The 137,991-nt window shown below is 38.2% G+C and overlaps 3 protein-coding genes across 3 annotated transcripts; 2 read left to right on the top strand and 1 right to left on the bottom strand.

The window, feature by feature from the left end:
- Nucleotides 1-10,916: 10,916 nt before the first annotated feature.
- Nucleotides 10,917-17,495, top strand: LOC146246989 (uncharacterized). Its single transcript, XM_084682373.1, has 4 exons — nucleotides 10,917-11,318; nucleotides 12,474-13,285; nucleotides 16,194-16,364; nucleotides 16,691-17,495. Exons 2-4 carry the CDS (start codon nucleotides 12,478-12,480, stop codon nucleotides 16,813-16,815), a joined length of 1,104 nt encoding a protein of 367 aa, XP_084538499.1. The 5' UTR covers nucleotides 10,917-11,318; nucleotides 12,474-12,477; the 3' UTR covers nucleotides 16,816-17,495.
- Nucleotides 17,496-47,169: 29,674 nt separating this feature from the next.
- On the bottom strand, nucleotides 47,170-119,226 carry luzp2 (leucine zipper protein 2). The gene is made up of 12 exons (XM_084682552.1): nucleotides 119,094-119,226; nucleotides 77,194-77,311; nucleotides 74,745-74,815; nucleotides 72,734-72,815; nucleotides 69,494-69,556; nucleotides 63,748-63,810; nucleotides 61,136-61,198; nucleotides 57,104-57,178; nucleotides 56,663-56,830; nucleotides 52,369-52,473; nucleotides 50,419-50,490; nucleotides 47,170-48,014 (listed from the first exon to the last, which is right to left on the bottom strand). Exons 1-12 carry the CDS (start codon nucleotides 119,153-119,155, stop codon nucleotides 47,916-47,918), a joined length of 1,041 nt encoding a protein of 346 aa, XP_084538678.1. The 5' UTR covers nucleotides 119,156-119,226; the 3' UTR covers nucleotides 47,170-47,915.
- Nucleotides 119,227-127,441: 8,215 nt separating this feature from the next.
- Nucleotides 127,442-137,619, top strand: lingo1b (leucine rich repeat and Ig domain containing 1b). The gene is made up of 2 exons (XM_084682332.1): nucleotides 127,442-127,453; nucleotides 135,063-137,619. Exons 1-2 carry the CDS (start codon nucleotides 127,442-127,444, stop codon nucleotides 136,917-136,919), a joined length of 1,869 nt encoding a protein of 622 aa, XP_084538458.1. The 3' UTR covers nucleotides 136,920-137,619.
- The last annotated feature ends 372 nt before the right edge of the window (nucleotides 137,620-137,991 follow it).

Here is a 137,991-nt window from a genome sequence, read left to right as displayed (position 1 = left end):
GACATTTGAAATTCCAGGATATTTGTGTCAACTTTATAATTACACTAATATTAGTTAATATTCAAAGCTTATTTGAACCTTTGCTCTCACTCTTTCGTGTTTAGACGGCAAGCAAAACAAAAGGTGTATTAGCTATGGGTTACACAACCGCAACCAGGCAATACTGCTGCACTGTGGAAGATCAGCTATAACTTGAGCTTCACAGGGATATTTTGTCTTAGCTAGGGTGTGGTGCTTCAGTTTCCAAGTTGTTTCTGCCCCCACCCTTCCTCCAGTAAGAGTAGGGGCTCTACTTTAGGCTTAATGAGCAGCCCACCCCACCCTACCACAGCCACATACTATTCTTACCACCTCTGTTCACTGCAGGAAAACCTATTGAGTAATCACTTTTTCCTCCTTGATCTTTGTCCACTACAATCATAGAAGAAGTAGGCATTAATTCACTAAACCATGAACCTCACATGAACCTTGTTCCTTTTCCAATACAATACAATTCAAAGCAATAAAAATGCAGCCGTTTTGAGCTTGCAGAGTTTTAATGGAAAGTTTCTATAATTAAAACTCAATTTTAAGCACTGCAGGCATTAGACGGCAGTGAAATCTTTACATGACAGAGACGCACTTCCACTCCAAATAAAAGGGTAATGAAACACAGCATGACGTCTGTGGGTTTTATTTACTCTGCATTTACTAGATAATGATCTCAGACTGAACATGCCAAAGCGTGCACCCAAATCTGTGACCATACACTCACACAGACAACACAATTCATTTTTCAACCACATCATTACTTTGATTTTAAAAGTGTAGTCATTTGGAAGTGGAAACATAGACATGAGTTTGTTTACTTGTTAAATATGGTAACCATTAGTTAGCAAAGAGAAGCAGTTCTCAGTATAGAATGTCTTTAGATCAATACGTGCATGTTATTTTACCACTTTATTACCAAACCTGTACCACCAGCCTCATACAATGCAAGCGTATGCGCACAACGATGGTGACAGGTGTGGAGAAAGAATGAGCTCATGCCTAACAAAAGATCATATTTATTGCAACGTAATAAAATATCCTTTCATTGGGGACTTGAATGGAAAATGGAAGCTTGGTGATTATATTGGTAGCATTTGGCTATCAAAACTGTCCAATACTGCATGCCAAGATATACATTTAATAAGACACATTTTTTAAAAGGCCAAATCTCTTACATAAATTGATCCACAGAACAGAAAAACAGTTTTGACTGCAAGCAAGAGTCCCGTAGTCTCTTTATGAGAAGTTTTAAAAGCCTGGCAGAAGTCACATTAGTTGTGCGTCATCCCTGCTCTTTTGCTCAGAATTATCACATAGAAACTTACCTTTTGCAATGCCCAGAGGTTATCTGAGCAATCTCTATTACAAAATACAACCACAGCTAAACCAAAACAATGATGTGATCAATTGGACTTTTACTGTCACACCGTTGTTGGAAGATGGACTGACCTTGGTGGTTGATGGGATTGATTGTTTTGAAATATCTGCATAGCATATTTTTTTAATAAAAGATTGTGGCAAGCACAGGCAAATATGCAGCACTCATTGGTAACCATATTGTTTAGCACTTGCCCATCACTTATAACAGCTGTCACTGTAGACATATTTAGTTGTTTAGGTACAAAAACACAGGTAAAAGACTACATCCTACTTATAAAAATGTAGATAAAAGGAGAAGATAAGAATTCAACTTTGAGGTGTGCAGACTACAGCAAAGCATGTATGGAATTTGTCCTTTGTCCATTTATGGTTATCTTTATCTCTCCTCCAGGAATACACAGATGTGAAAAGAGCACCCGTCCTCTGTTAGAATCAGAGCAGTGCCATGACAGTCCTGCTCTTGTAGATGAATCATGGGGTATCACTGTACTGTAGCTATGACTGGCATTTATGGTCCTTTCAGGAAGATTATGAATTTTCAGTAAGGTCAGTGATTTCAAAAATAGGTTTTGACAATATCCATGCAATGTGTGACGTTCATTTGGGTTGTACATTACATGTCAGTACAATAAATACAACCCTGTGTATGTACTGTATACTGATCATGTTAGCGTGTGTGTGTATGTATATCATGTTAGCATGTGTGTGAATGTGATTGATTGAACTGGGAACCACAATGTATTAAAACCTTTTTTAGGTTAAAAACGTTTTCATCGTTGATGATTCCTCTTATAGTGTGTGGATCTGTCTGATAGTACACCCAGCATTCAGTAAAATTAATTGATTCGATTAGAAGGCAAAGAACAGAGAGTGGGGTGGTCAGTAATGTGTATGTTAGAATGTGTGTCAAACTATGTTTATGCATGTTCTCCTTGTAAAGAATATTTTAGTGAAAAAAGAGAACTAAAGAGTGACTGACATACACTATATTGCCAAAAGTATTCACTCAGCTATCCAAATCATTGAATTCAGGTGCACAAAGCAAGGGCCATAAAGACATGGATGAGCGAGTTTGGCGTGGAAGAACTTGACTGGCCTGCACAGAGTCCTGACCTCAATCCAATAGAACACCTTTGGGATAAATTACAGTGGAGATTGCGAGCCAGGCCTTCTTGTCCAACATCTGTCTGACCTCACAAATGCACTTCTGGAAGAATGGCAAAAGATAAAATAAACAAACCTAAACCTTGTGGAAAGCCTTCCTAGAATAGTTGAAGCTGTTATAGCTGCAAAGGGTGGGCCAACATCATATTCAATCCTATGGTTTAAGAATGGGATGCACTCACGTTCATATGTGTGTGAAGGCAGACGAGCGAATACTTTTGGCAATATAGTGTACGTTTGACCCTGATTCAGTAATCAATAATGTTAATGGGAATATATTTTTTTATTTACTTATTTGTAATGCACTTAATTACCACAAAGCCTTCTATAAAGACATACTGGAGCAATATAATTTTGTAGGATATGTAGAAGATGTGAAGGCTAACAAATTATCTTTGGGCCAAATGACTCACTGTCGTAACACAAACAGAAGGAAACATAAGGAAGTGTTCTTCCACAGGCCATGACTTTCAAAGCAACCCTGAACTATTTGTGTGACCAATACACTGCATGATGGAAAATGATGGAAAAACTTTGCAAGCTTTACAGTAAAGTGGAGAAAGACATTTTGAGAGATAACGAGAGACAGTTACACATTGTCCCTAGAGAATGATGTCATAGGGGTAAGAATGCTTCTTAACTCTGTAATAGAACCCACAAGGTACAAGAGAACCATAATCATAAAATAATAATGCTTTACATATGTTGTCATGATGTGCTTTTCTCAGTAATTGCCTGATGTAATATTTTCTGTGATGCTTTACCTTTTATGTCTTGACTTAAATATACTGTATAGCACAGTGTACATCCAGTTGGCCCACCATGTGATTGCAATGCAGTATTAGAGCATGCATACCAGACAGTGACTTCATAAAGGACAAGGGATAAATTACGAAGCTACTTTTCTGTCCAAGACCTAAACTTTTTTCCTACTATAGATGACAACAATCTATTGTGACACGCATATTTTCATTTAGTGGTCTCTGTATAAGCTACAATTTCCATTAGGCCTCTGTGACTTACGTATACTTAACCTGAGTGCACAACAGCTAACATTAGTTTCATTTTTTTAAGGTGAGGCTCCTTTTAATTTTCGATCTGTAAACATAATATTTTTTTTGTTTGTTTACTTTTCTGCTTTTTTGACTCTCAAGCTGGTTATATGCCCATTGAGGACATGTATACACATTTCAATTGGTGTGATTGCAAGGTCTCATCCTTGTCCATCAGTGATGGAGAAAACGTGACGATATGTATTATATAAGCCATCTGGATGAATAGGTCACACAAGTTAATGTAGCCTATTGATACCCCTCCAAGAAATGTCCACATACTTTAAAGAGCTCCCTTTAATGGCTTGCTGGTGTTTTATTAGCCTCGGGGGTTACGTAGTACACACCCATCATGTACTTTCAACCTTCTATTCCAATTCAAGTTTAGTTGGCAGACATATCTCTTCTCTCTTTCTCAATTTCTCTCTCTCTCTCTTTCTCTCAGTTATTGAACTTTGACATGGAAGATTTGTTTTAGTTGTAGACATCAACACAGCTCCTCAGTGTGCTTGATAAAGAGTGTTTGAGTGTAATAGGATCTATGTGTGTGTGTGTGTGTGTGTGTTTGTGTGTGTGTGTGTGTGTGAAAGAGAGAGAGAAAGAGAGAGAGAGATGAGGATTGCTGTTTATAACGCCAATGTTCTCATCAGAGTTAAAGCAAACCAATAGAAAATGGAAAAAGAAGTACCTGAAAAACAGGGCATCCAATAACATTTTTACACAAAGCCTAACTGAAGTGGCAGGCCAAAAACAAGTACAATATGAACTCCTTAGCATCTGTGCATATTCCATCCATGCTGAGAATTCTTTGTCACTTTTTCAATTCCACGTTTGACGACAGATTCACTTGCAGATAGTTTTTCAGTAAGTGTTGCCAGTAATTATCATCCTAAACTTTTGGAGAGGTTGAAGGCGGCGAATAAAGCATTCTCAGTGAGACAGGTGTGTAAATATAAACAATATAAAATGTGTAAGTATTTATATATTTCACATAGGGGATTACTCAGTAGAAACTGTGTGGTGCATGATTTAATGGATGGCAAAAGCACACCACCTATTTCAAAGATGACTTACATGTACTGAAGCAAAGCAAGTCTGAGTTGAAGAGTGTTGAAAGAGGTCTTGACTTGACTGTAACCCCCAGAGGTCCTCAAAGTGTTATTGCACCCTCCGAATCAGGAAAGGGGGAAAGGGGTACAAATTATTTGATTATTTCCTCCCACTACCTTGTGTTCCACGGCCTTAGAATAGTGCAGTTAACCTGCTGTCTGCACGTCAAAATGAATTGTATAGTTATATATATATATATGTATACTTGTCCAAGTAGCAAAAGGAGCAACAACAAGCGCAGGCCTTTTCTGATTTCAAAGTCTAATAAACAAACCAAACTTTGGTAAACCTCTAGTTTAGAAAATGCCATCACGGTCCATGACTTAAATCTAATTTATCATATCTAATAAAGGAGTGACACACTGAGACAGTCTCAAATGGTTTGTAGAATAGTACACATCATTGGTGATTAATACATGTGTATATGGCAAAGCAGCTTGGCCAGACTCTGTCTCTCCTGCAACTCTCAAGCAGTGTGCTGACCAACTGTCTCCAGTGTTCACCAACATCTTCAACACTTCCCTGGAGACATGCCACATGCCAGCTTGTCTCAAGTCCTCCACCATCATCCCTGTGTCCAACAAGCGGAGGCCAACAGGACATAATGACTACAGACCCGTTGCCCTGACCTCTGTAGTAATTAAGTCTTTCGAGCACCTGGTGCTGGCACAGCTCAAATCCATCACAGACACTCTACTGGACCTCCTGCAGTTTGCCTACAGAGCCAACAGGTATGTGGACGACGCACTTAACATGGCCCTCCAGTTCACCCTACAGCACCTGGACTCCCCAGCATCCTACGCCAGGATCCTGTTTGTGGACTTCAGCTCTGCCTTCAACACCATCATCCCCGCCCTGCTTCAGGACAAGCTCTCCAAGCTGAACGTGCCTGACTCCATCTGCAGGTGGATCACAGACTTGAAGCAGTGCGTTAAGCTAGGAACACAAGTCTCTGACTCCTGGTCCATCAGCACCGGGTCCCCTTAGGGCTGCGTCCTTTCCCCTCTGCCTCTCCCTTCTCCCTGTACACCAACAGCTGTGCCTGTTGGTGTACATGACAGTTGCCAGTCATCCGTCCATCAAACTCCTTAAGTTTGCAGACAACACCACCCTCATTGGGCTCATCTCTGATGGAGATGAGTTGGACTACAGGTGGGAAGCTGACAACCTGGTGACCCGGTGTAACCAGAACAACCTAGAGCTCAATGCTCTTAAGACAATGAAGATGGTTGTGGACTTAAGAAAGAATACATCCCCACTCACCCCCATCACCCTGTGTGACTCCCCAGTCAACACTGTGGAGTCCTTCCGCTTCCTGCGTACTAACCTATCACAGAACCTCAACTGGGAACTGAAGATCAGCTCCATCACCAAGAAAGCACAACAAAGGATGTGCTTTCTGCGGCAGCTGAAGAAATCCAACCTGCCAAGGACAATGAGGGTGTACTTTTACACAGCCATCATTGAGTCCATCCTTACCTCCTCCATCACTGTGTGGTACGCTCCTGCCACTGCCAAGGACAAGAGCAGACTGCAGCGTATCATCTGCACTGCTGAGAAGGTAATTGGCTGCAATCTGCCTACCCTCGAAGACCTGAACACCTCGAGGTCCCTGAGGCGAGCGAGGAAGATTTTGGCCGATTCCTCCCACCCTGGACACACTCTCTTTCAACCAACCCACTCCAGCAGAAAGCTGTGGTCCATTAGGACCAAAATCTCATGCCACAAGAACAGTTTCTTTCCTTCCGCTACTAGTCTTTTTAACAAGGCCCCAAACTGACACTGACACTCTGTCACTTTACTTCATACACTCTTTCACTTTAACACATTCGGTATTATTTTTATTCTATAACCTATTATTTTATTTATCGTATTTAGTATTTTATGTTATATTGTATAGCCCTAGTATTTTATTACATTTTGTTGTACATTTTCTACATTTTTATTTTGTTCATCATGTTTAAATGTTCTCTGTATGCACCTGCCCACCAAAGTAAATTCCTTGTTTGTGACCACTTACTTGACGATTAAACACGATTCTGATTCTGATACAATATTTCCTGAGGAAACTAAGTAGGTATACAGTGTAAGTTTATCTTCTTCCAAACTACACCACTGGATAAGTGCAAGGAATTATGTGGTTCATTCTGAGTGCAACATATGCTTCCTGAAAGGTAGCTTACAAGTTAGCAACGTGTAGTCAGGTCAAACCAAAACATGTATATTTCAATTTCCCTTTATGTCGATAATTTGACGTCAAACCTTAGCCCTGTGCCATTAATGTTTAGTTTACTCCCAAAACCTGCAAATGGATTGTGCTGTAATGCTGTCCTCCACACCTTGTCCTTTAAAATGTCATTCAGACACACAATTAAGTTGTTGAGAGCTTTTTGAAACACAGCCATGTGGCCGGTTATTTTAGCACAGTGCAGCACACATGCTTTCCATATGCAGTAAGCATTTTGTGTGGTAGCTGGCAAGACAGCATAACCGGTGCGGTAATTGTTGGATCTGGCTGCTTGGTGAATTACGGCTGTGGTGCAAAAATCCTTTCCTTCTGCCAAGATACCAGCACACAGGAACGGACTTGTCTTACTAAAGCCTGACGTCCAATTAATGCCCCAATTGTGCCCAATCCTGGCACCTTCAGGGATACAGGAAATGTGACTTCTCTCCTTTTTCTGTCCTTTCCTCTCTCAACATTTTCTTCTTTTCTACAAAATTGCTTCCATAGTAACCTTTTTTAACATCCAAATGAGTTCATAAAATAACTAAATGTAAAAAGTATTGTGAAAAAAGTACAACACTTAATCCGTTCAGGTGGTGTTTCAGATTTTAAGGTACAGTGCTATGTATCTAAACTGTTCATATGTCAAGCATTGGGCCTATGGTGGCAGAAAGCACAGTTGATTAATGCGTGTATAAATTCCCTTTCAGTCAATATCAACTTTAATACTAGAAGATAGCAATCAGTCTCCACTCCTTCACCTAGTTGACCTTTGAATCTTCTAAAACACAGGACTTAAGAAAAAGCAAAACACCTTTGCATTTGGGATCTCCTGGTCAATTTTTCCCTACTAATTAACTTTGATGATATGTGACTATATTTATTGAGACATTTAATGTTTGTGTACACCCAAGGATTGAAGCACACTCCCAAAATAACATACCATGACTTTCCATTGGTTTTGGTTAGGCTTTCCTATTCTGAAAGTGTCATGACAAAAGCTTTTCCAAGCCCAGTTTGCCCACAGTAGATAAGAGGAGGAGTCTACCCAACTCTTTCCATTATTTGCTGAAACATTGATGTTAAATCACATGTATGAGCACATGCATCCACAGGATCAGATGTGATGGAAAAGTTGAATGCGAGACATTTACTTTTTTAAAGGTTTCTGTTCAGAGATCATTTTAAACCAAAACCTCTCTGTGATAGTTTTCTAGAATAGTTTAAACTAGATCTGTAATTTGAAATGCATAATGTTGTTAGTTTAATCAAAAAGCATTGTATTAAATAATGCTATGTCTACTTATTTTACAGTTTCATATAAAATCAGCAAAAATCTTATTTAAGCTTCGAATTGTTTTGCAAGATCCTACTGGCCAAACAGCATGCAACACACAATATATGTACAAGAACTAAACTGTGAAACAACATACAGAACATTAGCAAATAACCTACAAAATACAAACTCACATCCATTCTTCCATCCTAAAATCGTCGTCGTTATCTACCACTTGTCTGGGGGTCGGGTCGCAGGGGCAGCAACCTATGCAGGGAGGCCCAGACTTCCCTCTCCCCATCCTAAAATCTCTGAAAAAAAACTTTTGATCTGTGTTCCCAGAGACCAGGCTCCACATTAGAATGACTGCAACATGGTTCAAGGTATCATCACACACATTCAGGAGAAAAAACTTCCTTATCCTTCCCCCTATATCACCCTGTTTGACGGATCAGAGAATGGTGTGGTGGTGATGTCATCGCTGTAGAAGGCTTTTCTCTGTCTCTCTTCTACCATTCTCTCTTTTTCTCTCCCCGTCCCCCCTCCCTGCAGGCCTCACTACCGCCTTGTTGATCATGCACAGCAGACTGCTCTCACATGTAGTCATCGGGAATGTTGACAGGCCCTGCCATGTGTTGGCCTTTTTAAGTCCTTCTGAAAAGTTCTCACTCAGTTTCCGGAGGATCACCAAGCATTCATTGTGAGAGAAAAAAAGCGCATAAAGTCAGTCAGAAACTGGTTTTTACCAATTATCATGAATTGTTAGTAGCACTCATAAATTATGTGCATAATTATGTAATTAACAACAGATTTACTGTTTGACTTGACTTTGACTTGTGTTTGCCTTTAAGATTTTAGTAGACAAATTACAACATTTCAATATGTATGCAATACAAAATAATGACACATGAATTCAGCTTTGACAAATCGCTAGAAAATCCTTAGTGAAGCAATACAGTAATCTTTAAAGCTTTTAAATGTGTGTGTAAAGGCGTAGGGGTTTGTGATGTACCACAGTATCTAATCAGTTTTCTGTGAACAGGGAATAATAAATCACGTGCGCACGACAATATTAATTGGTTTACACATGTTAACTAATTAACATTTTTCCATGTTTTTCATGTCACATATTGTTCAAGTTTGCCACTTTGTAAATTGGTTTGTGCTGACACCTAGTGGCAGGTATTACTTTCCATAACAAAGTGACTGGGCAAAGAACAGATAAATTACACATATTCATTGAGAAAATAACTCATGATTATTTATTTAATAAATGTAGGATTCATGATTTTTCTTACGTCCAGTTTTATACGTGTCATGGTCTGGCTTTACACAAATGCAGTAAGGATAAAGAACACAGGGTTAACTAGTTTGTTTCTCTTTATAACATACCAAAGGTCTTGGAAGTCCCTCATTTTCATCCAAGTGCATTGTTCATAGGAGACGTTTCCAAGTCAGGATGAGGTTGACTACTGGAATTAGATTTTGCTTGTATTAATATCTAGTAATAAAAATAATGTTTTTTTACCAACCATGATTTCAAATATTAATTTGACTTAACCCATTTGGATGTTGTGAACTCATTTTGACACCAACATTCTAACTTCCAACACAAAATGAAATTAACTCTCTATCTTTTTACTTTTAGTATGCACTGCCCTTTATACGTACTACTGTATGCAGTATGGACAGGCAGGACATCATTCTTTATCATAACATTGCACCTTGAACGTTAACCCTCTTGCTCATATAATCATTACAGTTCACAGTGCATTTTTTTTATATTGTTGAAAAAATGGTTAGTGCAACATTTATTTTCTTGGAGATACCAAATACTAAAAAATGTGGAGCTGACCAGAGATGAGCATACTGTTGGAGGGCATCCAGGAGAGCATTCCTGTTGTTACTTTGTAATGTATGTAGTTCAGTCGATGTGATGTATCTTCCACTGTGCAGAGGATTGTGGATAAGAATAAACAGAAAAGCATGCTGGCTTGCAAAATGCGACCGGATGCAGTAGGACATGGTATTTTTGGCATATACTGTATTTGAAAAACAATGTATTGGGACATACTAAATATTTTTTCTGCCATGCTATTTAGTATGAAAGTATGGCTTTTGGGATGCAGCCTAAAAGTTAGTGGGGTACGTGACACCAATGACAATTTTTAAGTACTTTTAAAGAGTCATTTAAAAGCATTTAATGCTGACTAGAATGACAAGAATAGTTATGTCATTTGAAGTAATCTGAGCTGTACATAGAGTGGTTCTAAAATGGCTGCCACTGTGCCACTTTTCAGATTGCAGTATTTCCAACACTAGTGCCCAACTTTTCTGTTTTTACAGATAAAGATGAGAAATTACCATCTCACAGTTTTTTCAGTCCTTGACAATAGGGTCTTCAGCATAATATGTCAGTGCAAGGCATAGCCTCCTACACCATTGCATCGTGCTCTGTGAGCAATTTGCTTTTCTGTTGTATTCAACATTGACAGGTGAGGAGGTGTAGGTCAGTAAGGAAAAAAGAACAAGAACACAAACAATACATTTTGAGTGAAAAAAGTAACAACATGCCATGACGCAGAGCTTCAGGGACAGATGATTGGCTAAACACACCCTCTTTGTTGTCATGATGATGATCACAGGGGAGGAGCACTCTGAGGAACCGGTGGCACAAGATTCTCTCACCTGGGGAATTCCAGCACAACCTGAAACCTTAGAATCCTGACAACTCAATATCATCTCAAACCTACAAATGTTCTATTCAGAAATACCAAAGCTTGATTGTTTTCCACCACCATATCGTGATCTCTTAATGACAAACTTTTTCATCATTAGCCGGTACAAAGTTGCATTTCCTGGATGCTTGGTTGGATGTCAGGGCGTTTAGCTATTGCTAACAGGTGTATGAGCAGGTAGAGCAGGTTCCTGGTAGTCCTCTAAAGACTGCATACTGCCCTCCTTCTTTCTGGGCTTATTGTTCATTCGCTCTCATACATTGGTAGCTCCTTAGAGAGCCCTTCTTGCCTTCTGAACAAGTTGTAAACTTGTTATCACTTGACTGAGCTTGAGAATTAAGGTAAGTGCCTGAGATTGTAGTTTTCGTTTTGACAGATTCTGTAGGGTATGTACTGTGTATTCTTCTAGTGTGTCGTTGATGATAAACTATTATAATTGTGGTTATTTACGTGTTACGAATATGTCTGTTCTGTTGTACAATCTCGGTCTCTAGCATGTAACGGAGGTCTACATTATCTAAGTTTTGGACAGTCCAAATAATCAATCAAATTGAAAATAATACTACACAAAGCTCTTATTGACCAAGACTATTCTATGAAGTACTACTGTTCAATAGAATAGGGATTTAATCCCTTCTCTCAACTTTCTAGTTATGTTATTAACTGGTATTCACATTTCCTAGACTAAGTGTGAAAGGATCATAAGAGAATGTGTTCCACCCTTATAATAAAATAAATATTTACTGCCCTGAAATATAATAGGAATGATTCCAACAACATACAACATGTTGTAGTTATAGTTACTAGGTATATGAACATTTATTTGACCTTTAGCTTTAGCTTTGAATATATGTTGGAAAATACTTTGCACTATTAATTCCAGTAAGTTGTAGCCAAATAATAATGTGTATTTTGACTACCAAGAAGCAAAATCACAGTTTATTTCAAATAATAATTAAAAAAATATCAGTGGAGCCCATTCTGTAGTTAGTGCATTTGTTTAGGCAACAAACAATATATTTAAAACTGATGACAAAGTTTGCTCACTCTATTTGCCCCTGACATGTTTTGAAAGGGCTTGTTTAAAAAAACATAAATCCTCTCCCACAATTCAGTTAAATTAATTGTCTGCCTAAGTCTGAGTCAGCCTTATCAAAATTGAGGTCAAAGCTGAATAGATAACATCCAAATTTATCTCTGCATTGGTAAAAAATAGATTCTTTCTATTAAGAGATAACGAAAGATGCAAATCAGGTCATCCCCCACAAACTCTTTTTTATGACCTAGGCCTAACATCAGTCACAGATCATAAAATAGGAATTTAATAGTTTAGTTACTATGGCATTCATACATCTTGCACAGCTCATTTGTATTTTAGCTCAGGTGAATACAGATAAATACGAATTTTCCATTCCTGTCAAATCTTGTACGTAACAGAATGTGTTGTTTACTACTGTTTGTCTTGTCCATTTGTTTGTGGCTGTTGTTTAAAATAGGAATATGTGGAATAAGAGGACAGACATGGACCAGTCTCTTAGAATCACTGCTGGCTTGCTATTGCTGCTTCAAGTTTTTCATGTGGCCTTGCTTCAAGATCCAACTGACTCTCCAGGTCGCATTATTGACCAAAGCTGGCTTCGTCAACCTGTCAAATCTCAATTAAAAAAAGAAGATGTGGAGTCAACCAATGGTCAAAATAATAGTATTTTAGCTGGATCTACGTTCATCTCTAGTGGGGACGTGGATGACAGGGATACCCAGACTTTAGATGGTGTGACCTTTGTCACAATGTCACCTAATGTGTCATCAGAAGAAATGGAGGACCCTGTCTCTTCTGCAAACAATGTATCTCTAAGTGCTACCCAAAGCACAAATTCCACAGCAGAACAGATTGGATACAAAAATTCAACAACAACTCATCCTGATACCACCACTCAACCAATCACAAAGCTTTTAAACATGTCAACGTCCAACATCACAGATTTAATCGAGACCACTACAGCATTAGACTTCAATGTTACAAAAGAAACCACTCCAGAAACAGGCACCAATGGCACCACCAATAGCACAGAAGATAATGGTAAAGGAGACAACGATACAGTTGTAACTATAACTACTGCCACAAGCACCCCTACCACCAACAAACCTGAGAAAAATCCCTCAACAGTTCCCCCAGTCACAGAGCTCACCCCTGGGACAACAACATTAAAAAAGACCACAGGAAGTACAACAATCATGACTCCCAGCACAATTGATTCCTTTAACTCCACAACAATTTACTCAGCGTCAGGGAGCAATTCAGAGAAAGGTACAGTATGTACACAGTTTCAAGTGACACCAAATCTTGTACCCGTTCATTCTTTGTGTTGAGTAAACTAGTTTGTTCACCGTTAACCTTTCAAATGTCGTACACATGAACATTTCATCGATTTTTGGAGAGGTGTAAAATCTGGTGTATTTTTTAAGATGTGTTAGTCATTCATGAATTAGTAAATAACTAAACAAAGAAATATCAGTCAAGGGAAAACCATTTACTGAACGAGTATCACTTTACAAAACTAGAAGACCTAGTTTTAAAGAAATCTTATACACTTTGCTTCAAGGCAACCGTTTTTTTTAATCAAATTGTGTTCTCTGAGGTTTCTCCCTTATCCACATTTTGTCAGATCTTTTTGGGTAATAGCGCAACACAAACTCCCCTTCTTTCAGGGCTTGAGTTTCAGACAGTGCCTGTGTGCCCACAGTAAGCAGAGGGGTCCATTACAAACACCTCCCGAACAGGACAATGAACCCCTGTGTAAGACTTGCTACAGGAAAGAGCGGGTCAACAACGAAGGTCAGAGGCAGACCAGTCCCACGTACAGGGGCGTGAGAGTTTCTCCTGTTTTTAACTTAAGAAGCCATTTTTTTTGTTCAGAGTGGTCAATGACATTCTATGATACTGCTCTTGGTCTTAATTTATAATAGGGATTTCAGATTATTTGACCTTGTAAACATAATTCCAGTGTAACTGGGTTGACACAAGCCAGTTAGGCAATGATGAACACTGTTTAGTCAGTTTAGACAACTAAAGTGTTGTTTCATGGCCTAATTCAGTTTTTGGAGGTTGGTTCAAACGTATTCTAACACAGGCAAATGTTGTTTCACAAAATAACTTGGTCACAACACTACTACCATGTTTTCAAAATATTTTTGCATGTAAACCAGGTTAACTTTAGACAATTACAAAAAAATTACAATTAGATTACAATTAGTGTGCAAGATTACAAGATTACAATTAGTGTGATAACCTTCAGGGGAAAGATGCGTAGGGGTTAGGGTTCAAGTCCCAAAAGAAAGTAAATGCCATGGTGTGTGGGAGGTAGGACCCACATGTGGGGGAGGTAGCCAGTCATAGTAACAAAAAAGGGGTTTATTCATGAAACAGGAACAGACAGGGTACTCACGGTAAGACTGGACACAAAACAGGAACCTAAATACACAGAACCAAACAACACAGGTGGACACAATGGGACTAACAAGAACTGAAACCACTGAACGAGACAGAGGTGAAGACAATGACAGACACAGGAAAATACTAGGGCAGGGAAAGACCAAAAACAGGGGGGCACGGCTGTGGCCGTGACACTAAAGAAGTCAGGAAACGTTGAATTAACTCGCAATAAATCATTTGTAACCAAAGGCAAATTTTAACTATACAGGGTAATTCGTCCTATCCAACCTCATAACTGACCAATGTAGTATGCAGTAATATAAGCATATCCGGTTGCTATTCCTAAATATTTCAGAATTACCTAACAGACAACATAGTGTCTTTTGGGTGTTTTCCGATATATGATATCCCAGTGTAGCATGTTAGTGTTGTCAGAATATAAGAAAAAGTTATACCTTCCCTCCCACAAAATATTTAGAGGTCACAAAAGATGACATAGATATGGTGTCATACGTCATCAACCTTGTCACGCAAAGGCTGACAATACAGAGTCTGGGTTCTTGCTCACATTTCTCCATTATGGCAACACCACACCTTAATGTTGTTAATGTTGTTGTAATGGCACTCCAACAACAAAAGGATTGCCATGTTGGAAGGAATTGGGAGTCATTTCCAACTCGCGGCTGGTGCAAATGATGAAGACCGCCATCACGTCCAAGTTTGACTCTATTAATAAACACTTTAAAACACTCTTATAAACACTCTTTACAGAAAGGACTGTTCCCACCTGTGATTCCCCCTCTTATAACCCCCGTACACTAATTAACACATACCCACAGATGCGCAAGTGACTTAAGTCAACGACCACTCAGACCTAACACACACACACGCTATACAAGTCTAAATTGGCCACAATAGTTGTGTTTAAGCCCTTATTTTTCGGTGTCAGTTCTGTAGTTTGTGCAACACAATAAGTTGTTGGGAAGTTACATCCTAAATGGCAAATTTAATTGTAAAATCAGTTTCTGGATTTTTAAATTAAGTATCAATATATTATATGTACAATTAATCTATTCTTTGAATACTTTATAAGGCAAATCTCTAAGAGGAAGAAAAAATTGGTTGCAAGCACACAATGTTTGTCCTTCTAAGCTTTGCTTCATTTGGTTCTTACACTTGCTTCTTCATCAGTGCAAGTCGAATGTCTGAATAAACACAACCTGCTGTTTGCAACCCTCTTGTGCTTGGCTCAAGAATCAAAGCATGACTTTGTCACAACAGGCAGAATTGATATGTATACCCTTGATCTGCATTACAGCTGCAATGCTCTTTTCTCACACAGGGTAAACATAATCCAATCAAGCTTTCAAACAGAGTTCCCTGAATAAATCATCATGGTCAAGCATTTTGCATATCAAGCAGAGGCCTCCCAGTTGCTTTGTAACTTCCCAAATGAAGATAGATGATAATGAATTATTGATATGTAGAAAGCATGTTACCCCTGGTGATTTAACCGCAGTAAGCTTATTGACCATTTCTATGAATTTGGCAGATTCAAATTTTGAAATATTGTGTCATCATGCAAGTAATTTGGCACCATTTTAATTGTAATAAAGTGAAAATGTATTAAAGTATAAATTTAATATATTCAATAGATGGAAAATAGTAATACATGGTATTAAGATAAATGGCACACGTATTCTCAATTCATAACAATGAACATTCAAAACAGCATGTATTATTATAATCTTTTCAAGAAAATAAATGTATTTTCTTTCCAAAGGATTTGCTGCAGATATAAAAAAAAATAAAAGGAGTGAGGCATGGGGTGCCATCCTTGGTACAGCAGCAGCTGTGGCATTTGTAGGACTGGTTGTCTACGTCATCCTCAAAAAGAGGCGTCAGCGAGAATTCACTCACAGAAAGCTGGTTGAAGAGTTCCCCCCAGACCCAGGTACGCCTGCTATTCTTCCTGTACTTCCTTGACCTATTCTTTGCTGTGCTCTAAAAGAGGCTAGTTATCTGATAGGACATGTCCTAAAAACATTAACCCTGTACATAGTATCACAAATGCAAGAACAGTAATTGAACAATGTAAACCAAGCAACAATCCAAAAAGCTCTAAACACTGTGGTTATGGAGGTACTATGATGCTATGATTGGAAAACATTTGGGGTATGGGTGGAAACATAGTTTTGTATTTACACCCTATTTTGAAATAATAATACAACGTTTAGTAAGCCTTTGTTCAATAGGTGTTTGTCTTTCTCTTACTTCCAGTACTTCGCCTTGACAACAGTGAACCTTTGGACCTGAAGTGTGATGGTTCAGCTTACTATAATCCTGGACTCCAAATGGACAACATCCAAATGACCAACTTTCCACAAGAAATTAAAATAACTTAAAGATCAATTTGGACCACCCAAGGTTGCCCCTCATATCTGCTGATGCTGTATGCCAGTAATATCGACTCAAGTCTGCTGTTATTAGAGTACAGTAAAGTTTAAAAACTACTGAGAAAGCTGAACCATCTACATTCACGACTTACTAAGTGGTTAATATACTGTATGTATTGTTGGCATATTTGTGTATTAATAAAGCAGACCATTCTCTAGTAATAGCCAAAAAGTAATGGAGATTTGCCAAAGTAGCTGCCATGACTAAATTAAGATCCTAGAATATTATGACTTCCATTCAAGGTAGATAATTTATCCTTCTGATATCTTGACGTCTTGATAATTAGTCCATAATCTAAATATCTCCATATAGAAATAAATGAATTTATTTTGTTTCTTTCTTCAGCTACACAATTTCTGCTATCTTTAAATCAAATTCTGAAGTGTTTTATGTCTTATTAGTTCTGAATGGTTCTGTAATATCTGTGAATGTAAGGTTTTTCCCAGGTCATGTACATACTGTATATATGAATGATACACCATGCCCTCTTCTGAACTGTAGTTTCAACAACACAACTTCTACTCCAAGTTAACTGTATGTGAATCAATTTAGGCACATTTTACCAAGTAGCACAAAGATTGAGAAATGCCTCAAGGATAATTCCATCCATTAAAAGATTTTAACAAACGGTTCTATGACAGCCACCATTTATTGGTCAGAGGAGGATACTTTAAACACTGAATATTGACAGAAACGCTTGATACAGTACATATTGTACATGCATGCGGCTGCATTGACATATAACAGTTGTAGTGTTGTATCATATGAAATAGCATGTACCGAAGACCATTTAACCATGGTCTTAGTCTGGGCTGAGGTCAAAGACTTGTCTGGGTATTTTCCATTGGTCTCAGACAAGACCATAGTTGTTTTATAAAATACAGTTTGATTAAAATGTTAATCTTTTTTTTCAGAGACTCAAGAGACCCAAGCCTTTAACTAGTTTAATAATAAGGCATCATAGTCTACTGAGGAAATATGTGTTTGTCTTAGTTATGTCATGGTCTGGACCTGCTGAATCTGGACCAGGTCTGGACCTGCTGTGTTTGGAAATTGGATCTTGAAGGGCTTGGGGTGGGCGTGAGTCCTTTAGGATTAGGTCTTGATCAGTTTTGTAAAGTGCAGTTTTCCCATCCAAATGCCGCTGAATAGGTAACATTGGCAAGACAGCAGTGTAATTTGGAGCGTCTCAACAAAAAATGCTTTAATTATTTAAAGGTGACATGACATGTAAACTTCATTTTATGAGGTTATTTAACATTAATATGAGTTCCCCTAGCCTGCCTTTGGTCCCCCAGTGGCTAGAATTTTCGATAGGTCTAAACAATGCCCTGGGTGTTCTTCTCCGCCTTTGACAAAATGAAGGCTCAAACGCTCTGTTTGAAAATCCCCTCCAAGTGACGTAGATACGAGAAAGGTTACCTCCCCTCTCTCTGCTTTGCCCGCCCAGATCATCTGTCCCGCCCATGAGAAACTGAGCTACCACCGTGCAATGGCAAGTGCGATATCGGTTTTTCCTGGAGAGACATTATGGCGAGCAAACAAACAAAGCACAACAGTTGCTCAGTGCTTGGATGTACAAATGCAAGCACAAGTCTTTATTTAATTCCTTCATCCGAGCCTCTGCACAACCAATATCTCAATTTTATTTTTGCTGGAAAAGCGCCGACACAACCTCCCAAAGTTTTGCATGTCTGCCCCAAACATTTCAGCCACTACTGTTTCCTCAACTTGAGCCAACACAAAGCTGGCCTTGCTGAAATTAAATTCTGGATCATTACTAAATCCCCTTGGTCAAGCTACAAAGCTTTACGGTATATGGTTACCTAGCTTGCTACCCTTAGAATGTGGCTGTAACATTAGCTCTGCAGCCAACAGCTGAGTTACTGTTGCTAATGTAAAAATAAATGCAAATGGCATCAAGTGTGTGAATACAAACGCTGTAACACCAGTGTTGTGCACTTCTTTGTTATTTGGATAACCGTTATGCTGTTGGTGTTATGGGCGTGCGCGATATCCGCCTTTCCCCTCATTGAAATTATTATGTGTGCACCTCTGCAAACCAGTGTGATCAGATGAGAATGGGCAAATTCGAAGCATCTTACAGCAACGGTGCTACGAGCCAGCTGAGTTACTGTCGCTAATGTAAAGGTAGATGGCATTAAGTGTGTGTGTGAATTCAAATGCTGTAACGCGAGTGTTGTACACTTCTTTGTTATTTGGATAACCGTTCTGCTGTTGGTGCTATGGCGTGCGCGATATCCGCCTTTCTCCACATTGAAATGACTGAGTGTGCACCTCTGCAAACCAGGGTGATCAGATGAGAATGGCTAAATTCGAGGCATTTTACAGCAACGGGGGCTACGAGCCATTGCGATACATCCGTTGTAAACATTAGCGCAGACACAGAAACAGCGCGTTCTGAGGAAAGCTGATTGTGGGACTACTTGTAGTGGCTATAATTCTGCACCATGGCTGAATTTCGCGAAAGGGACTTCAGATACAGTATTAGGGGACCACTAAGGCCTATATAAAAGCATCCAAAAACAGCATGTCATGTCACCTTTAAATTGCTCTTATTTTTTGTTCTTATTTAAGCTTACTTTTACTTTTTCTCAATAAACATATTACGTTTGCTAAATGGAAGTCTGAACTATGAGCCTTCATATCTTCTCGTTCCTAGTTTTCAGTAAGGTAGAACAATTGTGTCTAATTGGTAGTATTTATAAAATGTTCAATTAGTTGGGAACTCTATGATTTTAACATAAACTTTCAAACTAGGTGAATAAAAGGGAGTCTGAAATTGGGTTCCAAATCCACATAGATATACTTGTTTCAAAGACAGAAGGATTTTTTGAAAACACGCCATTATTCAAAACACAATGTTGGTAAATCCTACAAGACACTGAAATTCCCCTGTCTCTCTCCCTAATAGAGCCAACAGTGGCAAAATGTGGCATATGGTGGGTGAAGTGCAGCTGCTATCACAGAGGGTGTTTGGAAACCTACTTCCCTCATCCCACCCTCAGACATTCTCACCAATCTGTTGACTGGATTTCAAAGAAGCACCCTGGTGCTGTAGCACACCTCCTTCACAGAGGGGGGTGCTGTTAGCATAGGCAACACACTTTCCCAATAACGCTTGAGTGAGTATGGGCTACTGGCTCCTTGGACAGATGATAGGCATGCTTACCTAGTTCGAACTTGCAGGTCAGACAGCCCAGGAAACAAAAACATGTTGTTACTGATGAGGTCAGGTAATTCCCGCATGTAAGAGCCAATCAGCTGTCAAGAAATGAAATGCCATAAAATAAATAAATAAATATATGTACAAATAAAAACAAAACAGTCAGGGCAGAAAAGAACAATCCTTTTCCTGTGGAAAAATGTTAGCTGTTATTATGGCCAGTACAGATACATGCTGCACTAAACTGGAACCCAGCATGTTTAGTTGTTTAATTACTGTGAAGTTATAAAACTGACCATCACAGTTTTTACAGTTTGAATGTTCTAGTAGTTTTCTAGAAACATTTTTCCCATATGTAAAAACGCCCATCCACTACAACAACAATTATTGTCTTCTATTACCTCTGTGCAGGCACACATACAGTATGCACATAAACATTCATATACACATTCACACAATGCAACTTATTATCCTTAATTCATATAATATTCTAATACCATTCTGACTGTACATGTTGGCTTTTTGTTGATCATCAATGCATAAGCCAATACATATTGTCTTAGGTCTTTACCAACAACAGTTTTTTTTACACCACTTTGTCTTCTTTATTATACATACTACTACAAACTGTCAACATACATTACGGAAATGGCATCTGTATTTAACTAAATGTATTCCCATTTATGTCAACACTCTAGCAAAGGCAAATTCCTTACACTTCTTTCTGATAGTGGGCTACACGCACATACACACAAGTAAAAAAGACACACCAAAACACACTTATTGGAATAGAGAAAGTATTTCGGTGCCAAGAAATTATGTTCTATTCACTGCCTGTCTGGCAGCTTATCAGGAACACATCATGATCCAGACAACGCTGACTTGGGCATGCACATTGGCAAACAAAATTACACTACCCTGCAGGTTCCTTAAGAATAACACACTTATTTGTGTTTCTTGATTGTCTCCACATCCTCTTTTCCTTGTTACATGAGAGTCCTTTTGCCCCCCCTTAAAGCTCCATGTATTCCATGTATTTTGGTTGAACACAAAAGAGGGCATGTACATGTAAATAACAACAGATGGGCCCAGTGTCCAAAGCATCTCCCTACCCCCCTCACCCACTCACATGATGCAATACCCTGTCCTCTGCCCCTCCAATTCTGCACTCAACATTTCTCCACACAGCACGGATCTGCAAGGCAGGCAAAATCACCAGTATTGTTCCTCACCTCCTGTGCCCTTTTCTCAGCATCACCACTTAGCCCATTATCAGTGTCTTGACATTTTTCTTCGAATGGACAGAAACCAAATATCTTTATAGTTTTAGCACGTACAAAAACATCTTACCTATGGATTGACTGTGATTCTTTCAATCAAAAATGTTTCGACTTGCTGAGTGCAGAGATTTGTGCAATGTAGAGCACCAACAATAAGGCCTTGCCCTTGTTCTTCACATCAATACATCAGGTGGCTTGAGGTAAGTCGCAAACCATGATCTGCAAAGCAACCCGGACTTCTACAAACAGCATTGCTAGACCCAAGATTATTACCTGAGATATGCATGTGATTAGCTTTTTAGTAACAGGAAAAGTTACTTATCAAGTTGTTTAAAACTACTTCTACTATGAAAGGAAGTAAAGACACACAGACCTACACAACATAGTAGTCATAAAATATGAATTTAGTTGAAAGAAGAATAACACAACCTTGAGGATAATCTTCATTTTATTTTGGCCCTAACCAAATGTGATGTCTGCAAGGAGCCCACCTCAGCACCTATTGGAACAGCTCAATGAAAAATGAGGGTACTATTGCACCAGGAGAACTCACTGGGGAAAATATAGAGCAAAAGTAATCAATTATCACACCTTCTACTGCTTTCCCTTTGCAGAGGCCCCTTGATTATGTAAGGGAATTAGCTATCGATCAGCTAAGTGAGTCAGCGTTACTGCCACCAGCCAGCTTCACCAGCCAGCCAGCCAGCCAGTCAGCTAAAGCAACACAACCGCACAACTCAGCTCGCTAAAGCAGCACTGGCTGGTTTAGCACGCCACATTTCACTTGGCGGCTGAGTTACGACAACTGGGGAGGGGTGTCGAAATGAACAGATGCTAATTTTATATGGGAGTCAGGCAGGCTAACCAAGGTCAGAAAATGTGAGGTGACATGGAAGAATCACGCCATATGCTATAAGAGTTTTGAGATGCGTGTGTAGGCAGCATGCAAGATCTATTTGCACGCTCGTTATTTCAACAATCATCTAGAAACGATTCCATGTTTATGCAGGAGAGCAATTAGGTTTGGAAATGTTCTGAGATAATCCCTGTAAATTTGAAGGGCTAAATTGTGGATTGATACTATGTATGGCAAAATCTATGCAGTGTTACATTACATTTACAAGATTTTTTTTTTTTTCTATATGCCTTGTACTTACATATCTTGAGACATATCAGAGCCATGCATGTTCTCTGGGGAATCTTATGTGAGTCACTACTACAGTACCAGTACCAGCTTTTTTCAAGGTGTTGTGCTCCTACAAGATATGCACAGCCTCTGGAAGAACGTCAGGTCTCTTACAGACATAATAATGATGTAAAGATACTGTGTGGCTTATACCATGGATCCATAAACCAAGCCAATGCATAGTCTACATTAATTGATCTTGACACACACACTCTCCATTATTTTACATGGATATTAGAATGTATTAAATAATTTTAATGTAATGTGGTATTGACTTCCCCATTCTGTTCACAAAGGTTGGGAGAGAGAAAAGCGTCTTCCCAACTCAGTATGAATGTGCACCAAGCATGTAAAAGGGTTATTATTCAATATTTCACCAGTAGATTGTGACACGCAGTTAAGTAATGGGAGAATCATTTCATGCTATAATGCCTCATTCTCTCTACAATGTATTTTATGGAACTCTACAAACTGTCTTAAGAGTTTGAACTTATCAATTCTCACGTTTTGCTCAATTGCAGTTGCTTGGGTGCACAATTTCCTAGGCCAGGCATGCATGAGCAACTAACTGTATCCTCCAATTAACCAATTTCCTCAAATAATCTTCCAAGTAGGAGATTGCATTGCTTGTAACATAAATCCAAGTTACTCTTATTTGCTTTAACCAAATTTAATTTCCAAATGAGTAGTTTAGTATAAGGTGAATTCAGACAGGGGATCGGCAAGCAGCGGGGGGGAATGGACATGCATAAGAATATCAGCAACCTCGAAGCCAGCCACAGTAAACACTGGAATTAAACATGGCACACACGTGTTATCCTGAATGAAAGTCCACAACTAGTCTGTGTTTTAGCCACAATGGTGAGGGTGGCAAAAACTGCCTGTTTTGCTTGAGAGAGAGCTGCAGACAAACACCCTTTGGTAGAGAGATCACACATCGAAACTAAAAGCAAATTAACAGTAATGGCTACCACAGGGGAAATTGAAAGCACATCTTCTGTGGAAAATACCTGTGTGGCCAGTCTCTCGGGGATTAGAACTGAGTGCAGAGGAAGTTGTTGAATACACAAAGCAGAGGAGGCATATGGCAAGAATCCTACTTGTATAGACCTTACCAAACCCAATTTTCCCTGTGGTGGGCAGTTTCAATTGACAAACACTACTGTTTGTTTGTTAATTTGTTTGTTTTGTGTTTGACTGGGTCGGTAACCTTGATCTGTGTAGGAGTACACATGTAACCTCACTCACCACCTAGTCAGAAACAGCATAAACACATGCTACTGCACTGTAAACCACATACAATGATCCTAAAGCATAAACATGTATTTTTTGTTCTTACAAGGCCTCTGAAAAGCACAAAGCTATTATTGAGGTACCCATGGGTGTTGTGGTGTCGCACACCACAATCGAAGCTCCGACTTCAGTGACACGTTCCAGTGTCAGTAATTGATGTCCTGCATTATTAGCTCTGTTCCTGTGCCATTAAGAGATCTTCAGTGTTAGTAACTGGCTGCTCCCAGGTCCCTGAGCCTCAATGGTGTGTATCGTGCCACGGCCAAGGAAGGGAGCTGATTAAAATCTGCCACAACTGAGTGCACAGAGGACACTCAGAGCTGTGTGGAGCCCGCAATGCAGAGGATGATACTCTTTTCAGATGGCACCCTGTCATCTAACCAATTTTACCAGCCGTTGTGCTATTTTATACATTCATGCCCCACAATGGTATACAAAAGCTGAGTTTTTCAGTGACAAACAACATTTAATATCTGGCAGTATTATACACTCGGCCTTATTTACTCTATTGAGTCAATAGACCTTGCTTATGCACATACCATACAGTAAATAGTAATTTGACATTAATAATTGTTTCTGGGTTTTCTTTCAATTTAAATTAAGCTTATTGATTGTATTTTTACTTTCAACAAGTCTGCTTCTTGTGGTGTGCATTTGCTTCATCCATGTACAATACTATACGTATACAACCCTGAAGGAAACTGAATTGCATTTCATGTACTGTAATTTGAACGGATGCGGATTAACCTTGTAGAGAAACTTGGTATTTAGGAAAATAATATATTAGAGAGTAATAAAGAGCTGTTTTCCCTTTCAAAATCTATCCAAATAACTGGTTTTACATTTTGGTGGATGTACAGTAAAAGCAGGGGACCTAGGCACTGTTCAGTTCAGGTTTGACCAAATATGTTAAATGCTTTTTTAAATATGCCAATGTTATTAGTTCATCCCATAGAGGGCGACTTGATAAATGCATCTGTTGATGCTTTAGAACACATCATATGGGATTTGAGCTCAATAAGATGGTGTTTCAACATTGTACAGTCTCAACCAGGCAACCCAGTCAGAAGTTAACTGTAGCTTGTGTCCCAGTGGCACTGAGCTAGTTGCCATGGATCTCCTGTACTCCAGCCACCTGACTTATTTAAAGATAAACTATGTTCATCTTTTTGTAAGATAAACTTCAAAGATAAAATGTATTAGAGGAAGATAATTGAGGACAAATCTGATGCACATAATGATCCAACATTTCATGACCCACTTCCTAATATGAGATGATAAAAAATAAATAAATGTGGGGACGATTAATACAAAAATTGTATGAAAGTTTAAAAAGTAATGATCTTTTCCACCTCTTAACATTAAACCCTTCACCTCAGATGGCTCTAACCCACCCTATAATTATTGCTTACACACATACCTTTATTTATTTCCCATTTGTCTGCACATACCGTAAATGTTCTTTCAATAGGAATCAATTTGGATGATGAAATCGAGCCTTATCTGCTTCTCAGTAAACCTTGTTTGTACCTCTGTGAATAAAAACTGCAACCCTGAAGTTTCTTGAGAAGAGGACGGATTTTTGAGAAGTATCCAGGTTCAATATTCTAATCATCTCACATACGTGCTGCCATGCCAAGCCAAGACTGAAGTTAACGAGAAGCAGAATACGCTGAAACCTTCTGTGGGATTAAAAGCGAGATTTGCATAGCTAAACAATGAGATCCCTTGAAGCTGACAGCCGTTAGTGTGCCAGCTTCATAAATCAATAGGAACATCAAATGTGACAATTATAGATTTAACAACTTCTTCGCAACCTCAAAGAGAAAAAAGTTATCTTCACTAGTAGCCTCACTTTTTCTCTAGTATGAAGCCGCAATAAGGTGCTATTGACTGTGACGAGGCACTGTGATCTGGCATTTCAATTCTACTCTAATCCCCCCTCTGCTGCTTTTTGAAATCATCAGCATTTCTGGCAACTGCAGCTTCTTTTCTGGGAATACATGTCTCTTAGTTAATATTATAAACACGTAATCTATTGGAAATCTCTCCCCTCTCTCTCTCCAAGCCTGAATCATCCTCTAATAAACATGGTGCAAGAAAACAGAGTCCAATGGGAGGAGTAGAGGAGATCACAGGAGCTGCAGTAGAATTTTAAAGATCCATTATCTCAAACTGGCCAAATTTAATAAGCACTAGGGGACACAGCAGTATTAAATCTATCCTTTATCTAATGAGAACTCCACCAAAACGATGACGTTTTTAACAGAAAACCTTCCTCTGGTTGAGAATTGATCTGCAGAAGGTAAATCTGGCTAAGGGATGCAAAGTCAGATGTCAGAAGAATTGCAGAGGAATTTAGCTGAAAATGTATATTTTGTGCAGGAGTTGTTTCATAATTATATATTTTTCTATATAAATGTCAATGAGAATGGATGGAATAAATAAAGGATTTGATGTTTCAAGTCTTGCATGAGGTACCTCTAATTGATTACATCAGTGATGAATTGCATGTCATTGTCTACTTGAGCATATGTGTAAATCAGATGGTTGACAAGCATCTCCTTAAGGTTTTGTGGGGGGTTTACATTGACCAAACAACCAAAACAATGTCCCTTGATGTAATGTATGCTGGAACTGCAGTTACTGTATTTGACTATATGGGTTAAATTAGAGTAAAAAATGGTATAAGTAAAGTTAAATGAAAATGATATTAAATAACATTACATATGAACTGCATCACTTACATATGTATCAAAAACAAGTTTTTACATCTAATCTAAGTGAGCTCCTCTGCAGGCAGAAACCATAGCAACTTCTGGAGAACCCCACATCCCACAAATATATATATATTTCTGGCAATTACTTTGTTCAATTCTTAAATTCTTAAACTTAAGCCCTACTGTGATGGATTTTAAGCCCTAATGTGATCTGTTAGCTGTACTTTGATGACTGGTTTATTTAAATCTCGTATTGTGTTTTGTGTTTATTATATGTATGTTGTGATTGTGTGTCTTGTGTTTTTTGACGTGTTCTTGTAAGGTTTTAATTTACACTCTACGGAACCTGGTGAACCGATAAATAATGGATTATAAAGTTGATCTTTCTATAAATGTATCTTACCTACTCTGCCATGATCATTGTAAATTTGATACATAGAAAGAGAAAGAAGAGAGCAAGGAGAATAAGGAGTTAAAGGGGGAGATGAATATATAGTTTGACTACCAATACAACAAAACGTTACACAATGAGGTGTGAGAACCAAAGCAAAGATTTCATCCAGCAACTCAAGTGTTTAGCATATAAGAAGTGGGGGCAGGCAGGGTGTCTCCAAATCCACAGTTTCAAAATCAAAGATCTATAATTGAAGAGAAGCCTCACTGGCTGAAGCACTTTATACCCGAGTTGAAGGGTATAATTTCAAGAAAAGCGGTAGCCGTTACTAAAGTGTAGCTATTCAACAAAATGTTTCAGAGAATGCTTTTAGTGTCCCAATAACTTTCCTCTGTCCTTCATCCACTGACTGAAATACAAATGACCTAAGAACAAGCATATTTCCAGTCTTTAATGGTCACATTTCTCACAGCAAAATTTCCTCTAATCCATCCAGTAAATGACTAATCAATCACAGTACAAATGGCATTCCTCTGAAATCTGGAGGGACGTCATAAACGCAATCAGTTGAATTGCTTGGAGTGCAAAACTTGGACTCATATTAAATCTGAGACTATTATTGCCTTTTCAAAACAAAAACCAGATACTCCACAAAAGTGTTATTACACTACTGCACATCATGTCAATTTTGATACAACAGTTTTGATCTCATAGGATGGAAGTGAAGAATTTGTCATCATAAATGTCAATCATAAATACAATAGTCATTTGATTTTACAAATTACATTGTGGTTGGAATTTGTCTTATTTTCTTATCCTTTATGTAGCATAAATAATTATTTTTTTTACATGCGCAATCATCTATTATCTGCTGTTTCTGTACCATCCTCTCCTTCAATTTTCCACTCATCTGTTTGCAGTCTTTGCAAAGCGGCCAGTAAAGCGGCCTCAGAGATTGTTGAATACCCATTTGTCTCTTATAATTGGGTTGGAAGACTTCCTGACAGAAGTGCTGGAATGAGGGGCTAACTGTTTGCAGGAGGGTCAAACACCTGTGACATTTAATATAAAACATTCAAGAACTACGGACATCTTTAACCCCACATTCTTGGCAGGGTGAATTGTGCCACAAGAGTTACTCACACTACAAGTCCATCTTCTGATTTCAAAATGTGATAACATCTCCCAAGTAATCGCCACAACATTCTCCAAGGAGACATCGTTCAATGATTAACCTAAGAGTCATACCTACTGCCATTTCCCAACTAACCCCCTCCCAAATAGCTAGCATGCAGGCCACGGATTCTCCCTGCCAGCAGAATACTGATTCTTTGCACCTGAAATAAGGCTTTTGGAAAGTGGCACGTCAAGGTACTTCACTATAGCTTATTACTTTAACTTTTATCATGTTTCAGTACTCCTGTTTCTAAATTATGTATAATAATTTACTTTAAAAGGGCTCAATTGACAATAAGTTGTAACAGTTGTGGCGATAACATATGCAAAGCACTCTAGTGCAGCTTGTCAAGAGATATATACATCTATATTTAGTGAGGTAATTTGTCTTTAGCTATTTCTTGCTGTATTTGTAGCAGCTGTTAAGCTTGCAAGTTAATGTTACATTCAGGCAAGTGATGTAAACACCCTCACACTTTTGAACTGAGGTTATTAGGAGCATGTTAGTCTTTGGCATTCTCCATGGTTAGTCGATTTTAATATAGTTTCCAGATGTCCTGCACGCTTTATTAACAATCAGGAATCTACCTGTCCTAGCATACATAATTTTGCATAGCACCACTATTATGACTAGATAACCTTTTTCGCTTCAAAGATGTATTCACCAGCCTGCAGCTACTGTATAATAAATCCACACTAGCATTGTGACCCACACAGCTGCCTGGAGGAGAGAATAACACCTAATGTGCTGCAGGCCGGGATTTTGTAATTTTTTACTGTTCTATATCAGTGAATTCTGAATGCACTTTATAAAAAAAGAAAATAAGAACCAACTTTCTTATAAGAAATTATTTGCTAATGTGGTGAAGCCTTAGTGACCCTTAACAAGTTGTAACCCTACACTACTTGTCTCAATATTTCTCCTGCGACTTTTAGAGAATTGGAGTTTAGGGATTCCCGAAAAGAAAAACCTACAATTTTATCTAAAGTATCATTCTTCTTTACTTATGGCCATTTACAAGAAGGTCATTACGAAAGATATTCTATTTGTGACTCTTGTTAATTAACATGCACCATAGAGAAGATCTAGTTGACTGGGGTTGGGGTTTTCGTCTTATTGCAAGTAATCCTTGCATCTCCAGAGACTGTACATCTATCAAATGAATTTGAAGCGTCTATTCTTCTGATCAAAGCCTTTGATCCCCTATTAAGCTTCCTCTGTGAAATGGTTGTGGTGCTGGCCAAAGGATGGAACTAATAAATATAGGGATCTATACCTGAGCCACTGGGCCATTGTCCTTCCAAAGAAAAGTTTGGCGGATGATGTCAAACTTGTTTATGATAACTTGGTATGTGCTGTGTGAAAGCATCTATTTGGAGGGTAAGGACTCTTTGAAACAGTATTTCTAGATTAATATACTGTATAGACATATTAGTTTTGATAGAGCAATGCCCTAACTATTACAAGTTCAATTCAAAGCGTTTTTCAATAAGAAATCTTTAACAAAGGTCTACTTCAGTGTAAATACATTGCTTGGGTAACCACTGCATGCAACTTTAATTTATTCCTACAAGAAAGAGTTCTACCCCACCTAAAAGCCCATTTGTGATGTGTATTCATACTTGCAATATACATAGATGCATTGAGGCAAGGACCATTCATTCACTTACCTGACCAATAAATGATGACTTTGAACAAAGACAGACTTAGTCTAATCTAAAATGCATTCCAAACCAATGTGTGGGCATGACCCTTGGGAATGCACTCCTCGCAGTCAAGGTTTTGTGAGCAATCAATATGTTCTGCTTTCGCACCACCTCTTTGACTGTTGGATCAATTTATGACTGATGTGTTTTCAACAGCCTTGTGCCATCAATGAATTAATGGTCACATACCATCTGCAATCGAATTTTTGTGTCTTAACCGATTATGCTAACAAAAGGGCTTTTGAACTACAAGTAAAGTAGACAAAATGAAGTCAGACATATACCCACCCTACAGCAATCTTATACAGTATATATTGGCCTTGATGTGAACTAGTGCACAGTGCCCATGATGCAGTTGGTGATTAAGATGTCAGTGAAACACACAAATACAGATTCCTGGATTCCTAGTGCACAGTACCCGTAATGAAGTAGGCAACACACACACACACACAGATCCTGTTATCCATTAAACTGTCTTACCCCAACAAACCTCTAGACATTTACTTTATTACATAAGTAATTTGATGCATAACGGTTGAGCCAGTTGTCCTAACTGTAGGCCTAATTCACAATACAGTGCTGCATGTACAGTTCTGCCAAAGGGGTGTTTGCTATGTTCACATTAACATTTGTATTTTTTTCTATTGTGCTATGTAAATAGTCTTGTATTTTCTGTACATAAGACACCGTCAATCAATCTAGGAGGCTACATTTGTAAGAAGTGTTCCTGCCCTATGTGGCTCACTATATCCATGCCTCAAAAAAACGAACAACAAGGCTAAAGTGGTAGGAAAAGTGATTGTTTCGACACCAACAACCGACCGAGGAGCAGGCTTAAATCATTAAGTTACAGACCCAGTGCAGTGCCCATGATGCGGCTGCAGATAAAGATGTCGCTTAGTTGATTTGGTGGCCCAGACACACACAGAGTTTCTTGGAATTATCAATAGTGCATGCCTGTGATGCAGCTGGTGATTATAATGTCCTGGTTGATTTGATGTTAGTTTAATTGGAGTTTGTGCATATTTGCAATGTGCAGGTAGAGTTTTTGCATCAGTAAACACATGAATTAATGTAACAAAATTCACTGATCTATAACCTACTAAAATAAAGGAGGCCTATCCACTTGATATTGTTGTTCTGTTAGCTAGCTAACCCTAACCATTTTGAGAGTTTAAGAACAAGCTGCTTTGCCAGTTGGAATTGGTCTGCAACATTTTTTGAACAGTGGCTTTAATTTATCGGCAATATCATGTTACCTCTGCAAGGGCTGTCATCAATCATGTCCACAAATGTTTTAGATAAGATCAACAAGAAACACAATTTTTACGGTTGATTGTTGGTGGATGAACCTAAATAATGAACATTACTTTTCAATGAGCTTGTAATGACCATCAGACTGAGCAGAATGCATCTTTTGTGTTGATAGGCACACATGATGTCACAATGAGCCCAACCTGCCTTCCTCTTTGCTTCTCCCTCCTATTCTTCCTCCTACCCCTCTGACCGTCATCAAACATACTCTTTCTCAGCCATCTTTTCTTCTTTGTGTTCACTGTCAAGCTGGCATCACACTCTTGCACAATGCATTTTAAATATGTATAGCGTCTGCATCAAAGGGGGTTCAAAGAACTTCTGTGGCTAAAAGTGATGACAGTGAATAGAGTGCTTGAAAGGGGTCCTGTATTTGTGTGAGCTGCCCCACACCCAATGCTTTTCCCTGGAAAGTCACTGCAGAAGAAATTGGCTGTACGTCTCTGTCTCTGCTTCCCAAGGGACCTTGGGTTCAATTTATACTGCCTTTCGGAGATCAACTAGTCAACGGGTCTCCTTTTTTGGACTGTAGATAGTGATGAGTGGTTTTTAAGATGTCTCAGTGTGATCCACAGCACCTCAGTAGTTCTGAATAGTAATGGTACAGGTCTGAATGACATGTTTGACGCCACATTGACTCAGCTTGCCTCGGAAATCTATTCAGCCCTATGTGTTTGACATGTAATAAGCCTGGACTTATTGTAAAAGCCTTTTCATGCCACTTAATCAGCCTTCCCTTTGCTCTGATCAGCCACACATCCTCATTCCATTGGAGATTATGCTGGACTGGAAAAGAGTCTTAATCTTAAAGATATTCACCTAAAATCTATTTTATTAATGTCCAGCAATTAAACTTGTCTTTGACCTTATCATCATTCTACAGCACTTTTGCACATCTTGGTGGAAGTTGTTTGTCTATGACGTGGTATTTTTCAGTCTTGTTTCATAAAACTTTTAGAGTAACTAATAAAAATGAAGTCCAAGTTCAGGCAATACTTTACAACTTCAACAAATGAACCTTGTAGTACATCGCATGTTCAAAACATGGCTTCATCTGTATATACAGCAACCAGCAACTATTTGGATTCTACCAATCACAACCCTGTGAGTTGCATGCCACACTATTTCCCGAATTCATGAACCTAATCGATAATTGGAACCAGGGGTCAAATTTATGAAGGCATAGCCTGACGTTGTCATACTCATAATTCTAGTCAGAATATGAGTCTGAAACCGCTCCGTTGGGCTGTAGTATGGGGTGTGTTTCAACCAAACTCGTAAAAAAATGCCTCTTTGCTCAATTGGATATACCTACAACCAATCAGAGCAATGCAGTTTGTTGTTAGTTGAAAACGAATTCAACCCAAGCGCTCTTTGGTGACGTGGTTGATTACGTTACTGTTGATCATCTGTCCATCATCGTTTAAAGACAATTTGATTGGTCCGAACAGCTCCTGTTCAGACATACTTTTTCTCCAACCGAGCGATCCCAGACCCAACTTCCCGAGCAATTTTTTGTGTGGGCGGGGCTAAGTTGGGCTGGCAGCAAGGCTAATGAGGGCATGCATATGCATAAAAATGTGAAGGCCTGCTGTTTACGCAGTTTCTGCTTTAATTAGTCATAATTCAAGACAGCCCCCACCACCCATTTATTAATTCTAATCCAACCCTTTTACAAAAGCCCCACCATTGCACCCAATTACCTCAACCTCCACGTCCTGGTGAAGATAACAAATACTGCATACTGTAGAGAATTATTGCAAAAAACTGGTTTGTTGAACTGTATAATGTACTTATTTATAAACATATTTATAAACTTGGTTTAAAGTGTATTTTTATATATATTATTATGTGTAACAGAGTGAATTGCTTACACAATGTCACTGCTTATAACACAAACTTGCCAGTCTATCAGTTGAAGATGACCTGCCTAGTGTGAACTGTTCGAAGCTCAGAGTGAATGGACTGAAGTTTCACATGGGTTGTGGATTGCAATAAACCTAAAACCCCTGTCTGTGCTTTTGCAGAACTATTTTAAATCCCATGGTGCTTCACTCTAAGCATAGTTTACTGCATGGAAAGAGCTCTATAAGCTTAATTACACTCTTTCAAGGTCTCAACTGCCACCCTCCACACTCATGAATTAATGATGTGCATCTTGAGTTATTTGGTTAGTCACATCAGGGGACATGCTGGTCTAAGTCAATTTGAAATTCCACTCTTAAAATGCTGGGATGTGTTACTATCTAAAAATCACATAGCCTTGCATGAGGAAATAACTTAATTCTTGATAAACAATTACGTTTTTTTTTACAAGGTATGCTGGCAGTGATTTTTACATAATTAACGAGGAAACTTCATCTTAACTTCATCTGTCTCTCAAAACCTTATTGTATTAACACACAAGTAATTTTTGATGTGTAAAATCAAACGAGAGTTTATCAATTAACTTGACCTTTTTCCAATATAATCTTTCAGTTATGTGCACTCTTACTGAGGACACAATTATCATCCATGTGAAGTGTAGGCAAAATTAAAACCAAATGTCAGTGCTAATATGCTCAATGCATATTTTAAGCCGTTCAATTCCTTTTTGTCAAAATAAATTCCATCCAAGTTGATTCCCCTCAGTTTAGACATCTAAGTGAAAATGCTATTGAATGCAAGAGTTGGGGGATTCTCCCAAGCACTTTCACAGCACATTTCACAGCATCAGCACTGCCTCAGGGCATGATATTGAAAATGGCAGCCTGGTAAAGCTCTCATGGAGCTGAGAGGAGAACCTGAGTCTGGTGAAGTGCATATAATGACTTTGCTTTTGACACACTGTGAATACCAGAGTGCATCAGAGCTCAGCAACCACTTCCTGACCGCTTTGATCCCTTGTCATATACTATTGATCAGATGTTAGGGACCCCATGTTTTTTTTACAGTTCAGCTATATGTGGTCTAAGGTGTGGCAGAATGTTAGCATTGCAGCTGTCTTGCAACATTGTATAGAAGGATGGTTAAAGACCCATTAATGACTAGGGATCTCATCAATCAATAAATGCAACAAGCACTTATTGAGCATTTACAAACCTGTCAAGATTAACGAGAGACTGCAATGCCTCCGAGTTTGCATTTACTGTCAAATGACCCGCCCACTGTTAGACAACAAATATGTCATAATATGAAATTCACATTTCACATTTTCAAAAAAGCTGACTGTCAAGCTGGGGGTGGGTGCTTTGCAATCATTATTACTCCTCAAAATCATGTTGTACAGTTCTTTTGTTTCAAACTTAAAAATAGGCTTTCTGTAGTTGTGCAATAATATATTATTGTGGAATACACACATATTACGACAATTAAAATGTATTAATATTGAGAAACATAACAATTTGCAATGCAAAAACTCAAAAACTGTTAGACCTTCATTATTTGCTGATGTAGGAAGGACATTAACATTTAGTTGTTTGGCAGACACTCTTATCCAGAGCGACTTGCAGTAGGTACAGGGACATTCCCCCGAGGCAAGTAGTGCGAAGTGCCTTGCCCAAGGACACAACGTCATTTTGCACGGCCGGAAATCGAACTGTAAACCTTCAGATTACTAGCACGATTCCCTAACCGCTCAGCCACCTGACTCCATTGTTTAACAATACAATATAGTTTACAAAATATAGACTATAACAACAACAAAAAATCAAAAAAGCATCTTTCAAACGTTTGGTAGGTTACTGCGTTAAATGTTTGAGAATCACTTTTACTGTTTGCTAAGCATCCACAGAAGCCTGTATTGTGTGAAACAACTTTCCTTGTGTCAACTCTGCTGTTGCCTTAAGTTTTCTATGATATCACAGATAAATGGGGCCTGTAATAACTTTAAGGAAGAAAACGTTCTCTATCAGAAGATGCCAAACATTAATGAATGAACACTGCAAAAGACAATTATCACCCAATAAAAAGTCAATGTATTCACCCTTGTACTTGCACAAACAAAATGTGAGGCTTTTGGAGTTCAAGTGTGAAAACACACTATAATAAAATAACATGTTGTAGGGTTTGAAAGTTAGTATTCATTCTAAAATCAATTAAGGGGAATTGGGTTGGAACATTGGAATTCAAAGTAGTTCTACAGAGTAAAACAACCGATCTGTGGCATTTGTCTTCTTGAAAAACTTTAATGGACCATGTTCTACATGAAGGTGGAAGAGGGGCTAGCGCTTAGAAAAAAAAAAAAATATTCAGAAAGTTTTATTTAAATGATTTCTGAAATACAGAAATGCAACTTGTTGACTGGGCAGCAAAATATTTTAAGGATAAAAAAATACATGGTCATTACAAATATTGAATAGTACAGTACAAAACTTCTCATTTTCAACATAGACACTTACAAATATACAATATAGCCTAGTACTGAATTGTTTACTTGGCACAGTAGTCAATAGATTTCAGACTAGCCTCATTGGAAAACCAGAAAATTAGCACAATGGATTCACAATCAAACATACCATTTGGATCACAGTGACTATGTTTTTTTTCTGCCTGCCGTACAGTGACTGGATTTGTGCAGTTATGGTTTTTGGGTTGTGTACCAAATATGACCTTGTCTAATGGAAGAAGAGTAGTTTTTTGAAAAGGGGGAAATTCACTAGATTTAAGACAAAATGGATGCAAATAAGTGGTCTTTAGGCAAGAGCACTGACAGGTCACTGGTCTTTACTGTATGCCAGAGAAAGATCAGTGACTTCATTTTCCATCTGAATTCCCCCTAATAGATTTTTTAATACTTCTATTACGGAGGAGCATTTCCCACAAGGTTAATTTCATTTCACAATTAAAGCATCAATCCTCATTAACAGACTGCATTGAAAAGATGAACCTGCATATCTCTCACTGAGTATCGTCTCTTATATTGTGTTTCAGCCATGCCCTGCCCCCACCCATTGGCCAAAACACAATGCCAGAGAGGCGGGGGGGCTTGAATATATTATTTTATCTGTGTTGCTCTGGATAAGAGTGTCTGCTAAATGACTAAATGTCTGCCTGTTTACTAAACATTTATAGAATGTAGAGCTTGAAAGAATACTGCATGGCAAGATGAGGAGCTTCCTCATTTGATTTAAAAGTATGTGCTGTAGATGACATCAGTTTCTGCAAAGCTACAGTATGTCAGTCAATCTTGGCGTCCAAAACACTTACATAACTCTGCACTTTAAGACCAAATGTTTGTGGACATGCACAGAATGGGGACACCTGCTTGTCAAACCTCTCATTCAAAAATCATGCAGCAATCACAAAGCATTATTATGGAATTTGTGTCCATTTTTAGGGGGGTTGGGCACTGATGTCGGTTGATCAGGTTTTTACTAGCGGGTGGTGTTATAAACCATCATGTATTGTGCATGTGGCGTTATCACACTGAAACTGAAAAAGACCACTATACTGTTGCTACAAAGTCTGAAGCACAGCAGATATAAAATGTCATCATTTAAGCATCAAGATTTCAGTGTAACTTTTGGGCCTAGCCCGAACCATGACAGGGGGCATATTATTTAATGTTAGACAACACCTCTCAGTATGCCCCCTATTTCATAGACAACACCCTTTCATCCATAGTAATAATGCCACTGCTCAATACAATAATTAAGGACACACATCCAAAGATAATGACTATACTATGGATTATGGTTTGGAAGTTTAGATGAGCCACTCATATCCATATAAGAGGGTCACACACTCAATGTAATTTAGCCTTCTATCTGTATTTTTAGTATAGTATTTAACTCTCTCGTGTCTCCCTACAGCACACTTACCATCCAGCTGAATGGCATTACCCTGTGTCTGAGCTCATGCACTGCCACTAGTGGACTCAGAGGAATGTTATCTTCTACCTTGTTTTCTGCCTCCTGGCCCTGTGTCTCCATTAAGGGATGTTGAGGGGAGAGTCATTTATGTCTGATAAAGATGGCACTCTGCTCAACAACTCTTGATGCTGACAAAGAAAGGCGGAGGAGAGGGCATATCACATTCCTTCAAGTCAACTGGTGGCAGTGTGCTGAATGAAGGTAGAGTGCAATGCACTTTAAGTGAATATGTGACAGAGTGAGTATGAGAGAGAAAGTTTGAGAATGTGAGGGAGGAAGACAGAGAGGTCCTCAAAAGGTTCTAGTTCCTGATACGACCTTATATTTCACAATCTTGTTAGACCAACCTGCCTTGTGAAAATGTCACATTTTGTTGCTTTCCATGACCAGGCACCTTAAGTATCACTATTACACTACAAGATAAATGCCTTACTCAAGTCTCCAAGACACACAGTTGTGGACTGTGCTACAGAGACTAAAGCATTTGCAAGGAAATACAAAATAAAGAGAATGTGAAACATTTGCATCTTAAAGCAAACATTTTAGATGTACACTACCTGCCCTTTTGCCCTATATCCATGAGGTTATATCATCTTAGAGAGGCAAATATGTTTGTTATCTGCAGTTATCGTCTTTAACAAGACCTAGTTGACATTAATGCTAAATGTTTTGCGTCTGTGAATAGGCTATACTGTACATAACACACGTGGATGTCATCACACTCTCAACTCGACTGTGTTAAGTTGTCATTTGGATTGTACACTCTATTTACTAATTAAGTTAGTTCTGACAGCCAAATAAACCTCTGGTTCATACATTATTATTTTTAGCCACAAAGACACACGACACAAGAAACACATGAAATATTTACATTAATTCACTAGCTCACAAGAAACAGCTTGTCTGTTATCAATTCTTCTTAACATGCACATACTCTACTCTGCTGTTCATCATACGAAGTTGGGGATTCTATAGCTTTATTTCCACTAGGTAATAGATCATGGCAAATCTATCTGGGTCACATACCACCCAGGATCAGCAAGGGATGTATTCAATGATACACAATATAGTGAGGCGGATCCATTTGTTAGGACATCCATTAGAACTGGCGTTATCTTACACAGAAGCTCAAATCCATTCTCCAAAAATTGTCAAATGATCACACACCCTGCCAAATTTCTCTCATGTAGCATATTCCGCCAGGAATTCCTTAATTTGTCACTTGGCTTTTCAAATAATTGTTAGTGGGGACAACAAAGAAAGCAAATCATTTGATTAGAGCAAGGCATTACAGAGGGTGAGGGAATCAATCTGACAGGAAAATATCCCAGATGTTCCATGAAAATATCCCATTCTGGACCATGAATATGCAGAGGGATCTTTCAGAGCTCTGGCACTTGGCAAAGGTCTGATCCATGTTTAGATAGCTTCATTCACTGCAGGACTTAGTTAAAAGTAGCTCCTTGCAAATGTGTAGTTATTTGTCAACTAAAAATAATGCCATCAAGATGTTGGGCTGGGATTTTTTCTTCACATTAGGTTCACAAAAAGTCAGATTAGCAGGTTCATTGGCATGCCCCCCCACCCTCCCAAAACACATTTCAGGATTACAAGCTTTTCTAGCATTGAAACAATTTATCAAGAGCCATGTGAAGGATTGGCTAGGAAAAGGTTTGCCAACCACAGCATTTGCACAGCTGTAAAGAAGATCGAATACATATTTATGGAGATAGAACAAATGGCCAGGGGTACATAGGCAATGTTGAGCCAATATTCATATGATCAATATGAATTTGGTATGTATTGTGGTAATCAGGGACCAGTTTAGCCCAGGTAGAGGCTTTATCAAACAGAAAAACACAAAAGTAATTAAATCAAGGTTCTTCCTCAGTGGAAGGAAAGGTCCACAGCCAGCTCATGTGGTACCAGTGGCCCTCTAAGTTGACCAAAAAGAAAACAAGGTGCGCTCGTTCCCATGTGGCTCTTACACCGTTGCTCTTCCCTGATCCCCTACACTGGCCAGCTTTTCAGAATCAGAATCAGAAGGGATTTTATTCGCCGTGAATGTTTGCACAAGCAAGGAATTTACTTTGGCAGGAAGGTGTATACATTAAACATATGGGAATATTGAAACTTAAATATGTGGACTAACTATACAAAAGGAGCAAAGTCCAGCTAATACTAAGGGGCTTCTAGCTAATACTAAGGGGAATAAAATAAAATATAAAATATAAGTAGTCATAATCTACAATCTAACCTAAAAAAGTGTGATAAGAGTGTAAGAGAACGATACAGTAGTGCAAATTGCAATGTGCAGGGTGTCATTGTGCAGCTTGTGATTTAAAGTCAGTGTGAGTCCTTGGCCTTGTGGCTAACAGCGGATGGGAAGAAACTGCTCTTGTGGCGTGAGGTTTTGGTCTTGATGGACCGCAGCCTTCTGCCGGAAGGGAGTAGCTGAAACAGGGAGAGTCCAGGGTGGGAGGGGTCGGCCACAATCTTCCTCGCTCACCTTTTATGCTGTGCCTCACCCTGATGGGCTGATGAGGCGCAGCTGTGGTCCTTGTTAGCCGACCAGGGAGTGGGAATCTGTGGTGCCTCCCCTGGATCACTTGACCACAAGCTCCAGGTTTGCCACACATGTACAACTCTGTTCACATGGCAAAAAGTTCACCAATATTCAGTTTTTTTAAATCATGACTTCTATCTTTTTTCATCTAATGTGTTGCAAGAATTTCACCATCAGGCTTAGTGATCTACATACAGTGTGGGCTTCATTCCAAAACTCTTACATTATTGAACATGCCCTTGACTCTTCTCACTTATGATGACCACCATGTTGGTAGTGCAGTGTCAGTGTGGAGACCTAACCTGATTCAGAGAGTACAGAACAATATATTGTATTCAAATTATTCAAAACTTGAGATCTTATATAGCTACAATACAGGTTTATTGTTGTATGCTGCACTCTTAACAGCATATAGTACCACACATTTATCAACATGCAAAAAAAAAAAAAAAACTTACAAGCAACTATTGAGATAATATCAATAAAAACATTATCTGCTGATAAGCAACAACTAGAGGTAGGATGAGAGTCAAACTGATATCTGTTGATAGTTATTCAAGCATCTCATCTATTGTGCATCAATATACTGTAATTAATAGATAAATAAATACATTAAACTGTACATTCTAGAGATGGACATCCAATTGAAGTATTAACTGAATATCAATTGAGTTGGGCTGAAATGTCATGCTGAGTCTGTTCCTCACACCTTATGTCTCCATCAATGAAAGAAATAAAAGAAATAAAAGAAGAGATTGACTCTGTATTAGGTATTTCAACATACGAATACGGCTTCCGTTTAGTGTTCATCCTGAATACTGTGGAGCAGTACAGCAGTCTTATAATAAAACTCATACTCAAGTATTTTATGGCCTGTACTTGACTGTAAGACTGTTTAAGAAGAAGATGAAAAGAACCAAGATCATATGGTTTCCTCAGACACACACACAAACATACAAACCCCACTGACAAACACATCAGGGTTATATCCTGCATCCAACCACTCCTGTCATCCAATGCTCCTATCAACACACACTTCTTGCAAGAAACTGGGAAAAAAAACATAAACATGGGAAATGATGCAATGTTACTGACACATCCTTCAATAGATGTTTAAGATTGGAGGAGACAAGCACTCCCCTTTTCTGCTTAACTGCACCTTGTCTCCTCTCCTTTTTCCTGGTTGACGTTGATGTTGCAAGCATTAAAGGGAGTTTGTTGATTAAAAAAAGAAATAAATATGAAAAAGAATTGTATATGAGAAGCTGTGAAAAGATCCCAGAGTCAGAGAGCTCCCCCTGAAGGTGTCATATCATTAGATAAAGGTATTTTGCACAGCAAGTCTAACCCACTGAGAATTATCTGTGACCTGAAGGTCAGCCTGAAGATATAACAGTGGGGGGGAATATTTCTACCATTATGTCTAGGTGACATCACCTTAATTTAAAACCATTGCCTAAGAAAAAACTACTCCAGAATCTCACACAGTAGGCCAATTGTCTCCTAAATCATAATGAAATATGTTGTACACAGTATTGTTAAAACACACCTTTTCACATGCTGACTCTCAACTGATTTCCCAATGGCAGTCATTCACGATATCTTAAAACCATGTTGAGAATACCAGGGTATATGTTAACTATCATGGCTAGGGAAACACACGCTTTCATCTGGTGCTTTTATGAATACATTTAGAATGTAGAGCATACGAGCTACACTTGAAGCTAATGACATGAATTATGAATTATGTCTGACTGTTCATCCTGGTAGATTTGTGGTCTAACATCTGGTTCGTTGACAGAGCATTAGGACTGAGTTAGAATTCAAATGATTTGACATGCATTTCAAATATCACAGGCAATTTGTTTCTTATGCATTGGATCATAATCAGCAATGATTTTGAAATGGCATTGCTTTAAGTAACATCAAAGCTAACCTACATACATCAAGAGTAAAGAAAGTGCACTGGAATTTTATATTATGTTGATAAATACAGTACATATTGTATTTGACCTTCAACAGCATGCAATCTCACAACACACACCTGCACACCAGAAAGAACAGATTGATTTGTTCAAGGATGATATTTTCTGTATATAATACCTTTGTATCGTTCCTGACTCATCTCAGGTACACAAAGAAATAATAATAGTATTTTTAATGGATTGCGCCGGCTGTTCATATGGCAGACTATAAATCTGATATATTGTTTTTGTTCATACTGTATGCAATATGATTGCAGTAACTGTTTCAACTTGAATTGACTTGTCAGAAGTACTTTAAGACATTTCAAAGAAAAATACACAATAGGTATCACATGGTACCAAATGCTACTGGAAATAATTACATAATCGACATTTTAACATGTTTTAATACATGAGTAATATTTTGCCTATAGGTTTAAAAGGGAAATATTCAGTTTTTGATGTTGCAGTCGTATCACATTAGACAATGCAGCATTCTGGAACCTTGTTACAAGGACAGGTTTTGTCTACAAAGGGGTGGCAGCACTTTGTGGGAAAAGCTAGCACTCAAGGTCCTTGTTTCCATGGTAACTGTGTGAGTGAGAACAACCGAGAGACTGCCGTTGAGAGGATGCCGGAGGTGAGTTCAGGATGCAGAATGATTTGAGCCATGCAATATTTTCCATTAAATAATCCCCTCTGTTTAGGGCCATCTTAGATGTACTGTGCCAAATCGCTATGGTGTCTTAACCAGAGGATCTATGCTTCCTATATGACTCTGAACTGTAAGTTAAATTCTCTCAATTTTGTTAAGGCTATGAGTGGCAAGAGACTGACTTTACTTAGATGGATACACTGGATAATTACTTTTTAATGCTTCTTTATGTTGGTTACCATAACACCTTTTAATGTAACTGGCCAGCAAAACAATAATATAATAATATTAATAATAAGCTAGATCAAATTCTTAGTAGTAAGCTAGATGATAAACTTACAAAAAACAACTATAAGTAACATTTCCTGGACATAGTGTAATGTATTCATGGTGTAGTACAACTTCTCGAATGAAACACCCCTGAAAATCTATGGGTCGACCAGTACAAAAATATCACACATAAACGTTCCACCTCTTTTAAATCCCATACCCAGAAATACCTTCAATTACAAAATAATTATCTTATTTGCAAAGGCTAAGCTAAAGGTTATCACTCAATCAAATGAATTGTTTTCGAGATGTGAGCATTTCATGCTTGTTGTCTTGATTCTTTAGTGAGCATGGTCTACTGGATTTAAGATGGTAACACAACACATGGGAACTTTCACACTCCAGCAACACTGACTGTGACTTAAAAAATGTATGAAGGATTGATTGCCTAAGAAACTGTAGCTGTCCAACTGTAGTCCAACACCTTCCACCTGTAACTTGTTCAACACAATGAGCCTTCAGATAGCAACAACTCAACCTTGTCCTGTTAATGTGTTACTGAATAACACAAATGACTCTGGTGCTGTGATTTCACCTCTTTACAAAGCTTTATTGAAAACATTAATGGTACTTTCAACCCTTAGTTGTTGAACAACCTAAAATGTGCTTGTATTGTTCGGTATGGGCGTACATCGTTTTCATAATGCATACAGCAAACAAACTACGCCGCACAACTTCATTATGAAGAGGCAAGGAGGGCACACATTGTCTCAAACTTGAGGGAAAAGGTGAACATGGTCACCACACTTGGCTTAGCCTCTTCTATTATTGAGACAAATATATGCTGCAAAAACCTCGTCCGAAATGAACTAGCTTAAGCCAGCATAGTCCTTCCGAATGGGTTTCACTTCTCTTGTGGTAATAATAACCCAGAATATACTTGGGATTGGTGCTGAAAACAAATAATTTCTGTAGTACTCCTTCTAGGCATCATTATGAACCAACCTCCATCTTTCTGGAACCATAATGACCCATGTCAGAGAAGACCATATGTTGAGGAGATGCTGAAGACATACAGTGTTACATATACAGTGTTAACATCCAGTGAATTAATTATCACAATTATCTGCTTTACTAATACAAAATGGACTGTACCATCGCTCCAATCTTTACAGTTTTCACCTATTTTTGTCCTTGCTGAATTTCTGAGAGACCTATATTCACCAGATTCCTATCTGATTGGCCTGCCAGTCTGCATCTGACAGCATCTTTAAGGAGTAGGCTGAGAACTTGGCTTATACTGTTGAAATGGATTGTCACTCACACCGCTCAGTGTACGACTCTTTCGAGTCATCCTAAATCAGTATGCAGAGGACTGGCTCTCTGTGAAGCAAGTTCAGTAAAGGACTTTCTTTTCACCAGGCCTATTGGGGAGGTAGAGTGTTTGACATTCATTTTTGCCTGGAGCCTCGACAGAGAGTGACTTGCAATTACTGAACGAAATTGAGAGTTCAAGGAACAAATGTGCTCAGTTAATAGTTTTCATCAGGATTTTTGCTAGCTACAACCCAAAATGCCATGTGAAATGTATACAAGTCTGCCTAATGCAATTTTGAAACCATAGTCAGTATTAAGGTTGCGAAAATATTTTTGCCAAAATCAACAATAATGTCCCTTTACCAAATAGGGTAAGCAGCAAAGGTGAAATTGGCTGTTGTTAAAAGGTTGAATGTTGATTTTGTTACCTATACAAAGTAAACATTGTCAAGAGAACATGGACAAAAACAACAACATTATTGTATCTTAAATTAATTTTTACATCAAACTCTTACCATCTTGACTCTCTAACCATGCCATGATAAACAAAATATTTAGACATATGCATAATATTTAAAATTTAAAGGTAAGGTGTGATTGGTAACCATTTGAGATGGTCATCTCCTGACTTAATATCCTGACTTGGATGGAGACAGAAGACACTTGCAGCTTTGGTGTTTTATTACCTGGGAAGGCTGAAGTTTTGGGACAGTTGATCTAGATTTAATTATTGTTGATTAGGCTGATTGTACTGAAGGATTGTATTCTTTTGAGTTAATAAACCGATGGAAGAAGGGCCATGGAACAGCTACATTTCTGTATTGTGATTTTGGATGGACCAATGACTCTTGAGAACTGTGTACTATAAAATGATGTGTTGAATGATGTTCTTGGGAGCTCAGGGTCATCAGCTGTTAAATGTTGGTGTCTACTGGATTCTCTGGTTCCTCTAGGAAACTAGATGGAGCTGTATGGGAATTGTCTTTGTGATACAGTGTTAAACTCTCAATACTTTAACTCCAAATGATCGATAAACTGTCCATGTTCAATAAATAATTATGATTTGAAAAATGGGTGTTAACATTAATCTTGTTTTTGTTTTACATGCTGTGCCTTTTTACACTTTAATAACCAACACATTTAACAGATAAACTACGGTTAATTTTACACTACTGTTTATAAAATGTGACAATTGTAATATGTATTACATCTTAAGGTTGCCATGTATTCAGATCGCCGGTGTTACAACTGTACATGCTGAACCACAAATGACTTAGACTAAAAAATCTCCCCTAACTGAATGATCTCTCTTCTCCTAGTATGAAGCATTGGTGAAAATGATTTTCACTCACTCATCTGTGGCAGGAAGTATAGGCAATATAGCCGGTGGTAAACTGCTGTTTTCACATAAGTGAGGAAGAAATCACTGAAAGTATCTGTTGCCTTTGAGGCATATTCCCAACAAATGTGTCCAGTCTGCTTGCAAGAAACTTTGACCTGGAAATTGTAGGATATTTGGACTATGTAAACAAACCGAATCTGAGAATATATTGGTTTACTTGAACTAGTACATTCTATCAAAGCTAGGCAGAAGCAAACTGTTGCTAAGCAGCACACAGTACACAAGAGGATTTCCCTGGTGCTATCCATGCCATTCACCTCAACATTTTGTTCCTTTTTTAAACTACTTGCTATGGTTGCCTATTTATTGTAGTGCTATGAATTTCACAGTATCAACTTGGAATTTTAACAAGCTTGAGGGTGAACTGGTATTAGTGTATGTTTACCCTTACATTGAACCATATGGCCTTTCAGTATATTAAGCAGGGCAGTGGAAAAAGACTGGATGAAGTGGGCAATCTCGACACACTCGTTCACACACTCAGTCTAAAGATTCTGCAATCGTTCGGTGCGCCTCATTTGAGTATCCCCCTAAAACAGCTCAGGTACTAAATAAATAAATACAACTAAGAAGCCAGTGTCTGTGTAATTAGTGTAAGTGTTTAATTAGGTTTAGTAGGTTTATGTACTCAGTGTAGTGGGCTATTCACTCAGATAAAGCTGACCTTCAATATCTTGGAACTTAGCTCAACAACCATTCCCCTACTCTCTTTTGTGTAAGTGAACATTTTACTAGCTGTATTCACTTTCCCAGTGGGTTTGTTTGAGGATGCTAATGAGAACTGTATTAGACAGACATTTTATGTGGTTGAAACAGTAGAAGACATGTAACTTTGTGAAACCATACTGATCTCACAAGCTGACATTCTGTTTAGCTAGAAGATTCTGTCCATAAACATTCAAGCTTCATATGAAGTGAGGTACCATTTATAAAGCCCTTCATGTACTGCTTTACAATGCCCTTTATTCACAGAGCTCATACATGAAGGATTTTACATGTTTTTAATGCCTTCATTTACATCCTACTTCCTATGGCCTAATATGAAATTGTGTTGAAACATGTTGTCTGTGTAACTTAAATGCATGGCTACTTTTTGAGAAGATTGAGTGACATTCATTATAATTATAATGATAATATTATTACTATTATTATCTACATCATTATAGGCTGAGGTGTCCTCATTTGGTCCACCATGAATCCTGAATATGATATCTATCATGGGCTCTTTGACCCCAATCTTTGATCAGCTGCTCCCATATTGGTAGCTTTGCAGACATTCACATCCTTTCTTCAACCCTCACATGAAGTCTGTTCATGTTTCTTAGAAGTATACACTGCTAAGATCAATAAATCTGTATTTGTAATTGACTGATTTACTTGAAACAGACACGATTAGATACGACTAGGCTACATGTTAGTGATAGTTCCAAAACCAGGTCAATGCTAAGAAGAAAACACCTCTCGGGACGGTCTTTGAGAGGAAATCAATTGCCATCTTTCATCACATGGGCCATGAACAATACGCTTTAAGATGTAAAAATCTAACCTACAAATAGGTTTCATTGTAATACACTTTGCTTGCCACTTGTTACTGGATGTTTGGCAAACCTTTACATTAGGGTTAAATCAACTCCCATGTAACTTCAATTCAAAAATTATTATGATTACACCAACCTGCTTAAATCAACATTTGGAGCAAGCTGAAATCTTATATTTGGTGCTTATCCAGCATATAACCACAATACCTCACCTTTATATGGAAGCAAGTTCATTGCAGTATGATGTTCTTAAGGTATTTTTCATCAGGACTGAGACTTCTATGTGCACAAATGAAACCATTGATGCAGTAAGAATGTGTAAGGAAAACCTTCCACCCTTTTCATGAAAACTCCTGTATAGCATTCTTTAAGTATTCGGTTACCATTATGCTTTAAAGTGACAGACCTAATTGCTACAGCAGCCTATTATTTTTCAATGGTACCTTTTCCTCTGAAAACTAGACCCAATAACTCATTTATTCTCCACAAATATCCATTTATTTGTCACATTTACTGAAAATCACAGTTTATTGAAAGGACACAGAAAGTTCAAATAACAGATAAATGTAGCTAGGAGTAACTACTCAGTGCATGGCACATTCTCAGGGAGACGACCCATTGTGAGTCTTTGGCTCTTCACCTCTGGCATGTTAAAGGCAGAAAGAGCTCTGAAATATTAAATGTTGAAAAGTTGGCCAGCCAACTTGAGCCTCTATAGTTCAAAATATGGAGAGTAAATTAACCTTGCTACAATGAGTGGCAAAACATTATTGTAAGTTTGGTGTTACAGCATTTCTTTTTATCGATTTGAGTACTTTTTTTACAATATCTGATTTCACCCGGTGCAAAGGGATTTATTTAGAAAGTTCCCACATTTAGAAAGTAGTGTCCTCACTGAAAAAATCTAGGAAGTAAACAACAAAATGATTGATCAGATAACAAGTTACCAGTGCCATTGCTACCTTTAAAATAAGTCTAGAAGTCTAGAATGCATGCCATTTCACTATGCAGGATTTCAATTGAGAAAAGTTTGAAATTTGAGATTATTTTCATTTGAAAATGCCACTGTCTATCTTCTGCAAATGTTTCTTTGTGTGTGTTTGTGTATGTTTGTGAATGAGTATGTGTTGTGTTTGTGAGACCACATGTGGGCACGCAAGTGTGTGCTCTGAGAAATATCCTCCAGGCTATACAGGTCTTCTGCATCTCAGTAGATATCCCATTCATTCAGTTGTGTCGTTTTGATGTTTTGCTGCCTTCCTCTGCCACCCTGCTGTCATCTGAGGATTTTTCCATGTATTTTTCAATCTGTGCTTGGCTCCTTTGCTGTTAGATTCCAAAAACAAGAATTCATTATGAGCAAGAGTGACAGGATACCAGTGAAAAAGAGTTCTGCATACAGAAAGACTACTTACTGACAGCGGTTTTACATAAACATACATAGAAACAAAGCTTTTCATAACTTTCATATTTGATGATTGTTCATCGATCATATGCAATATGATTTTGACAAAAAAATGATATTTACAATAACTTTCTACAGTCGGTTAATTAGGCTAGGCAACTGCTTTTCAACACAGCATCTTGAGAAAAGAAACACGCTGAAGAAAAAACATACATTAGGCAATTATCCCATATTTTCAGACAACAATTTCAGGAAGGAATAAAAAACAAATCCTGCCTGAATTGGATTGGTAAATTGATTTGTGATGTTATAAGGTATTTTAGGTATTTTTGACATTACATTTGAAAGATGTGCACCAGTTCAGCAAACCAATGTTTTCAGCTGCAAGCCAAGTCAGCAAGCATCTGTTAAATGTTTACCAGTGTCATACTGGTAAAGGCCTATGGGCTGGCTGCAAAAAAAAACTGAGCTTCATCTTCACCCTGCCTAGCAGTGGTCAACAATTTTTGCCTGGAGAGAAGCAACACAAGTACAGTTGTGCAGATGGATTTATACTATCACCTTCAGTCATACATGAAATAAAATCTTTGTTTCACAATCATAGCAACATTCTCCTTTGAGATACTACAGTATAAGGCCTGTGTCTAGACATATTAAAATAATATTTCAGGGTTCTGAGAGCTTATAACTCAATTAGCCAAATAGTAAGTGCGTCCACTTCAAGTTCAGTAGCTAATATATAGTAGTTATAGAAGGTATAGAAGTTAACTTAATTCTCTGAAATCCCCTAAGGTTAACCAGCAGTAGAACAGCTCATTAACCTCTCAGACAGGTTGAGACAGTGCTGAGGGGTTTGTTCAGCAGTAATATGAAATGTATGATTTGTATTCAAATACTTACTACCGCCTCTTACTAAACACTATTGCAAATTACAGAATCTTGTCAAAGTGCAGTGCAATCTGTGGATTCCATTTAATTGGAAGATAAAGTATGTTTGTCATTCAGCCTACATAATTATACATGGCTAAATGGGTAAATGCACCCTATATAGTCCATGAATGTTGAGTCCATGAACAGTGCTTTCCTAGATAGACACCACTCAAGTTGAGGGCTTTTTCCAGTACCCATAAGCTACGTGACAGAGGCTTGACTTTTCCCATTTCTGTCAACTGCATTGTGCAAAACTACAAATACAACAAATACAAAGGCACTGCAAATTCTAAGAGAATTATTGACCAAATCCCACATTTTCTAGCAGTATTTTAGCACTCACTGGATAAGTTAAAAAAGATAAGAAGAAAAAAACATACCTAGCATTAACTGTATTGGATACTTGTGTTCCAAGTTAAAATCACTGAATCCTTTTTGCAATTACAGGACAAGAAAATAAAGCCGTGCCATCCCCCACCTACCAGACCTCTGCATAACTAAACTTTAGCTCTACTAGTAAGGTGTCTTAGTATGTAAAATATGGTACTAGTAGCTGGTGAAAACATGGTCCTACCAGCAAGCGATCGACATCTTTGCAAATTCTCTCTCATAATCTGTCAATTTGACAGTGACCACAGGAGGGAGAAAGCACTAGGTTTTTGGTTCTAAAAATATACCTAACATATAATATTCAAAACACTACTGAGAGCCGGAAGCATAGAAGACAAAAACAGTGAATGTTACTTGCTCATTTAAATGCCATGCATCCACATGCTCCATTGCCTAAATTAAAATTAAGTTTGACAGCTCACTTTTTGAAAGTATAATTTCTGATATGTACTGTAACCTATGGAAGTATACTGTTAAAATGAAGTAAAGATTCAGCACCATCACTATGAGTGCGGAAGCTGCCTCGTTACACACTGTTGTGCCGAATTGATATGGAATGCATTGTGTCGCTGCACCATCTGGCACTTCCAAACAGGTGTGACTCTATTCCACATGATTGAGGTAGCCAATATGCATTGTTTTGGCAGAGCGTAATATGAGGAATATCACAGTTAAGTAGATTGTGGTGGCATTTTCTCAAGTGTTATTCATATGTATTAATCATATTCCACACACAACCAAATAGTTTTAAAAATAAGAACATTTGCATGAGAGCCACAATGTTGGTTTCCACAGAGACCAGGTCCATATGTAATTACATATTATTTCATGTATATCATGTAAGAATAATGGTAAGCCAACTTTTTTTTTAAAGGTTCTTCTAAATGGTTTCCCCCCCACACACACCTTATTTTTGCACTAAGAAAACAATACACAACAATGTACAATCTGTAACATAAAATATTCTACAATACAATTTCATTATACATCATGTTTTGTACCCACCTGGTGTTCTGTGTGCTTTTTACTTTCAGGAGGTGACTCTTCAGTCTGATTTTGGAAGCAATCGACACCAATCTGAAGGAAGACAGGAACATTAACATATCTTGTAACAACATTTGTTTCTGGAAATGTTTTTCTTGATAGGATTCAATGAATTCATTGTTATTCTCAGTTAAAGGAGACATTTTTGAACTTCTTGCTTCTACGTGGCAGTTTTGTACCGAGCTAAGCTGAACTGCATGAGCTTCCTGTTCACACCCTAAGTTGAACCACCTTTTGTTACCTGTACTGTGTAAACGGATGGGGAAATAACAGTATGGCCCAGTTTCCCAGGCATGGATTAAGCCTGGTCATAGAGTAAGACAGAGTAACATTTCAATGAAGATCTCCATTGAAAACGTTTTTAGTCTCGGACTAGGTTAAATCCATGTCTGGGAAACTGGGTCTAAAAGTACAGCAGACAAGTAGAATATACCTACAGTATAGGACTGTAAAACAAAACGTTTTGAGATAGGGTTGTGAGGTGGTCATTAGACACATCTTTCATTTGAAGCTTTCCACAAGTGTTGTTGCTAAAGCCTATGACCTAATTATTGCTCTTCGTCAAGGCATGCCATCTACCACTACAATTTCGAAAATGAAACCACATTAGTGGAAGGTAATATGGTACAGCCTTTCTCTAACACTACCAGCCAGCTTCATGAAACATTTACAGAGAAGCAGTTAGGTTGATAAGAGGAGTAGTTATCTGGGGACCTATGTGCCTTCTCTAAGCAAAAACACAATAAATACTACTTACGGCACCCATGCACTTTGATGGGGTAATTGTAGCACCTTGCATGGTAACAATGCATAGATTCACAAAGGCAGAGCATTGTATTTGTTTGAACCGTATTTAAGATTGACTACTTTTGTATTTTTAAACTTAATCGAAAACAGTTTGTTCTCCTATGTTCTTGGACTTTGTAGGTGAATCATTAAATACATTTAATTAATAAAGTCAGTGCTTTCTTATAATTCTCAGTCCTTTTGCTCATTCATTGTGAATGAAGAACTATTGCACGTTTCAAAATACTGCAGAAAAACTATCACATACTATACAATACTTTTTAAAAGAGCGTAGAAATAATTGCTCTCCTCATTGCCTGTGGGGGATGAACAACACAGAACAGAATCTTCACGTGTATGTATCCCTTCTCATTGGTATTCGTAACCAGTCTTCTTGATACAGGATTCCCCTCTTACAACTCCTGCCAAAATGATATCATCAATAATGCGACAAGAACGAACATTGTTTTTGGCACAATTTCATTACGGGACAATCTCTTTGACATGTTTCCATGGTGGGTAATTTTCTTGGTAGATCCTATCCCCCCTAACCGTGCTCTTTCTCTCTCTCCAGTGGCCTAGTGCCTCATTTAGCTTATAGTTATTGATAACCACATGTCAAAAACACCCATTCCCTATGGGACTGCACCCTCTCACCCCTGCCCTCATAGGATTTTTCTGGTTTTGACACATCATTAAAATGGGGTTGTCATGCCTGGATTTCTTGTCAAGAGAACACTGTCATAAACAAGGCATGGTCATGAGTCAACATGCATTATACCTTTACATTTGATAAAGAGTTAGGGATGTTTCATATGTCACAGAATTTTGAGCAGGACTGTAGTCCTTCATTTTCAAACTATTGATATTCGAAGTCAGGTAATGCAAGTGCAAACATGCGTTACTATTGTTAATCCTTGACCCAAAGTTTAAGTGCAAATTGTAGGAGTTCATCAATACCAATCGGTTTATACTGTGAATATATTTTTTTTTACAAAATGATAACTTGAGTAAAAGTGGATCAGGTTACTAATGAACAGCAATTCAATGAACAGACGAACCTGTTGAATTTGGGCCCGAGGGTCACAAATAGCCTATTACAGTTTAATTACTCCAAAGGCTCACCTTTTCCATCTGGCAGTCCTTGAGTACACCACTCTCTCTCCTCATTACCCCGATGTTCACAGGCGATTTGCTGGCTGTGATGATTCTCTGAACTTTTGGGATATCCTGAGCGAAGAAAGAAGGATTTACAGTTCAGAACCCCATTTAAAGTGATATGTGGCATTGTAGAACAGCTGTTATGTGGGATTTGTACATTCATTTTAGGCACTAGATCTCTTTATACAGTGAATGGCACTCTTTGTCCTTTTGTTATAGCTTACTTGTAAGAAAGCAGAAATACCATCTGCTTCTATCTTTAAATTAAACAGTTGTAACTATGTTCAGCAGCATTTACATTTAATAGGTGTGTTATAGATCACTTTTTGATCACATCAACACCAACCAATGCCTGTATTTACTGTGATATGCACAAAACTGTGCCATGCAAAACGTTGGAGTAAGAAAATGCAGTGGGTATCATGAAATAAGAAAATTATCTGGGAATGGAAAAGGGTGCAAGTCCTGAGGTTAAACCAAGTTCCTGTAGTTTACTCATTTCTGTGTTGCTTGTGATCTTTCTAATCTTAACCCTAAACTGGAATGCTTAAGACCAACATTGATTCTAATCTAACCATTGCAAGGACATGCAAAGCCTAAAATATATCAACATAATGCTTTCTTCATGCTTGGCATTGCATTTATTAGTGCTTAATCATTAATGGAGGTTATGCCTTTATAAAGGGTGCAGTCCTTTGTACAATGTGCAGATTTTATTCAATAAATGTTATGCATCACATTCAGATAAGAACAACCACTGTCTCATCTAAGTGCCAGTCTGATGTGTTTTTTTGTAAGTAACTGTAAATGTAAACTGTAAACTGAAATGATTCAAAATGTTACATAGAAAACACTTTTAGCTTGACAGTGTCATAATCTATTCATTTTTAGTTATATAATGCTATACCCTTCTGCACAGGGTTAGCAAACCTTTTAGCTTTGCATTCCCAAAATACCACATCAGTATATCATGGATTATTTTAGAGTTGTAAATGTGCTGTTTTGTCTTTTGAAATTCATACTTAGTAGTAAAATACTCAACCATATCGTAGTTTTGGTACAGATCACAAAGCCTCCAAAATGTGTGAAAAGCCACAATGTTTCTTCTTTGTAACATGCAGGACAAAAATCTATAGTGCAGATCCAGATAATTAAATCCTAATTGAAGTTGAATTCAACATCGATTTGTACAGTATGTGTGATGGATTTATAACAACAAAACAAATCATTTTAAATGTTAGAATGTTTTCAATAATATTTCTTTCGATTGCTGTGACCTCAACTACAACACAAAGGTTTTCTTTCTGTATTTATTTAAACCTGGAAACTGTAGAAAATCCTACAGTAACAGCTGAGAGGAGGCCAAAGAAATATGTGTAATTTCCTCAGGCGCAGTGCCCCAAGTATTTGAGACATCATCTCCCATTACTTGGATAAAAATTGCATGGTATCAGACTACAAAGCTTCTTCCCTCTGCCTGTTAAATATGAAGCAACTTCCACTCCAATTTTGCTGATCCCTGCAACCTCGTACTAATGAATCTTTCACCAGCCGGGGTGTGGTGTGTGTCTTTATGCCAGGCTGGAAGCCTTATCTATGGTGTCTACTGAAGCTTAAGGCCCATTATGTTAACTCAGACTGTGTGCATGAAGCTGAGAGGGCTTGCTGCACATACTTGAACAAACATTTCAGCACTGATCCACTTTGGAATCCAAAGACACAAAGCGGATTTCAACAAGAGTGTGCTCACAAAATACTCTATATTTTATCATCCAGCCAGAGGATAATGGCCCCTGCAAGTTATGTTTTGCGAAAGACATTTGAAGGAATTGTAAAAACCTTGTAACCTTTTATTTCATGTCATTGCTTTTCCATTATTACTTGCATTGTGCCTAATAATTGCCTTTTGATTAATTACAATAATAGGCCTCATATTAGTCATGCAGGCTAACAAATAGAAGCATGTCCAACAGAATGCATTCAGCAGCTTTAATTTTCTATTCAATCAATAATAGATACAAAAATCCACAGCCGAAAGCGGATCATGGATAGGCATATGGAATAATTTGAGTGCGGTTTTGAGGGTCCTGGTTCATAGAAATGTTTTGGAGGAAGAGCAGGTGTATACAGAATCACCAATCAAAAACAGCTGACATATTCTTTTCTCTCTGAAAGAAATTAGGTCCATCTGCAGACATAAAGGAGAGGGGAGGGGGGTGTCTGTTTTTTGACCATCCTTGACAGATCCAAATGAGACATGGCCCATTCCTTGTGAATGTGTGTACTTCAACAGATGGAGCGGCACATTAATCTGTACGGTGAAAACTCTGATTCGTCCAACAGACAGTAGTCGTACAGGAGAGGATAGCAACAATCAAAGGGCAACGGATTGGAACTATTTGTATGCTAATCTAGAAGTGTAAAAAACTTGACTAGCATAAGCAGATTTTAGCTCAAACCTAGTTTATTTTAGTTGACTTGTCTATGTCAGGCAGCCTCTGTACCCTCATTCACTGCCACACACTAATGAAAAGGAACACCAGCAAATTCTCATCTGCTGTAATGGAGTCATCTTCCACAGCTGTGAACACTGAGTATAGTTTATATACTTGGATGTAAAGTGGCTTTTACAATACATTGCTCTACGTGACAGCACCACTGCATGGTGGAGGGGTATTAAGTGTGATCAAGAAAAGCTGTTAAAAAAATAGAAAGGAGAGAAAAAAGTCCTTTGGGTGGCACATAGCTGGAGCGTCAAAGCTCTTAGACATCCAAGACATAGAAGCAGAATGAATTCTGACTGCATTGGGGAGGAAAGCCTCTTAAGAGACAAAATTGCTCACCAGGATCATGGCAGATAAAATGCCCCAGCAGCAGCGTTGTGCCCGGCTTGATGATTTCAGTGTGACTGCAGCTATGGCAGTAGTAGTGCAGAAATCAGAACTAACACAATCTGTGATTAAGTCTGACATGACGCCCCATGTTGAGGAGAGAAGGTGTGCTCCATTCTCACAGAGACAAGTGTATTGAAAGCATTCAGCACCGTTTCAGTTCCAAACAAAGATCCATAGAGTCTCCGAATAGGGTGAGGTAAAGCCTATTTAAATCAATGTCTTGAAACGATGGATTCTGCTCACCGTAAATAAATAAAAATCACCGCTGTATGTGTCACGAGGTAGGCTAGTTCATAAGACTGTCAAATTTTGAAAATGATTAATTACTAAATCCATCACTAATTACTTTCTACTTTCTGAAAGTACTGGAGTCAGAGTGTGGGAGAGTTCCTGGTCTTCAAAAGAGCGCCCTGGCTGTAAAGTAGGAGTGTCAAGACTGCATGGCCGTGGTGCTGACTGACAGCGATAAATTCTCGGAGACCCACATGAACCAGCTTTGCCTGATTTTTTGCTTTTACCCTCTAAATATTGTATTGTTAACAATATATGGGATTCAAAAGATCACATGTAGTAAAACCAGAAAGTGAGACATTTAAATGATATAGGACTGACCCTGTCCAAAAACAATATTTAACTGTCAACCCTTTCTCATATCCATTAATTGCCCATATTAAACTCTTACGCTACTGTGTAGAAATCTTTTTGGAATGTATTAATATTGTGGCTGGTGCAGAAATGAAGGTCTGACAATGATGAAAACCTAGCATACAAATCCTAACCTTGCATGACATGAAGTTTCCATACTTGAGGTATAGGCAAATTTACTTTTCTACATTTACGTTTATTCATTTAGCAGACGCTTTTATCCAAAGCGACTTCCAAGAGAGAGCTTTACAAAAGTGCATAGGTCTTTAATGCATAGATCATAAACAACAAGATAGCACCCAAAACATTGTGGGTAGCCAAAACATGAAGCATACCTTGTGAAAAGCAAATAAGAAGAAACATAAGAGCATGTTTTCAGACCCCATAAATGTCTGCAACTGTCATCCTTGGTTTGCTCTCAAGTGATGAAGTAAAACAGATTTTGTGCTCACTGACAAGACTCCGAAGAGACTCTCTTTTGAGTATATGTTTAAATAGAAGAGCCTGCATAAGTTGCTGGGCCATGTTTCCAGCATTATCATGTAAAATGCAGCTTGATCTAAATTATTTTTGAACAGTGCTTCAGGAGTCATATTTTTCAGTCAGTGGTCTTAATGGTAAATATGTTCCAAGACACTTCTCAGCAAAGTGTCATTTACTGAATAACATAAATACACACTTCACAGCCTAGAGCTGTGGCAATTAAAATAGCATCTTACCTTGGCATGTGGCTGTTGGAAAGTGAGTCTGGAGTTGTTCACAAGTGAAGAGTATCTAAACAAGTGGGTAGAAGTGGCAGGGAATCTGTGGCTGCCAGTGGGTTGGTTCTGCAGGACAGCTGAAAAGCAGATGTGCACTGTGTCTTTCAATGCCTTCAGCTGAGATTCCTGTCCCAAAACAATAAGGTAAACATGAGAGTTGACACTCAATCAAATATTTGGTGGCTTCCTTGCCTATCCTGCACACAACAGAAACTGAATGTGCAAGTTAGCAATCTGGTATAGTACTGAGTACAATAGTTGTACACAGTACTATACCAGATTGCTAACTTGCACATTGCAGTTGAGAAATATCGCATGGCATGATTGGCGTGATAAAGAACATCGTAGCCAGCCAATATAATAATATATAATTTGAACAAACATTTGCTAAACATTTACCTTGTCGAGGGCAGCTTTCTCCAGCTCATCCTTGGCCACTGTTAACTTGTGCTCTAAATCCATTAGTTGTTGCCCCTGTTGAAAGACAGGACTATTAAAACATTTGAATGCTTGAATTCTGAAAATTCTGCATTTAAATTTCACACCTTGTCTTGCTTAGCCTAATCTTTATTTAGTAGTCCATCTCTACCTCCTGATTACTCTGCTAACTTCGCTTTGGTCATCACTTTTACCTGACGGTTCTTTTTTTTCTTAAACCCAGGCTTGTAAAAGAAAGAAAGAAATATATTTAGAAATTACATAAAGTTAATGATTTTATTATTTTATAAATTATCATGCTTATTTGGTGAAGTTTGATATTTTCAATACAAAAAAGTGGTTGCTAAAATCATAAGATTCCTTGGAGAGCATTGTTGGGGTCATCTCCATTTGCACTCTAGAATTCCATCCATAAATTGTCAATAAGGCTTTTTCAATCATTCCATAAATTAAATTCCAATTCGCAAATCGACTTGAGAAATTAATTGACCCCCCAAACCTACTCATTCCAATATTGAGAAATTCATCAGGTAAGGCAGAAGACTCTTAATAGGAGAAGAGGATTTACAGATGGCTTCAATAAAAGGGATCTGGTTGATGGACTTCGCGTTGTGAAAGTTTATGGTGCGCCTTTCACTGGGCTCTCAGAATGATATACTATACAGACGTGCATTCAGAAATACTTTACAGGTGTGCATTCAGAAATACCAAGGTCAATCTCTTTGGCATGAGAAATATCAATAACTTGTGGAAAATGTTCTGTAGTGGAAAATATGTATCCATTTGGTGTTAACAGCTAAGGCTAAGGGTAGTAGTTGTCTAAATGGTGAAGTTCATGAAAGGTCTTATCCCAAATTTCTCTTCCTGTGTTTTCTGCACCAAGCTGTCTGGTCTTTATTGCATGTTGCCTTGAATTCAACTTGTTATCTTTTAGAGAAGCCTACCTTCAGATGCTGTTTTATTGTTAACTGCTTTCTCGTTAGTCTTACTTCTTAATCACTTTCATCAGACTCTCTCTTGACTAACTACAGTATTTCATTTGAAGGTAATATAAACCCACATATTGTTTTGAAAGAACAACAAAAAACTATTTGTTTACACAGTTTGTCTTATTTTGAGGAACATGAACAGGGGGGTATTCCAGAAAGCAAGTTATGCGACATACCCAGGTATGTGTCAGCTGGAGAGTAAACTTACCCGGTTATGTTGCAGAACCAGCTTTCTGGAATACCCCCCAGGTTCCAGAGCAGACAGACTTTTTAAACACATGTTGGAAAGGTTGCTCGCTCACTCAAGTTGTTGTCGGATTTCATTGAGTGAGTAAAGACATTAACTGCTGTGCCATTGATCGAAGATTGGAGCTTAGCATTTACAAGTAAGCATCACGTAGATTTAGTTTTATTGTTAGACAGCCAAAGCATTTACATCCAGAGTAAAGGCCAGAACTAGATTTAATACAGTTTTCAAAGAACAAGTCAGATCTTTCTTCTGCTCAAGGCCTTTTTTAACTGGAAGCCAAAATAATAAATTTTGAGAAGTCGTTCTTTAATCATGAGCTAAAAGGAGAGTATATAATCTCTCCATAGCAAATGCCGATTGAAAGGCAGAGGTACTCATTGCTCTGTGGACTGAATTACAGTAATAAGATAGGGGAGAGAATGTCTACTGAAGGGTGAACAAAAAAGCTGGATTTTTAGATAACATTTGAAAATAAAAAATTATGGTAAGGAATTTCAAAAAGTCTTTATTACAACCGTCACATTAGTAGGAATTGGCATTTAATAACCAACAAATCAAGGTTCAAACAACTACATTCGAAGAACTACAAATAGGATTCAGTTTTTAACCAAAAAGAGCTTTGATCATTCTTTTGCTTTATGAGAAAACTGCATCTCAGGAACTTTAATTGTAAGGGTCAGCAAAATGTTAAAGTGGTTTGGCCTAAGTGATAACTAATCTTTATAATTTATAAATACAACTTTAAATCCACAGACCTTTATTCCACTGCACAGAAAATCATGTATATAGGCCTTGTACAACAAATAATGCTAGATAACAGATATATTATAAGGAACTCTATTACAATGGTAAGATTTAGCATACCGGTAGTACATAGTTCCAACTTGGTACAGTAACATAGGGGTATGCTGACCTAATGCTGTAACCTGCTTCATGAAAATATTTCCATATATTGAATATTTAATTAAATAGTTTTACTATAACTGATATGCAGATTTTCTATACATATGTGAGGTTGTCTCTTTCTGTGGTCAAGAGGTCATGCAGTGAGTCTCTGACAATACACATATAGATTGGAGAATGTGCTCTTTTCACCTTTGGTAAGAGCAAAATGCAGAAAATAGTACAAACAATGAGTGATGACCGAACCACCTGTGTTGTTTTTCCTGTGCATTAAGTCGTGGAATGAGTACTGTTTTATGTTTTGGTGGTTACTATATTTGTACTGTCCAGCTCATGTATATAATGTCCATCTGAGAGACATGTTTCTCACTCATGCTAGCCACTCTGTTGTGGATTGGTGGCATGATCCGACGTTGTTGCTAATAAAACCCGAGTCAACCCTTTTCTAATCGTCAGGCCTCTGTCCGGTCTACCCGTTAAGAGATTTCATCCTTATAATAACCTAACACATAACTATTATATATTAAACAGTGTATGATTGTGTATGAGTATCCACAAACAAGGCCAAGGGCCATTTCCAGTAGTGTGTCCACCCCTCGATTTCTCTTAATTAATTCCATCTCCAGGTTTTTCTTGTGCTGCAATGGATTTGAACATTGAACTTTTCCATTTTCATATTGTCTACAGTTTGTAAATATAAGATGTGTATTAAATAGTGTACTGTTTAAATGGGGTTTAAGAACATTAAAGAATAAGGCTGTTTTGGGGTTAGTGGCCATCTGTGATTTGTGGTTTGGTGACAATGATTTACCATCTGTGACACTGACAGAAATGCTTTCCTATCATTCATCCTTGGGCCAGAATAGAACCACAAGAGCAGACACAGTGGACAATATATTCAGGGGGTGTAGAAGCATAAAGCTCAGCAGAGAAGAATGAGGCCTTTCTCTATCCTCTTCTGTCATTATTCCATCTGACAGAGCTTAGGAATGATGGGTCAGAGGGATCATATCTTACATTTATGAAATGGTATTACAGGGCACTGTGGCAGAAATGTCAACTGACATTTCCCGACTTAGCACTGCAAACAAGAACCGAAAGGTCAGGCGATGTGCCCAGTAAATGCCAATGATTATTATACAAATCCTAAAATACAAAAGTCCTGAAAAAGGTCAATTTTTGCAATTAGAATGGGCCTGTACTGTATGTGTCAGTGTGTGGCCAAAGCATTTGAACTATTTCCAATTATGTAGCTAAATATAAATTAGGCAATGATTCATGGTATGTTTACAAATGGAGACTAAATAGCAAGTTATTAAACCAGTAGCAATCAGTAATCCTAATAACCACCCAGTGTAGCCCCAATGCTGTAAAAACATCCCATAAAAAATATGATCAATCATATATTTTTTGTTGTTCCTGACTGAATTAAACACGGTAAGGAACAAAGATAATATATAAGAACAATGTTGGAAAAAAGAACAACACGGATTTAGGTCATTTAGTAGTCATTGGATACACCTCTAAATCTTGAGAAGGTTGGTTTTGATCACACTGTTAATGTTGTGACTAGAATAAAAACAGAAAACTTTAATGTGTCATTACCTAGAGGGTTTGAAAACATGGTATTGGTGATTCAGTCTTTTATGATTTACAGTCTATAGTTGTGTGAATCTGAGTGTTGAGGCTCTCTGTAGACTGGTCACCACTATAAGAGAATCTTGTCAACTGCGGTCTAAAAAAATGCCCCTCCCCCCATCCCAATGGGATTATCCATCCCAGGTGGACTCAAACACCTGTTTACCTATGGTCTGGAACAGCAATAAAGCTGCCCCTTCAGTTTGCGCTTACCTTGAAAATTAAATCCTTTTTCCCATACCGCAGCTCTTTCAGTTGAGCCTGGATTTTTTTGGACTGCAAGTAGAAGATAAGAAAATAAGTGTTAGCTTATTCAAATAGGGAAATTGGTTTTAGATCACGTAGCAGGATTTTACCGGCTGCAGCGGAAGACTCCTTTGTGAGTGTTCCCTGGGCAAAGCTCTGACTCAAAGGAGGGACCTACAGAGAGCAAGAAAATATCAAATCTCCTCTTCAGTGAACTGCAAAGCCCACACAATGATGCAGTCACACACTGGCTTCTTGCCCACTGTCTAAAGCTATATTCCTGCTCCCACTCCACTATGTACACAACCACCACCACACATGCAGGCCCCTAGTTACTTCTCCTCCTATTTCATATTCTAAGCCACAAACAAGAAACACACAAGTGGTTGTACAAATACGTACACACGAGCTCTCACTCATTCAGCACAATCACACTTGACAGAATCCAAATGCATGACTTTGCCCAGCCTTCCGCCTCACCTGTAACAAAAGTAGTAAACAAACACACGTTATCATACAGATTAACATTACTTTAGCTCCTTATCAGTAATGGATGAAGGATTGGGAGGGTAGCTGTATAAACCACTACTCTACTGAGGTCGCTCACACAAAGACAAGTTTTAGGGAGAAGGAAAAGGTTATCTTAGGAGAAATGACAAAAAACAAAAGATGCATAAATCAAAGAGGAAATAAAGTTAAAAAGGATGCTTAAAAATCTGAAAGTGAAATGGAGATATGCTTTAGACTTGTTTGAGCTGTTTCAATAAATCAGGAATTGTGTTTTAGAAATGGGCCTTTAAATTAAATAATAAAATTCCCTTTTAAAGGGAATGTCTGTGTGTGCGTGAGCCATGATAAAGAGGTTCCCTTCAACATGATTGTACACAACAAATGTAATGTTTATGTTATACAGTGAAAAAGTTATGTTTTAATTAAATTACTGTGTGGCTCTTTCAAAAGGTCAGTCATTCAGAACAAGATCACTGTTATGATAACTTAATCTGCTTTGTGAAATAATAATGGCAATGGCAATACAACAAGCTACCACTGTTTCCTTTACGAGAACCATTAACTTCTTTATCTTGTTCTCTTTATTCACAAAGTACTTTTCCCTCCCAGGACAGCCATCCTGACCCCAGGTACTATAACTAAATTGAATGCTTGTATTCTTGGGCTAGTCATAAAATGTCAGAGGCTAAATAAATATATGAGAAATGTCAAATCCACAGAAGTAAGCCAGCCAGTGTTAGATCAGGGGTCATTAAGTTTGTTTTGGTGGGAGCTGGTCATAAAGTTATGTTATGTGTCAGAAAGGAAGGGATTTGCATACTGGAGTTTAATACAGGCCAGCAACACTGAGTTGTAATAGTTGAAATGATCATGCAATAAAACAGAATGATGACATGCAGTGGATATATAGGGCTATACTCAAATAAATGGAACAAAATACTATAATCCACTGCTTATTCAAGATGAGATTCACATGGATTAACTCACAGAACAATTATACTGTCAATGCCTTTTCACATTGCCACAAAAATTGGTTGGAGAGAAAGTTTTAAGCTTTTTTGTGGGTCATGCCATTATGGAAGGTCCTAACCACTTTCATGACAGGTCAGACATGAGAACAATCTAAACTGGTTATTGACCCGTAGAATCAACATTGGGAAGTGTACTGGACAGCATTTGGAGAGTTGTTGTGTCTGTTGAGTGAACATGTCAATTTGCAAGAGAGAAAACGTGAATATTTGCTTCAAAAATCATCTGGAAGCATCTATAAGTCTATTGCAGCATTGTTGAAGACCAGCTTTCCAAATAGTATGTATACAGAAGACCTTAATCGAATATGCAATAGGATGAAAATGCAGAAGCACAAATAAGTATCTTTGTAGTTAATGAAAAACAGATTGTTGTGTTTACAAAATGTAGTATTTCTTCAAAGAGAGTTGTCATCCCAATTGAAGATCATTTTTGTTCTTAGAAATAGCTTCAGTCTTCATTACATTTCATTCCAGTGGTTCAATGATACAGAGAAAATGGAAACCAAAATGGTTATTTTGCTGCAAAAGTTTTTAAAAAAACCTTACAGAACTAATTACATTTAATGGGCCAAGAATGGTTGTCACTAACTTTGATCAAACATAATTAGAATAGCAAAGCACACAACACTAAAAGTTAAACATCCATTGAAATTCCCATAATTTTTACTGTTTACGTACGTACATGAACGATACCACTCTTTCACAGAAATGCCATTCCACAGAAGTATTTTAGTATGACAGTGTTGTAATTCCATGGAATGCTGATCGGAACTGATTTACAAACTAAAATAACCACACGCAAATTACAGTTCACTTACAGTAAAGGTGAGATCTGTGGTTTCATTAACAGTGTTGGACTGAGTTGAACATAGGGCAAGTATAGTAACAAATAGTCTGCATGGACCTTACTATTTCTTTGGAGAAATAAAATATTTAGCATTTGAATTATAATTACCTTACCTAACCCATGTTCACTACAGTATGACTTTAGCAAAGACACACGGTACATAAAGAATCCCATTGTATTAAATGACTGACCTCTTCAGCATGAGCATCACAAAGTTTGTTGCCAGATAAAAGTTTGCTTTTCAAGCTCTTGTTCTGTAAGAAATCAGACAGAAATTAAATTAGTTATTTTTGATGATGTGAGAAGATTCATGGCAGTGTGGGTATAATGAAGATATTGTGTTAACATCTGGACGGACAAATCAATTTTGATTAATCAGATCTACCTACTTAGCAGCACAATTGTAAATGAGTTAATCTATGCCATAATTACCTTTAATCAAGTGCATTGTCTAACGCTCAATTTTACACTTGGAACAAAGCAGAAGAAAATAGCCAATTACCACTCATCTGTTGAATCAATCAATGGAATATGATCATGGAAATCTGATCACATGTGTGCTGTTAATACAGTAATTGCTGGAACTATTGTTACAACTATTGTTAAAACTCAACTGCTGTACTGTATGTTGACACAACACAAGCAAAGAACAGAAAGCCACAATAATAAGGCAGCAAACAAAATTAGGTTAAAACACCCATAGTAGTTTCCAGTGGTAGTCACTTGCAACTTTAAGTGGTTCCCAAAAGACACACATGGCGCCCACTAAATATTCAAAAACAGCAACAGCAGATACCAAGAGCAACAAAGGACAAGAAGTAACAAACGTTTAGGGCATGCGGAACCACTCAAACTCAGCCTTTTCACTGTCTGAATAGTATATTTAACAATATACATTACTTGTTTTTTCATGGCATAAATGCTTAAATAGACAAAATCATTTAGGCTATTCAAAATCTCATATATTAGTACTATAAAATGTGAAAAATATAAGGAGCAGATCAGGTGCAACTTGGCAGGGTGCATTAGTTATAAGTACAGTACAATTATCCACCGGTATTGTTTTCTATTCTGTAAAGAAAATGAGCTTTCCACAGTCTTTCTCTCAAACAGACACACGCTCACTTTTTATATCTTTCATTCCTCTTTTCTACAAACTCACTTTCTCCCTCTCCCTCTCCCTCTCCCTCTCCCTCCCACAAACACACACACACACAGACACACACTCAACACACAAGAGTTAATGAGGTGGAATGGCAGTGCTATGTGATTCAATGAGGCAGAATTGGCCGGGCATCAAGACCAAACACTTGCACCTCCTCTCCTCTCTAAAGAAAAGCCACCCTCTGAGAATCACAGAAATGGCAGCTGTCATAAAATGTGACATATGGTTGCCCCAGAACTGACCAAGGGCCCGATCTTGCACCCAGCGCAAATTACTTAGTCACCAACGCAAGTGTCATTCCTAGTTTGCACTTGACTCAAAGCCGACTTTTCCCTCCACAGACACAAGTCAAAATGACCTTGCGCTCCCGTGGGCGGTTCAGTGAAAAAGGAGGCGTGTTCCGGCGCAAACGTTCCCTGGTGCTATCTTGCAGTTTCCGAAAAACAATTCCGCTACTGACCAGGAAAAACGTGGTCTAAAGTCAATGGCGCACTAGGATGCTATTTAGAGGGCTCAAGCTTGGTCCGTGTGTGACGGGTATGTAACGGATGTGGTCTTTGCAAGCTCCGTCAGAGGTATCTGGCCGCTCCGACCAGGAGTCGAACTCACCAACTCTGACTTCCAAAGCGCAACCACTACCAGCTACGCCAAAAAAATGCTAGTTATTAGTTGGCCCATTTGGCTAAGTTTCTGTCCCATGCCCATCAGAATCAGAATTCGGTTTATTCGCCATGTAGCCTATGTTACACAAATACGCGATTTACTGTGGCAGGAAGGTGCAAACAATAAACATATAAGGGTATAAATGAAGTACAAAAGTACATTAGTTAAACTAATTCTAAGAACTAAACAATTTAAAAATATAACAAAAAATATATATATATATGTACAAATAAGAATAATAATTTGAATGAGCAGCATGAGTGGGCAACTTAGTGCAATGACAAAAATGCTCTGCCTTTCTCATACAATGTCACTTCTCTATCTTTTACGGCCCTGACGAGTGCGTCGGTCTCCTCGGCTGTGAACCGCTGGCGTGCGCCTGGCAAATCCGCTGTTATAATAGCAATTCGCCATGGAACAAGCGTTGCTCTTAAAGTGAATGTGAGATGATGCTTTGATGATGCTCTGGTTTATTGCACGTTACGCCCAAACCACACCCATTAGTAATGTAGCTACTTCAGAAAAACCCTTTTTAGATTTGCGCGAGGCGCAAAGTCATTCATCCCGGCAAAATAACAACCAAGCTGGAGTCACGCCCACAAAATTACTTGCGCTTTGCGTTTTGATTCTTGCGTTTCAGATCGTCAAAATAGGGCCCCTAGAGTGAAAACGAGATCCAGTGCAGCTCACATGTCATGAAACATTATGCAAAATGAGTTCCAGAGTCACATACTGTATGTCAAAGTGTGTTATTTGCCAAGTGTTGCCATATTGTTGGCAATATGTGGGTCTCAAAATACAGATTTTTTTTTTGTTTATATTTAGGAAGCAGCTAATGTAGAGCATGGGAATATGCAACGTGATGCTCAAATACAATACTTCCATCTGTGAGGGAGACATTTGACCAGTGTTCTTCTTTCACTGACCCAGACATTCTTTTTTATTATTTCTACACAATGTTTATACGCTCATAACTGTGATACCTGCTGGCACCTACTGTGCAGTCATACTTCACTGTAAGTTGAGAAAATGATTGGCTGAGACACAGATCACCCTCATCTCACTGGTGACTCATGACATGTTTGGCTGAGTCACATTAACATTATGTTTAACCTCTGAATCCGTCACATCTGTCTCCACATATCACAATGATGCCCTCCAATCTCAAGAGCTAAGCAACTGTAATGGCAGAGCTGTCTACTGTGCTGCTGCACTACAAAGCTGGCAAATTGCAGCAGGAATCAAGTCAAACCGTAAATCATTCTATAGCCTTGTCTCACAATGCACACATCCAGTCCCCAGAGCCAATCATAGATTATGAGTTTACAGTAAATGGCACTCATAAAGTTTCTCCCGTGACATGGATCAGCACTATTTTCTCACAGAAGTAACATAAACTGTAGCATCAAGTCAATAAATCAAAGAATAAACACAGATGCAGGTTTTTAATTATTATAACTGGGACATCTTTAATGTACATGAATTTTCATGTAACTACATAATAATATCTTTAGTAACAACACTGTAGTCACAGGTACCCTGGTACTACATTATTTACATTATGATAGTATCAGTATTGTATCAGGTGTGATTAAATGTAAAAAATAATGTGAACGGCATCAAATATACAGAAGCATCTGATACCTGACAACCATTCATGTGAAAATTGGTTATCAACAATGTACCAATAATGTAACCATAGAAAAATGTAAACATTTACATTTAAATGTGACAAGCTTTTAGGCACTCCTTTTAGAAAACATTGATCAGTCAATGTAACTGTACTTTTGCTTTCATTAGTCAATCTGTGTCAGCCTTTCATCATTCAAATTTGTATTGTACTCCCCTTCTTCCAGGTGACCCCTAATTTCCGGATACTGAAGGAACATATGGATCACCATTGAACATTTCCAGGTTTCCTGGTCAGTTTTTGTCAATAAAATTAATGTGGACAACAATAACTAGTGGAGAGCACATAATGCATTTGTACTTTATCTAGTGATTGTTCAAAAAAACAATTTTACAGCCATGATAATGACTCCTAAAGAAAATATTATACAGAAATGATTCTAAAAAAGTTCTCATAACTGTATATCACTGGACAACACAGAAAGTAGATAATGTATTGCTCATTGTCACTAGGCTGTGCTGTGACTTGACTGTCAAATGGACTCAAGTTATCTATCAATCGTTCAAGTCCTAGGGGTGTTTACAAATGAGTCCTGCTACCTTCCTGTAGTTTAGACAGAGGTGTAAGGCAGGTGGGCTGCTATCTCCACTATTATTTGCATATTTATCTTGAACTCCTTGCTGAGTCAATTAGTAAGGATGATAATAAGAGAAAAAAAATAGGTGCCACCGTCCCCTTATCTATGCAGATGACATTTCATTAATTATGCCAGGACTGCAGGGCTGTATTATATCCTAGCTGTAATTGATTTAATAACATATTTTTCCTAGTTTTCCAGAGTTTGAGTATATTGTAATAACAGTAATATATTGTCTCAGATATTAAACTTTTATGTGTACAGTACGTGCCAATGCCACCCTGTCTGAGCAAACCACTTCAGTCTAACCTTAGCCCTATTGGGAGGAGAGTAAAAGTGATAAGAGAGAACTTTGCCACAGTCATGCACAGAGAGATAGCATGACAAATCTAAAAGACCTTCCAGACCTCAGTAACTACGATAGATAAACTTTCTTTATCTTGTAGGGAACAAACTCAACATTCTTTGACTGGTTTTCATGATCTGGTACAGGATACAGCCATAACTTAAAATGTCAAAGCTACACAGCTTTCAAAGTATGAGCCAACGTCCTCTGTTGAATGGAGCTGACCCCATTGAGTAAAGCAACAAAGACACTCAGATCTTGAGAAGCCTTTTCAAGATGGACCTTGCACAGGATTCTTTTTTAACTTTAAGGTCAATGCTACAATGACCAAATGATTAAGGAACACTAGCCCAATATGATGTGCCTTCAATGTGGTTTGGGGCCTTTTCGAGTACTTCTGTAGTTTAACTGTTCTCTTTTCAGATGGCAATTCCAATGAATAATAAAGTTTATTTTAACCAGTTTACGTTACCACTAGAGACAGTCACAGTATTGGAGGAATGTATTACTGTATGCTTACTTGCCTTACAATGTAATGTTCACAGGATTAAAAGAACGTAAGAAAAAAAATATTCTCCTCAGTTTATATCTCAAACAAGAATTCTGTGTACATCCACATCAAATTTTCTAGCGTGCTCTGATCTTAATAAGGTTGATGTTAGATGGTGGAAAACTCTTTAATTGGTTATTACAAAGTCAAATTATGGCCTTGTTAACAGGTCATTTAGTGATTTAGGATAACCTTCTGTAGAATACTGTCAACACATGCAACATTACCTCCCCTACTGTGGAAACAACCGGCTTGATTTGAGTCACTGGTAGTATTACCTCTCCCGCTGCTGTTTGTCCCTAATAGAGTTTGCTGTGTCCGAACAAGGCCCACTGGCTATATTCTCCACATAGTTTTTTTGTCCCTTGTTGGCTGAGTTAATAATGTCACAGAATGTTTTCTGACCTCCCTCCGGCAGTGTGAATTCCCTAGCACTCACCTGGCTTTTGCTTTGAATGTTTCTGTAGACTTCCCTTAGATGGAATTCATGTTTTACCTGTGAAGTTATCCAAAGCTATAATATGTGCATCTACCAAGTACTGCAGTTCAGCTTCTGATTGATTAAGTTATTCTCTGCTAACCTGGGGTATTTGGTTGTTTACTATCACTTTGAACAAGACCTCTGCAGCCACTAACCACAAGTCACACTGGGTTATCCAATTAGAAGGTCACTTAAGGCCCAGAGGCTCAAAATAATGCTATTCAGTTGCTAATAGTTCTCAACCAATCTTCAACTCCCAGCACTGTCAATAAATTAACCCCCCTGACAATGACCTTTACAACTGGAAAACCTGGTCTGTATACAGTGTATGGCATTTGAATTACATACACATACTGTACATGAATGATCGACCTATCAAATTATCAACAAGAGACATTGACTAGTACTTGCACATCAATTTTACTTTGATCTTACATGTATGTTTAATTTGAGTTTCAGACTCACCTCTTGCTGTAGGTCCTTGATGATCTTGTTTTTTTTCTCCATCTCCATTTTAAGAAACTTGATCTGTTGACAAAAAACTGTAACTTTTACCTCTTTAGTTATTTAATTCATACTGATAATGTTCAAACTAGTTACTAAACACACAACCCAAGGTCAAACAATATAAACTGTTTTACAGGGCTTCAAGTACCCCATATGGTTCAATTGCACATCTTATGCTGGTGTTTAAGTCAGTCTTTAATTATTTACTACACATAAATCAATCCTCTAATTACTCTCGCTCTGCTGTCTCACACATTTGCTTTGGACAATATTACTTTTCAGCATCTCGCACAACTGACTTTCAAAGAGGGCAGGGTGTCAGTCTGAGAGTATTTTATGGCCTCAAAGGGTGGCTGACAACTTTCCACTGTGTGCTTAATTTTATAGCCCATATGTCCATTGTCTGAGTGAGATCTTTGCAAACCTTTTATCACAAGCTAGGCTTGTCTCAGTCGTGCAGCCCTCCCTTGTGTTGTGTATTTAACAGGCAGTAAGGTCTGGATTACTCTCTGCAGATGGCATCCCACTGAGCAGGACTACATCTTAAAGAATGGATTCCGAAGGAAAATTGGTTTTCAGATTTTTTTGTCACACCTATTTAGGAACGGGTCTGAGGGAGTGTACGTCCTTGTGTAAGGTCATCTAGATTGTCCTCGGGATGAAGAGGCAGGATTCATGGTCCAGGTGACCTCATCTTGGGAGGGAACCGGGGGACTGTAAACTTGGTCTCTGTGGTTGACACACAGCTCCTGAGCAGGGCCAGATAGCATCACAGTTCATGTTTGAGCCTTTCAGTTTGTGTCTGCCCATGGGGATGTCAAGAAAACATTGTAGTCCCATTCTGCCTCATTGGAGTCGAGGCACAGGAGGGTAAAACAATGGCAGTTTTGTGCACTAGTCCTGAAATAAAATCACAATTGGTTCTGTCTGTTAACTGTACTATGCCAGTTTTTTCTATGTTGCTGAATTAATATGAATATGACATTGAATTAATATGTTACTGTAATACTGTAATAACAGTATGATCAATTGCAAAACAAAAAACTCTTTAGGTGATCACACATAAGAAGTCACATAATTGGTAAAATAAAATTGGTAAAATACTGTAATACTAATACTACTACAACTTCTAATCATACTAGTTATTATATATATATATATATATATATATATATATATATTTATCATGGACTTTGCTGTTACTGTGTTACTTTTAAACACATTTGTTGAGTGCAGAGTATTTATGAATGTAGTTGGATTTTCCGCTGAGAGCAAAAGTTTGTTCATTTTCACTGAGCACCAAAGGGAGTTGTTCAAGCAAAGTCCAAACTATTTAGATGTAAGTAAAATACTGGAACCTTTGTATCAGGTTGCCAATATTTTTTAATTCAAGGCAAATTATTAGCTGTTTTAATTTAAAACGTTTCATCGTCCCAAAGGACGAGGTAAGCCTCATCTGAAATCCATGAAATTAGTTTTCAATATTTAACATGGTGTAAAATTAATTATGGGAATCAGTTATGAACATCATCTGTACTGTACTTCTCTCTGTAGACTAACATGTTGGTTAGCATACATGCTACCGCCTGTGGCAGTAATTATACCACTCAAGTTATCATTTTTTGTTTTCCAAATTATTCATAAACATACATTAATCACATTTTTAAGGAGTTTATTAACTCTGATGCACAAAAAAGCTTCAAAAGATATTTAGGAAATTGCTTACTTGTTACTTATTTAGATTATGTAAAAGTATTTGTCAACCCCTACCTTATTACTACTGACCTTTTTTAACCTCTTACAGAATTACGGGGCACTTTTAGCACCATAAAATATCTTAAAGCTAGCATGGGCAAGGCCCAATTAATTGGTTGAGTAGAGTGAGGTGCATTTTCACTCATTTTCACCAAAGAGTTTTCTCTCAATTGTATTGTACTTCATACAATTCCAAAGCTGAAACTGAAATCCCATCAACAATTTCTACACACACAGGGTTGTCAAAAAGTCACAGAAAGATCAATTTTTCAGTACAAAAGATTCAATAGTGTCATGATGAAAACCTGGCTTAATTTGCTTTTCTGAAATCACCTGCTAAATCTGCAGTAGATCATTCATTTTTGTCATCCAGTATTTTGGCCCATTCTCGCAATAGCTAGAACTTCCATTGTATACATTTCCCAGACTCCCAGCACATTGGTAAATCAGAAGTTTAAGAATTGTCTGGCCTTTCAAGTGCAATGCATTTTGTGCATTTTGTATTTCAATACAGTTTAGAATATTACAAAACCTTCCAAACGACTATCAAAATCCATGAAATAGTTGTCATAATTATAAGTACCGTTGTATGGGATTAGTCCTCACATCCGTCATTCTTATTCTAAACATGGTTTGCACAGATGTCACAGTCAACATCAAGCCTTGAGAGTTCCAGAATGTTGAAAAAATAACATATTTTCTTTTACCATCTATTGATCTCAAATACATCCCACAGCAGTCGATTACACTAATTAGGCTTCCTGGTGGTTTGTTGATAATTTGTTTGGAAAACAAGAGTCTCTTAGAGTTGCAAGCAGTGGTCTGTTTGGATACAATACAGTGCAGCACAGCAAGGTTCAATCTTAAGCATGAATCAAAAGGGACACAATCAACATTTTTAGAGATGTTAGCTAGATGGGCTCTGCTTTAAGGCATTTAGAAGTAACTTGAATGCATATAATAATTTGACTAATTTGTAGACTGGATCTAATACATCCTCAACTGATTTTAACATTGGCTGTCAAGAATGTCCAGCTATGACAGAAGATGGAAAAGTCAAGGCAATGAGTGACAATTAAATGATTGTTGCTGAGTTAAAATTGCTAAGTCAATTCGAGGAAAAAAACAACAACATTAAAACAAAAATTTTGAAATTCAGCTGAAGAACGGAGAAGGCATTAAAAGATGGAAACATAATAACAGTAATAATACTTGTGCATGCACCCCTAACAAAACGTTCAAGTAATCAAGAGAACACACCTTAATCTCTTTGTTCCTTTCTCACTATTTTCAGGAGCGTAACAAAGGTGGATATAAACTTATGGAATGCAGTGAACCAGAAGAGTTGTCTCATGGGTAATGAGCAGATAAGGCCTACATGTTTAGGCGCCAGGCGACTGGGGTGGTTATAAGAGGAAGGTGTTGACAAGTCCACTTTCTCACCGTGGCCTGCTGCTTCTCTGCTCTCTCAGTTGCCTCCTCCAGCTGCTTCTGCAAGGCTGCCTGAAGGGACTTCATCTCCTCCCTGCAATGGAGAGGAGGTGAGAAATACTCTTTTAGCACATACCGCACTGCTTCACTTAGTCTCCTGCAGTGCCAAGGTACCAAGGCACCAATCTCCTGGACTGGATTTTGACAAAACAAAATAATTGTCAAAGGTTTTTTTTTTTTTTTTTTTTTTTTACAGAATTGTGTTCTAAACCTACCACATTGTGGTCAAAATTGTTTTCTTTTGTCAGACGAAGAACTTGACATTCAGGCTAATGTGTTGAATTCTGTCTTTTCAAGAATATTTGTCCTCATGCTCACCATTTCCTATAACAGTATTTAACAAACTCTGTCTTTCTCTGGCAATAGGGGCTGTCTATGCCCTTAACTCATAAGTTTCACTCTACCATAAAGGCCTGAGGGATGGAGAGCTGCAGAGGAGGCTGACCTTCTGGCAGGTTCCCTTATCTCTGCATAAAAACACTGAAGCTCTGGCCTTTATAAGATGCTTATTTCTAGTCACTTAGACAACCAACTTTAGGGAGTGTCTTGGTGGTTTCCTACAGTTGACAAGTTTGTGAATCTCTCAGCTATGTACTTATCAGAAGGATTATAAAAGGAAACAGGATGTAGCTAACCTCAATTTTGAGCATCATAGGAAAGGCTCAGAATAATGATGTGTTCATTCAACAGTTGCCTTTGTCCAAAGCAAAATATAGGTGTATAGTTGAACTGTTAACCTCTTGATTTGCAGACAAATGCTTTACCACCAAGATATATCTGTAAACTGTACTTATAGATTCATGGCAAAACTTAAATGTAATCTATAGAGCAAGAGTGAAGAAGTTATCTCAATACCTGCACTAGTGCCTACATTGAATAGTGTTCCCAACACCCAATTAACTTTTGTAATGTATTTAATTACAACTAGTGTGGTAAAAAAGCTGTGTAAAGACTTCAAATGCATCTGCAAGTCTCAAACAGATGGTACGGTTTGTTACAAAATACGCTACATTATAAACATTCCTAATAGCCAAAGGCTCCTAATGTTCAATTGAGAGTGCTTTATAAATGCAAGCATTTGAAACTGTATTGCACAATATTTGTAATTCAAAAATAACAGGTGGCTTGTTGAAAGGGCAACCTTGGTAAACCAAATCATTTGTGACAGAATGCTTAACAAAACAACAAGGGTTAAATCCCATAACATACTAAGCTAAAAGATTACAGCAAGAAATAATTATTCATTTTCGCTAGGCAAACTAAGTTAGAAATGTAACAGCATGTGACATAGTCATGGTCTATCAATTGTGCAGTCAGGGAACGATATCTTGGAGTCAATATAGCAACACTTTCTGTAGGGAAATGTTGTGAATTTGGTAAAGCATTTCTCTGCACTACAGTGATGCGCTGCATTATTTCACATGCCAGTGGTCGTGTCTGTTTCCATCAGCTCAGCCAACCAAACATTTTATTTCCTTACCACTGTAGTTGGCATAGCATTTGCTTGTGATTTTACCAGAAGACTTGCAACAGGGCAGTAAAGAAAGCCAGGATGTCATGTGAACTAAATTTGGAACACATTTCAGGGCCACATTTCAACCTTTTTACTAGGAGCACTGTATCCCCTAATTTTAGGGGAACAGGCAGAACATTTGCACACCTTAAATTGACCCGCAACACAATTTTTCACATTTCCTAAATTTTTACTGTATTACTGATAAATGCTTTGGTAATTAAGAAACTACAATGTAGTTGTTTTATTTTAGTTCACCTGTAGTTGTTTGAAAGGAGTTTTCTTCAAAGTATAATTTAGCTGCATAAATAATAATAATAGCTGGTTTGATTTTCTATTGTCCATAGGTTACTTTTGCCACTAGCTGATAATTCATGTGCAAGTTCTTTAGTCAATGTGTTCATTAAGCATGGAAGAGAAAGAGAGGGGAATTAAGAAGCTTTGATTTACCTCTGCTTGTGGCTGAGCTCCAGGATTCTCTGGACATCCTTCTTGGCCACCGAGTCATCATTTTTCAGTGACTAGAAGAAAAGAGAGATTTTTATTCTTGGAAAAGGAACTGGTTACAACATGACCACTCACAGTCTCACTCTGTTCTGAAGGAATCATTTCAAAGCACTCACATGGGGAGAGAAAGGCAAATCCAAATCCAAATTCAATGCCCTCAGGTATTTACTGTATAAAGAAAAGTCTGAGAAGTCAGACATATTGCAAAAGTGGATGCCTTTTATCACATAACTATGTGTATACTGTGCAAGGAATATAACATTGTTATAGAAAAGTATACAGTATATCAAATTTAATGTTTTTCATGTCACAATCAACAGTAAATGACAAGGGTTGATTCCAAGTGCTTAGTGTTGGGACATGTTTTATAATACAAAGAGTCTGTCTAATGACTTTATTTTGAAAATGTGTAAGTTCACATTCTTATAAATTATTTTGTAATTCATATTGTAATTTAAAAAAGCTTTGGGAAACCATCTTCAGATACATACTTTTGTTAGATGATCAATTCAAGTGGCATTCAAAGGATACTCTGTATTCACATTTCATTACAATTGTTCAACTAATGTTTGCTTTCCATACATACACTAATTGGAGTTCCATAATTGCTTCCTTACCAGAACATAGACCAGATTAAAAAATCAAGATAGTGTTTGAGCATTTCACAAATCCATTGAATAAAGTCTACATCACAAAAAAGTGTAATATAATTCAAGGCTAATCAGTGTTCGATACCAAGGAGGTTGCACACTCCCATCATAAATCGACACATCCAGAAGAAGTAACACATTTATTTTATTACTTTTGGCTTAAAATTTTCATTTCTTTGGGAATACCCATAAGGCAAAGATCATATGATCCTCACATCTCAGCCTTTGAAACTGTTGCAATATGTGTGGCCAGTATGTGATGTTGATACTCTGGGCAAGTCTTTTCAATATTTCATCCCAAGTGTGAGGGTATTACAGTGATATTGAAAATGGACCCAAAATTGTTGTCAAGTCCCATTGGGAGGTTGAAAATAGCTTTAACTCCTATACTATTAATCTCTGAACACATTTACCCAGGAGCCACAGCCAAGAATCAAAGCTCCATCAAGCAATATTTTGAGGGGGCTCAACTAAACCTCAGAGACTGCTCATTAAAGAAATAAACACCACAGACAGTAAATCTCCAAAAGGTTAATCTGTTCCACATGCATAATTTATCACATAAAGTAAAATCTCAGTCAACATTTTTGTTAACCCCCTTCCCCATTTTGTTGTCAAGTATGTCATCCCAGTCCACAAGTCCCTTGCCCTGCCCAGTGCATCGGCGCTGTGCCTTGGGGGACGCATGCCATCCAAGTGGTCAGTGAGCAAACATCCAAGCCTGTCCTGAGGATAATAGTAGCCAGACTATACACTGTGCCAGCCAGACCAGCTGCAGGGACTTTGCCACTGAAAGCAGTCATTAAGTAAATGCTATGCACGCACAACAACTCCAAATGCATACAGTACAACTCCAACTAGTCATGGTGTGGAATTGGGGAGTCATCATTCTGAATGATACTATAGATCCAGCATGAGAGCAACCATAATGTACGAATGGTGGGGATCTATGCCACCCAGACTAGCCCAAAGGGTCCTGCCACTGAAATTGGGTGGAGTGTGTAATTCCATTCTTTGTTGTCTTGTCTGGGGGGACATACCAAGGCAGATTTGGGTTCACTAGTGCATTCTGGGAGACTGGGAGGACATACTGCTTTTGAAGGCAGAAACTACTGAATAGAGTTCTGTTTTATGTTTCAGAAAACCATTTCAATATAATCTCTTTCTATTACCTAATTTGTCAAGAACTGAAATGAGATTGACCTTAACCCTGACCAGGCAGATGGAATATTTGGACTTTCTGCAAGGTCGAAGATTAGCTAGAGCAATGCATTTCAGAAAGTCCAGAGCTATCTAATTCTCATTAATACAGATAGTCCCCAGATTGAATCTAGTCTTAATCCTTATAGACAATCCTAATCTCTATTGCTATTCACTTTTTGCTACCTGATGAACTGCATTTTTTCACAAGAAAGCATAGCATAATCCACATTTTCTACCCTCATAGAAAATATTCTCTACCAAAAAGCCTTATAGTCACATCAAAAGAAAGGATCCTCTTATTGCAGAACATTTGCACATCCACATTTGATAAATGAGGCCTTTAGTACTGTATGTAGTGGATCATTATACAACGAGGCAGCAGACTGAATCATAAGATAAGTCAAATTTCCAAGCCATTTTTGGAGACATAACACAGAGCAGCAAAAATGACCTCAGGGTTCCAATGTCCCTGCATTGAAAGCCAACTACTCCCTTTAACATCTTCACAATCTGGAAGAGAGAGACAGTAGGACTCTAACCTGAAGGTTGCCTTTTATACTGTCCAGCTCCTTTGAAGTTTTTGAGAGCTGACGAAGGATGCCGGTCCTTTCAGTGAAGACCTCCTTTAGCTTCTGTTCCAGCCCCTCATAGCTTTGTCTATCATACAAGAGAGGGAAAGAAAAGGGGTGAGATTTCAAATTGTGAACTGGTACCAATACCTGAAGAAAAAAACTCTTTGTTAGTATACTGAGGAGTTAAATCTGAATCAAGGACTTTGAGCTAAAATAGTAAAGCAAGAGGGCCAAAAATATTTGAAAACACATTTGACTTAGTAGGTTTTTCCATGCATTTGACCATGAGATAACTCTCAGCATTTCTATCAGGCAAACATATACAAGCAGTTTCCCAATCACTGGAAAAAGACAGAGCAATCTACAGGGCCCAGTTGTCAAATGCACTTTCATTCATTATAAATCTAGCCTGTATTGAATTGTCATTGAGAAACCATTTTTCTCATTTAGTTGTGACCTTGCCGGGAGACAAAAATACCTTTTTGCACATTTGCATGTAAATCTGGTCATTATAAAGAAATAAGTATCCCAGTTGACTGTGTTACGTACACTATGTATTAATTTTACAGAGATTTTAGAAAGCATACTTCTCTAGGAGGACAGACAAGTGTAGAGAATGTAGTTCGGGGACCAAGTGTTTTGAGGAAAGCAGATAGAGAGAAAGCAGAGGCAAATGGCAGATTGAGAGCTGAAGATGAAACTGACAGCATTGGCCTTTTGGGGCTAAATCAGCCAGCCACATATGCTCCTTCTTCATCTCCACTACAATATGAAAAAAAGATATAGCAGCTAGCCCACCTCTTCTTTTTGTAACGTGCTAATGTCAGATTGAAAACATCTATTTTATCGAATGTGACACCCCTTATTTATAAACACAAGAAGGAAAATAAATCTTTAGGGGGCTTCTTCAAACTAAACCAATCTGTCTGTGCTTGTCCTTCAAACTGCTTGTCAATATTACTTCTAAAATGCAAATCTTTATGGATTTGTTTTACTGTATGGAACCCCCACACAAAAAAAAACACTCAATTGTAAAACATGGTAGGCAAAAGCTAGCAATGATTTCACATTTCACACAAGTCATGCTGAATTTGACACATCAATTGAAATTCTCACATTAAAGTCAATGCCACAATGAGATCCAAGAACCAACACTCAGTCAGAACTAGTCAACAAAATGGATGAAAAACAACAACCCTCCTGCACTGTTAGGGAAGCCTGTTAGAGTAAAAAAATATTTTGCATCAAAAAGTAAACATTGCTTTATTTATCAAACAAATTCAACAATTGTATTTGCTCTACAGTTTTTTCCCAACGCAAGGAACTCTAATCGGTAGAACCGATTCAACTAATACATTTAAAAACACTTGAATAATAAGTTATGCCAGCATGTCTCCAAGGCCTTCAATTAATTAAACATAAAAAACATTTGTTTGAGACATTTCAAAACAACAATTTTTTGAGACATGTCTTGCAACAATTGGTACATCTACAATAGGCATTCAGAAGATACACATATTTGTTTCCAGCCTTATGTAGGAAAACACAATTCTGCCATTCAAGTTTTCATCTGTGGACCATCTTTAACCTGGGCCCCGAAAAACCTCCATGTTACCGATCCCCTCAGCAGATCAAGCACAATAAGACATAAATCACCAATACAAAATCAGCACCTGGGAAATAAATAAATAACATGCTGTATTGCATCCAGCGCATGGCTTGCTGCCGTATGGCATTGGGGAAAATTTATTGCTGTCTCATGCAACAGAGAGAGGGGCAAAATCACTCCCTGTCTGCCATCTTATTCATTACCCAATGGAATAGGCCCATCCGTAGCTGTGAAATGAATAAGATTGTAATTTGAGGCCCACAGACACAGAAACAGCTACATCATAAGAGCAGAGGAGATAAAGACAGAAAAAATCCCAAATTTCTTTTTTGCACGTGGTCAGAAATAAAGAGCTTGTTACTGCCAAAAAAGACACTAGTTATGTAATAACACTGTGACCTCCTCTGAGTCCAGTGTTCGGGCAACGTTTCCCTACATAGACTCTGCTGTATTATCTGATCATAAGCCGATGTCCATGAAGCTTTGTTGCCAGCAATCACATAATGCAATCTTTAAATACATCTTGAAAGGCCATATGAGTCAAGGCAGTTAGAAAACAAGTAATTTTGAATAATCAAGTCAAAAAACAACTGTGGAACAAGGGCAAGCTTAGCTTATTTCCAATTTTGTAGAGGCCTCATTTATTGTTTGGTGAGGATGAAATGATGTAAACCTCATAAGGACAAACATTTCTCTAGCCTTGGAGTCACAGGAAGTTTCTGAGTTATATGAGCTTTACCTTGCCATGTAATAGAGAAGTGCTGAGCTGTGGTCTTGGAAAAGGGGAAATGTGCTGAGACCCACAGTCAACAGAGAAGCAACAGCTCAATACAGGAAGGCAAGGCCATGGCATTTTCACTCAGAGGACTGTGGGAAATAGACTGGTCCTCACTTGACAGGGCTGGCCTGTAAATGCTTTGATCGATGCACAGTTATCAGACTGTATTGACCCATGGTGTTTTAATCATGACTAATAGCTGAGATCATTCCACAATTGTCCCTCTCAGTGGTGTATAAGATTGGTCAAAGTAGATTCTGTAAAATACACATTTCTCCTCAACAGAAGAGTACTGTGAAGAGATATACTTTAAAAGTTCCATCATAAACAGAGATTATGCACAGGTAAGAAAAAATACAATGAACAACATTGGAAATTTATTTTAACCCTAATCCAGAGCGAAATATGCTGTAGCAGCATTCAAGCAGATGGTATGTGCACAGGTGTGTGCACAGGTGCAAACAACAGGTGTGTGCACCACACCCATTATCAAGGGGAAACTAAACTAGGGAAGAGGGATATATTTCATGGGACACCAGCTACAAAAACCAAAAGTTATTTTTAAGTGGCAAAGGACCTTATTTGCTGTCATGCTGATTATGAGCTGACAGCGGTTTATGTGGTACTTCCAATTTCAGGCTGGATTAATTATGTCATTAAGGGGGTGCAAATAAATAGTTTTAATAAGATGGACTGCCCAAGGCTTGTCAGGATATTAATATATTCCTCTAGCAGAGCATGACCACCACCCAACACCTGCAACAAAATCAATCAGTCATGTTTACTGACTCTTGTCTTGTATAAACATCGCAGACAGCGGGGAATATTAATTGCATAGCTGTCGGGGATATCTGACACTAAATCTTCTTTAATTGTTTAGCAGAGGAACATGGTAAAACAATAGGTTTCAAGGAAGCCAATTTTGCATTGACAACAATTAAACAAGATTACCAAGTCTGATGAGAAGTGCAACATGTCTTGAAAGCAATGAAGGATGAAGTACTCAGTGATCTAACTTCGATGACTACTTTTTATTTACATTTATGCATTTAGCAGACGCTTTTATCCAAAGCGACTTCCAAGAGAGAGCTTTACAAAAGAGCATAGGTCACTGAAACATTACCAATTATGTAAATTGTCACAAAGTTGTTCAGAAAATCTCATTTCCTTGCAATGTATTTTATCTGATTCATGCTCACAGTTTTTCCATAGATGTCTTTTCAATCAAGTATTTATTGCATGAAAATTAATAGTCAAATAATCTCTAGGAATCATACACTTTTAAGTCCCTAAACTTTATTACTGGCAATATGTTGTATAGTATATTGTACAGAATCTGTTACAAAATTTGGCTAAACAAAAGCTGTAGTAATGCAGTTTGGAATATCTGTAATAATCACCTAAATGCAATCAGAAGTGTTGACTTAAGCAATTAAATCTACCATTGACAGGGAAGTAATGTTAATTGGTAAGCCATCATAACTGTGAAGCTGTCCCTGCAGCACATAGGCCTATTATAACATTACGCCCACTGGATGCAGTAAAACTATTTTAAGTCAGAGTCTTTTCAAAATAAGGACAAAACTAGCTACTCTGGGTAACCTTCTCGCACTGGGTCTGGTATCTTTCCTTGACCGAACTCTGTGGGCAGGTAAGCTGCATTTCAAGATTCTTCTGACCAAATATCACACTTTGGGCCAACCATGGCCTCTGCTTATCCATGAAATAGGGCAAACATATTCAGATACAGTACAAAGAACAGGGTTCATTTTTATCTGTCAAAATGACACAGCAACTGACCTCAATATGAGTTCTGCAAACTGAGCGTGAAAAACAGGGAGCACAGTATTATCAGTGGTGCACTGGAATCTTCCCCCATATGCTCCCGTTTCCACACAGCAAAGGCTCATTTGTTCGTCACTTAAATTGCGTAATTTTCAACAGAGTTCGAATTTCAAGGCATTGAAATAGAAATACTTACCATAATGAATGAATAATTCAATAGTTACTTGCAGGCAGTTTTCACGCATAAGTAGATGCCAATTACTTTCCTCAGCGTTTAACACTCTGTCATATTGTTATTTATTTTTTAAATATAGAGTATTTTCTGAGCATCAATTTGCATAGCCTACCATATATCCAACTACTGTAAGTCTAATTCAAGAGCTAAAAGTGGGGATGGGGAATTTCAAGTGAAACATTTGACTTTTCTTATAATCTTATTTAAACATCTCTATTTGCTTTGCTTTCCCTGCACTGTCATGTAAAAATAAACCCTCTACCTATTTAACAATTTTTTCTGGAGTTAAAGTGACAGAAAACCATCGGTTTCCTCTGTCATTCACATTTCAAATCAGACATCGGCTATGTGACATAAAGTTCTCTTGGAGGCATTCATGATTTATTGAATAAAATTGGGACCTAGGCTGTCTAGACTGGCTGCGTTAAACTTGATATGGATGGAATCCCTTTTTCAGACTAATTTAATATCCTGTCTGTGTTTGTCCTCACAATATCACTTTGGCTTCTTATTAAATATGGTCGGAATACACAAAGACAATACTAGACATACTAGATTTTATCTTGACTGATCTACACTTCAGTCGTGACTCATTCCTTTTCCTGTAGCAGCAGCCCGCATATCTGACAAAGAAGGCTTTAGAAAGAGATCCCTGTATTCTCGCAAGGTTGTCAGCTCCAATTATATTGTTGATTTCACTGTATCTAATGCAATTCCACAATCGTGGAGAGTTTTAGAGATGGTCTGTGTTCTTAACAGAAGTGATTGTTGTGCTGTGCAATCAAGCCGGATAGCATATGAACATTTTCTTTAATAGGCACACATGCCAGATATCAATAGCTACCTTCTTTGCTGTGACAGATAAAGCATTCCCTGCTGTGTGTGAAAAACCACCACCATAATTTAGTTCTGAGAGATTTTATGACAACCACAAATCCAGTTTGGTTGCTGAAGCTACTGCATTTGAATACTGGCAGAAGCATTCAGTGTAAACAACACAGTTTTTAGGAAACATATTCTAAGCAGTACTTGTGCACCTTTTTCAGTATGTCTAGGAATTAATCTAAGAGGTGAGTGACTGTAAAATCAAATTTGTTACGTAATCTCACATTGAACACTCACCAGTTGAATACCTTACATTTGAATGGATGTTTTCAAAGTATGTGTTAGGGGCAGGATTCCCTCTTCTCCAGTTGAGACAATATTTGTTGTCCGCCATTCATAAACTTGGAGAAGAAAATGACCTAAAGTAACAATAGGCTACTCTAAAACTAGCAAATCTAGGTGTCCATTATATTAAATCATTTTAACTGTAATTATCCTTTTAACTTTTTAAGAATGTTGTACAGTACACATATAATAGGGCTCACTACAGGCCTTTGTGGCCTGTTCTGTACCAGCTCTTTACAGTGGCTGAACCCAATATTTAAATTCACATGATTTATATAATCCTTTGACATCTTTACATTTAAGGAATTGTCTGTCTAGACAGTGAGGATATATATCATGTTTTAGTATGTTTAAAGTAGGAGCCAGATATACTTAATTCCTTGTCGTCATTTTATTGAAACATTTAAGACCAGACTACAAAAACACTATAGTATTACATTGAGTTGGGCAAGTCAGAGTATGCCCCTAATAAGTTAATGTACTTTCTTAGTCTTCATGCTCATGCTACACATTAAAAATGTCTTCTGCAATTATGACTACCGTACTTGACAATGTGTACCTGCATCTACATAAGCTTATGAACACCACATTTTGACCTTGCTAAAAGGTAGCTTAACATAAATGTACATATGTTTGTCTAAAGGTGTACATATATTTGTCTAAAGGTTGCATTATGAACTCATTTTAATCAAGAATGTTTTTCTAATGAATTGTTTTGTGCATTAGATCACATGAACAATGGGAACCTATACCCATTAAACGGTAACAGCCAACGCGCCAAGCTATAATGTGATTCAATATGCCGAGTTTAAGGCACGGAGATGTAAAACATTGAATTCGTAAGACTAAGGATAAAAGAGAGAGGAAATGAATACCAGCTCCTTGGTCCCTCCTCCGTCTCGAATTTCACAAAAGTATGTAAATAAGAAAATGCAGCGTAATCGCCTTAGCGATGTACACTACAGTGCAGTGCAATGAGCCATGGTGTTCGGGAGTGGCAGAGAAGAGGAAAATTTCTTAATGTGATTTTAGTTCCAGACTATGACTCAAGGATACTGTTTTGTTTTTTTGATTTCTTCCTCTTGAAATCCGACAAGTGTTCAGAAACAATTGATCCAAATGGGCTACTATGGAGCTGCATTGAGGTGTCCATAGACGCTCTGATGTTCTCCCACCTGACTCATAACGAAGGAGTTGGGATTGGGCTTTAGGGACACAGATGCACCTGATTCACATCAAAGACAATCAGTGAAGCCTCTGTCCCACTTCCAAGAGTCACTCAGGGAGAGCGTGTCGAGGCGGGGGGGGGGGGGGGGGGGACGACAAGGGGATTTGGGGGGTAGGGAGTGAGGAGGAGAATTTAAAATTGGATGACGGTTGTGACTTGATTACTGGTTTGATTACTGGTTAACTACCCGAGTGGTGCACCACTCCGATTTGGATGAGGAATCCTTTGGCAGGTAGTAAGATCAATTTGGAGCAGGCAAGAACCGATTTAGTTCTATTTTTTGGTACAGGTAAAGCCAGGCTGCCAGTGAGATCCCTGTGTTGACTTGGTCAGCAGAATCAGTTTGTTTTCTGTCTGTTATTTGCAATAGCGATTTGCCATTTCACCAACTCCTCAATAAAAACCCCAATCAGACTTTTCATAAGATTTGTAGTTTTACAGGATTTTTAAGCACTACACTGCCACAAGGTTCAAAGTCTCTAAAACAATCTTTGGCAGCATATCAGATTGACATGATGAAATGCAAAGCAAAATCAAGCATACAATATGAGTCTTATTTGCAAACAATTTGGCAACTTGACTAAAAGGAAGGCTGAGATGAATAGGATGATTGACAATCAGCAATGAGATCTGTCAGATTTAAATTTGTGTACCACCATACATTACTATTATGAAGAATGTATTTACCATTTCTATTTTTTGTCAATACCGGCCTGTAGTTTTCAAACTGTTCAAAAGGATACTTCTACAATGCCCTAAATAAAAAGTCAATGACTCATCACAAATGTTGTTTATCTTTTATGTACTGTATAAGGACATTGTCCAGGCACTAGACCTATCTCCGCAGTTTTGTTTTTGTTGTAGATGACATACTGTAAAGGAAAGCCAACATGCATCAGAGGCTTTCAATTGAACCTACATCGCTGAATCTGTAATGAGACACATTTAGAGTTTCTAAATAATTAAGTCCAGCAACATTTTTTGCAAAAAAGCCCTCTTGGATTAATAAACAAAAAATACAATGAAATCTCAAATGAGAATATCACATTTGTTTTTTCTTGTGTGACTAAATGTAAATGTTTAACAGCAGTAAACTGCTGTTGAGCCCGATTTTGGAAAACATGTACTAATACACACACATAAACACTAACAACACATAATGATGCTCACCCATTCTCTAACATAATTAGGCTTCACAAGTAACTTGCAAATCTCTTGTCACTGTGAAACAAACCTCCTCTACTGTGTAAACAAGTCATAAAAATCAGGCCAAAGGCATGTTTTCATTAAACAGCAGCCTGAAAACATGGCTAAATTGAGTCAAAGTATATAGACGTGGTTGAATAAATCACTTAGCCTAACCTTCACCCAAAGCCAAAGTTACAAGGTAATAGAAATGCAATGAGGCTCTATTTGACTTACAGTGAAGCCAATTCCTTAAATAATCACAGTGTTTATGAACAGTGATAAGCCAAGCATGAAGTTGCAAAAGCTTTGTCTCCGAAAAGCCTTTTTATATCTGTAATCTTCCTTAGTCTTTCATTATAACAATAAAAAGACCCACTTAGCTGGGAAGTTTACATCGGAGTCGGACTCGTAATCTGAAGGTTACCGGTTCGATTCCCGGCTGTGCAAAATTACGTTGTGTCCTTGGGAAGGCACTTCACCCTACTTGCCTCAGGGGGGGAATGTCGCTGTACTTACTGTAAGTCACTCTGGATAGGAGTGTCTGCTAAATGACAATGTTTGCATTTGAGTGACTCACATTGTGCTGCTTTTTTTCCTTTCTGTATGGAAAACAATTTCCCTTGATAGTAGGCTCTATGGTACACCACACACATTTTAATTACGTTGGATAGATTACCAATAAAGAGAGGGGAGTCTCTTTTTTCATTTCAAATCACATGAACACCTTCCAAATCAATCTGATTTCATTACACACTGGTACCTGCATTGGCAACTTGCCTGGAACATGACGAAGGACAGCAATCTGACAGACATATCCAAGTCAAAAGAATGACATTCTCGGTTTATCTGTGGTGCAGTCAGGGTATACTGTTGCCATGGGTCACCTCAAGGCTGCCCCATCCCCCCAAAGCAATTTTCTCATTTATAAAGCTTGCGTACGCACAAAACGGGGCTGAAAATGTGCTTACGCCACTTTCCACGCAAAGGTTGTGATTTATAAAAAACAAACTTGACGGGAGAATGTGCGGTCCTCCACGCAAACTCTGACCCTCCCGTAGGCCTACGCACATTTTGAAAACAGTTGGAATTGGCGACGCAGATGACCGTACTGTAGTCAGACTGCAGAAATTGAATGTGGGAAGAACATTACTCGTAATATTTATATATTTTGTTTTCCTCACACACGTTTTTTTCATTCAATTTCATGATTATCATGAAGATTACATCCAACAGTGTTATTTGCGCTTGTACTGAGTGAATCTTGTTTCATAAACACCTTGTACAATCCAACTCAAATTTTAAATAAAAATTCAGCGCTTCCTCACCATCAGATTGTCCACTACGGGAGATCAGGAAGGGGAGATTCCCCGACTGCATGGAATACAGGATAACATCACACACCTACCTTTAGATAACTGCAGAACACAGTGTATAACTAAATATATTTATTTAATACTGTGCAAATATCCTCATATGTCAAAAACTGGAAATACAGTCGTCAAGCTCCCGTGCAATCGCTACACTCTACGTCTTCGTTATCAGTCCAGACTTTAATAGATTACTGTTCATAACAAAACACTTTTGTTTTCAAATTGTATCTCGACTCGCAGCATCACTGCCACAGTTGACTCCACTCGCACAGTTTTTTTTTAAATTGGGGATCTACCGGCCACCACATTTTCGGAGTTTTCGGGCTCCACCAATAGGTCTGAGAAGTTGTCATGCGCTGATTCACCGTAAAGAACAATCGTATGCCAGGGTCATGATGAGATACTAGATTAGCATTCATGAGGTGCTTTGCATTGACTATATATGGTTAAAAATGGGCGTGTTCAGGGCGGGGTACAATGTGATTCACGTACGCACACTTGTGGGTAATCTGTTATTTATAAAGGGAACATTGCGTACAGGTGTGCGTACGCACGGTTTTATAAATCTGAATATTGGTGTGCATACGCCATTTTAGGCTTTTGGGAATCCTACGCACAGTTTTATAAATGAGACCCCAGATCCACTTGTGCCCTGTCAAGTGTGCATAAAAATGGGCTAATGCTATGTTGCTTTTAGTCAACCTGATCTAACCTGCTTTTTGAGGAAATCCATTGGATTTACCTTCATTGGATTTTTTTTGGAGAAATAGCAATACTTTTGGGGCATGTTAGACATTGATGTTGAATCAATTCGTATTCCTATCAGTTATTAATAACACCTCAATAATTAGATTACAGTAAAACAATTCACTCAGGTTAGGCTAGTTTATTGTGTTGATTTATGAAGAAAAAAAATTAAGACTAAAAAGCAAATGTTCAACCCAGGCACAAGTATCTACCATTCCTTATGAGTATCTTTCACAAACAAACGTTAAAGTAACAGGGGTCCTCAACTCCAGGTACATTAGACCTACTGGTGACATGCTGATTATGCAAGTGCTTGTTACAGACCAGCAGCAACATACCTTAATCAAGGAAGTTTGTGAATTTGATTACATGTTTTTAAAGTTGTCAACTTATAGGTATAATGAGCTTACACTCTTAGTTTGTGTCTTGAGACGTTGTGTGGTCTTGGCATGAACATGTTGAGTTTTTAAGCTACAGTTTTATGGGACGAAAACAACCTCAAGATACCATACAGTATGTAATTCTGTGTACATTTTTATTTTGGTTCACTTCAAATAATGTCAAAATATGTGTTTTTGAGATCCAACCCCAAAGAAGTGTTGCTAATTTTGTCTGAAAATACTGGGAATATTGAGTATATTAAATTATATTTCCCCTTTGTTAATGTTGCATAGTTTACACTATTAGAGAATATCTGACTGAGTGCCTTCTCTTTACAATGCTCAGTATTTCTCATCTCCAGAGAATTTTCAGGCTTGATTTCAAATCCCATTTGAATAAAATGTTTTGTCACTCTCTCAAGTGCATGATGATCCAATGTTTTTTGGTGCAGTTTGTAAAAGCACACTCTTCACTGTGTTTGTTGTTGGAGTTAGGTTCCTACAATTTATTGTGCAGTCTGTGTACATTGGTCTTTCCTGGTTGGCTTTGCATCAGTCATTTGTATCACATCCCAAGTAATTGATGTGCATACAACTACACAAAAGGCAAATTGTGAATAAAATTAATTTAATCTCAAACTGTTAACAGACAGAAGGAACTAATTCACAAATGCATTCTGTTCAGTTTGTGCCCTCTGGCATTTGCTCAAGTCTTGCTAGCATGGTCAGAAAGACAATATTTATCACCAGTTTACAAACTTTGTGATGTCATGATGAAACATCTCACAATTTCCCCTTCACTCATCATCTTGTTTGTCTCTGTGTACCTGCCATATACATAGTTCTCTTAAATGGCATGCCTGATGAATAAACCACCACTTTATTGTGATTGAAAGGCCCATTACCTTATTTAATGTACTCAGCCTTAAAGCCCAGTAAGATTTTAAAATGGTGTCCCATTCATTTCACAGTATCTTTACAATACCTAATGATTATCATGTCAGAGCCCAACATTGCTGAAAATGCTTTAAAAAAAGATATTTGACATGCGGTCGATGTGTTACCCTGTATGCAATATTTAATTAGGTTTAAAACAGGATTACGCACACTCACTTAAACAGATGCATTGTGGTCATGGTCATTTGTGTGGTACAATTTGAGAGTTTGAACCTATATTCATATCATTCCTAAAGGAGCTTATTTCTGTTTCATTCCTCCCTCCAAAGTTTACATTCAGTGAGTTCACATCATATCCGTGTGATGAAGCTTGAAAGGTTTAAGGCAAAGAACAAAGTTTCCACTACTGCCATCGTAAAGCAGTTCAACAATAATGCGATCACAGCACACTCCAAGGAGGATCTCCAGTATATCATGTACACCTTCACAAAGGCATACAAGCTCCTGGGTCTAACCTTCAATATAAAAAGACACAAAGGACTTCCAGTCATCATTGGATGAGGTTCCTACTCAGCTCACAGTTTAATCTCACAAAAACCCCATTGAAATTGTGAATCTCCTTTACATCGTTCTGAGGTCTAAAGACCCCAAACACACTGAGATACATCAACAACACTATCTGTATAGAACCTACCTGAGACTTGAAGAGGACAAACTAGATTAAGAGTGTCAAAGGCATAACCAACAACCACATTCAGTACTCACATGTTTAAACACTGAAACATTTTGAATTGATTATAGACACATCTGAAGACCAACAAACAGAAGTCTTTCATAAAAATTAATACTCTAAAATGAGGGATTGACAATAATGATCATATTTCATAATTGAGTTTACAACAAGATGCAGCTGGATGAGTGACCGGCAAACTTATTATCATTATTATCAGGAAACCGACAATTTGTGCAGTGCCTGAAAGTTGCCAAATTACTTAAATGTACCTATGAAAAGGTTATATATAAACATATATAAAATATATATATTTTGAAACAATATACCACTGGGGTATTTACTGAATCCAAATTTGAAGTTCCTCTGTAGTAGGATGCTGACTTATCAATTACAGCTTTTAACAATCAATTTGACACTAATTTCTGAACCTTGATGTCCTTTTTTCAAAACTCTAGATACAAAACTCTAAACATTACTTGAAACACACTGTCACATGTTTAAAGCATAGCAATGTATGTTCATAGATATTGTACAGTTTTTTACAATCCCTTTGACACAAATTTCAGAACCTTGATGTCCTCTTTCAAAACTCTAGATGCAAAACTCACAACTGATGATCAAAATGCACATTTCTTAAAACGCTGAGACAATTTTCAATTGCTTGGATACAATACACATTCACCTTAGATAATTTTTTCATTGAACTATAATCATCTGTTCAAAATGACACAACTAAACATCAAATTATCACAATTTCAAAATGCTAATTCACGCATAACATGTCTGTCATTTCCTTACATTACAAAGATCTGTCAACTGTCAGTTGATACTACTGCTCAAAATGATAAGTAACTGTTACATTTCTCTTATTGAATAGTTTTATAGAAACTGACAAACAATATTCCAAAGTTTAGAACATGAAAGTTTCAGTATAATGAGATCCATTGACAACAATTACTATGAAACATGAACAAATTGACTAAACCAACAACAAAGCAATTACAGTACAAGGCCCGCATACCTACAGGTGCTGCTGGTTTTCAAATCTGAAAACCAGCAGCACCTGTAGGTATGCGGGCCTTGTACTGTAATTGCTTTGTCAATTTATAGCCTTGTACTTGACCCTATATTCTCCCTTCCTCAACCCTATTAAGGAATTGTTCTTCACATGGAAGATGTTAGACAGGCACCCTCATGAACAAGTTACTCCTCTCCAGGCCTGGTTCACTATGCCTGGAGATTCTTTCAGAGTTGTTTGCCAAATTAAAACATCTATTGCGATGTGAATGAAAATTTGTGGCCAAATCCACAAGACAGGAGTGATGGAAATATAGGAGAGTAATCAATCCTTTATTTTGCTTTGTTTGTTTGTTTTTTGAGCCAGGTGAGGAACACTGCAGTACATGTTCACGTACTGTAGCATAGTTTTCTTTTGTAGCTAATTATGTTTGCTTTCATACAAAAAAACTGTATTGCTGTAATTTGATTGTATTTCATCAATACATTTCTGATTTTGCTCAATGATTCCACTATCTGTAGTATTTTCTCTTAGTCCATTTACGGTGATGTAGTATCTTGAAAATGTATCACATATTTTGTAGTACAACATTTAATGATTGTACAAACAACTACATGGTGAAACTATGGGTATCTTGTGTTTGGATGATCTAAGTGAATGTTCCTATGGTATTTCATGATAAATTTGTTTTTTGAACGAATGATTCTGCATGCGCAAGGTGTCTTTAGAGATATGAACATACAATGCTATGCTTTGAACGTGACAGTGTGTGTTACAAGTAATTACTGTTTCGAGTTTTGTATCTAGAGTTTTGAAAAAGGACATCTAGGTTCTGAAATTTGTGTCAAAGTGATTGTAAAAAACTGTAAGTGAGTAATGCAACACATAGGGCCTACATTTTGAGCAGTAGTATAAATTCACAGTTAGATCATTGTAATGTAAGGAAATGACATTTCAGATGTTGTGTGAATTTTATTAATGGTGATACTTTGATGTTAAGTTGTGTCATATTGAACAAATGATTATAGTTCAATAAACAAATGATCTAATCTAAGGTGAATTTTATCCAAGCAATTGAAAATTGTGTTTGCGTTTAGAAAAATTTGTATTTTGATCATCAGTTGGGAGTTTTGTGTCTAGAGTTTTGAAACAAGACATCAAGGTTCTGAAATAAGTGTCAAAGTGATTGTAAAAAACTGTAATGTTTGAAAAGGATTGAGAAAGCGCGATGAGTGATATCGTTCAGCCATACTAGTATACTCTAAGATATAACTACTCACTTCAACTGGGCTTACAGTAATGCTTCTAGTCCTTCTGTGTTCATTGTGTGTAATGCAAAGGTGCAGTGCACTTTCATTACCTTTTATTGAATGCTGATCAAGCACTACTTTTATGAAACTAATCTTACTCCATACACTTTGATCACTTAGGAACTATTTCAAATGGAGAGCTCTTAAAAACTGTCATATGTTGAACCTTCTGGCCACAAATAATGAAATATTTCTGGCCACTAGTTATCAGGGATCATTGAAGGGAGCATATCGATGCACTGAATCCTGAAAGCAGGAGACTTCTTATCCAAATTCTTACATCTAAGCAGCCTATGCTGTTACAACTGCTAAGCACTGATTAAGCATTCTACTCCAATTGGTTTAAGACAAACTCTGGGGTAAAGTCAAGAAATTTGACATTGCAGTCAGATAATAGTCACAACACTATCAACATTTATCAGCCGGTAAGCACATGTATCTGCATGCCTGTGCAAATAAGATCCTGTACCAGGCATTTGATGTAGCCACATGTTAATTCTGTGAAAGCGCATGCATAGAACATGAGCAATGCCTAGTAGATGAGCTTGGAACTGAATTTTAATTTGCAAACTGTCTGCCATGTCATTTTTGAGTTGGATGCACCATGCATCATGTGTATGGGTTTGCCTATATTGGAATACAAACAAGGTTGAACAGAAGGTGGTACTGTGTACTATTATGTCCATACCTCAGGGAAAGAAAAAATTAGCAAGCGTATTCATTAGCTAAACAGCTCCTTGTTTTGTAGTAAAGCTACGAATACAGTTCAAGACACACGTGATTGATTTCACCATTTATTCATATACATGACAATAGGTTTAACTTTGTTGGAATGGATGGGGAAGCGCTCCTTGCCTTCACTGCATGCATTACATGAGGCGGGGAGCAACGAGTGAAGTCCCCCAATGGGGAGTACAGACAGACAACATGGGGTAGAAGGAGATGGTGTTGGGTGGCAGCAGCGCCGAACACTAAGGTAATCGAGGATGCGTGTGCGTGCATTTGTGCAACTTTATAGCTCCGCCTATCGAGCTAAGCCTATGGGCTAAGAACACGGCGATGTGACGTGTGCTGCCCGAGTGCCTGAATTAGTTTCGCTCATATCATGTGTCTTTTACTCGATTAATCATTTCCATGGTTTCCAGTTTTGAGATTGAAATGATTTTGGTCATCCAAAACTACACCTTCACCTTTCAAGTTTATTTAAGGAACTGATTATTTTGTACTTTATACAACACTGCTGCATATGACATATTGTAACTTTTTGCTTATTAGCAGATCTAGGAATTGTTCCCCCTTGGAAGGTTCCTACTTTAAGCCTGGCACCTTAATAGACATTATGTTTTGTAGAACAGAACCATTATTCTAATGAAATTGAACAAATGTAAAAAGACATGTAAGCTGCCCATGAGAGACAATTTAATCAAATCTTAAATTAGGTTTCAACTGCATATTTCAATTTCAGCCAAACCAAAAATAGATAAATGGGCAAGTAGTTGATATGAGTCATGTTATAGGAATGAACGTAATGAGAACTTATTTGGGTCTTGATCCCTTTTTACATTTGATTTTGTGTTTTTCTTTTTGAATAGGATAGTATTAGAAAAATCGAAATTTATTGTCTTTCTAAATATGTTAAAAGAAGGCTCTATACCTGTGGTCTTTAGAACTCTGCAGACTTGAGATGAAGTGTTTTGTTTAGAATGGGAGATAATTTGTTGTGTCTGGAAGGCAAGAGCATGCAAAGAGGAAACTAAACATGGCACTTAATTTTTTTCAATACTTTGAAGGGTATTTTTAAAGCAGCCTAAAGCAAGGCATTCAAGATTTTCCATATTAATCTCTTTTTAAGTAGAACACGCTTGTACATTTGTAAGAGTGAATAGCTGAATTGCTCAAATTCAATGCCAGACAGTGAAGTACACCACGAATGATATAGTATTTAAAGACAGCAAAATAATTACAAATGTAATTCAGATTGACCATATTCTGGAGATTTACAGTACTGTCTTAGTGAGTTTTCATTTATTTAATGTATTTCAATAGCGTGACGTTGTCATACTCATAATTCTAATCAGTACATGAGTCTGAAACCGCTCCGTTGGGCTGTAAGTATGGGCGTGTTTCAACCGAACCTGAAAAAAATGCATCTTCGCTAAATTGGAAAGACCTAAAACCAATCAGAGCAACTTAATATGTTGTTTGTTGAAAACCCAAGAGCTCTTTGGTGATGTGGTTGATTACGTTATTGTTGATCATCTGTCCATCATCCTATAAAGCCTGCCCTGACAATTTGATTGGTTCGAACAGCTCCTGTTGGGACATAGTTTTTCCCCAACCAAGATACCCCAGACCCAACTCCCTGACCAATTTTTTTTGTGGGCGGGGCTAAGTTGGGCTGGCAGCCAGGCTAATATTTAAAGATTTTGTTATGGAAACAAGCTATACACGCACTATACACAGTACTGTGTAACAGCTATAGCACCACATCAGTCTAGGCCACAGTGGCTTGTCATAAGCAAATGTTCTTTTGGTCTCAGATTACAAGTACTGTGGTGGCAGAGAGGCTGACAACACAAATGCTTTATTGTCACTAGCTATCCCAGCAGCAAGGCTTGGGTAAACTATGCCTTCCTTAGGACTGTAGCCTTCACTAGTGCAAAATGAAGTCTCTGATAAAATGAGACAGAAACTGGTTTAAAATCACGCTAGCTTAGGTACAGCCGTGTAACATTTGTCTCTCTGTATTAGGTGCTTGTAGACAGCAGCATGCTGAAAGCACAACTTCCCAAAGTCTCGACCTGTTTTCCACAATGACAATGTGTAGCTCAAGCTTTTCTCCTCCACCGCTTTCTCTTGTTTGCCTGTCTCTTTGTATGGTCGTCAAAGTCAGGACGATATCTTATTCCTGGTACTCTACACCCTCGGTTCATTCATGACCTTTTAGATTAAAGATGAGACAAAAGTTGTTATCTTCAGCTCACATTTTTTGCGGTCTTTTGATTAACTATTCACAATGACATTTGAAGGCACTCTAAAGTCGGACGGTTTGCAAATGAACAATGATATGCTGATTACTAAGGTAGACTAGGAGTGTACAAAAAACTTTAAAGGGTTCGTATAATGATTTTTATAGGGTATTTCACACTGTTCCTTAAGGTCTTTGAGTAGGGTATGTAACATTGGTTGGGCTGAAAATGGCCTGTGTGCTGTTCTATACGCCCAAATGCAACCCTGTGAAATAGCCCTAGAATGAAACAAGAGGGTTTCTCCCTTTTATGGTATGCTCATGAATATTTAGATGAGCTGTGCGCTGATTGGTTGGTTTACAACGAGCAAAGCTGCGGAGCAAAGGCGCAACACGGCCAAACATGCATCATGAACTGAAGATTTACATGAAAACACTGGTTATTTATTCGAACGAAACACAGTCAGGAAAATCAAATTACGTTAGCCCCATTACCAAAAAACGAAATCATCACACATTCTACCTATGTCAGATACAGGCAGGATACGTTAGCCTTGCTAATAACTGTTAGCAACAAAATCATACTTACAGCTTGCGGTTGTGATGAGTATACAGTCAGATGTGTATGTACATTTTGGGGCATGACAAAGGTACAGACCACAGCCAAATAAGGTGGAGCCACCGACTTGACGTCCACTCTGTGGCTTTTTGGAAACCGCCAGTTTCACAGGGGAAGTTTAAAATAGTGAGATTTGCATAGGAAAGAGGTGTCAATGGGACTTGAGGCTCTGGACAGCAATGCCCACATGGGGAAATGTGGGCGTTGCTGCAGCAAAGTGGACAGCAGTATACATAAACATGTACAGTTAGTACAAGATATAATACAACAATATATAAAAATATAACACCAGTTGCATATGGAGACCAAATATAAATAAACAAAACATACATTTTGCACAGTAAGTTATTAGACTTTAAGTGTGTCCATTAATTATTTAGGGTGGTTGAGTCCTGTGTGTGTTTGTGTGTGTTCTATTTAGAGTAGTGCTGGTTGTATAGTCTCAAAGCAGCAGGAAGGAAGGACCTGCGGTACCGCTCATTCACACACTATCTATCTGTTTGTTTATCTCACCGGCAGCTTATTCACCTGCATCAATGTGCACTAGTTAAAACAAATGCATGATGTTGAACGAGAGGTCTAATAGTGGGTTTCAACGCAGTGTCTCGTCTGGTGAAAATACCTACCATCATAGAGTAATTACCCTTGGAAAGTTTGAACTTAAAGTTCCACTACAATGTGCCTATTCCAATTACTGTAATTGCATACCAACATTGACAATAATATACCAACCAGAGCATGAAACATTTCCTCTGCAGTTCAAATCAACAAGACCTAATGGTATCTATTCTACACTTATTGAAGTGTAAATGTATAACCTCATTCAAGCCAACTATCAACATTTGTGAAGAAGTCAATCAATTACCACACTTGCTATATTACATACACCCTCAACCCCTTTGTTGTTGACCTTGACTGTATCTTTCTGCTTAACCATGTCAATCCAGCTTTACTTTATCTCCCAGTCTAATAGAGCATTTCCACTTTAATACATTTCTTAAAGGCCATTTGCAGAAATATGCTAATATTCTTATCACTTGAGGAAACATCTGTATTATGTATTCTGTATAAGCACCAAGTATTCTATAAAAAAGATCCTAATAAGAGACAATTGGCATTGGAAAATTGAGACATTTGAGACAATCCATTTTGAATTCTAATTGCAAGAGTCCTGGGTATGATTGATGCAATGTGAGAAAGCCTGAAACTGTAGTGTTGAACGGTAAAGTAGTAAACTAAATCTAATTAAGCAACGGGTTTCTCTTAACAGCAAGAAAGATAACGGGTAAGGCGAACCTGCTTGAGAATATAATTTGTCTTTCTAAAATAATATAAAAAGGCTGTAATGAGGATCTCCCATGCTGTCCCTAGTGACAGGAACTATGGATATAAAGTATAGGTTGCAGCTGGGTGTTTTGTCAAAGTTGCTGTGCTCATTTGTATGCAGAAAGTGATAAACAACATGCGAGGTGCAGTGTGCATTTATTAAATTAATGGCCTGCAGAAAAATGAAACTGTGGGTCTGCTCCATATATTTGAGCTCATTTGTAACTCAAAGGGAACAAGATGCAATGGTCCACTGTCGGTATACTGTACTTGCAAGGCAATTTGTAATTTGAATTAGATAACAAACTGCATGATAAATTAGGGTTTCTGAACAGACATACTGTAGGTTCATTGATTTTATGTTGTTGAAGTATAAGTCAAAAATTATGAAATGGGCAGGATAAATTATATATGGACAACATACATTAAGTACAATCTGCCAATCCTGTCCTCGAGGCTGAAGTGGTTGTCATAGTGCTGCAGGACGGATCATGGGATGGGCTGCTACAAAGGAAGAGTGACATAGACAAAGGACACATTCATTACGGCCTCTCCTCAGTACTCTTCGATGTTGACATTGAGGATTTACTGAATGCTTCTGAAGTAAAAAAAAAAATAATAAAAGAAAACAAAAAATAAGATGTTGGGGAGGATTGTCCCAGGGACCCAAAACATAAGCGCACACACACATGCCCGCCACCCAAACACACACACAATCTCTTTCCAGCAATCCCTAAGCTGTAAGCATATTATGTGGGGAAAAAACTGCACAGCATGTGAGCCAAGATTCTTTGCCCAAACCCACATTGAGGATGCTCTTCATGCTTAGAAAACCCTATTTTAAGCTCAGTGTGTAAGGCTTTTTTCCTTTGAGAACAAGCTCCGGGAACAAAATCTCTCCTGACACTGAGTCACTCTCTCAAAATGCCATGTCTCATAACATAGCACAGGTAGGTCTCTAACTGGTTCCTCAGGGGGAAAATGTAAAAAAGATAGAGAGAAGGAGGAATAAATTGTACACTGAAAACAGTGAATACATTACACTTGCTCAACTAAAATTAAAACTGGAATAATGAGTACAGTGGGATAAAACTATGGGGGTGGTTGCAATTGCAGTCAGAACTTAAGTATCTCTGTGAGAATAATCCCTGGTGCCATGATATGAACGCATAGTCAGATTTGCTGTCTGCAAGAATACAATAAGTAAAAAATCACGTTATGATTGTACCACAAATCATTAAACACAGGTCTAATAGCATCTCTCATTAACTTAACAGAAGTAAATGTTGTTTTATATCTCACTGCACCAATACGAATTGCTCAATATTTAAAAAGACTGGGAAAGTAAAGGGTGGTGTCCACTGGCACTTGTGAGCCATTCATTTTCAATGGGAATCCCATGTACCTTTTTTTGTTGATGACCCCATTTATGTGTCAAAAAGATGTCTGTGGATTTTCAGGGATTTTACTTATGCAGAAGCTTTGGCAGAAGTACCATTCATGCATTAGCATTTGAAACCCACTCACACAGTCTCTAATATGTGAATACAGAGAAAAGTGCAGAAAGCTTGGCAACTGGGTTTAAAGGGCTCACATTGATGACACCTTGCCAGAACCTTTTACTAAATGAAGCCTGGGACCAGTTTGATCTTTCAAAAAGCTCCCTGGATTTGACACTGATGCCCCTGTCAGGCGCTCGTGAATCGGGTGTTTGCTGAAACCTGGGCCATTAATGACTGTTGTCTCTAGATAGTAATCCTCCATAGCAGCTGGTGTGACAACGCATGAATCCCTTGCTCCTCACCAAAATCCCTCAAAGTGATTTGCCATTAACCTTGTGATGGTGACAGACTTTCCTCAGCTCACAGTGCAAAGCTGGAGCAATTTCTCCTGCTCAGTCTTTGATGGGAAAGTAATGGTCAGGATTTCTATGTAATCTGTCACTGTACAAGAACAATTGCAAGATCCTAAGAATCTATAACTTTGAAATTGGTTGAGGACATTTGCGACCCCTGCAACCTGTGCCAGTAGCTCATAGAGAGTTGGATATGGTTCACTATGTTATTATGATGGTATAGGTTTATAACTTTTTTTGTGACCTTAAGGATAAAGGTTTGTTGGCTGAGAGACAAGCAAGGGACACAAAGAGGTATTGCCGTCACTTAAACAAAGGGATCCAAATTTAGAAATAAGAACAGAATATAAATGCTAAAAGAATGGTATACCAGGAATTCAAGTAAAATAACAATAACACAGCTAAATCATTGAGCAATTGGCTGCTAGAGAGTTCCTCTGAAGGTCAACCTAACTAAGTCAAGTGATATGAATAGTCTGACCTTTGCAGCTCCAGGGAAATCAATAGGAAATTCAATTGGTAGTGACTGTCTGAGCTCCAAATCAAATTATGTCAAAAGCAAGTAGCTAAAGATTCCTAATCAACCTGTTGAATGGAGGCTAACTGCTAGGCTTTACTGTTTACTACTTTGAAAGCATATTTTACAATATTCAAAAATGCATATTATTGTAGTGTTGGCTAAGCTTCGGGTATCTCTTTAATAAATGTTTTAAAAGCAAACTGATGGATGTTATTTGCTTATGTATTTATTGCTAAACCGCAAGTTCTAGTCTTCAAGCACATGCCATAAAAATAATTAAAGTCTGAAAAGTTTATTTTCAGTCCAAAAAGGATGAACGGAAATAAAGCAACTGTGAAGTGTCTGTTTCTCAACTAAAGATATTAGTAGTTAAATGTTAGCTAACTTAGCTAAGACTTGTTTTGCTTCTTTAACAACCATCTACTACAATCGTTAGCTAACATATTGTGGCAACATTTTTGCCAGAAGCCAGTTTTAGGGGAAAGAGGAGTTTTCCTACATTTTTTTATTTTTTACAATCCATGAGCCCTTAACTACACTGAAGTGTGTCATTTTTAGAGGAGTAGTGAGGTTGACTGTGCAAAGGAAAGATTGAAGAGACTAGGTTTATTGAGAATCTTGAAAATGTACAAGAAGTCAAAGCCGAAAAGACATCAATGACTACACCATATTAATAAGATCAATACGTGGTTAAGGTCGCATGGAGGTCAACTTTATTACAACAATCAATAAATCACATTAACTGTATAAATTATATTTTATTATTTTATATTTATTTTTTGTGACAGAACCTGCTCCTCTGAGTTGTATTTTTTCATTTTGATGATTTATTTGGAAATACATTACAACAAATATCTCTAAGTTAACATGTGCATGTTCTCCACTATGTTCCGGGAAGCATCATTTTAGCATCAAAGTAATTCCAGCTCCCTACCACCTACCGTTGTCGTATTGATGGAATTAATTATGAACTTGAGAGAGAATACAGTAACAAACAAAAAAATCAGGTATTCCTGAGAACTAACTGATTTGGTCAAGTCCTGTCCCTGTTTGCTTTCTATTTTCTCCTGACGAGACACTTGAAAGTGCAATAGAAGAGATGTACTTTATGTCTTGCCACACCAGAGAAAGGAATTCAAGCAAAAACCTTCAAAATACCACAGTCGCACAAGATACCCCACTGGAATTCATTGCTGTACTTACAGTGAGATTACAAACAGGACTTCTTGCAAGGTTACACAAACTTTTACAACAGGATTTCCCACAGCACTTGGCAGCTAGACCCGCCCAAGCAACACACGCCTGCTGCCTTAACTACGTCAAATTCCAAACCGTGACCATTGCCAGTCTTCCTTCTCTGCAGAACACATTAGTCTATTGCACAAACTATACCATATTAACCAATTGTGTGGCCTAGTCCCCTTTCAAACACCCTGTATATCCCATTTCTTCACCCCTCAATGACTATTTCAGGAATATGAGCCAGACTTGACAGCCTCTGGGGAGGGGTAGATGATGTGCCAAGTACAGGCAAGGGGATAATTAACTTGGATTTCCAATTAGGACAAAGCAATCCATTGAGAATACATTGAGAGACTGGATAAATACTCAACCATCAGGAACAGGGGCCGGAGACAGGACAGGAAAATAGCTTTATGACTGTAAAGAATGTAAAAAGGCATTGATACCTTTGGTATGTAGTGGGATATTTTTAAAGCAAGTGGGATATTTTACTGGCAATTCGAAGGCCATGGATCATAATGTGCCACGGTGAATTTATTAAAATTTTACTGTATCTGTTCAAATTGTCATCAATATCACAACATTTATTCTACGCTCTACAGTACCACTGTCCGACAAAAACATTTTCCTTTTGTGCTGGCACAAGGGTGTTCTGCTTATTAGCAAGCTATTTGTAACTGTAATAATAATTTCCTACTTCTTTTTTTAACACAATCTGTATATGTGCACCACCAAAGGAGCTTTTCTTTCCTTTACTAATCAGCATTCTTTGAAAGTGAGGACTCAAGGCCTCCATCTCCATGGTCACAAAGGCTCCTCAGTGGTGTCCTATTAAGAAGTTGTGCTAGCTACAGACTGTCCATAATAAGCAGATGACTGGAGTTGTGCATTGATTCATTGTTGCAAGGTATGTTTTTAATGCTTCCTTATGCATAGCAATGCATGTTAGGACATATGACATGGATGTCCTTCTTATGCAATCAATTTTAAGAATTGACAGATGGGGTAAAAGACCAATACATTCGTGTTTAACAAAAACATCAAGCTCCATGTGGTTTGGACTATTTATTTTTCTTTGGCAGTGAGATCAAAAAGAATATCACATTTATTTATTTTCATTTTAGACTATTTAATTTTTTTGTCATTGTAACAAGCTGATTGTGGAAAATGACACAAACAAGGGTATAACAGCACAGGAGGAGGAGGTACTAAGTAGGATCCAACCCCCTATTGAGTGACATGCGTGCTTGAAATGCAGTCAGTGTTTTATCCCTTATGTCTTTCTAAAGACAATGCATATTGCATTTGCATTACTAGTTAGAACAATAAAATGTTTGTATACCATGTTTAATATAAATATAATAACCAACATTACTTTTCATGTTACATGAAACAACTGGAATACTGTGTCAGTCTATTTTTAAATAGTAGTGTAATATCATTGAAGTCAGTTGCCCTTGTCCCACTGCGGATCTGATTTTCCTCACATTAATACTCAACCTCCAGGCTCAAGTAAGAGCGCTCAGCTGTGGTAAATCTCTAGATCTCATCCAGTACTTTAAAAAGTAACACAAATGTGTTATAGGCCTACTGTACATTAAAAGATCCACTAATATGACTTATCTCAGCATTTAGACAACTGAAGCTTTGTGTTCTGGATATAAACCGTATACGGTATACGTATACGTATACTTCAATGTCAAACACGTCTGTGTAGGGTCCTCGGACACCGCAGAGCCAGCCTGCACCACCCATCCCTGCACCAGTGTCTATCCCACCCATCCCTTCAATGCCACTCACTCCAGAACACATAATCACTAGGTAGACACGAGGTAGGTAGACAGACAAGTAGCCTGTTCAATCATTAAATTTGTCCAAAATCCGAATGCCGTCCAGTCATTTGTGCCGGTCCGACCTTAATGATTGGTTGTGTTTATTACAGTCTTGCAACACCCACAGATATCTAATTGATTTCATTTAACTGACAAACATTTAGATTTTTTTGTTGCTATTTGGATGTGAAGTTTATTTCAGCAAATATGACAAAAAGTGTTTCTCACCAACATTGCCTACCCTTGCCTCTAAGAACGCAGACCAGCAGAAGTATAAACCAAGCTTTATACATGTATACAGTACTAAATCCCCCATGTTACATGTCTATGTAGCTTTAAAATGTAGGCCTAGTAGGCAACTATTTTTTATTTAGAAATTAATCTTTTTCACCAGCCTTAACTTAAGATAAATTGATACCAACACATTGTGATGCAAAGAGAGATGGTCATACTCCAAAATAATGTCAACTTGTGACAGCAGTGTGAAATTAGGTTTAGTTACAACTGTTGGTAGGCGGTGAATGTTAGTGCAGGTACAGTGGCTGTTGGCGGCTTGCGAGATCCGTATGTCCATTGCTTTTCTGCTGGACGAAATTATATTTATTACTAATGAGATACATGGCTTCATCGCTTAGTGAAGCAAACTTTTTTTTCTTCTTATATTTATGTCTTGCAAAGCTCATCCAAACAACTTCACACGTGACACTGCATGTGCATGTAGTCAAATTGTTAATTTTAACAATATCCAACATTATTTTAATTTAAATAATTATTGGAAAAATTCTTATGTATGATATGAGATTAGTTTAAATAAAACTATTACCTACAATTCAACATTAATCACCAAATCTCCAGTAAGCTCATTAATGAAAGTACATTGTTGTATTTTTGTGAATTTCACTAAGGCAGGAAGTCAATACGTTGATACTGACTCCTTAGAGGAAGGTGGAGAAAGAGGGTCAGAGATAGCTCAGTGGAACATGAAAACAAGACAGAGAAAATAGGTTCAAACTTACAGCCTGGGGGGGGTTGTCAGGCGACAGTCTGTCACTGTCTGCTCTTCCACCTATTAGTTGTCAGTGCAAAGCAGCCATTCTCATTCAAAGTGTGTTATTCCCTACATTGGAAATGGAAACCATCTCATTCTTAAGCGCTAAATGCACAGCCGGCATTTGACATGGAAGGTAAAGCACAGCAGATGTGAGCAATGTTGAGGAATTTCAGTGCCTCTGAAGATGTCTACCAAACACTTGACACTATGAAACATGATGCTTTTTACTAGGTAAATGTTAAAGAGAGGCTAATACATGTTCATGTTTAGTTATGTTCATACATTTTAGTCAGTTCATTAACCAGTTTCTTGTTAATTGGTCATATATTATATGACTTGACACAATAAACATAATTTTATGGTAAAGTGTGAGCTCTTAGGAAAAATGCTACGTCTTGTCCTTAAGTCCACTAAGAAGCGCTCCATGCTTTTCACACTTATTGTCCATCTCAAGGAGCCACTCATGAGAAGTGACATGTTCCTATCCACACTTAATCAAGTGACCATGGTTTTCCATTCTCCCGTTGACAGCTATTTATCTTCACTTCCATTGCTTGCCAGCCAACATTTATGGCTGCCATTTTTTACGTGACTAGGTCAGAATATTTTATCCACCTTCCAACCTGATAGTAATTAAGGGCCGGGGGTATGCTGACTTCAAGCCTGTCTTCAGTTTCCTTTCATCAAGATTCCACATGAGTAAAATCATGCTATGGCAAACCATACTGAAGCAAGCTCTTTACCAGCCTGTCACCATCGCAAATGGGTGTGGACATCTACTGTATATAGGTCAGTGAGTGACTGTAGGAGTTCCCATGGTGATGAAGTGATGTAGATCTAGTCACTGCCCAGTTTGTGACTATTGAACTGCCAACCCGCACAGTCCCCAGTGGCTGTAGCCCTGAAAGGCATCAAGCCCCCACATAAATTCCTTTAACTAAGCTATCTTTAACAACTAATGCAAATACTAATATGCATTGTCATAGTAATACTAATGTTTATTAATGGCCATGGATACATTTTTCATAATTACGATAATTTAATAACTTTCCAGATTTTATAAACCTTACAAAATGTTGGATTTGAAAGCTTCTACTTTAGTCACTTAATCAATGGTCAAAAGTCTCATTGTTTGCATCTTGCTTCTGTGGCAAGTCTGTTATGTTAGAGCTCTGAGACATCTGCATTGTCTGGGAGCAGCTACAATTGGTGTTTATTGCCATCATGCCAAACAACTCAGTGGGGTTTTGACACTTCCCAGCAATACTTAATAATACAAGTCTAACCCACACACACACACACTACTGTCATGCTTTTCTGTGTGTAAAAATGCCAAACAAAGCTTATAAAATAGATGACAGACCTTGTAGCCATATGCCTTATAACGCAACCCAACTAATAGAGCATGAAGAAATTAAAGATATGGTACTTTAACAATGCAAGATTAGGTCAATATATTACAGAAACATATGTACCTAAGATCACACCTGAAACGCCAACATAAATCATAATAAAGGAACCAATATATTCTTTTGCAATTATAATTTTTTTAACTACTCCCACTCTGGGAGTGTGTTACTTATAGGTGTGAGATTTTCTTCAAAGCCCTGTGGAATAATGTTGAGTTGAAAAAGAGGTGGTTTAAAAGTCTGATTAATTTATATGATATGACACATCCCTAGTAAAGGCAGGGGTAAAATCACTAGTTGAACCTTGTCTAATTAGTCGTGAACATCTCAGTATGACACTTCTGGTGTTTACATTTGACAATGACTGGGAGACATCAAGTTGGCCAACTTTTAGTGGAAACCACATTCCCTTCTCTAACATAGTGCACTCCAACCCTCCACCAGGGCATTCTAATTAAGATATTTTTGGAAAGCGTTTGACGCTGTAAATCTTATTATGCAAATATAATTGATTGGGGGGACATTTAAATCACCGGGTGGGGTCGCTGAGGTCAAGCACACAGACTAATTCAATGTGAATATACATGATGGTGATGATGTGGACACTTTTTAGCCTCCTGCGGGGGTGCTAGTCATTGTCAGATCTTCGTCTTTGGGACAACATGACAGTATTCTTAAGGACAGCTGCCCACGGCAAAACAAATATGTACCCCTGCTCCCATAAGGGTCAATGCAATCAATGATCCTCTGTGAATTGGCTGTCGCATAAAATATAGGGGTGAAACACTTAATCAAATGAATAGAGTGGAGTAGCTCAGATCAGGCTCAAAAGGATTTCTCCCTCCAGAGGGACTAGAGGATCAGCAAACATGGCCTCTTCACAGCCCCAACCCTTGGGAATTTCGCAAACTAGATGTACTTCCTCCTCCAAGCTACTTTGAGTGACACTGACACTGACCCAATAAGAACCCAGCTTGGTGGTGATGATCGCATGAACTTGTGTACACTACCAAAATAGACACTCAGCTGGAGCACAGGGTGTGGGCCACCATATGTGCATGCTGAGATGAAACGGAAGGAGTAAAGGTACCCCTGTAGATAAAAGTGCATTGGAGCTGAGTATCAGCCGCTGTGCATGCCAGATTCATCCATTATTGGTCGGACACTCTCCCAGTGTGTCTGATTCCTGTGATGAGTTTGAACTGGGTTGAAGAGGAAACTGGCTCAAAGAAATCTGTCCAAATCCCTGGAAGCAGTGACATATGTCTACCTGTTTAGTGTGGTGCCACAACACCTGCGGACATAGTTCTAGCTTCTGTGTTCTGCTAGTTTACTCGTCTGTTTCCATGATGAGTAAGCATTCCTTAAAGCTAATCATGCAACCCTCAAAAACAATTAGCAGCATTGACATAGCCTCATACATATCTTCTGCACTCATTGACCACTGATTTAAGGCACTGCTCTCAAGCCAATGTTTTTTTATTACTCTGTGATCATACTACTATAATATCAACCTACTTTGCTGTTGTTTGGTGACACATTAAACAGGAAACTATTGTAGGATAGCTGAGGGGAAGATCAATATTCTAGAAATATCTGGTCAAGTAAGATGTCAATCCTATGGTGTCAGTAGGAAAGAAAGTCCTCTATACTTTGAGGTCAGTGTTGTGTGAGGTGGTGGGGCTTAATAATAACCCTGACTTTTTGCATTTGTCACACAGCCAGCAGTTGTTGCTTGTTGTGCTTCTCCTGAAGTCCTTTGATTCACCATTCTCCTTGTCTCAAAGACACCACAATGGCACTTTGAGCTGAGCCCCCGGCTGAAATGTTGATATTACTCCTTTTTATGTAGGAAATTGTATCTTATGTAGCTTCTTGTTAGCAGCAATTTTGGTGTGGCTCTGCTGTAGGTGATGAATGATGAGTCGAAAAATGGTGGTGACTGTCAATCAATGTCTTGACAACAAGTGATAGCTTGACTCTTGCATTTCAGTCAGCTCTGTAGTTTATTTATAATACAGTTATGGGCAACTGATTTATGAAGATCGTTTAATTGTAAGCATTTAACTGAGTGCATTACACAAACCTGCTGAGAGAGTGAAAAAGAGAGAGGGGGGAGAAAAATTGTACTGTGTGACTAAGCTGCTGCTATTTTGGTCTTGTGTCACTTTCATGTACTATTTAACTAACACCCCATGGTTCGAGCTAACTGCTTTCTTAGAAACTTCATGTTGATCAATACATTTTAAAGATCCATTCTAAAATGTCAAATGAACACTTGGTAGTTGTGCAATGAAGGTTGTAGGTCACGCAAAATGTGTGCTCTACGTGACAGTGAAAGTTTACTTCAAGTTGGTTGCTGGCAAGGTCATGGGCAAGACCCACATTTAAGATCCAGTTTTAGTGTTTTGTCCAATAGCTCAATTAAATAACTTGTGGTAGCCATGGGGAGTCTTGGGAAATATATGGTCTACTTTAGGGAGTGTGCACTGTACTCTTCATTTTTATAAATTGTATCTAAGACATTACATTTACATTTACAGGTATTCATTTAGCAGACACTTTTATCCAAAGCGACTTCCAAGAGAGAGCTTTACAAAGTACATAGGTCACTGATAACAACAATATTGCGGGTAGCCAAAACATGAAGTACATATTGTGAACAACCAAAATAAGTGCCAAAGGGAAGAACCATAAGAGGATGTAGTTAACCAAGTTACAATTAAACAACATGAATTGCTATTAGTGCAAGTGTACCTGTAGAAAAACAAGCAACGGTAAAAAAATAAATAAGATAAACTAAAATGAAATATTTTGCAGCGAGTACAACAATTTAAATCAGTTACCACTAAGCAACAAGAGCAACAAGTCTCTAAGCAAGAGTCATTGTGATCCTGGAGGAAACTAACATCATGTCCAGCCATCATTCCTTAGTGCCGTTGTACCCCCGGAACAAGTGCGTCTTGAGCCTTTTCTTGAAGGTGGGGAGACAGTCAGTGTCCCTGATGGAGGTAGGGAGTTGAATCTACCATGAGAGGGCCAGACAGGAGAAGAGCTTGTGTTGGGACTGGGCGCTCTTGAGCGGTGGGACCACCAGACGGTTGTCAGAAGAAGACCGTAGGTGGCGGGTGGGGGTGTAAGGCTGGAGGAGAGACTTGATGTAGTCGGGTGCAGTCCCGTTCACCGCTCGGAAGGTCAGTACCAGAGTCTTGAATCTGATACGGGCCGTGATGGGAAGCCAGTGGAGGGAGATGAGGAGCGGGGTAACATGGGAGCATCTGGGTAGATTGAAGACCAGACGGGCTGCCGCGTTCTGAATCCTCTGGAGAGGCAGTTGCGCATGCTGGGAGACCTGCGCGCAGCGAGTTGCAGTAGTCCAACTTTGAGAGGACAAGTGCTTGGACTAGCAGCTGGGTGGAATGCTCAGACAGGTATCTCCTGATCTTCCGGATGTTGTAGAGGGTGAATCTACACGACCGGGAGACCACAGCAATGTGGGCTATGAGAGAGAGCTCATGGTCACCCCGAGGTTCCTGGCAGAGGTTGAAGGGGCCATCGTCCCTGATCCCGGGTTGATGGAGAGATCGTGGGAGATGGAGGGTTTGGCCGGGATGATCAGGACTTCTGTTTTCCATTGTCTGCCATTGATGACCTTGTAGTTACTTTGATGTGTTTTAATGTGTGTCTACATGTTCTGTGCTGCACAACAAATGAAATTAAAGTTTTCTACTACTACTAATTGAACTGGAATTGTCACATTGTAATTTGTTAACTGACATGATTCTACGCATACTAGTACAAAAACTAAAAATCCTAAAAAGTAAAATGAATAAAAACGCTTGTCTACACTTTTATCAATAGGAATCCCTGTTGCTTTCAGAACATAGAAACATGACTGATAAGTTCTTATCCAAGCGACATTATCAAAAGTAAGTACTCTCCAAGCACCTCTGGTGATGGCTTATTGAAGCCAACTGTTACAAATACCCACAGTGCACAATTCTCATTTGCAGCAATCCACAGGAAGAGTTTGTATCTTCAGGGTATTCCTTCCCTAATAGCAAAGGCTCATGTATAACTGGAATACAGGCATTGATTATTTACAGTGGTGTATTTGGAGCAGGCTTGTAACTCAGACTCAAGGACTGAAGTCTAAGAATTAAGGGGTTGTTGTTCATGATCATGAAAAAAAGAATCCCAGGGAAACATGCAGTCTTACCCCCTATCTAAACTCTTGGCTTGATGGAAATCGTTGAGTTGTTGGCTTACTGTGTTTTGTACTAAAATAAATATAGTTATAGATTGATTAGATCTTTCAGGGCCTCTGTTCAACAATAAAAATACCTTTTGCTGTTACAAGGTTGCAGTGCTCTAGTAATGAATTATATCTATTTATATCCCATGTCTTGTAAGATGCTGAGGGTAAGCAAATGGAGAGTTATCTTTAGCCTCTGTGAAGTCTTGCTTCACCTTATCGGTCCAGCAGTGCATTATTCCCCCTCACTCCCAAATGCAACATGACAGAAGTGAAACAAAGTTGCTTAAAGGCTTTGTACATACGTAAAAGGCATTTACGTAGAAAGGCAGCTCAACACAGTCTCAAGAGCACACAATCGCTAATCCGTTTGGGTTGAAAGTAATGTTTTATTATTAGTCTTATCCATTTAGGTAATGGGATTCACTTTGCTACAGTATACTACCAAGCTCTACAGTATTCAGAATCTCATGTCAGCTCAAGTTGGGGTTGTAGGATTAATGGAAGTTGTATAAGACATTACACAACCTTTTAGTCACTTAGAGAAATTAACCTTTTGGAATCTGGGACATCACTTATATGACTCGAGGATTTTGATAAACAACCTGCAATAAAAAAAAAAAAATTATGACAAAATGAATTGCTAATTTTCAAACAATGTATTAAGCAGTTTAGTGTCACTATAACATAATTTTATTTCAATTTAGTTAAGATCTACTTTTTTAGTAAGCACAGACCACACGACATTGCTCATTTGATAATCATCTAAAGTAATTGTGTTTTGTTTACAGTTGCAATAAAATTTTATGTAAAGTTTTGGGTTCAGTCGATTATTACATTCAATACTAATATTTCTAAATAGCATTTAATATTTGATTAAGATTGATCCAGTCTTTTGCAGCATAGCGGACATTCACATAGTTCCTGACACTGTCCCTTTAAGGATCTGCTCATCGTCAAGGACAGGCGGAAGATAAGGACTGACTGCAGAGTAGTAGTCAATGCCCAGGACAGGTGACACAGAAGACCCTTTGTCTAAATCTCGCCTGATAAGAAAGGATTGACAAGGTCATGCACACCGGAGACATTCACTAACTCCAAAAAGTGACCAGATGTGGGACAGCTTGTATCTTTACCATGTCAAGTTCCAAGTTAACACATTTCTTACAGTTGAATGATTTTGTTTTTTTCTATTGGCTACCTAAAAAATCTTCTGTAGCCATGTCAGTTTACATAGCAGAAATCCAGTTATTGTTTTATGATGAGCACAAAACCTAAGTGTTAATAACACATTGGTCGACCACTAGAAGTAAATCAACTTCAGCATGCTGGGAAGATTTAGTTCAAAATCAAATTTGCCATTAGTAAGGAAAGTTTTATGATACAAAATGTTGTGGATTGTGGATGCTGATATGAAGACAGTGGTTAACCAAGATACTGTGCATGCAGGTAACGAGATGTACACCCCTTGTGATGTCATTACAGCTCTATCATGAGGTCCCCAGATGACTTTCAGAGTAAAAAAATTAAAATAACATCATATCAAAAGACAAACTGTGTTGAATGTATTTCAGGTTGGATTTTTATTCAACAAAATGATACTTTAGCTCACACTGCAGATAATCAATTTGTCATGGAAAGAATCTCTAGGTTTTCAATAGTAACTAATGTGGACTTCTGCAAAGACATTTGTGGGCATGTATGGGAACAGATGAAAAACCAAGGTCTTATGAAGCTGTAAAATAGTGTAGAGACAGTTTCATACTGAATTTTGGTTAACTTCTAAGCAACTTCTACATTCCATAGACATTGCTCTAACTAACTTATCCTTTCTGGTGCCTTAACAAATCAAGCTAATTAAGTGTTAAATCCACTGCCGTTAAACTGCACAAAGACCAAACAATCTGTGTGTGAAATCTCCTCAAACACTTGTGGATGTACATCACAAGAGCAACTCCAACCAAATAACGTTATTGGAAAAAGGATTAAGGTCTGTATGTTCGGATCCAGTTGTCTGTTGATCTAGTTCTGCACAAAATCATCCCCAGTAACCTCAATAGTCTCCGGAACAAATTTAGTTCAACATAAAAGGATTTCACATTTGTAATTGTACCCCTATTGCAAAGATTATACGATTACCGGCACATTAGAATGCATCACTAATCCAGTGAGTCAAATTGGGACATTAGACTATATCTACAAAAGAAAATCATCGAGAGCTTGAGTTATACAATCAAATGACATTGCTTAATGCACAAACTACTGTGTTTTATTAATAGCATGGACCTTTTCAAAGTGTGAGTATGTGTAATTGCTTAATCTGGTAACACAAATTTAATCTACCTTCAAATGTAGGACGTGCATGTTTGTGTGCCACAGTGGCAGTCTGCTGCAGTCTACATAGCTCTATACACTGCAGCTCTCTGAGATTCTCTGTGCTCCCAGGGAAACAGTGCTTGCCTGCCAAATTGACATTCACTGGAGTATGCCCCCTCCTGTCATTTTGTCAACACCGTCACTGTGTGGAGCTCAGCCAAGCAAGTCCTCTGACAGACAGGCAAATGGGGAGGTGGACTTCAGCAACATAACACCCTCTCACCATCCTCTCTCTGCCCAGTGGAGTGGTCCAGTGCACACACATAAGCACTTGTGCATGCATGCGCACAGACACCCAGGGTGAAGGCCATGTTCTCTTGCTGTGGGCCTCTTGTTGCCTTCGACATCAATAACCTTATGGCATGACAAAGACTATGCACAAGATGCCATCACCAAAGCATGAATCGCTTGAATGAACTATCAGTACAGATTTTTAAATAATTGGTTCTATGGTATCAAGGATCATGTATCAAGGCTGACTAATGTAAATGACTAAATGTAAATGTAAATCAAGGTCATGTATCAAATCACTCTATTTGCTTTAAATAAATACGGAACAACCCTAAAGCTGTTCAAAAGGTCACCATGGATACATTGTCCCCTCACTGGTGGACCTTCAAGGCCAGACCCTTGCATAATCATGCACCAGTGATTCTGCCATTTGCGTTTTCCTCCCATAATGCAACCCTCAGTTTGCGTTGATGATAAAAAAGCAATGGTCTCTGACGTACCAGTGAACACAGGATGTCCCCGGGCACACAAGCGTAATCAAATAGAAAACATGAGTGCTTATGAGATAAACTCCCTGCATGGCATCATAGAACGGTTTATCCATTTCATTTGCCAGGTAGTGCTGGCAAAACACTCCCCTCTCCAAACACACAGGAGGATGCACTTATCAGAGTCAGGTGTCATGGCAAAACACTGTGAGAAGAGGGCGATAGGGGACTCAAATGGAACCAGCACTTGTCAGCCAAGATGGATCCTGACACCAGAATATGCTCAGGAAGAGATTAGATAAAAATAACTGAATCCATCCCCGCATTGTAGTGAGGTGTGCAGGTGGCTGATAAAGGATTCAGATTTATGTATCTTGAGCAGAGAAAAGAGCAGATATTGCATTTTTTGGGGGGAGGGCTGAAAAAAACTGGTGTAGGTGTGTGTGGGAACGGGGTAAAAATGGACGGGGTTAATAAACGTCAAGAAAAGACAGAAGAGCTATTGGTCTTGCAAATTCTAAATGCAACTCCACAATTATTGGGGGGTGGAGTTTTTACTGTGTTAAATGTATTAGTCCTTCAAGACTAAGAGTTTGTTACCCACTCATTGTAAACCTTCATTTGTATACTATCCCTTGTGCCAGACATAAATTCATGATGAAGCCCCTCTTCTTCCATCAGGTTCTGGGCAGGGGACACTTTCTCCAATATTTTGGAAGAATACCAGCTATGTTTCGATGGGAACATAGAGATCTGAACAGGAAACCAAGTGAGATTAAAAACATACAGTGGCTTTATGGCCAAATGGACAAGACAGACAGTACACATCAAAGATACATAGATTATTGATTTGTGTGAAATTTACTGACATTCCGGTAAAAACAATTCAATTCCAACATTCCGATTAAGCGGACAAATGTATATTGGCAAAAAAAGTTAACTGTGTAAAATAACTGTAAGTCAAATAAAGTCCAGTTTACTCATGCAAACTGAAAACGTTTTCTTGTGCAACTGTTCTCGGATGGAATGACCCAAACCCTAACACAACCTAACACCTAATCTTAACCCAACAAGTGTAATACCTAATCTTATCTCTGACCCTAGCCACTGTGGTGTAATGCCTAATTATGACTAATGCCAACTGATTTGATTGGATTTGCTTTTATACTTGTAGGCCTGTATTATTTATGATCTTGCTCTTTGCTCATGCCCAAGCCAATCTCGCAACACCCTCTGATCTCACTAATCAGTTGTGAATAATGCCTCTGAGCACTTTGGTTTCTTCCATAGGGTCCCAATTATGAGCCATTAGTCAGCCAAAAGAGAAAGATGGAGCAGCAAAACAGATGCAGTGGAGAGTATGTACACAGCATGATATAGTACTAGATAACAGGAAAGAATAACACTGGATAGTATATTATACTTAGCTAGGTGTGTTGAATGACATTTAAACCTTACATATAATAATCATAAAATGGCAATCCTATCTATGTGTAACTGTGTAACATAAATGTAACTGATACAACACTGAAATAAAGTGTGCAACTTGCATTCCAATACTGCCTTGCCCTTCAATTGTAGATTCACTCGAATGACATTTGGTGTCACTTTGGCTGTCGAAAAGTGCATGTGCCCCCCCTGGGCTTTGAAGTGACACTGATAGGTTGATTGATGTGAGAATAAAAACAACTAATGACTTGCCTATGTAGTCGAACACCCCCCTAGTCTTTCCATGCGATCGAGATGTACCATGCTGTATTCTGACTGACAAAGCCATGTAGTGCACTCCTGAGAGAGTCAAGGTTGTTTGAAGTCTTCCACAAAGCACAAAAGGTGATGGATCGTTATCCAAGTCTCCTAGTCATCAGCTGAGACAGCAATGTCATGAGACTCAAATTTCTAAGACAAAAACAAGGCAAAGAAAGTCTTTCATTTTCTTGTAGGTCTTGTGGAAATTGTGTAGCTTTAAATTCCACAAGAAAGTTATTGCATGCACTAGTAAGTACTTTTAGCTGTCCAATATTAAGATGTTGTGTACCAATTCCCTTGAGTTTTCAGTTAACTTGGAACCAATGCAATTGTTGGGATAACCTACAAATAGTAAATAATAGCAGCTTTATTCTTTATAGCCTGCCTGCTTCATCTGCTGATTATATACTATATTATGGTTTGTTTGTTATGTGCTATCATATGTCCTTTACAGCTTTACTTCGTCACAGTAAGTAACCCACTGTGATGTATTTAGTAGGTCTACTATTAAGTACCATTTAGTTTGAGTCTACACAGCCATTCAAATTCATCACCACTAATTTCTTCGTTCTTGCACACATAGTTGGCATTGGAAAAATAATTTATCAGGTTTTATTATCGTAATATATCCAGTCACATCGGAGTAAAACAATAACCCGGCTATTCCTATATTGAGCCCGTCATTGAAAACCCATCAGTGTCTTGTTAACATACATAACTATTAGACTTCTAAAGATCAAGATAGCAACAGCTGAAACTAAATGTATACTCTGACAATCAAGAAGCATGTTCAGAAGTACTAAACAGAGGTTTGTGCGTTGGGTAAGGTATAATGGTATAATGGTTGCCAAGTCAATATTTTTGGGGAAATGATGCAGTTAGGATACAAATGTAAGATATTAAACAGACGTTTTGGCAGGTTGAGTTTATTTAAGTTGGGTTACATAAAGTCAGGCAAATTGATATTGGACATAAAATTCCAGTTAAAATGCCTAATATTAAATTCTACAAAGGTTTGGTACCGATAGTCTGTACTGTAATTCTAATTGAAATCTGCAGTATTCTCTTCAAGAGGGGTCTCAAAATACAATTGCTCATGCACTATTGCTATGACTTAAAGGAAAACCTCACTGCATATAGACTACTCTTTTTTCCTTCATTTTCGCTATTGCTTTCTTATCACCCAAATACAAACTCTGCAACTTCATTTATTTTACCCAACCCCATTACAACGTTACTACATTTTGCAGCAGGGAGACAATCCAAACTTATAATGTGTATTGATCTTTGTTTGTCCCTTCAGCCAAAATATCTGCTCAGCAGTTCAGTGTAGTTCTCATCCATATTTCAACTATAAGTGAAGCAAGAAAGCCTTGGCAAGGGTTTGCTCACATTAAGGAAATGTATTTGACACATAAACTTTGTGTTTTCAAGAAGTGGGTGAAAAGCAACTTGTCGTATACATCACGTTTGATCAAAAATAATTTAGAGCTTTCAAATGTTTTTGAGGTGAAGTTCTGCAAATGTGAATCCCATATGGCCTGTACAGATTATGGTGGCCGTTTAATTACTTTCTCATTTGTAGGAGCGCTACCCAAGGTTCTGTTTATTGCACCCCAATTCATTACCTTCATAGGGCCAATGTGGTTGCGGTGACATGGCAAATACTGTGTGTCCTTCATTTCAATTATCTCTCACACTCAGCTTGCTCTAAGGACATTACCATCATGGGGTCAGATGGCTGAGCAGTTAGGGAATCGGGATGATAATCAGAAGGTTGCCGGTTTGATTCTGCCTGTGCGAAATGACATTGTGTTTTTGGGAAAGGCACTTCACCCTACTTACCTCGGGGGGAGAGTGATGTCCCTGTACTTACTGTAAGTCGCTCTGGATAAGAGCGTCTGCTAAATTACTAAATGTAAATGTCATTTTCTTTTAGCAAAGGGCACAAACCTCACCCAAAAAGATATATTCATAATATTGTGTGTGCGTTCCGAAGACTCTTTATGAAAGCTTGAAAAATCTGGCTGTCTAAATGGCACATGAAAATTCTCTCTGGCGTCCATCGACAATATTTTGACACACAAACTAAGTAAAAACTAAGAGTGATACATTTAAATAATATGGGTACTATTTTAAAACAATCCAAAGATATTCCAAACCAGCATTCCAACAGGAGTATACAATGAAAATGGACTCAAATTACGAAATATATAGAAACTGTCACTGTTTAACTTCTCAAAACCAACATTTGCAAACTGTTTCCTTTCAATGCAAAGCATATGGTTGTTTAAGCAACAACGTCAATCCAACGTGACTCACAGAATAGCTCACATTATAAATCAACTGGCATTTAATTAAGATAATGATAGACCCTTCACTCTGTAATCACGAAGAGCTAACTGAACTACCTGGCATGGCAGCCAAGTAGGTTCTTCAGAGAGACAAAGCACAAGTAAGAACAGCATTCAACACTTCAGTAAGCAATATCCGAAATGGCTGCCTTTTATCGCAAAGGTGATAAACATTCGTCTAGGATTGGTTTCTGTGGTCAATAACCCTGCCAACCATGTACAGTCCTTCAGTGTATATATATATATATATATATATATATATATATATATATATATATATATATATATATATATAACCCAATGTCAGTAGTTAGGCCTAATTTCTTGTCGCCCCACACTTGACCCTCTAGTCAATCTGCAGTTTCTCCCTCTGTCAAACATTGTTTGAACTACAAGGATTTGACCGCAGACTCTTTTCGATTAACACCCGTCCAGAGATTTCAACTGGAATGCAAAACAACATTCTATCATGTGCTGCTTGAAGGCACATTCAATTCAAAATCCTCCTGAGTTTTAACCATTTTCCTGTTAGTCTTGATTTATTGATTAAATTAATCAAGAGGCCCTTGAAACAAAGAATTGATCGGAAGTAAGTGATTATCTTTAGCAGGTTTTCGTAGAAGCAAGAGTAAGCACTTTGTGGCAGACAAGACAACAGATTGAACTGGACAACGGTTGTCATGAATGTGCTTGCAGGCTAATTAAAATAATGTGATCCAGAAAGCAAACACACACTGCAGGCAATACATACCTGATTAGTTATTAACAATGTCCTACAGTATTTCATGTTTATCTTCCATTTAAATTTGTCTTCAGTAAAAAAAATAATGTCGAACTATCAAGAGTTGAGGCTTGTTCTTGTAAAGCCAAATGAGAATCCTATTTGATCACTTTAATTAGAGGTTTTGACTCCTTCAGCTGAAGATATTGTTATGCATAGCTACAAGGTCATCATGCACTCATTACAAAAGCCTATTCAATTCTCCATTTTACAGTATTTATACAGATAATCTAGCTGGATAACACTGTGTATTTTGAGGTAATACAGCTAGTGGTCTAGCTTGCTGTTAATTACCAGTCATAAACTGCTTTCCTATTACAGTCTGATCATATGCAAAGTTCAAAGACACATTTCATATTATGTGCAATATGTTAGTATTTACAGGCAGATGTGCATGTAGTACGCAATGCAGCCTTCTGTCAGCATAATATTTATCATCCAAGGAACTTCTGTTTTCAATTGTAGTCCACCACGTAAATTGTTGATGTTATTCTGGACATTCCCCTGGACATCACCATTTACTAGGACACAGTAGTTGCCAAGGTAGGAGGCATCAAATAGTCAGTGTAGAAAATGCAAGAAATCCAATCAAAGAGAATGTTATTGGAGTAGACTTGACTAAAATGTCTACAGTAGTTGTGTAAAGCCACACAGTATACAATTGACAGCAACCTAACCCAGAACTTGATAGAGCGACTCACACTGTGTAATATCATACAAAAGAGCTGTGCAAGGTCATTGTTTGGGGTTGGCGGAGATCATGAATATATTTGGTTTGTAATCAATGGGTTCTAAGCTTGACACCAGCCGGGTGCAACCCTTTTTTGTACTACCATAAATATAACCTGAACCATAACCACAGGAGTAAGCTTTGCCATGTTTGGAAATTGGGCACATTTGTTAGCCGGAAGTGTGGCTAAAGAGACTTTGATTTTCCAATAGATTAGACTACAGTACAGAATAGTTTCAGAATAGCCATGGGTTCTTCTTAACTTAGAGTGTGATAGTTTTGAAATCCAGCACATCAATTTAGTCATTGAAAGTAATGAAATATAATGATCTACCCTAACATTCCCAAACAGATATTAGAATACAAATAATAATAATGTACACCTTGAATTCTAAGCAGTAAATCTTTACAATGTGAGTTGTAATTAAGCTCAAATCAAAGCTATAACCAGAAAAATGAGCCAGTAATCATAATGTAATCTTTGTATTTACATTAACTGTCCTATCTTACAGCAACAGTCCATGCCAAGTGGATCTAGATTGAAATAAATGTGCAAATTGGCTTCTCTCATGCAGCACTTGTGGAGTAATTTCACTAAACCTTAAACAAATGAGTTTGGTTGGAGCAATCAGGCTTACTATAGCCTCCCTAAAAAACAATGCTATATTTCTGTTCATATTTGCATGATAAAAGTTGGTAAATCAGCATTCACACCTACATTAACACCAAAAGTTTAAATACAAATACTAAAACTGTATGTATAAATAGAAACTCCCGGATACTCCCTTGTCACCATGCACTGAATTGCATAATGGTGATCACTGCAGGGATTGTTCAGATGTTCTATTTCAATCTACACGTTTCAAAGCACAAAAATGTGTCAATTGATCATTCAAATATCGAGTTTGGAGGTCCCCACGAAACCAAGCCAAAATTATCCATAAAGGTTAAATTAGAGATGAATTAACAGAGTAAATCTAGTATTGGTATGTGGGATGTTTGTATGTTACAGTAACCACCCTGCATTTCCTCTCACAAAAACTCGTATTATGGCAGTAGTGACAGACACTGGTGGAAAAGGAGCTTGATTTCATCAATGGTTTAATTAATCATCAAAAACTCCCTCCCTCTCCGTGTTCCATCCTCTCTCTATTCTTCAAGATATTCCACCATATCTGATTATCCTCTACTATCCTCTATGCATTATTCAGCACACACTTTCTCTCTAAAACGTGGCAAACAAAAACACCATAGGTCCTTAAACCAGTTCTCCTGACTTCAACTTGCTCGATTCCAGTAGGATGCAAGACCTGCTACCCAACTCCCTGCAAGCAACGTCTCCACAATTCAGGCGTTTCGAGCGGTGAAATACACAACAAAAACGAGTATTTCAAGGCACGGCAGAAGAGTATAGTTCAACAGATAAGTATTTCTGTACCCGTCACTCTACAGACTCTTTTCGGCATGCTTAGTTCATAAACGCCTCATCAGAGAAACAAAGCTAGTAAACCTATTTGGCAGGACTGACCGGAGCTCAAGTAGCATCTAAGATCAGCCATTGTGCGTATTCATCCCTCTTCTTTTCAGAACCACAAAGGATAAAGTAAAATAAAAGCCATGATTCCCGACTTACCTAGTGTTGAGACTGAAGGCTGGACATAGAAGCAGGAGGCAAATCGCTTGGATGAATTTCATAGCTTTGTCTGGCACTCACACTCCGTTTCTCTCTCCCCTTCAATTTGCTTTCTTTTCACCCTTTCGTTGTCTCGCTCCCTCTATCTCTCTCGCTGCTCGTTCACTGGCTGGCTGGCAGGATTGGTAGCACAGTCAGTGCGCATACACGCAGACATACAACGTAGAGATGCAGACAGAGATGAAACACTGGTTCTGTGTGAGGGAGGATCTCTTGCTTTAAATAACACACAGGGATACAGACAGACTTATTAATTGGAAAGACCGGGAGGGGCAAAATCAGAGTGAGACAGGAGAGGGATTTGGAGATGGCACTGTGATGTCAGCATCCAATTCAGCCACTGGTGGTGAGAGGCTTTCTTTCCCATTATCCTGTGACGAATTCCCTTAGCGACGCACCTCCACAATCATATCAATCAGAACCTATTATTATCAGTACTCCAAGGGAAAATAGGAACAATTATCGGGGCATGTGGACTAAAGACAAACAAATACTGAGTCCATTATCAGGAACTGTGATTCAGCTCTAATTGGGATGCTCATAATGTCCACAGTTTACTTAAACCCAACAGGTGAATGGCTGATAAAGAGACAGACTAATTACATGGCCAGATATGTGAAGATATAATTACACTCCCCCTGCCTCCCGCCCTCATGTTGACAGACTTATAATAATAATGATAATAAACGTACACCTTGAATTCTAAGCAGAAAATCTTTACAATGTGAGTATTTGGTGAGGGACTGGTGCTCTTCACCACTATGTAGTGGATTTTGAGCATGTTCTGAGTGAGGCTCCAAGCTATGAAACACAGACGGAATATTAAACAGTCCATACAAAGGTGGAGGTCACACACCATAAGCATGATTAATAATTTTTATTATGGAGGTAATAGATTTTGGAGTCCATTCTCCCTCAGTAGTAGCCCAATGTGTAATTTTGAACTACTTCCACTCATTTATTTGGTTGAATTAGATGACCATGCATGGAAACCCTCAGTGACCGCATGTAATGAGTGCTGTAGACCACAACTTGCTTGGCTACCAGGGATAGTGTCCTCGGTAGGCCACCGTAATCTGTCTTAATCATGTAGCACATTAGCCTGAAAACATTAGTCCAACTGCAGAGGACTAGCTTGTTGCATTTCAAGCAATAATTAAGAATTGTCAAATGGCAAAATTAAGCTGTTTGTACATTGTGTTAGTGATGTTGGTTGAGGTAATTCCCTGAAAATGTTTATCAAGCCAAGACTCATGCATAGTGAAATTACACACTATGGGTTATGTTTATGCTTGAAAAACAAATGTTTAATGTTAGGTTTCCTCTAAGTTTAGAGTGCAGAATACTGAAAGTGAGAAGTGTAATTGAGAGTGGGACTCTCAAGTACTCACTGGGAAGCTACATTTGTTTCAGAACTTCTCCACAAGAAGGCTTACGGTTTCTACACTAATGGTTTTGCTATCTGTCAGGGAGAATGATGATTACTCAACTCTCCAGCATTATTGCTGATGTTGATGTTAAAAGCCTTTGCAGTCTCAGGCTAAACTTTTTTTGAGGAAGAAACATAACACAAAAATGATATCACAAAATTACATTGTTCTTAAAATGAAATTCAGATGTCTTCACATGGTAACAATTCCTGTTAACATTCAGTTTCTCTGCCACAATACATCTACTGTTTCTCCTGTCTTACTGTATTTAAACTGATACCCTAAACATTTCTCACAAGTAAGGAATTTTATGGATTTCTTTACTGTATTCTCTTGAGAAATAGACTTAGAAGTTAAAGATGGCAACACTGTTAATACATGTAATGTTCTGAAATAGTAACATAAAAATTACAACTTATAAAAAGCAGTCCACAGTCCACAGCAAGATGCCTGAATGTAGGCACTATAAAGACTGAGTTTGAATTCATAAAAGAATGTGATCCCTACTATACACTTTACTTACAAGTCAAAAAGAAAGTGATACATAAAAAAACATGGACAGCACGGGACATCAGTATCAAAACAGTATCAGAAAAGCTTAGGGATAGGGGACAGTTTGGCGAACTTCCTTTTTACATTTTAGTACTTATTGCCAGGAAAGAAACAATCCTATTGAATCTGCAATTAAAGCTCTACACAAGAAGAGCTCTCTGTAGTGGTGTAATATAATTACTATGAGATAAGATATGGTGAAAAGACATACACATAACTTCTCAGTTTAACACTTTTGATTTGTGTTTTTTGGGTAATCAATACAATTATACAATTTACACATCTAATGGTTATACCCCTACCCACAATAAGACCCACCCACCCCCAACCAGCCTAACACATGCAGCAGAAGTAAATACTGTAAGATATATATTAGAGTATTACAATACAATTACATACAACCATGCTGCAAAACAAAACAGAAAAGTGAAACAAATATAAAAGGGAGAGAGAGGGCAGGGGGTTGTCATCTAATATCTCTCTTGTAGTGGGCTTTGTATGCTCTCAAAAAAGGGGTCCAGGTTATCTCAAAGCTCTGGAACATTTCAGAGTGTCTCTAATCCATCTACTGAATGTGGGTGGTGTTCGTTCCTTCCATCAGAGTAATATCAAACGATAGAGAGGTGTACACATAAGTTCTCGAAGAACCATAATACAAGGTCAGCGAGTGTTTTTGTAAACATCTGGCAGCATCTTAACTGCTGACAGATGGACGGCTTAGTACATCCCTTCTGAACCTGGCTTATATCAGAAGTCTCAGTTAAATTCTGGTCAAGGAAAGTGTACCTTCACCTAATGGCACATTCCACATGTTTTCCAAAAGCAAGGCAGTTAATGTTAACTAGTAAGGGAGTAAGGTAAGGGGAGCAAGGTTAGTGTGAATTTATACTTTATCCATATTTATGAGGCCAATTCCCCCTTACCCCTTTTCAAATAGCTATACCTGTCAGTGTGTTATGCATCAGCTTGCAGAGTGAGCTGTTGCTGGTTTTAGACAACCGGCTTAAAGAATATCTGTTACAGAATCTTTGCAAGGTAAAGAGCAAGGTATGTTCCCAAGGGATAGCAGACCAAAAATACATATGATCATAATGTTATATTTCATTTGCCAGTTTCATTTAGACAATTTTGGCTATAGAACCAGGTTTGTAATTAGTTTTGTTTGATTCGTTTTCATGAATCCATTAATACTCAATGCTTAATATGACGGCAAATAATCGTAATAGGAGGTAAGCAAAGTCAAAATCCAATTCCTATGAAAAACAGATCATGGCACTACTAGCAGTACTCCTATGTGACCCACAGTAGATTATAAATCACTGATAGAGAGACGTCTATTAGCACTGGCTTTAGGTCAGATATGCTTCCTTGTTTCTTCATTGTCTGTGTAACACAAATGTAATGAAATCATGGTTCATTGGCCATAATAGTAAATGTATCCCTAGCAACAAACAGACAACAAAGTGTTCCCTGTCCTGCATGTGTCATGCATTGTGTCTCTTGTTTTTCTCCAACAGTCAGTCACCAGCCAACCTTTGCTGCCATCTATGTGTATGGGAATGCACCTTGTGGGTGGGACTGGGTGGAACACAGATCATTTTGAAATGCTACTTTAATTAATTATTTAAGTTAATCTTAGTGGAGCAGCCTGAGGCATTGAAAACATACTTTTTAATGATGAAATACACTATATTGCCAAAAGTATTCGCTCGTCTGCCTTCACACGTATATGAACAGGTGACATCCCATTCTTAAACCATAGGATTTAATATGATGTTGGCCAACCCTTTTCAGCTATAAAAGCTTCAACTCTTCTAGGAAGGCTTTCCACAAGGTTTAGGAGTATGTTTATGGGAATTTTTGACCTATCTTCCAGAAGTGCATTTGTGAGGTCAGACAGATGTTGGACGAGAAGGCCTGGCTCGCAATCTCCACTTTAATTTATCCCAAAGGTGTTCTATTGGGTTGAGGTCAGGACTCTGTGCAGGCCAGTCAAGTTCTTCCACACAAAACTTGCTCATCCATGTCTTTATGGCCCTTGCTTTGTGCACCTGAATTCAATGATTTTGATAGCTGAGTGAACACTTTTGGCAATATAGTTTATAGTATTATTTACAGTAAGAAAGACAAAATAAAAAAGACAGATAAATGTAAAATGTCTTGCCTCATAAAGATAGAACCTGTAGCTATGTGACAGGGGACGTACATCTGCTGAGATGGTGAAGTCAGGAGACTCATAGTAATGTCAATGTACAGACGTTATCTTGACCGTATGTTCTGCCTCATGACAACTCTCTGTCCTAGAAACCCAACTTAGACATCAGTGGCAGATAGTTTAAATATTCTTCCCTTGATAGATTAGCAAAATGTCAGGGGAGCATGACAGTTCCCCCTGGTCTTAGATAGACCACCCTGTTAACATTGGTGATTGGAGTTATCAGGGAGATAACTGGTTAAAGTGACATCCACTGGGGGTTGGATATAGGTGTGAAACAGGATGCAAGCCCTGCACAGCAGTTCTTTCACGAGGTGGCCCTGAACTACAACTCAGGTCTGATGATAACTCCTGACACGTGTGCCAGGCCAGGGTTCCCAGTCGGCAGACAAGACACCTGGGTCGGTGGGCAAGTGAGAGCTGGCACGGCTGGCTGTCTGGTGTCTTCTGGACATAGTTGTCTGGGAATGATCTCTCTCTGGCAGGGGAGCCCCATACCTCAGCAGGCTCAACCAATTCCGCCATCTCCTGGGATGGGGCAGGAACTTGGGGAATAGGTCACGCAGTCTACCACTTGGCTATTATATCAGGGACAACTACTAACAATTATTACACTGTACAACTGGTTGTTTAGATCAGGAAATTAGTTTGGTTGGTCATATTTAATGATATTCAACGGGATATTTGGTTTGACAAATTGTATTCCTTACGTTTACCAGTTAAAAAGCAATCTAAGAGTGTTAATCGCTTGTTACAGTAGCTTATCTAGCCAATTTCAATTAGCTAAATTGTACATTTTCAGAGCCTAGCTTCCAGAATATAGTTATAAGTGCTTTCATCCAGAAGATGGTGCCATAGGATAAGTCTACCATTTCCTTTTTGAAAGAGGCTCGGTTGACATTCCAATCCTGTCCACGCTAAGAGAGGCTACTTCACAAAATCCTTTTCTTAAAGAATTGTCTGTAAAATTAATTCTTAAAAATAGTTTATACCAGCATAGTCAGATTATAGACTATACTATCTTATTAAATTGTAGTCAACAGCTCATTTGAATACTGTTAAAAGAAACTCCTGATAATAATGTCATTGTATAGCCTCTAGCACCAAATAATAATATACAAAAAAAAAATATGCAACATGTCTGACACATCATTGTTTTAAAGTTATGCTCTGGAGATGTTGCTGTGTGTATTTTTGGAATGGATTCAAATTGTACGCTAAGCATGTTAATGTGTTGTGGCTGTTGTAAGTATATTGTTGTACAAGTGTACAAAACCGAGAGTCAATGGGAAAACAACAAATGTTTTAAAATGCAGCATTTGTAAATTTGGCTTGGGTGGAACGAGTACATGTCACCTGCTTTGTTTCTGTAGACTTGCAAGGGAAACATTTCACTTGATTGAATCCACAATTTATCATTGTTATGATTCACTGAGCATTACATTGGTACCTACTTACTGTACCATCACTCTTTGCTTGGTGTGCTCTTGAATCAAAGCCGTTCCTCAGAGAGGCCTGGGTTGCTGTATTTCAGAAATCGAATGAGCCAGCACCAAATCCCCGGTGTTGTTTGATATCTGCTGTACCTGAGCACTGACAACATCCTGAGTGGGCTGTTCCGTATGATTCAATTTGTAGTTCCACCTTGGCAATGAGACTGAGATTCCATCCATCCTGTAATGAGGTCATTCATTTTCCTTTGATGCAGTGAGTGGTTGACCAGTTTTGTAACTTGAGGTGGCAGCCAGAGCCTGGAAGACTGAGTCACACACCAAACCCCAGGACAACAGGAGCAGTCTACGGGTCTACTGTCAAGCTGTTGATGATATCTTAACCTCTGTCTCACTCGATGTGTCCTTGAGGGAACTGTCTGTTTTGTGAGAAGATAATTGATTTCTTGATTGATGTAATTTCCTACCATTGGCTGCGAGGTGTTCAAGACAAACAACACAGAAAAGCAAGGCATATGGTTCTAAAGAAAAAACACTGGTTCAGATATTATTATTTTTTCAATTATTATTTAAAGATGTACTGTACATGCATAATATAGAATGAAACATGTTGTGTTTGACAAATAATTTGAAAAATAATTATACTATACTGTACTCTCAATCAGACTTGATGCAGGGCATGACCAAAAGGCCAGACTTCCCAAAGATCATCACAGTCTTCTGAACAAACTCTGGAAACATATGTTACAGAGGAGTTTGACCTCAAATGGAAGCAACCGTCATGTTTTCCCACTGGGAAAATATGAATGTGCAGCAAATAAGATTATCATTTTCTAGTGAGTAGAAGAGGGAAGCTAAATAAAGCTGGAAAAAAGCCTTGAGTCCTGAGTCTCCTGGGAAGTTGGACAAAAGATCAGGATTTGATGCAGGTGGCGTTCAATAATTCATGGCTTTGTAAGACTCACTTCAAGTTATGAAAGCTGTATGTGGCAGCCAATCTTTTTCACTTTTGCACTGCTAGTAGGCATCTTGCCGTGTTTCTATTATTTCCGATCTGATACACCTCTGTTTGGTACTTTTTCATGAAACTGGATTTGTGACCCTTAAGCTGCACTATAGTCCCTTCACACTTGCAATGGAAATTCCAAACAGTTTTTGTGTCCTGTTTTGTTCTCAAAAGAACCATTTGGCTGAATTTGTATGAAAAGTTATCAATATATCCTGACCACTAGTAAGAGTAGCCCACCTCAGCTGTTTCAATATTTTCTAGTGTAGTTTTGTATTTTTCACTGTTTATGTTCCCCCTTTGTGCTTCCCCTACCTCTAATGTAAATATGCATTACATACCATTCTTCATTTATTCTGTTTGTGCGATGTTTGTGTTTACTACTGATCTATATTATTTTGCAATATATATTCTGGGCAACCACAGTCATTAGATTATCAATCTCTCCCCTCCCTCACTTCACCCCAAACCTATATGAAAGTTATATATTTATTTAAAACATGCAGGAAATACAGCCCCCAATTGCACCTCCTCCTTAAAACCTGGTACCCTGAGCACTAATCTCCCATGAACACACCGGAAACACTCTGCCAAACACCACCAATCTGGTCGCCCACTCTTGCATTCCCACAGCCCGTGTCTCTGCCTTACACTCATACACCCTCAGTCATACATCCTTGCTTGTAACATGGCGGAGGTATATTTGTCTGATGATTACTACGCTCTGGATAATAGGATGCATTAATCATATGACAGCGACAGGAAATGATGTGGCAGCTAAAATACAGAAAACGCTTATCTTCTCTCTCCTCTTTTCTCTTCTGCTAGTACAATGCCATGCTCAAATTCCTCCTATTAACTGAAATCTATACCTTTCCCTTTGCAACTCTGAAATACTGAGACACATGAAATGTGGTTTTTCATTACGGACAGTACGTGATTCTAGCAACCTCCACCCCACCATGTATGCACACACACACACACACACCACCTTTATTTTCTTTGCTGTGTCTCTCCACCATGCTCCTTCCCACTCTCTTCATCTGTCTGCTGCTTCCTCATTCTGTATATTTTCCTCTTTGTCTTTCCTCAATCCCCTTCACTCTCCCCAGCTAATTTGAATCAAGTTGGAAATGGGGACATTCAAGTAAACAGCATTCATAAGATGCTGTCAATGCAATCAGAGAACATTTCTTTATCTCTTTCTTTCCTCTGTTACCTACCCCTCCCTTCTTGTCTTCCAATACACTGCAGCTCCTCCTTCTACCTTGCTCAGCAACGGCCCCTCCCTCCCTTCCTTTCTTTCTTTCTCTCTCTCTCTTTCTCTCTCTCCCTGTCTCCCTCACACTGGTGCCTCGCTCAGCTAGGTGCAGCATGTATGTAAGCGTGTGCAAGCCACCGGAGCCTCTGTTTACATGTGAGCCTATCAGTGTTGCCGGATTTAGCGCATCTGGAGGACAGAGAAATCTCTTCTGCCCCTCGCCCAGGGACCCTAATTGTTTTATCTTTCCTCAGGAATTCGCTTTTTCCATTTGAATCCGTCCCAATGGCCACTTCAATCCCTCTCTCTCCCCTCTCTGATGAATTTTGGATTTCCTTGGCAACATGGAGCAGCTTGAATTAGAATTCTCTGCATGACGATCCTGGTAAGGACTGTGTCTGTTCCTTCGGCTTTAAGCACTGATGCACTGAATCAGATTTATTATGGTGCAGTGCTGGGGTAGAATCACCAGAGAAGAAATTAACGACTGCAAAAATTTGAAAGGACAGAAAAAGAGGCGATGATTTATTAAATATTTAGCTAGAATTATTTTTGCTGTGTCATCCTAATGCAGTGTTTTGTGGTCCTATGTGTAAATGCAGCTCACTGATTGCATGCATGTGTAAATGTATATACTGTATGAGAGCGAGAAGGAATGTGTGTTTGTTCATGTGTATTTCTGTATGTGTGTGTTTGCACCTGTTTTTTTTATGTGTTACGATGCCCCTACATGTGTGTTTACTAGTGTATTGCTTTGATGTTCATCTGTATGAAAATCTGTGTGTGCACCTGTGTCTGTGTATTCCAGCAGTATTTGCAGGGTGAGTAATAGAGTGTTCAAGCTTTTTGTTTCTGATTGAATGCTTTAACATACTGATTTTGTTCCCTTCTAATCATCTCTCATTAGTGTTTTTTAGGAGACCACAAACATGTCTGGCCTAACATCTTTTTGCTTTGTTTATGTAAATGCTCCTATTTAATCTCAAAGCATTTGCTGTATTCATTCCTCGGGGTTAAATAATATCATAAAGGTATTTCAAGTGCCACAGGTTGCAAGGTGGGGGTGGGTGGGATCTTTGTTCCATTATGTATGTAGGTCAAACAATCCAGTCATTTCCTTTCATCTTGCAGCCTTTACTATTTGCATTCTTCATAATGGTGTCTGCGGTATGCTGGCATAGACTCCTATGCTCCCATGTTAAGCGTGCAACACTACAGCTGCAAGCCATAGGTTGACACATCAGGTGAAGTGTTTGCTTATGCACAGAGGCACCACAATGCTTGATGTTCTCTGAGACTCCCAGAAATAGGTTTGATTAAAAAAAAGTGTGTTCAACCTTCAACTAATGTGCTGTAGTAATTGAATATAAAACTTTGTGCAGGAAAATAACATATTAATAATCACTGCTTGGACATGAGAAACCACATTTTACCCCCAAATCAATATTGTTTATGGTTAAAGTACCTAACATGCTAAGCCCAACATGAGTTTATCTTTTGCATGGCCAATATTACAGTTGTCTGACCCATAAACATGCATCATCAGCTATGCTGATTCAATGAAATACATGCATTATGTAATTGTCTGTTCATGAATGGCGTTTTAAAACCATGTTAGTGCAACGCCATTCCAGATAGTTTCAATACACTTTCCGCTGGTGTATTTATGTAGATGTTTGCATAATTGTGACACATCAGACAGGAAGTAGTCAACTCAAAACTGTTCTGACTCTGTAAGCCAACCAAAGCACAATTACTGTTACATTACAATTTTTATTATTGTTTTAATCTTCCAATTTGATTTCATGGCTGCCTTTGTTAAAATTCACATTGGGTACATCTTTTTCCCCAAAATTATTTCAAACATGTATATAGACTACTTGCAATTCCAAGATGGAGTACTATACTACAATTTGAATTAATCAGGTTATGTTGTTTCAAATTGAAATCTGTAATGAAAAGGCATGTACTTTAATGTATTGCATACAAGTAATCACATACTTGGTCATATAATAATATAATACTATTTAAAATCAATATAATGGATGATATTAATGATCAGAAATTATCTTTCAAAGAGACCTCTTTGATTGCCGTCTACTGTAGATGATTAAACCTTGATGAGATCTATATTTTTAGTCATTGTATGGTTTGCCAACATGGCTTGATCTCATGTCTTAAATACTACACACTACATCCATATACTGTATTATGTTATACAGTTAATAAACTGCCTGTCCAAATGATATGATCGGCTGTAAACTCAAGCATTTAATGAATTGAAAATGTAATGCAGTGCAGTATACATCCCTGCATTATGCAGATTTAGTATACGACTGTCTTTCTTCATGTTCTAGGTAGGATAATTCTGTAGCTTTTACCGAGTAACACAAGTATAAAATGGCAGGATCCCCTAGAATCTGTAAATAACGGCAGCAGGACTTATTGACAGAAGCCTCTGAAATCAGGACATGGCAGCACAATCGTCTATATAATGGCAGCAACTGGTTATTGAGGGGGTCCTACTGACAAAAGGAACCTCTAGAATCAGGGCATTGCAACATAATAGTTATTTTCTGTCACTATAAAAAGGAGACACAATTAAGAAGGTCAGACAACATGTATGGTCCAGCCTGGTGACAGGAAGAGATGAGAAGACACCAGGCAGATCAGTCAGAGAGGACTCAATCTCATTTTCCATAAATGTATTCAGAAGGTCACAGTGCTGCTCCTCGGCAGCAGCCTCCCCCATTTAAATTTAATCATAACAGCTTTATGTAAAATATGAGACAGCCATAGAGGCGGATAGGGGGTTGAGTCTCCCTCTGACTCCTACACTTGACTGGTTTCATACTCTGGCATTTCTATGTATTTAAAAATGGATCCAGTGATTCTGTTCCCCCGATGTTACAATACTGTTGTGAATATTTCAGTGAATCTAGTTGTGAGACTATAGCGTGGAGATTTGCCTAAATTAATATGTGAGGCTCACTGGTAATTATTATATGGCCGATTTTGTATGAAATCTAACAAAATCACTCATTGTACTGTCGATAAAGGGGTCTAAGAAGCTTGGCCAGTGTAGAATTGCCTCAGGGATTGCATTGAGCCCCATTTCTTTCCAATTCAACTCCAAACTAGTATCCCTGTTGGTTCAGAGGGGAAAAGGTTTGTGTAATTACCAGCTTAGGCTGAATATAGCGGTGAATTTCAAGCGGAATGGGTGTTAATGAGGAAAAGATGCAGCCTTTATGGAATTATTATTAGACATTGTCAGACAGCCGAGAGACAGATCCATGTGGAAATATTACCAATTAGACTCAGTGCAGACTTCAAACCACAAGCCATTTTATACAAAACAAAGCATCGAAATGAAGTGAAACCAACTGACGGTACAACATGTTGACTTTCCCGTTGGTGCTTGCCGAGATGTGTCATCAACCATGGTTGTTTGCATATTGCATAAGTCGGATGTTCCCTGAATCATACATTGTATTTTGTATCTGATACTACATGTCCTGTTCATCTTGTAAAGGTAATTCATGCTTTGATGATGCAGAGTGAAATGTTTCTACACAGACGTATGCCTTTGGTTTTCCCAGTTGAAACCTTGATAATGTGATACAAGGGGTGATTACTGTACAATGTGTGGTACTGTACAAATAGTTACACTTTATAGCAACATCGACTATCCTCTTGATTTTAAGTGATGCAGTCCAATTACTTTTTCCAACAGATAACTCAATCTGATTATGGTCACTGAAGAGAAGTAATAGGCATTGAACACATCAGGGATGATTGTTTTGGGTTTTTTACATGCATGCAGGGGAACTACAGGACATAAAGCAAAATATATTTCTGAAAATCAACCAAAAAGACTGTCAAATATACAGTTTTAGTATGTTTTTCAAAGCACCAAATTGTAATCTTATCGCAGCCCATCTTGCAATATTAACATGTACTACAGTATAGTGGGACACTTATCTGGGATTCTTTGTTGCAGACACATGATTTGGAAGGTGAACAACATTCCCTGTTCAAATAGAGCAGTAATAATGTATTTCCACATTATCTCAGATTCTCTCTAGAATCATCACTACATTATGCTTGACATACATTTTTTCTGTTTACTTCAAATGTGTAAGCATTGGTCCTGGTAAAGACAGGAACAAGACTTGAAACATCCTTTGTTGAACACAGGGAAAAGATTTAACAGTTGTCAAAGTATTTTATTTTACATTCATTTGTTAAATTATTTCCCTTAATAATATACTGTTGAGTGGACATGATCAAAATGTTGATCTTCTCAGTTTCTTTGCTGAAGCTGTTTTGTACTATAACTCCTGTGACTGACAGGCAAAGTGGGAACATTAGATTACACTTTCACAGTCTGTCTCAAGTATGGATGTAGATGTCAGCATCAAGGTGTCCAGTATTTTTGCCTTAAGTCAATTTAACAGATTCTTGTCTCTCAAAAAGTAATGCTTTGATATCAATCTTAGTGTTGTCAGAAACTAAATCAAAGGAGCCTCACTGTGGAGTTGGAAGAAAATGCAAAGCAATACCGTAAAAACTCAAATGAAAGTATTTGGATCTGACCTTATCCATACTTACACAATATGCATTGCTGTCTATGACTGATGAGCTAAAACATTTAATTGTAACTGATGTGGCCCAGTTACCAAGTAAAATCTGTCAGTTTAATGTCAAAGATAAAAACTCTTCTTGCCCAGAAGACTTCTTTTGCACCTAAGGTTAGAGTTTCAACTTTAAACCTAGTCTAGTCTCGTTATCACAATTATAAGATATGGTGCATAATATAGTATTGTACAACTAGACAACTTCATATAAAGGTGAAATAGCCCATATGGTACAGTATGTAATATGTAGATTAATTTGACAGGAGAGAGGTGGGAAGGAGCACTAGGAAAGGGAAGACTGATGAAATGGCAACATTTTGTGAGAGGAGAAACTGTCAGAGTTTAATGAAAAGGAATATCCAGAATGGAAAATGCTAGCAGTCAAAGAGAGAGAAGTGAAAGGGAGAGGCTATATGTCCACTGTGATTCCTCCCAAGGTCATTGTCCAAAGAAGAGGAGGTGAATAGAGACAGGTGGAGAGAGACAGTTCCAGGTAGAGAGAGTTCTAGGATTTACATTTCAGTGGGGGGATTTTCTCCTCCGAGAGTGAAAATAAATATGATTGTGCTATAAATTCTAATACAAGCGTTTGTGATTTGGAAAGTAATTCAAAACAGAGCAATAAGGCCATTGGCTCGTTTGACATTCTTAGGATGTTTTTAATCACGTTTGAACCCCTTAATTCATCTAAATGCAATGTACTATTACAATGACTCTTACAAGACATTTTTGAATTACTGGACACAACTCAGATCACTCTCATTATGCATGTCACCACACTGCATAAAAAAAAAACATGAATATTGAACTGTAGCACACACTCATGCACCAGATATACTGTACAGACATAGTAGTTCTTAAAACAATTTTTAGACAGATGTAAACAACCCCAAAATAATCAGTGCTGGAGGTAACGAGTTACAAAGTAACGGATGACAGTAACGATATTACTATTATAGGTAACGAAGTAAAGTAACGCATTACACTAAAAATATTGGTAACTACACTACTTTACTAGACCTCAGGAACGCGCTTTCCGGCGTTGCCCAAGCCATTTTTGCCGGTCCGAAAAGTTCTCTTTTAGTGGCCCTTGCATGCTTGCCTGTGTGCTTGCTTGTCTGGGCACCGTTGCCACAGAGACCGATTTCAGTTACAATTACAATACACTATGTGGAAAGGCTAAGAGATGCCCTTTGCCCTTGACAATTGAAAAACAAAGTGATGAAAGGGCCATGATGTTTGTCCATGTGCCTTTGCGTTAAATTTGGACATTTGCTTAAAACATTTGAAAGTAAATGGATGTATGGGATACCAAGTATAGATGCATTGCATTAAAATTCTGTCTGAGATAGGCTACCAGACAACAGTCATACAGAAGAAGTGAAGATTTATTCATGAAACCCCTTTTGACCTGTTTACTGAGCCTCTCTAAGTGAGACAACTTATGGCATGAACAGATGCAAGTGCGTAATTCATTTTTATCAATGAACATGTTCTGTGTATTCACAAGTCATCTAATAACTCTTTATTCAGGAAAGGTCCAGGAGATAGGTTCACACAGAAACTAAAAGAAAAAATATTTCAGCGACATCATTCAGCAACTGATGCAGACTTTGAATTTGAGAGATATCGTACACATGAAGCAAATAAATAAACCATTTCGGTGGAATAGACACCTACTGGTTTGTTGTTTATGTTCAAATAACAGTCCTTTGCATAGTAATGCTATAACTTTGATACAACCTGGCATTTGCAAAGTGTAATTTGAGTTTATACACCATGGGCAGAATCCTTTGACCCACCCTGTCAGGTGGATATTTTGTTCAATAAAAAAGTTGTCCCACAACTCACAAAACATAAGGCCTGATCAAGGACCACTGCTGGGCCACCAAAGCTCACTTCTATTATGTTTTGTTAACAATAATGATAACTGGCACCAATGTCATTATTGCTAATTCAATCAGTCTAAATAGCTGATTCAGCTACCACTTCTCAGGGACGACATTATGAATATTTGATTATACAGTAGATAACCATTTTTCCACTTGATACTGTATTGATAATCCACTACAGTTTTATAAAGACATTACACTTCTCCTTTTACATATTTAGGAGTATGTGCTAGCTTTATGGATACATTTCATTATCAGAATTAAATATTTTTATAGGATAAATGTTTGAATAAAATGAGAGTTAGTAGATTTGTCATGGAGAACATGGATAGAACAGGGCATAATATCAGGGCATTGGATATAAGTCTTATTTATAGTTTATATAATAATGTACTGTATCATTTGGTGTCCATCACATCCCATCTTGGAAACCAAACATGGTAGCAGAGGTAAATGTACTAACCATCCAATATTTTGTAGTCATCTATTTCCAAATAGCTATCACTTGAGGAAGTGGTGGATACAATTCACAAGTAAAACTCTGTTAGAAGTTTGTGTTGTGCACAAAATCTATTGTCTACCAGTCTTCATTACCAAGAGAAAAAGAAACAAATGCATTGTCTACTGATTTTCACTTGTCCCTTTAGCTTTGTTTTGGTTTTGGTCACGTAGAGTCCTCTCAATAAAAAGAACCCAGAGCTATTATTCTGAGTTAGCATAAGGCTTGTCAGAGAAGGCTGCCCACATACAAGGCTGGGGCTCAAATTATATGATCAATGTGGGAAGTAGAGCTTGAAGGCTTCTACAAGTTAAAGCACCCGAGTCGAAAGTAAATAGGGTTCAAAAAGAGTCTCTCTCTTCATTTATTGCTGCTTGGCAGCAATCTCAGTGGTGTATCACACCAAGGTCAACATCCAGACAGTTGGATAGAAATAATCTGTTTAGTTTCCAAGCAATTTATTTGTGAAATCTAATGTATAGAATCCTTGAAACAATACCTATGTCACTGTTTGTTCATTTATATGCTGCTGATTACTACTGAGAGCTGCATGCTCCAAAGAAGAACAGAGATACTTAAACAAAACTGAGTTTAAATGGGTTAATGTATTTACGCTACGAAGGGCAATGAAATTACATTTTAAAATAGGTCAAGAGCAGAACAGTAATAGTTTTGGTGATACATTTACTTTCAACAGCTTTCCTCTCTGAAAAGCCCATAACAGGAAATGGACTAGCCACAAGATGCTACACAACATTTAAATATTTCAGAAATAACACTGTATACTGATTACATTTGAGTTTTTAAAATTCAAGTTGCAAACTGACCAAATATATGAATGACAATGACACATGTAAGAAGAGTTATATCCTCTATAAAATACTTGACATAAATACAATACTTATACTTGCAAAACACAACTAACATATAACTTAACCCTCTTATTTCCTTGTGTTTACATAGGTAAACAGAAGGATGGTTTCTGGGGAGGCAGGTGGGCACAGCTACCTGGTGGCATGCTGGCAGCCCATCCTGGTGCTGATGCTGGGCACTGTGCTGTCTGGCTCAACCACGGGCTGTCCGTCCCGCTGTGAGTGCAATGCTCAGGAGCGCTCGGTAGTGTGCCACCGACGGAGACTGGCAACACTTCCTGAAGGCATACCCATTGAGACTAGACTACTGGATCTTAGCAAGAACCGCCTGAGAAACCTGGGGCCCGAAGAGTTCATCAGCTACCCTCAGCTAGAGGAGTTGCAGTTGAATGAGAATACTATCTCGTCCATCGAGCCTGGGGCTTTTAGCAACCTTGTTGGTCTGCGGACTCTAGGACTGCGCACTAACCATCTCAAGCTCATTCAGCTGGGAGTCTTCACAGGTCTCAGCAACCTCACCCAACTAGATATTAGTGAAAACAACATTGTGATCCTGCTGGACTATATGTTCCAGGAGCTTTACAATCTGAAAACCCTGGAAGTAGGTGATAATGATCTGGTTTTCATTTCACCCAGAGCTTTCCATGGACTCAGCAATCTAGAAAGGTTCACCATGGAGAGATGCAACCTAACCTCTGTGCCCACGGAGGCCCTGAGCCATCTGCAAAACTTGCTATCGCTGCGGCTACGCCATCTTAGTGTCAATGTCATCCGAGATTACTCCTTCAAGAGGCTGTACCGTCTCAGGGTCTTAGAGATTTCTCATTGGCCCTCCCTGGAAACAATGACGCCGAAATGCCTGTATGGACTAAACATAACATCTTTGACCATCACAAACTGCAATCTGACTGCAATCCCCTATCAAGCCATCCGCCATCTGGGGCACCTTCGCTTTCTGAACCTGTCCTTTAATCCCATTCACAATGTGGAAGGGAACAAACTGCACAATCTAATCAAACTCCAAGCTATTTACTTGGTGGGAGGGAGATTAGCAACTATCGAGCCCTACTCTTTCCGTGGACTGAACCACCTCAGAATCCTCAACGTATCCAGCAATAGCCTGAGCACCCTTGAAGAGTCTGTCTTTCACTCAGTGGGGAATCTGGAGACCCTGGCTTTATATGATAACCCCCTATCCTGCGATTGCCGACTGCTGTGGGTCTTTCGCCGGCGTTGGAGGCTCAACTTCAACCGGCAGCAACCCACCTGCTTTTCACCGAGTGCCGTGCAGGGCAAAGAATTTAAAGACTTCCCCGATATTCTCCCTTCTGATTACTTCACCTGCCAAAAGTCTAAAATTCGAGACCACAAAGCCCTACAGAGGCATGTGGATGAGGGGACCACTGTGCATTTCACTTGCCAAGCAGATGGTGATCCAGCTCCTGTGATAATGTGGCTATCTCCCAGGAAGCAGTTCATCACAGCCAAATCCATTGGCCGACTTACAGTGTCAGCTGAAGGAACACTAGAGGTCCGCTACGCTCAAATCCAGGACAACGGTACCTACATGTGCACTGCGATCAATGCAGCTGGAAATGATTCAAGACCAGCTCATCTGCATGTGCACAGTTACTCCCCCAACTGGCCCCATCAGCCCAACAAAACGTTTGCCTTTATTTCTAACCAGCCCAGCGACGATGGTGCCAACGGAACCCGGACCATGGTTCCTTTCCCGTTTGATGTGAAGACTCTGGTTATAGCCACTACCATGGGATTTATCTCTTTCCTTGGTGTTGTCCTCTTCTGTCTTGTTATCCTGTTTCTGTGGAGTAGGGGGAAAGGTAACGCAAAGCCAAACATAGAGATTGAGTATGTGCCACGAAAGGCAGAAGCCGGTGAAGGCAGTCCTACTGATGCCCCACGTAAATTCAACATGAAAATGATGTGAGACTCAGATATTGGTAACCTCACTGACTTTAAAGGAGGTTGGATACAATATGATCTTGCAATACACGTTGAATTGATGGGAGTTTCAGAACATACACAGCAGAAAAAGTCTCTTGAGACAATATCCAAGACTGTTTTACCTTCAGGGACTGAATCTTAAGAAGCAAATGCTGAATTTCAAGTATTGGACTTTATGTCAGTTTTTATGGGCAATAGATAAATAAGCCAGTCCTGTTGTTTGCTCCTTTGTGTCAGTAAAGGGAGATTGTCAACCTTATATAGCCTTTTGACTAAATGTATTTTTCTTGTTCTTTCCATGTACATTAAGCAATGGACAGAGAAGCATTGGTAAAAACAATAGTTGAAAGCACAAAACTTTTCAAAGGTCGCAGTTCTTGGCAAGAGACACAATATCATGATTGAGACAAGAGCGAGAGTAAATAATTTGTTCATTTATTTTTCCAAAGTATTATGCTTGACAATCCTAGAAAGTCAATGACTGAGATGATTGATAAGTATTGTATGATGTACAGTATTCTGTTAATTTTTCCAGGTGCATGTGCAGTAGCACTGTGCTTTCCAAACCCTTGTTTTGTATAGTCACACATTCATACAAAAAACCTTCATACATCATCGTACAATACTTTTGGCGTTCATGATTTGATGCCTTACGTTTTCTTTGTGTGTTTTCAATGAACTAGAACAGGCTGTTATAATGCACATGCTCATGTTAAATGTATTTTTATTTGGTAGAATAAATACCCAGCCATAGTACTGAAGTTAATAATGTGTTATGGACAGATGAAAGGCCAATTAAAATAATAGCATTGTATACATTTTGGGTAATTATTTTATCATAACCTGTGTGTATGAAAGTGGTATTCCCAAAACATGTGATGTGTTCATTCTTTATGACAGTATGTTTTAGGTGATTTTATTGTGACATCCACATGTATCTTATGATACAAACTCACAAATTTACTGCATGGTAGTGTAGTTGCCATCCAAAACACATACTTTGACATTTCAAGATTGCAGGTTTAAAACCTTGCCAACATAATCCAGCCTAATAA

Source organism: Hypomesus nipponensis, chromosome 19 (assembly GCF_054491055.1).
Source record: "Hypomesus nipponensis isolate SF chromosome 19, ASM5449105v1, whole genome shotgun sequence".
NCBI classification, from domain to species: Eukaryota; Metazoa; Chordata; class Actinopteri; order Osmeriformes; family Osmeridae; genus Hypomesus; species Hypomesus nipponensis.
Note: the sequence above shows the minus strand (reverse complement) of the source record. Positions and strands in the feature narration are given on the sequence as shown.

Excerpts from the sequence above, each read along its gene's own strand:
- LOC146246989 (XM_084682373.1), top strand. The coding sequence starts at position 12,478 with ATGTGGAATAAGAGGACAGACATGGACCAGTCTCTTAGAATCACTGCT. Across the intron at positions 13,286-16,193 it reads AGGGAGCAATTCAGAGAAAG|GATTTGCTGCAGATATAAAA; the intron begins GTACAGTATGTA and ends TTCTTTCCAAAG. Across the intron at positions 16,365-16,690 it reads AGAGTTCCCCCCAGACCCAG|TACTTCGCCTTGACAACAGT; the intron begins GTACGCCTGCTA and ends TCTTACTTCCAG.
- luzp2 (XM_084682552.1), bottom strand. The coding sequence starts at position 119,155 with ATGAAATTCATCCAAGCGATTTGCCTCCTGCTTCTATGTCCAGCCTTC. Across the intron at positions 74,816-77,193 it reads GTATAAAAGGCAACCTTCAG|TCACTGAAAAATGATGACTC; the intron begins GTTAGAGTCCTA and ends CTTTTCTTCTAG. Across the intron at positions 50,491-52,368 it reads AGGACTGCCAGATGGAAAAG|ATTGGTGTCGATTGCTTCCA; the intron begins GTGAGCCTTTGG and ends GTCTTCCTTCAG.